The sequence below is a fragment of the Anabas testudineus genome, chromosome 14 (genome assembly GCF_900324465.2).
Source record: "Anabas testudineus chromosome 14, fAnaTes1.2, whole genome shotgun sequence".
Classification (NCBI taxonomy): Eukaryota; Metazoa; Chordata; class Actinopteri; order Anabantiformes; family Anabantidae; genus Anabas; species Anabas testudineus.
Genome location: NC_046623.1, coordinates 15362539 through 15474801, shown reverse-complemented (window position 1 = coordinate 15474801; position 112263 = coordinate 15362539). Strand labels below are relative to the sequence as shown.

The 112263-nt window shown below is 40.5% G+C and overlaps 7 protein-coding genes across 10 annotated transcripts; 4 read left to right on the top strand and 3 right to left on the bottom strand.

Moving 5' to 3' along the window:
* Positions 1 to 1264: 1264 nt before the first annotated feature.
* fgf13b (fibroblast growth factor 13b) lies at positions 1265 to 15915 on the top strand. Of its 3 annotated transcripts, none has more exons than XM_026372572.1 (5): positions 1265 to 1407; positions 9665 to 9775; positions 11224 to 11327; positions 12590 to 12788; positions 14593 to 15915. In XM_026372572.1, exons 1-5 carry the CDS (start codon positions 1359 to 1361, stop codon positions 14730 to 14732), a joined length of 603 nt encoding a protein of 200 aa, XP_026228357.1. In that variant the 5' UTR covers positions 1265 to 1358; the 3' UTR covers positions 14733 to 15915. The 3 variants fall into 3 exon arrangements, with proteins under 3 accessions (XP_026228357.1, XP_026228356.1, XP_026228358.1); XM_026372571.1 differs by lacking the exon at positions 1265 to 1407 and adding an exon at positions 8597 to 9160; XM_026372573.1 differs by lacking the exon at positions 1265 to 1407 and adding an exon at positions 9191 to 9350.
* An 869-nt stretch (positions 15916 to 16784) lies between these two features.
* Positions 16785 to 30577, bottom strand: LOC113170465 (actin filament-associated protein 1-like 1). Its single transcript, XM_026372570.1, has 19 exons — positions 30431 to 30577; positions 25557 to 25682; positions 24391 to 24471; positions 23055 to 23146; positions 22839 to 22956; positions 22492 to 22581; positions 22175 to 22386; positions 21719 to 21898; positions 21495 to 21587; positions 20922 to 21024; positions 19762 to 19917; positions 19397 to 19611; positions 19123 to 19268; positions 18939 to 19020; positions 18668 to 18773; positions 18318 to 18485; positions 18051 to 18217; positions 17813 to 17932; positions 16785 to 17645 (listed from the first exon to the last, which is right to left on the bottom strand). The coding sequence occupies exons 1-19, from the start codon at positions 30450 to 30452 to the stop codon at positions 17619 to 17621; spliced, it is 2304 nt and encodes a 767-aa protein (XP_026228355.1). The 5' UTR covers positions 30453 to 30577; the 3' UTR covers positions 16785 to 17618.
* A 554-nt stretch (positions 30578 to 31131) lies between these two features.
* LOC113168919 (actin-binding LIM protein 3-like) lies at positions 31132 to 62874 on the bottom strand. Its single transcript, XM_026369993.1, has 22 exons — positions 62519 to 62874; positions 60146 to 60313; positions 51654 to 51837; positions 50102 to 50214; positions 48794 to 48920; positions 48388 to 48481; positions 47898 to 47985; positions 43839 to 43897; positions 43178 to 43258; positions 42647 to 42808; positions 42500 to 42520; positions 41965 to 42073; positions 39788 to 39838; positions 38143 to 38280; positions 37888 to 37952; positions 37383 to 37524; positions 35223 to 35252; positions 33416 to 33474; positions 33000 to 33066; positions 32883 to 32890; positions 32610 to 32690; positions 31132 to 32344 (listed from the first exon to the last, which is right to left on the bottom strand). The coding sequence occupies exons 1-22, from the start codon at positions 62535 to 62537 to the stop codon at positions 32231 to 32233; spliced, it is 1980 nt and encodes a 659-aa protein (XP_026225778.1). The 5' UTR covers positions 62538 to 62874; the 3' UTR covers positions 31132 to 32230.
* Positions 62875 to 73418: 10544 nt separating this feature from the next.
* Positions 73419 to 81882, top strand: LOC113169892 (beta-2 adrenergic receptor-like). Of its 2 annotated transcripts, none has more exons than XM_026371665.2 (4): positions 73419 to 73661; positions 76190 to 76352; positions 76476 to 76767; positions 77014 to 81882. In XM_026371665.2, exons 2-4 carry the CDS (start codon positions 76193 to 76195, stop codon positions 78041 to 78043), a joined length of 1482 nt encoding a protein of 493 aa, XP_026227450.1. In that variant the 5' UTR covers positions 73419 to 73661; positions 76190 to 76192; the 3' UTR covers positions 78044 to 81882. The 2 variants fall into 2 exon arrangements, with proteins under 2 accessions (XP_026227450.1, XP_026227451.1); XM_026371666.2 differs by having other exon boundaries at positions 73419 to 73676.
* Positions 81883 to 92066: 10184 nt separating this feature from the next.
* Positions 92067 to 101127, top strand: ubtd2 (ubiquitin domain containing 2). The gene is made up of 3 exons (XM_026372721.1): positions 92067 to 92282; positions 94326 to 94562; positions 99669 to 101127. Exons 1-3 carry the CDS (start codon positions 92213 to 92215, stop codon positions 100175 to 100177), a joined length of 816 nt encoding a protein of 271 aa, XP_026228506.1. The 5' UTR covers positions 92067 to 92212; the 3' UTR covers positions 100178 to 101127.
* A 2863-nt stretch (positions 101128 to 103990) lies between these two features.
* il12bb (interleukin 12B, b) lies at positions 103991 to 106822 on the top strand. The gene is made up of 9 exons (XM_026372295.1): positions 103991 to 104080; positions 104472 to 104565; positions 104666 to 104767; positions 104919 to 105101; positions 105629 to 105734; positions 105844 to 106013; positions 106114 to 106274; positions 106370 to 106485; positions 106630 to 106822. The coding sequence occupies exons 2-9, from the start codon at positions 104472 to 104474 to the stop codon at positions 106655 to 106657; spliced, it is 960 nt and encodes a 319-aa protein (XP_026228080.1). The 5' UTR covers positions 103991 to 104080; the 3' UTR covers positions 106658 to 106822.
* Positions 106823 to 107434: 612 nt separating this feature from the next.
* ublcp1 (ubiquitin-like domain containing CTD phosphatase 1) lies at positions 107435 to 111973 on the bottom strand. The gene is made up of 11 exons (XM_026371244.1): positions 111837 to 111973; positions 111247 to 111510; positions 110756 to 110847; positions 110583 to 110668; positions 110381 to 110496; positions 110026 to 110124; positions 109779 to 109816; positions 109542 to 109640; positions 108793 to 108909; positions 108552 to 108679; positions 107435 to 108372 (listed from the first exon to the last, which is right to left on the bottom strand). The coding sequence occupies exons 2-11, from the start codon at positions 111398 to 111400 to the stop codon at positions 108345 to 108347; spliced, it is 957 nt and encodes a 318-aa protein (XP_026227029.1). The 5' UTR covers positions 111401 to 111510; positions 111837 to 111973; the 3' UTR covers positions 107435 to 108344.
* Positions 111974 to 112263: the final 290 nt, after the last annotated feature.

Genomic DNA, 112263 nt, shown 5'->3' with positions numbered 1-112263 from the left:
AGCTGGTCCCAGATCAGTAATCCTCCAGAGGAGGCTCTGGCCAAGGGCCAGTTGTGCTTTGGTCTGTTGGCTCATTTAGTAGCTGAGTCAAAAAGCCATTACAACTTGACATCATCGACCTGTTATACAAGAGGCCGATAAGATGCTGTGGAAAGAAGAGAAGAGGAAACACGGGTGAATCAGAAGTTATATATGTTTTACTATCAATGAGTTTGAGTTGTGAGGTATGATTGTTATCCCTGCATGCAACATCTGCAGGTATCCAGCTATCTACACAACAGTAAACTGGTGACTGAGTCAAATAAACAAAGAGATTTAGGCCTACACGAGACTGAATTTTATAACTGTTCACACTGGGGAAATCAAAATGTTCAAGTAGACTGACCTGAGATAAAATGCGAGTTATTTTCCACCTCAAATTGATCAATTGATCAATAAACTGACACATTTGCATAGATCTAGACTGCTGAGTTTGCATGTTGAGCTGCATTTATTGGACCACAGACAACCTTAGTGGCAGGAGGAGATCCTATGTGAAAGTAGTGATTTATGAGCTCTAACTCCAGTATGGTTTTATAATTGTTAATTTAACTTCGTAGATTAAGTATACAAATATCAATTAGCGCAGCTTCTGAATTGCCGGGTTGTGGAAAACCCTCCTCACTTCCTTTGTCTTTTTACCTATAAATTCATCAGATATACTTGTCCGCTACTTACTTTTGCAGAATTTCAGGACAAATCAATGTATTAACAACAGCATAACAACTGTAGTGAAATTCATTTATTTGATTTTTTATGATTCAGATTACTGAAGCCGAGAAGCCTGCAACTCTTTATTAACAACTCTGACATATGTAACTTCACAATTAGTAGTAATTACTTTGTATAAATAACCTATTAAGTCATTAATTAGTTTGTAAACCATTAATAGTCACATAGGAGTGTTAAGGAGTCATTGTTCCCAGCTTGTGGCACATAAACAATAACACTAAATGTGTTCTTAATGGCTCATAACTCAACTAAATAAAGTATTATGCGTGGTGTATTTTCTCCAAATACGCGCTGACACGTCTATAAAGTCGTTAAGTGCCTCTGGGGGCACATTGTAAAGTCGTCTTTCTCAGTCTGGGATTGCAGTTCTGCACGTTTGCGAGAGCTCCTGTTGGTTCATGGTGACACAGGCTGTGTGTGTAAAGAGAAGGAGAGAGAGAGAGAGAGGGAAGAGGACCAGAGTTGGACTGCCACTGCCGTGAGTGGAGGAAAGACGCATCAGAGGAGGATGAAAAAGTAACCGCGTCCCTGCCTCAGTCATCTGAAGTTTGATTCCAGCAGCCAGCAGCAGCGGCGGAAGGTGCCCCATGAGCGGAAAAGCGAAATTCAAAGAGGACAAAGACCATGCCTCCAAAGGTGAGTGATAACGCATCAGTCAGTAACAGTGAAGAATGACATTTTTACGCGTTTGGTGAAGCTGGTAAAGCGCGATTCTTGTTCCCTTTGTCCCCACAGTGCAGACAACAGAGCACACAAAGGGACTAACTGAATTACTGTTGCACTACAGAAGCGTTCAGAAACTGGAGGCTGTTTAAAGACAATTTCATTTTCATTTTCTCTGCGCACGTTTTGCACATTGCAGCTTTAATACAGTTGTAGCAGGAGTCCCATAAATCTCGCAAGCGGCTCATTCCAATATGCAACACGCAAAAATATGTCGATCTTTTAAAATGATATTATTTTACCCACAGAAGCGTTTTCTGTTCTCAGATGTAATTTCAGTAGCACACACACAAATTCATTTTCTCCCCTCTGGACAGCAATAAAATCGACGCGCGATTCACCGCAAAGGAAACTGGGAAACTATCATCGCCATGGAGACAGAAAGGGAGTTGCCCTGAAGCTATTGTGCAGAATAGTGTGAATTTAGGACCTTTCCTCATTCATAAAGAGCAGAGACGTGCAGCACGGTTTTATCAACCTGCAGAGAAATTAGAGTCATTCCACAACTCAACAGATCAGATCAACATTATTAAAGGTGATATGTTGACTATAGGAACTGAGATCAAGCAAGTTAAATCACATGGTATTATGGAGGATATTGTGCAAGATATGAATGAACACCTTCATAGTATCTACTGTAAGTTAAATATCTATGATCATACCTGAAATAGTTGGGTATAAGAAAAAAAGGTTGTAGCGTTCTACTTCCTTTCTTTGGTTTTCATGTTTTATGACCTCAGCGAGACTTTAACGCTTCTGTCTTCCTCAACTAAAACCAACTTCCAATGAAGTTTGAAGACAACACTTTACAGTCAAATGCATGTTATTTTTTTAGCTTCCATGATTTAGTTACGCCAGCATAATGCCAACCTAGCAGTCATGCCCTGTCACACTTAAAGGCTGTGTAGTAAAAGGGTGCAGTGTGTGGCCGGTTTAAAAACTCTAATGAGAAACCATCAATCTCAGATGGATGTCCCTTGTCCCTTGTTTTCTAGTGCAGCATCCTCTTCGCCTCGTTGTACTGCACATGTGAAGATATATTCTTTACTCTCTAGCTACTGCAGCGGATCAGTTATGAGCACACACTAAAGAAATGATGTCTGGTTTTTGATCAGTGTATTTAACAGATTTCAGACCACAGTGCTGGTGTTTGAGGTCTGGACTAATCAGAAAACGGAGTTAAATCACAAATCACAGATAATGCTTTATCAGGGGGGGAATCGGTTTCCATAGCAACATGACATTTAACTAAATCCAACTGTAGTAATAAACTTTATTTATGGAGGCTTTTACTTATAAAGTAGCTTTAAAGGGTACAAAACAAACAAATCAATAAACAGAAAAGGCAATAAAACCGAGCTAGTAAACAAGAAGATGAGTTTTATAAGACGATAAATCCACTGTTGGACGAGAACAGTACTAACACCTGCACAGTGTAATGGATTCCCAGGAACATACAACAGTCCTGTTATGCTTCCTTTGTGTTTTTACTCAGGGTGAATACAACATGAATGACGTGGACTCTTCAGTACAATCCAAATTAACTACTGTGAGACTTAAACACGTGTGCAGTCACAATTAAAGTGAACAAAAGGACATCGCTCCCAAATCTCTGGGAAAGATTATTGATATTAATTTAGTTTTAATGATGAAGGCAACAACAAACCATGTGCTAGTTTGCACTTCCAATATAATAGGAGAGTTAATATGAATATAGTTATTTAAAAATACAGAGAGTTCATTGCAACAACACAAAAAAACCCCAAACACCTCAAACGTCTGCTCTGACATTGATAAATCTGTACTCTGTGTTTAAAATATCTCTTTCTCTCAGGTGGACATACAAGCCGGCTTATAGACACATTTCCTTGTACTATTCTGTATATAATAATAGTAATTTTAAGGATTATGTTTGGGCAGAACAAGAACTCATTAACATCTTGTTCTTGTAGAGGTTAGGTTTATAAGTGCAGATTATAACTATGTTCGTGTAAGCAGCGGGAGAGAATTCACCATAATTAACCCGGACTGTACAGCAATTAAGCCGCTCACATACAGTCTATCATTGAACTACATCTTACTTTTAGCATAACGTCCAGCAATAATGCACCTTTAAAATAATAAACACAAACGTTTGCTCTAGTTTCACCTTTTGGGGGTAAATAAGGAATCGTGTGTCCACCACTTGAAAAGAAGAATTCACCAGCCATGTTTTTAGTCATGTGATAATAAATTATATTAAACTGTCTGTAGATTCTTAGTTTTTCATGACTGCATTCGTTGATTTATTATCTTATAATTAGATATCTAAGATATAAAGGATGTAGTTATGAAGAACAAGACATCTTCATCAGTCGCCAGTGAGTATTTACAGTCTAATTAAAGTGTTATAGTAGCAGTTTCACCCATTTTTACAGTCAACCTTCAGTTTTCTAGAGAATCATCAGTGATAATATGGAGCCATCTAGTGGCTGATAATATCAATCACTGCTGGTGAACTACAGACAGTATTCTTAAAAAAAGAGAAAGAGCTGCAGAGGTTTTGTTGAATTATAGTGATCAGATACTGGCTACCTGCCCAGGCTTTTGGCCCTGGAACCTTTTACCAAACTCCACCTGCTGGCGTCTACATGGCTTCCTCCTTTGAGCCAAGGTTCCAAAGCTATTTCTGGAGGCATTAAGTTTCTTTAAAGCTCCAAGTTCAGAGCAAAACAAAGCGAATTCAAGGCAGAAAGAAGGAAGTGTGAACCCACAGCGAGTCAATCTACCTGCTTGATCACAGGAAGACATAATATAATAACACAATTAGAATTAGGTGGACATCACGAGAATAAGATGGTGTTTGTAGTCTTCCAGAGATTTAGAAAATTTGAATAGGAACTATATGTTTCTTAGATAATTTCGATGCTGCTTCTGCTTTGCTTTACTTTTCAAGTTGCTGAGTGGGCATTCTCCTCAGCCTCTTATACTGTACAGTCGCTGCGCCTGCACTGCAGCATATGCAGCTACAGACGCTCTGCAATCTACCACTTTCTGTAGGATCTCAGTGATGCGGCTGATGTGTGTTTTAACAGGCTGCTTCACAGGAAGTACCATAACAGCACAGCAATATAATGGGCTGATAATACAGAGTTATGGGTTGATGTGTAGCGCCTGTGTGTAATGTGGACCGGCAGCACTGCTCTGACTGATGTTATTATATATGCTATTATATAATGCACTGTGACTGTGTGCATTAGAGTTGCAGTGCAAAGACAATGAATGCATTCTTTTAAGGCTCATTTGCATCAAGGACATTTTGTTGTGTGTTTTCCTTCTTTCCAACATGCTGGTTGTACAGTAGGTTAATATACTTGTAGAGTTTATTAGATATTCCAAATCTCTACTGGAATCAAATAAAGCTTTATGGGTTTAGAACAATATTTAGCTGTGCAAGCTGAGTTTGGAGTGAGTGAAGATTAGATTTTGTTTTAGTTTGTTTGCTTGTTTGGTTGGTAACACTAGAATTTCTTTGTGTAGTAGTTGTTTTTATTTTGTTAGGCATAAAACCAAGAGCTCAGTCACTCTTGTCCTTTGTTGTTAGATTGTTTTCCTGTATTTTACATGTTCTTAGCATGTTTCAGCTCTTAATGAACTCAGTAGTCTCCCTTTCTATGTGGGATTAATAAAGTTCAAACTACAGGATTCCCTAGATTTAGCTTTTTACTTGTGGCTGTTGTTGTTTTAACCTTACATGAAATGAGATTTGGTTATATTTGGTTTTGGAGTGTCTTTTTTATAGGTTATTTAATAAATTATTATTTAATAAATTTAAATAATCCTTAGTTGCAGGGCTGAAGTGACTTTTCCACAGCTACTCTTGCTTTTTAATTAAGACAGATGCACTAAAAATGCCCCATGAATGGTGCCTGGTTAAGATCAGATGTTAATGGGAGGTCAACAGACAGTCTTTATGAATACACGGTGTCTGTGTCTCACAGTTCGGTTTTACTCTGATCTCTCACACACACATCCACACTGCTACCTCGATAGATCTTTGGATTTGGGAACGGCCTGCTGGCTCCCTCCCTCTCTCATTGTGCCAGATCAGCGGGGCCTCAAGATGAATCATTAATGACCGGTTCCAACGGCTTAATGGCCTCTAATGTTCTGTAATGATCTCCCGTCAACGCCATGTGCGCGGCCTTAATGGATCCAATGCCGTGGAGACTTCTCTGGTTTGAACTTCGGTAATTCCTCCTCTTTTTGTGGAGCAGCTCACAACAGGAAGTGCGAAAAGTCATGAGCACAAGGCTCCGGAGCTCCACGGACGCAGCATGACTTTTCCTCTCCGTCGATCGACCTCAGGTAGGAACAGGAGAAACGAACACAAAGAACAAAATTTGACTTGGTTCTATTTAAAAGAAGTTAAAGGAAACTGTGGAGATCAGCTCGGTTCGACTCTCTGTGTGTAATGTGCTTTATGAACAGACTGAGACAGAGCAGAGGGGAAAAAGTTTATATAGAGACAAACATGTTCTCAAAATGTTGAAATCAACATTTTTAAAAGTTGTGTTTTATATATTTAGATCAGTTTTGGTCTTAATTAAGTTGAATTAGTTTTTTTAAGCCCATTAAAACTTGAGCCGCTGTCCGTGGTGCTGAAACCAGCTCCGGGCGTGCCCTTCTTGCTGAGCCGGTTCTGTGAAGCTGCTGTAGTTATTGTACTGAATCCATTTCAGACTGATGTCATCTTTAAAGCGTATCTGGTGTTGTTGATCCTGAACTTGGACCAGTTAAACCCATACCATCAGGGCAGATTTTATTTTTTTTAGAAACCTTTATTAGTCCCACAGTGGGGGAATAGTGGACAGGCAGCCCCTTTGAGGTGCCAAGAGTCCAGGAACACGGTCGACTCCCATTTTTGATGGATACAACCCTGACTAGTCTAATTTTTTTTCTAGTTATCAACCTCCTCCTGCGTTGTTAACCCCTTAAACTGGCTGTAGGAGGCGCCACATAGCTCCAACCAAACCATATATATAACATATATCTCACATATTAATGCTTTTATGTTTACATGTTGGCAGAGTTTTGGTTCATCACAGTCTGTTTCGTTGACCATTTGTTTACCGTGCAGTTTGTATTGTTGTGTTGTGTTTAGTTGGCTCTTGTTTGCGTGTCAGTGTTTTGCTTCTGGGGGCACGTGGTGTGCATTTAAAAGCAGGCATCTCATAAATGAAAGATGAAGGACTAGACCAAGCTTTCAGTGATTTTATCGGTTCTTTAATGGGTTCTATGTGTTTTCCTTAACAGGTTGGTTATGAAGTCTTTTACAGTGAGAGAGAAGCATGTGGGTTTAAAAGTAGAGTAACATCCAAAGAATATTTATCAGCACATTTACAATAGTCTTACCCAACCAGAGGGCCATGGGTGCAACTTCAGCCTTGCTTCAAGGACAGGTTAAAAACTCCAGTGACCAGGTCCTGACCTCAGTTTGTGTGTGTACAATCCATCACTTTCTTCTCCACCCACTGGCTTATTCTTACAACGGGGCTCCTCTTCAGTCATATAATTTACTGCTCACCGCATCCTCTTGGCCTCCAGCCATCGATTTTCACTACCTTTTCCACTGGCCGACGACATGCACTTGCTCTGCCTGCTGTTTGGCGCCAGGTGACACCGGTCGACCTCAGCCTTGATTCAGCTGTCTCTCTGTCCACCACCTCCTCTTTCTCTCTGGCTGCTGGAGGTGCAGCTGCCATGCGCTGTTGCAACTGTATTTGGCGCTGACAGCTGTGCAGTCTGTTTCCCTGTAGGGGCTGCCTGTGGCCGGACGACATGCGCGAAGTGGCTGACAGCTGCTGCATGTGTGCGTCTGCAAAGGGAACATCTAGAAAACAGCACAGCTCAATCCCAACTGAAGTGCTGCCTCCGTTATTCACATCCTTCTTGCACGCTGCAGCCTTTCAGCAGTGGTGAACCTCTGCACCAAAATAAGATGGGAGCTCCTCCTTTCTCTCCCTCTCTCTGTCATATACACAATTGCCAGGTCTCCTCTTCTCCAGGATTCTTCCTTCACTCGTTTCCTCTGTGCCCCTATATGAAATATTCTCGTTCCTTCTCTGTATATTTTCATCTCCTCTCTCCCCTCCCTTCTTTCATGCACACACACACACACACACACACACACACATCATGTCCACACTAAGATGTGTATATGATGAAGCTTTAAGTGTGTGCATACTGTTATCACTTCTGCCTCTCTTCAAATTTCCCTGCTCTCTTTCATTCATCATTTTTTCCAAATCCATTTAAGTTGTGTGTTTATTTACAAGCATCTCTCTCTTTTCACCCTTCCCCCATTACACACACACACACACACACACACACACACACACACACACACACACACACACACACACACACACACACACACACACACACACACACTCAATATCTCATTTTCTCTCTTCCGCCCTCTTTCCCATTATTCCTCCTCTCATTCATTCACCTGTCTGTCTCCTGTCTCCCTCCTCTCTCGCTTCGTATTTTCCTCACTCCTCCTCCTATATTACCACCCCCCCCCCCCCACGTCCTCCCCTCTCCACCCCCTCCTCACCCAGCTACATCTCCCTGCCTATCACACATCAGTATTCAGTGTAACATGTAAATATCATGCCACGTGGGGTTTCAGGGCTACAGGTGCCCGATGAGAAACAGAGATGCCCAAGCACCCTTCATCACACCAAGACCTCATCAAGCCCCCCCTCCCCTTACAGAGATACACATACATAACACGTCCACATAAACACGTCCCCCCACCGCCCCTGTCCTCGTTCGTCTTCCTCGGGGCGGGCAGGGCTGCTGCAGTTTTATGAACGGCACGGCTGCATCATGATCCCTTTCCCACTGAACCAGCCCCGAGATTTTTCATTGACAAACATTCCGGTTGCTGCATTTCTGTCACGGACAGCGTCGAGGAGCGGAGCATCGCTGGGGGAGCGGCGCAGAGCAGCAGAAGACGAGGAGGCAGCAGCTGCAGTGATCATGAACAGCAGCCCCCGGTGTCGGTCGCACCAGCCTGTAAGCTGTTGATTCGCCACTTGGACCCGGACTGGATCTTCACGCACCCACTCTTCTTCCAGCACGCTCTCTCGGGACACCTGAATCACCTGAGGGGGGGATTTGGACAGCGTTTGCCATTCAGACCCCTTGGGGGACGTGAGGCTGCGTCGTTACCGCTCGCTCACTGGCACATTACCGGATTTGTTTTACGACTTAATGAAGCGCCCGGACACATGGATGGAGAATGCGGGACGCTTTTTAAAGATATCTGCGAGACTGCAGCGGCCGGTGTGTGATGCGAACTGAGCCGTGGGTGGTGTAGACCCCCTCCCCGCACCCCACACACCCTCACCGCCTCATTCGTGAACCCACCCTCAAACCGTTACGCACAGCCTTGTTTCACTCCACCGGGGGAACATGTCCCGGGCAGCGGCAATCGCCAGCTCCCTGATCCGCCAGAAGCGGCAGGCAAGGGAGAGAGAAAAGGCGAATGCGTGCCGCGGCAGCGGCAGCCCGAGCAACAGCAAAGGCACAAACGAGAAACCGAGCAAACTGAACGTGTTCTCGCGTGTGAAATTGTTTGGATCGAGGAAGAAACGGAAGAGAAGGCGACCACCAGGTCTGAGGGTGGGGGAGAGCCATGGGCTGCACCACCACCTCAACCATCTTCACCACCATCATCACCATAATCACCACCAACCAACACCATTTTCTGTCATCACTAAGGCTGCTGCTTCACCACTTCATTTCTCTCCTTGTTCCAGGGGCTCAGGAATTAATCCTGTTGCATGACACCACAAACATCACATGTAAATAACTTTATATTGTCCCACAGCTAAGTGTTATAGCAGCGTCTATGTGTGATAACTGATGAAGAGCTCAGAAAAACAGAATCATAATTTAAGCTTGAGCTATTCTTGCTGTCAATTCAATTGATTTCTATGTGCGCCAGTGTGTACAGGGGTCAGGGATCAATATCGGGCCCTTGAGGCCGAGTGATATAAACAGCTTCTTCTCATTTGACATTTCCAGTTTCCCGGAAATTTGCTTGATTTGATTTTTGTGATTGCACATAGCCTAACAAGGATTAATGTATTTAATGGGTCTCATCTCCGTCTCTCAGAGCCCCAGTTAAAGGGCATTGTCACCAGACTTTCCAGTCGTCAGGGCTTCCAGCTTCAGATGCAGCCTGATGGCACCATTGATGGCACCAAGGATGAAGACAGCACTTATGGTAAGTCTAACGCCTACTAACTACTGGCCAATCAGATATGTGCCAATATTATTATCAGTTATCTTCCAGTCATTTTATTCGTCATATATTAGAAAAGAATGTAAATTATCGCACTGGAGATGTTTGTTGTTTTGTTTTGCTTGAAAAATAGCCACAGGACATAACGTTCAATGTTGAAATCCCTGAAATAAAGAAATATACTAGGTTCTCTTTCACCTGCCGTATCTCCGTCTATTTTCATGCACAGCCACACACACACACACACACACACACACACACAGGTCACAATGTGTGATTGATATGGTTAATTCAATTCTGTTGTTGTGCTTCAGACAGCAATCACTCTCTTTCTCGTGCACAGTTGGTGTTGCCAACATCACACATTAATCTCTGCGACTTCTCAGGCCACCAACTGCTGTATAAAAATGGATAGAAAGGAAGTGTGTACTTTAATTAGATGATAACATGGTGCACACATCATGTAAACACAGACCCACATGCCAGTGAGTTTGAATGGATAATCCATGTAATTCACATCTCCATATAACCGCGTGGTTAAATAAGTTTAATTGAACAAGGGCCAGACTCATCAAAACTTTTGCTTGTGCCTACTTAATGTAAAGCGTCAGAATAAACCACAGCAACAAAACAAAAAACAATATTTTATTAGTGTTAAAATCCAGATGGGAGAAAGAGAGATACCTTCGATTGTTATCACAGACTGAAAATTGTCTTTCTCCCCTTTGTTTCTCCTCTCAGGCTCCACAGACTACAAGCTAATATTTTATTGGATTTTTGTGACACCACCTACTGCTGAAGCCTACACCCTCGGTTATTTACCAAGAGCGCAGCTTAAAATTTAATGCAATTTAAAAATGGAACGTCCTCTTCGCTATACATTTAAAACAATACGTTCAAAAGTAGAACTATGGGGCTGTAATGAGGTCAAGTTAGTTTGTTACCTTTGTAATATATAACTTATCTAATGCATTATTTTAAATCATATAGTATAGTTGGAGTTTAGCTTGTTGGCCAAAAAAAAAACAAACTACATTTTATAAACGTATTTAATCTATTAACAGAAAAATGGTTGAAAAATGTATAATAGTAAAAATGTTTGTGTCTCATCATCGTTTTATTGTTGTAATGTGTCCTTGCACTAACAAATATTTACCAAACCTTGCTTTGCTGCATGCCTTTTCATAATTTCTACACTTTTCATTCCACGTTAAATAACAGGCGCTAAATCAGTAGCAGCCTTCCCGCTTCACTGACCTTGTAAAATAGCTTCTCTTTGGCAAAATGGAGGTGTCAACACACCAGATGCTAAATTGATATTGATGAGGATTTTTCTCTCTGTTTGCTTCTATGTTCACTTTGTGATTGTGCATTTGTTTGCTTTCTGTGCTCGTCTCTATGTGTGTGTGTGTGTGTGTGTGCATACATAGCTGTGTTCAACCTGATCCCCGTGGGGCTTCGTGTGGTGGCCATCCAGGGCGTCCAGACCAAACTCTACCTGGCGATGAACAACGAAGGTTTTCTCTACACCTCTGTAGGTCACGACACGTTTACACACTCCACCCTCACCATCACCACCAACCATTAGCGACTAAAACCTCTTCTATAGTTCAAGTTGACTAGAGAAGCAGTGTGACCAGTCTCGTTATAAAGCTATCATTGCATCAATACGTTAAGTACTGTGTTGCTTTGGGACTCAGCTGCCACTGGGTGTTGTATTCTAGTGTCTCAGCCTTCCTTATCTGTCCTCTGATACTGTGTCTTCTCAGGATTGATTTCAAATCATCCTCCAGCCTCCTTTACTTTATCTGCCTTCAGTTATTCTTAGATTGGAAGATTACTTTGTGTCCATTTACGCAAGGCCCCTGAAGTTTGTTTGCATGCCTTTCCCAACTCGATAAATGTATACACTACTACTGTGCATATATTTTCTCAGACAAGTCATAAGGCAGTTTGGCTGCAGTACAGTCCATTAAGTGCCTCACTCTCTCGAGCAGTGGTGGTCGGTGGCGTAGATGCAATAAGAGAAAAGAATCAACAAAAATAACATGCACTTCCAGCAACCTAAACAAGCCAGGGAGACCAGAAGATCACAGCTAACAAAGAGGAAATAGAAAAATGTTACACACCCCAGTGTAATAACAGCCATGCTGCTACGGCTATGCAGGCACGTATTCCACTACAATATCAGGAAGCGTTGGCTTCAATCATAACACTGGTATCACTTGTTTCATCTTGCCACCTGATATTAAATGTAAAATGAAACCACAGTCACTCTAAATAGTGTGATAGGTGGATTTAAACAGGCTAACCACATTTGTTTGTCTTACACATACACAGAACTTAATCAAAATTCAGATAAGACTAATGGATGATGGAGGAAAAAAATAAAACACTTTTTCTGTATCTTTCCGTTTCCCCCGGCAACCTGGGCACCATCTTTCTCTCAGTGGGCTGGTTGGTATTCAAGGGAGTAGCCGGTTGCTATGGAGATGCAGGAATAAGGAAATGCAAATGTCAGCTGTCCTAAGTTGGTGCAGTTTGTTCTCGGAGACTACAGCCAGGCTGAGATAATGAATCAAAGAGCGGTCCAGCTGATGGATGAATACACTGGTGGCAATATGGAGGCATGATTGAACACTTCTTAATGGAGTTGCCATTAGAAACACACACCTTCTGTTACTCTGCTCCTTCTCTGCCACCAACCCCAACCCACCCACCTTTCTATATACTACTACTCAATCACATCATTGTCTTTGTGAGTTTGTTTTAATATTTGTCACCTTTCTCCATCAGGAACATTTCACCCCGGAGTGTAAATTCAAGGAGTCGGTGTTTGAGAACTACTACGTCACGTACTCCTCCATGCTGTACCGGCAGCAGGCCTCGGGCCGGGCCTGGTACCTGGGACTCAACAAGGAGGGTGGAATCATGAAGGGCAACCACGTCAAGAAGAACAAGGCTGCTGCACACTTCATACCGAAACCACTCAAAGGTAAATTTAAAGTGTTTTCATGTATTTGCATCAAACACAACTGTGATCTAATCCTTCAGGTAGATTCAGTAAAGTAAAGTAAGGTAAAGGTGAAGTTTAATATGAAACACTTTTTGCATATTACTAAAGTCTGGATGCTCTTGAAAGGAGAATAAGTAGATGCAATTAAATCTCTCCTGTGAACCATGTTGAGACCTCTGATCTGGGTGAACCAGGAATAGTGTTTAAGGTTCCCCACTCTTCTTACCACTCCCAGGAAAGGTCTTTGAGATGCAGTATTTAATGAGATGCCTATTTACAGGAACGGTCTCTATTGAGTTATATAGTTATCAGCTGCTTTCCTTCTTTCTCATATCATCTACATTCCAGTAGCACATGCTGGACAGATCCAGGGTTATTGCAATAACCTGAAGTTTCAGTCAGATTTTCTGTCTGTTTTATGAAGCAATTGGCCTTTATGACGTTTGCTGAGACAAGCAGTCTCTTTGCTCTCTGTGTTATATTCTATTATTCTTGTCATATTTTATAGAATTTGTGCTTTTCTGATTGTTTTACCCCCAGACTTACTTTCCCTTTTTTGGTTTTGCATGTTTACTGTCTGATGTTTTAGTGATTGATCAGTATAGCAACCTCTTCATTTCCTATTTCTACATGTGCACTACCCATTTCAAGGCTAGTAAAATAGCTACAAGCTAAGTAATCTGTGGTTCTCTTCTTAATAGCTGCATCAAATTGCAGGATGAAAATTGTAGCTGCTGCGAAACCAACTTCCAGATGTTTTGAACTAAGAGGGCAGGTTACTGTCACTGGGGTTTAAATAGGCAGCAGCTTGTCCACTCAGGTGGACGCAATCAATTCAAATTAGCCAATCACAGGGCACAGCACAAAACACACAATATGTATGAGGAATGAGAGAGAGGGATCTGACAAACACACATTAACAATAACAATGTTCTAATTCTAACTTGTTTATGAAGGACTTAAGTAAGAAAATAGAGAACTTTGTCTTTCATTGCATGTTTAGTGTCTATGATAAAAGTCAAGCAGCTGGAGATAATCTCAGGCATTAACTTACAATCCACCACCGAACCATGAACTCATCCCTTAGTCAAAAAGGAATTTGTGTGATTTCCCCAATGGAAACCTAGTTTAGACAGCATCACTACAGAGCTACAGATTCCATATCTACTTTTGTTTTAGCCTCCTTGAGGTCATTGCCTTTATGATTCTTTGTTTACTTTACCAGTTGCAGGCTCAGAGCCATTGTACACTATTTACTGCAGACACACAAGGTTCCAGTACCAACTAGCTGGTGGACACAGTGGAGCATTTAGCAGCTTAAGAGCAAAATATTTCCCTCAGGAATTAGTAGAGAGCAAAACAAAGGAGACTGGATATTGGACTTGCATTCATCAGACAAACACAAGCACGACTTCAAATGAATGCTAATGTAGTATGTGCATCGATAGGCAGCTGATAATATGTCAGTGTTGTTTTCCAGCTTATTTCCTCTGACTCCAAGTGGCAGTAAAAGTCATTTAAAGGCTTTAATGAAAAAAAATTCTTGATTTGCTTAACATTGTTTATTTTATGCTCATTATACACTAGAATTCATCATGTATCCACATTTCATGGTGCTTCATCAAAACCTGAGATTTATCTTTGTAGAAAAATCTGAATGTGTCTCTGCTGACATGCAGCTATATCTGCAAGAGAACTACATTATTTAATAACAAATACCAAAAACTGAATTAATGAGTCTTATCTTGTGTGTATCTGTGTGTTTGTGTGTGTGTATGTTCAGTGGCCATGTACAGGGAGCCCTCCCTCCATGACCTGACAGAACTCTCACGGTCAGGCAGCGGCACACCGACCAAGAGTCGCAGCGCTTCGGCTCTACTTAACGGCGGAGGGAAGACGCCCAGCAACAATGACTTATCCTAGCCCCCCCAACCCTCACAAACATGCGCACAACCACACACACACACTGACTTCCAAGCACACACATGTACACTGACAGACAGACAGACATACACAGAGCTCAGGCCAATACGCCCACACATCAGGCTGGTGAGGGGTAGGAGGACAGGAATGTGTTCTTCCACTTAACGGAGCCCACTGTGACTGACTGTGATGTAAATAAATCAAGGACAATCAATCCGTCTGGCTCTGCTGCTTTGGTCTGCAGAGGGACAGGACTTGTGAACCTCTTCCCTTGACTACTCTTCCTGCTATATTATACCTAGATAGAACAAGGGAGGGAGAGAAAGAACAGAGGGACAGAGAGTCAGTCAGTCACAAAGTCAGATAAACAGACTGTTACAGAGAACCAAAGAGTCCAAGTATTAACTAACCAAGTTATTGCTATGAAAAGACAAGTGGCCAGAAAGTTCCAGAGCGACAAAGGAGGGAAGAAAGTCTTTATCTATTCTACCGTACGCTATGTTTACACAGAGCTCATGGGGTTAAGTCATATTTTTAAAAATGACGAACGTATTCCTTGTACACTTATGATGATTGTTAATTTGTTTGCATGCAGGTGCGACTGTGTGTGTGTGTGTGTGTGTGTGTGTGTGTGTGTGTGTGTGTGTGAGTGGTTGAGAACATGCTGTGCTCGCAATAGGTGTGTGTATGTGTGTGTGCATGCGAGAGTGAGTGCACGCGTGTGTCTGGGGGTGTGGGGGATTTTACCTTTTTAAGATCTGTTGTATATCCGACAAACCTCCTGAGGGCTTTAGCAGGTTAAAATAAGGTTTACTGTATATGCTTCCATGCTTACTTCTTACAAGCAATGCTGTTGTTTATCTTTCCGTTTGTTGTTGTTGTCCCTTGCTGTTTGTTTGTTAGTTTGTCGTTGCATGGAAGCTTGTGGACCTCTGCTCAGTAGCAGCATGCTGACGGTCCTTTTTTCTGGTCTTACGTGTTCCTGACCAAAAGAGAACACTCGTGAGCCAATAGTGATATACCACAACACTAGTGAACTAATGTGAGGGTGTTAGAACACAACTGGACCAATAGTATTGCACCAGAACACGAATGGACCAATGGTGTTGGACCAGAACTTTAGTGAACCAATGGGAGCACAGATTCATTTAATATTTTGGTTCCTGCTATGGACAGACTAGAAATGCACTAAATAAATTATTTCTAAAGAAGTGCAAAGGCTATATTGTCTTTTATTGTACACACTCACTCACTACTTTATTAGATACACCTTTACAACAGCAGCGATCTCTAGTGGCACGGCAACACCGTAATTCTGGTTTTATTGGCACAATTTTGAAAAACGGCTGTATACAATTTCATCTGTGTTGAACAGAAAGTCCTGGCAGAATCGTGTTGGGCTTTCTATTGATTCTAGACAAAAATGCAGTTGTTGTTGAGTTTTAATGTAATTTCTAAGTTGTTGTGCAGTTTTTCATCTCAGTTTCTTTAGAAGGAGGCGGATCTGAAAGTGCATCACTGAACTGTACTGATGTACTTGCAGTCACATCTTAATCACTGATCAGTGCTTTTCACAGACCTGCTGCAACATTATTTACCAGTGGCCCAAAGTGCAAAATGCTCAAACGTTTGATTCCATACCGACTAATCCCATAGAGATGTGCATGAACCACAGACACCAAACGTTACTCTCTAAGTAGTGTTTAGTATGTTTAGACTTGAAACTTATATTTAAAAAGTCAATATGCAAAATAAAAACAACATATTTGTGTGTATGCTGTTGACTGATGCTAGCAATGCAGGTAAAAAACACTAAAAACTACTATAATATTTTGGATGTGCTCCTGTTCCCAAAGTATGACGGCACTATTCAACTTATCTATGTTGATGTCTACAAAAGTACAGACACAGCACCGTTTCTATAATAAAAGTGCTAGAATTAGTTTTTAACACTAGATGGCACTGATATTTCAAAGTTAAGACGCTGCTCTTGGGTTCGTGCAGTGCGTGGACAGTTTTATCCTGAAGCGCATGAAGCCACAGTCCAGGGAACTTAGGAAATGTACACTATTTAATAGTCGAGTAGAAAAGGTTTCTTGATTAAGCATCATTTACTCCAATATGTGTGAGTCTCTGCAATGAACAAGAAAAGCAGACACAGACATTTATCCTCAAATGATTCTGCTAAGAGGGGTGCAAAGGCTAATTTCCAAGACATTTGTATATTCACAAAAAAACAAAACAAAAACAAAACGATAAAGTGCAAAAGTCAAATATGAAAAAATGCATATATGTTTAAAAAAACAATAGTTTCACATTTTCAATACTAAACATTTACTCATTGGTTTCAGGATCTTTGTCATAATCATTATTACCAATTGTCTAAATACACAAAATGTGAGATATTTCTCTCCTTAATAACAATTATTTAAGGTGACAATAATTTCTTTAGTTTTTCCTTTTACAGTGATAAGATAAGATCAGTGGGTGTAGGTAAGAAGTGTGTAACTGAACAGTACAGATGAACCACACTCTCCCTTTGCTATGCTATTTCTATGAAATAATCACATTTTCAATTTCTGCAGCCCTGTGCAAATGTAAACACATACAAACTCACACACAAACACTTGTTTTCTGTTCATTGTGCTCCACATTAATACTGAACTGGTACATTAGTAAAGTCTGTTTTATTTACAGTGGTTGAAACAGCACTGAGCTGCCTGTACTTGCAAATATTCCCACTTTTCCTTCAGCTGAGAGGAGCGAAGTCTGTCTGAGTGTGTCCTCCCGCTGCTTCAAATCTTCCTCTTGTCAGTGCCAGTGTTCTTGCTCTTTATCTGTCTTTTCTTTTCTTCCAGTCATGCTTTCGATCTGCTCGTGTTCAATCTAAGTCCCCTTCTTTGACTCCCACTCCTGGAAATCATAGCACAGCAAACAGTGAATAAAACATTTCTTTGTGTCTTTGTTCAATTTGTACTCACACACGCACACACACACACACACACACACACACACACACACACACACACACACACACACACACACACACGCACACACACACACGCACACACACACTTTACCTTTGCTTTCTGCATGACGTTCCCCTTGGATGAGGCGTAAAGAGATGGAGGACGTTTACGAAGCTCCGATAATGAGTTGACGGGAACAGTCTCACTGTAAACTTTTTCAACCTTACTGCCCTGTGACGGTGCAGACACACACACACACACACACACACACACAAACCCAAATCAAGCATGTGGCATTGAAAAACAGTTATGCTATTAAGTCATTTATACACTTTTTGTGGCTTCTCACCTTTGCGCTCATCTTTGTATCAGTGGGTGGACCTAGTGCTCCCTGAGCCAATGATTTCTTTAGGTTTTCTTTGACTTCTGTCAGCTGCAGCTCCAGCTCCACCCTTTCCTCCTCCTTCTGTTTACAAAGTGTCTCCAGCTCGGCTAACCGCTGCTCCGCACCACAACCTGTGCACGCTCATCGTGAGTACTGCTGCAGAGCTGAAGTATAAACAGTGCTGTGTGTGTGTGTGTGTGTATGTGTGTGTGTGTGTGTGCTGTGTCTGACCTGTACCACTCTTCATCTCCTCCTTCACCACCTTCTTCTCCTTGCGGAGGGAAATCAGTTCAGATCTGAGTGCTCCCTTTTGTTTCTCCAGCTCCTCTTTCTGTGTCAGGTACCGCCTGGCGTCCTCCTCTGCTCGCGTCTTCCCGTAGCGCCCATACTGATTTACATCTAGTGGAGAACAAAGCAGAATATAAATAGTCGGCGCAATGCTGGCGCGGCTCATTCATCTAGCTAACGACCCACAATGACAAACCTTTCCTCTGGTCTGGAGAAGACTCTTAGCTGTGACCACACTTTCTACTATGTAATTTTCATGAAGCCAATCTAATGAATTATGAAATGAGACTCACTGGAGGCATGTCTCTTGATGGCGGCCTGCTCGGTTTTTTCAGAATCCCTGCTGGAGAATGAGGCGTGACGTCTCACCTGGCTCCCTTTTCTGTCAATGTTCCCTTCCTGTAGAGTAAGAGGAATTCAATGGTTAATTAATGATAATGGTTAATGGTAATTAATTTCATATTTTGTTATTGTTATCTCTTAAATCTCTTTTTGAGTTCCAGTGAAGCTAAAGTTAGCATGCGACTAAAATAATACTCAGTAAAAAGCATGATGTGAATTCACCTCAACACTTTCGTAGACTTCATCATAAGTTCTGGAGTATGTTAAGGCACTGCCTGAGGACGAGGCAGTAGTAGTAGCCCATCTGAGAGGAAAAAACAGAGAAGGATTATGTATTTATAAAAAGAGACAGCAAACTCATCGACATGCCGAATCTTACAAACATGCACTGTGGGAAGTGACTCACAGGAAGGAGTGCCTGGCAGCGTGCCGTATGTCTGTGAGTGTGTCCACGTCGATGTAGTCATAGTGCAGCTCTTCGGGGAGAGTGGCGCTCCCAGTCTCTGCAAACAACACACCGAGCCAGCGGCCGAGATCCTCCGAGCAGCTAGTCTGATGCACACACACAGAAACCCGCCCACATTCACAACTTTATTAAAGTGAAGGTATTTCATCTCTGTAGACTAAAACAAACCAATCTGATAACTGAAATCATTCAAGACCCTTTAATACCACAATACCTCTAAAGATGCCAGCTCATTCCCTCCCTGCAGGATGCGGAAGGAGAATGGATGTTTGGGGCCAAGGCCACCTGGCACCACCTCTGCCGATTTGAGGGGCACCACAATGATTGGGGGTCGCTGGTCCCCAGGGCTCTTATGCAGGTACAAGCTCCCTCCTCGCACCACACACCAGCGCTCCTTCCAAGAGCCGCTCAGACACACACTCAGGTAGCCTGTGGAGAGAGAGGAAACATTTGAAAGCCATTAAAAGACAAGAAGAACGCAAAAACATCCACAGCTAATCTCACTTCAAGTCACTTAAATAAGAAATCTGCCAACCAGCCAGTCAACCTAAGAGCTACTTTATCTGGCCGTGTCCTCACCACAGCGTGGGTTGTCATGGTGAGCTGAGGACGAGGGAGGATCTCCCGGTAAAGGAGGTTTCCGTTTGGAGAAAGTGATGATCCGATTGATTTTCTTCCCTGCTGCTCGGCTCATGGACCCTGTCAGCTCAGAGAAAGCTCCACGCTTCCCTCTGTCTGAAATCAAACAAACACTGATCAGACCACAGTGGAAATGACACAGAGGACTTTAAATAATGAACAGAATGTTGCTGTGTTATGTTACATGAGTAGTGTTATGAAAGGCATGTTATGAAGTGAAAAATGTTTCAAGTAATTCACACATAATAAACACAAACCCAAATTCTCTACATTGGGACTCATCGTACAATAAACTGTATTTAATTTCACAGATGCTGAATTTATTCAATCCAACTACAGAGTGTGTTTGCGTGCTCGTGTTCAATGCACCAGGTGCTGCAGCGCTCTGCCCAGCCTACTTCCTATGATGTCAGTGGGAGACAATGGCAGGAAGAGGACAGGAAGGATGTCATATCTGTTTGTGCCTCACTTCCCGTCTCTCCCTCTCTCTCATGTCTCTTTAGGTTCAGAGCCCTTTGCTCGGTAAACATGTTGTAACACACTGAAACAACATGACTGTTTTCAACCTCTATATTCTGATTCAACATCATGGAAACCCTGATGTGTCCTTCCTGATTTTGTGGAGAGATAAACAAAAATAGTGTATGTGCATTTGATCGGGTTCTTGAAAGAATACTGTGTGTGTGTCTGCTCCTGGAGACTTTACAACAATACATTTGAAACAATTATATTATATTATATTAAGCTATTAAACTATAAGTAGGAGTTAGAGTTGATGAGATTTGTTTTGCTGTTAATGGTTGTTTTTATGAAAGATATCTGACAATAAATAACTTATAAGCGTTTTAAGATTAAGAAAGGTAAAGATGAACTGTTGTATAGCCACACATTTAATAATATCTGAATAATATCTCTCAAAACCCACCACACTTTAAACACTTCTGAATCGTGCAACACTGCCCCAACTCTCAATGCATCAAGTACTTATTGTCTAATTTACACTAATAAAATACACCTTACGCCAACAATCTCAAAGACATATTTGTCACGTCTTAAAGTTTATTTTGATAACTATCAATGACTGCTAAAGTCAAACCTACTGAGTGAGTCGGTGGTGTCCCGTCCTGTTCCATGTGCAGAGGACTGACTCTCTGCTGTTGGCCCGCTGTCTGAATCTGATGCCTGCCGTTCAGACTGCAGCATCTGGCAGAGGAAAAAGGAGAAAGCTGCATTACTTTTCTTTCCCTTAAAATATGAAAAGAAGAAAGAAGAGGAGAAGAAAAAGTAAACGCACATCTCAACACATTTATCTATGCTGTTTAACAAACCATTTTAGAAAAAGCATGACAATGAAAGTGATGCTGACTTTTTTGTGGAATATGTGTTACTGACTCTGTATTTTTAAAACTAGCCTGCCAAGATGGTGTGTCATTGCCATGTCACCAATCCTTCAGCTCACTGGCTCTGCAGCTGCATGGAGAAACTTTGTTGAGGGTATGGAGCTCTTTGAAAACTAGCCAGCTCAGCAACCACAATAATGTCACTTCACTCATTACTTGCAAACCAGAATCCTAAGGAACAGTTGTGTCATGTGTGGGCTGAGAGAAATTATGTCAGCATGTTAAAATATAGACTATAAACTTAAACATAGTGAGTGGCACAAACATACACACCTTGTCAAGCTCCAGCTTCCTCTGTATAATTGGAGAAGTGGATCCATCCAGCCCTTCACTGTTGCTGCATTGGCTGCCAACAGCTTGCACCACCTGGGTCCAGAAACAGAAAACTTTCACTTCCAAGGACAACCTTATGTTCTCCCTTCAACTATTTTCCTTTATGTCTCTCCACACTCTTGTCTGTCTCAGCATCAGTTCTCTGATATCATGAACAAAGGTACCTTGAGCCATCTCTGGGCCTGCTCTTTACTCTGAACAGCCAGGACTAGAGCTTCGCCTCCAGGCAACGAGAAGCGCAACTCGTGTCTCTTTTTCTTTCCCTCTTTAGGGACATAAATGACATTGCACAGATTCAGGGGGAGCTCTGTGTGGGGAGTGCTCTCTTTGATGCTTTTATAGCACTGTAAAAAAGACATAGCAAGACAAAGAAATAAAGTTTACACTTCCTTCCCATAAAAGACAAACTATGTAATGCTATAAAAATCATTTGATGCTATTTTATTTCAGTAACAGTGAGTGATATAAATCTGAGGATGTCTCTCAGAGGAAAACCTTTCTAAATTAAAAGACCTGTGCATCATTAGAAGAACTAGAATTATACTTTCAATGCAAAAGCAGAAATCCAGTAATGCAACAACAACTAAAACAAACACCAATAAACACATATGTCTATTTACCTGCAGTTTATTGTCTCTGACAACGACTAGCTGTTTGGCCCATTGGCCGAAGCGTTTTTTTCGCAGCAGGAAGGCACAGATATGGCAGTTTCTAACTGGTCCATTTGGGCTCTCCTCAGCCATCCATCTCTGAGACTGGTCCTGCCCCTTGGCTTCCTCTTCCTCTTCTTCATAAGACTCATAAGAACTGCTCAGAGCATCTGAGTCATTGTCTGAACATGAAATATAGCATGAATGATTCATTCATTAACCACATCTCTGTTTATAGTGGTGCATTTGAATTGTTTGTGGGTAAGCACATAAGAGATTAGACTCACAGGAGTTCTTTGGAGGACCATTAATCCTTGTGGTGGGGTAGTTGTTGTCTGCATCTTCATAGTAGGCATCTTCCACTGAGTTCCTGGAGGCTAAAATGCAAATGAGGAAAAGAAACATCTTAATCAGTGGCAAGAAATAGTATGTGAACCCTTTGGTTGGTCATGGTTTTTAACATTAATTTGTCATTAAATGTGATTTGATCTTCATCTAAGTCAAGAGTATTAACAAATATAATGTGTCTAAAGGGCCGAAAGGTTCACATACTTTTTCTTGCCACTGTGATTCATTTGGTTACAATCATTGATGAATGCACAAATCTGTGTTTGAGTGTGTTGACAGTACTGACTGTTCATATTGGTGGTGAAGTACTGGGGGGTGGATCCAGGCTCCAGAGGAACTGCCTCTTCATAGTAGTCATCTGGAAGGGGGGTGGTTGGCAAAGGAGGCGGTGTATCTGTGGGTGTCTGAAGAACCAATGGGAATAATAAACCAGGATTTAAGTTATGAGGGAAGGAAAAGGCAGATATGAATTGTCATCTACATAATGCTGTAGGTGACTTACAGATTTGTTGGGATGAGTCTCCTTCTTCTCATCGTCATCTTTGTGCTCTTTCTGCTCCACTGGAGATGCACTGAGCATGTGCAAATCACAGTCTGATGGAACAGAAATTAATTAATGAATATTTTCTGTTAACTTAATACACAGTCAGTCAATTCTAGGTTTCATTTTGGGGAAAAAAAGCATATATTAAAACTTCAGAGGTGGCAAAAATGTACAAAAGTATTGTACCTTGAAGTATAACTTTTCTAATTCCACCAATAGCTCACTCATTTCAAAATGTGAGAAGACGCAGGCACATATCACATACAAATTTGCACCTGAGCAGTTGGCAGGAAAGTCTTGAAGCTCCTGAAAATGTTCACGCTTTTTGATATATTTCTTTTAATAACTAGTGTTATAATTTGCTCAATCACCTTGGGACATTACATTACAAGAATCTAAACCTACTTTTCTTACAACAAAGCAAACCTGCAATACAGTATACCACCCTGAGCTGAAGAGGTCTCTCTGTGGATGTCGAGCTGGTGCTAAACTAAAGGCTAGGTGATGGAGATACAAAACCTTCCTACTCCTACTTCCATCATCATCATTAGATGAGACCCAGAAGAGAAGAAGAGAAGAGAGAAGAAGAATCAAAACACTGAAGACTCCTACGTGGATGTACCAAACCTCACAATGGTATGAGAAAACAGAGATGCTCAGGCAAGTGGGAAGACAAGAGATGGTGTAACACTGGTCATATTACTGTCATGGAGAGGATATGTTGTCAGGACGGCAGCTGAGCTTTTGACAGCTGGTCTCAGACTGTATGATGTTACCAGGGAATTCAGTCATATCATCGCAATACTAACATTCAACCAACAGCAAATGCTAATGTTGAATGTGAAGTCGTCCAGACACGTTTGCCATGACACAAACAGAACATCACGAGTCCCTCATTATAATATCAGATTGAACCATGTGACTCTCACCTGACTGGATTTTCCCAGTTTGTCACCTGTCCTACAAGAGAAGGTAAAACAGTCTATATCCCTACTGCCTGACCTTAATAATAAAACAGAGAAACCTCGTATACACTTAGTGTGGAGGGGAATTAACAACTTCACTGGCTACAAAGACGAACACGGGTCCCAGCTCTGTGGAAAACCTGTGTTGCACTGAAAGACACAGGAGATCCTTCATCCACGCCATCAGGCTCTACAGCACCCTAGCCAACAGCAGATGATTCCTTACCACTTTCACTATCTACAAGACGACCTGCATTTGCCTTCGGGGTTCAATAAAGTTTATCTTATCTTAAAATATAAATGTATTAAACTTATTAGAGGCTACTCACCAAAATCCTCAAAGAGAGCCTCTACAAAGCTTGTGCCGTTGCTGTAGAGGCAGCTGTTCATATAGACGTCTGAGCCATTGACTGTGAAAAACATAAATTCAGCATTAGAAAAAGTAGCACAGATAGAATCAGGATTGTGGTCTAGATTGTAGAGTGTATGGAGATTTGGTAAATAAGTAGGTGGGAGCCCACTGAGTAACTGCATTTCATTTAAATACACTGTAAGAAGATCTAAGTCAGACAATAAGGGAGTACAATAAGTGAACTGTGTGGTCTGTTAATGTTTGAGCTAAACAAACCAAAATAAGGAGAATATAAAATGTGTGTCAAATTATTCTCTGGAGTTTTTCCTGTATGATCTGTATTGCTGATGTACAGGGTAAGAACCTGAAGCTTGAGTACGGTAGGGCAGTCTGGAGTCTTAACACTTAATGCGAACCATCATGATGTTTTGTGTTGGTCCTTTGACCTACTCTCATTATCCTCTTTAAACTTTACATTTCATTATCCTCTTACATCAATCCTTTTATCCTATCCAACATCCTATATTCTCCCAGATAAGCCAGGATCTACTGTGAAGGCCTCTGTAAGATTTGATGCCATGGAGATTAGTTTATTGTATCAGATGCAGTGGTTAGCTAATGACTGAAGGACTGTCCCGCTAAGTAAAGGCACAAGGGACAAAGTACTGTATTTGTGCTTAAGTTAACACTGTTCGCACTGACCTTGAACACATTACTCAACTCTGGTTTGGCTGAACGTCTGCAAATGTCAGACTGAATTAATGTGAGGCAGGATGTAGCTGAAAACCCGCAAGCATGCTCAATCAAAGCCAGTGCTTCATTTAAAACTCTAATTTATATTTCCCGTTGTGCAGTAAGACTGAAGAACACTTGTTTGTGTTTTGTTCTTGCTGCTTTGCTGTGTCAAACCTACAGCTCAGAGCTTGAAATTAAAGGCGGCCTGTAAGTTACTGATGTGTGAAGACGCCACTTCAGGCTCAATTGAATCGCAATAAAAATAGCTTTGACAAAACCAATTTTCTGGGTGCGAATAAATTGAAAAGCAGTTTGTCATGTCACCCCACCATGTGACTAATGAGGTAAGAAAAATGGATTGCAGAGGCTGTGTACACCACCTCCTCCACATGAGTCTTTATTCAGTACCTAGCTGCATTGAGTCCAGGATGTTGCGTATGGAGGCCATCTTGTCAGCGGTGGCAGGACTGACTGTCTCGTGGTCTAACATCTTCAGCAGAGAGCCCAGCTCGTTCACAAGTCGTTCCATCACCACTGAAAACCACAAAAACCTTTGTTAAAGTAGTATGTCATAGAGTACACCATGGTGTCAAGCACCGTCCTCGCACCGATATAGCTGTCATAGTTATGCTATTACACCAAGTGCATCAAATATCAATTTAACATACACAAGCAAGGTCGTGTGGGCGAGTGCGAGCAAAGTTGGCAGTTCAAGACGGGCACGAGGTCGGTTTGGAGCTCGCCGCCTGTTACAACAGCTGACAGGAAAGAAATATTTAGCATCTTTCCATATCACCACTATATTGATTTTGTTCCACCTCCAAGTCGGGCTTTTTGTGTATTGTTCATTTTCGAGAGATTCAGGTTGGACACTTTCTGTCTTTGAAAAATTATTGTTTTCATTTTCCACCCTGACATCCTGTGAACCCGTGTGAGTGCGTGTCTTTGAGTGTGTTTTGTTGACCTTGACATTGTTCCAGATGCCCTGACACACTCTCACACATCCTGCCTGCTCAGGAGAGGGTAAGAGAGTCAGGGAGAAAAGGAGGTGAGGAGGGAGAACAATGGTTCCTTCCCTTAAGAAAATGTAAAGAAAATATAAAGACATCTTCGTGACAGATGCTGGAGAGGCAGATATTTACGGTGAAGGTCTTAAGTAGTTGCTTCTTTGGTGTAACAGTGTATTAAGCTGATAATGACCTTAAGAAATGCACAAAAATGCCTGAAATGTATATAATGATGTTTAATAGATGCATAATAGATAACAGCTGCTGAATAAGTCATTTCAGTTTGTTGGCTAATATACTCTTTTAATGTCTTTTCCTGCTCTGCCAAGAAAATATTTGTGGGACACATTTAATCTTTGTCTTTTTTGGCATTAAACTGTGAAATTTACAATGTCGTTTCCCCTAAAATATAAAAAAGTTGATGGAAGTTCAAGAACAACGAACCTCAAAATGGGTCAGAGGTTGAGTTTATAAAAGCCACTGTGTTGTCTAGTGAGAAAATACTACTTCCTTTAAAAACCTTCTCTATAAATAATGAAAAAGTCAGTTAAGACCTCTGTTCATTTTAGTTTTATTTGAAGAATTCGAATGAGCCACAACTACAACAACTGACCAATCTAAAAACATCCACATATACAGTACAGGAAGTTTAAAAAGCCTAAAAGATATCCTGCTGAATTAGGATTTCCACAGTCTACAATGCATAAGAAACATCTGGTGTACAAGAGTCACATTAAAATAAAATGACTCCAAACATCAAAACAATCTCTCGCCCTCTCACGCAGAGTTGAGGCAGAGAGAGTAGGAGAAAAGCACTCACTCTCCCAGAAGTCTCTTCCGCTACCCCCAAGACCCGGACAATACTCTATTGTCTCCACAAGGGCCAAAATTAGACATCCACAATGCTCTGTAAGACCAGAGCAAACAATACAATGTGAGAAACTCCAACAAAAAAACAAAACAGGAACTCACACACACACACACACACACACACACACACACACACACACACACAGTCTAAGAGGGGCGTGGTGCAACACAGCTGCACAGTCTCGATCCATGGCCATTCAGGATTAAGGGATATATCTCCAGCAGCTATGTGTGTGTGTGTGTGTGTGTGTGTGTTCAATATTTCTCGGCCAGCAGCTGTGGTTTCCTTTCTTAGCTGTTGACAGATGCTTTTCTCCACTGTGTCCTAATCTTGACTCTCTCCTCCATCCACCTCTTGCTGTCGCTCTTCCTGCCACTTTCGCCTCTCTGTTTTTCCATTTCTCCCCATCCTGCTGCTTCTTCTTCTATCCCAACATCCTCTGTCCTGTTAACTCCCCTTTCTTCTTTACCCACAGTTTATTGAAAAAGCTGCTGCGGCGCTTCTCAGTTGCCTGCAGCTTTACTTCACTTCTCATTTCTCTGGTTAAAAACAAACAAATGTTAAGTGTAATCAGTCACAGTGTTGAGATGGTGGAGTTTCCGACGGGGCCTCTGGTCTATTTTCTGATTCTTTAATTCTTTGCACAGTCAAGGCCGTCCGTGCATGTGCTGTCTCTCTCTCTCTCCCTCCTCTGCGTCCGCATACATCTCAGTCTCTCATTCTCTCAGGGGACCGTAGGGTTCAGAGGCTGAGAATCAGCTGTTCTGGAGGCTTGTGGTCGATCTCACCCACAGAGGGATCTTTGTAACCCCCCCCCCGCCACCATTCCACACACACGCTCACACAAAAACAGACACACAAGCGCACACGGCAAAGATTTCCACTTCGAATATTTTTTTTCACTGCTGGACACAGATATTTGCTTATACGCAGAAACTATTAATTGTTCCGTATATTCTGCTACAGAGCAAACACAGTCATAAGAGGTCTTAGGAAACGCACTGTGCACGTGTACGTGCATGCTTTCACATACATTTTGGTGTGTTTCTGCAGACAGGCGTCCTGAAGAAGGTCAGTCATGAGACTGGAGCCATGCGACTCTCATTTGAACTGATGTGGCCTGTTTGTTTGCAGCTCAGAACAAAACAGCTACTACTCAATCCTGCTGCTGTTTATCTCACCACTTAATGCGTACGTGTAACAGGGTGACGGAAAAGATAGTTTTCTCCTCCAAACCTGAGGCTTTCACTCCTATACATTACACATCAAACCCATCAATCACAGCAATCCGGCCTCTCCCGTCGAGGCGAGGAACAAATATATGAGTGTACTGACTTGAATGACTTGTTTTTGTGAATTATGAGGCCTAACACACATGGTTATCCATAACAGGAAAATCCAAGATGTAATCTGACACGAAAATCATGTCTTCAGTGTACGGAGCGGCTATTTTTCACTACATCGGGCGTCCCCTTCCTGCCCCCCACACTCCCAGAGGCTGAGATCCTCCAGATTCTGCATTCTTCCTACCACTCCTTTCTATCTCTCGTTCCCTCCTCCCTCTCTGATCTTTTCCTTTTAACTTCTTTCCCTCGTTTGCCTCCCTCTATCCCTTCTCCAGACACCCATCCTCTTCAGACAGAGGTCAGAGTTCAAGTCTTGGTGGCCCCAGCAGATCTCTCTGAGACAAAAGTCTACTTCATAGATTCAGTATCCAGTAATTCTCATTTTCTTGACAGCAGTAGATGGTGTCACTGCTTGCCCACTTTAAAAAGTCCCGTCTGAACCAAACAAGATCTTTAAAAAGAACCAGCTGGGGGGAAGTAGTGGAACTCGGTCTTTTCTCACATTCTTTCAGTATCTTATCACTCTCCTCAGATAGCAAGTGGCAAGAAGACAGGAAACCAAAAGGCACGACAGTGGCACAGCATGAGCTCAATTTGAACCCAAGCTGTTTCAGTGTCTCGGTTTGAGTAAGTCAGAGCAAAATGAGCCACTACGAAGGCCGTCGGAAAGTCACACACACAAGCGTAATTTTTAAGTTTAAAAGAAAGTTTGGTCCATTTGGTGCAATAACAAGATGACGCAAAAAATAAAGCAAACAGCAACGACTGGCTAACTTAGCTTAGCACAAACTGGGAAAACAACTACCTGGATCATTGTTACAGATCCGCCGCTTCGATGTGTTTCTGTCAGAGATCTCTGATGTCTGTTTAACTGCAGTGGATTTGCAGGACAAGTCAGTCACACTTGGCAGCATCAAAGAAACCAAAACAGTGGAAATATCTAGGTTTACAGAGGAAAACTTATTTCCCTGCCCTATGAAACTGTATTTACAATGAAAACAAGAAAGCGTTCTGGACTTTCTGACTCTGTCAGAGAGTGGAAAGAGGTGTTGGTGGGGGTCACTGGGAGAAGAGAAGGGAAAGGGAAGAGGAAATGTAAGGAAACCGTGATTGAGGTCAAGGCTTTTGACAGTTGTAAAACAAAAAGTGCTGATTAGTCTGTACGTATGGGGACGATCATTACAGCTTTAAGTATATTCATCTGTTTTCTAAAACGGTAAACGGTTACTAAAAGTCATTTAGCATCAAATTATTGATTAATCCTGTTTTTTCCACACTGAGAACAGCGGCATCAGGAAAAAAGCAAAAGCTTTTTTGCTTATTAAGACATTTTGACATGTGGCCAGTATTCAGTACACAACAATACTATTATTTAGTATTAAACATGTAAAAATACAGCTCCTGTATTCAGTACTATGATCTTCATACTACTGTAAGCTGTGTAACAATGACCTCATCAGTGTTCATTTAATAGTTTGGAGGCTGCATTAATGATACATGACCTCTTCCTTCATCCACATCTGTTCTTTTCTTTTCTTTAACACACACACTTGATGTGATCCTCGTTTCAGTTTAGGCCGCAGCTTTGTCACCTGGTGTCACATAATGCATCTTCCTGTTTCCAGCACTGTAGCCTGCAGGGGTTTGAACAGAGGAGGCATTCAGGAGCTGCTGCTGCTGCTGCTGCTTCCAGCTGCGCTGCTTCCAACAGGGCACTTCTCTGTTGGTATCACATTGCATCACTCTACCTGAGTGAGGAAACCTCCAACATCCAATCACAGCGCACCAACCGGCGTGTAGGTGTATGACAGCACTATCCCGTTCCTCCATCCGTCCACCGGGAAAAACTGACGGGACTCTCTCTTCAGATTAGCTCAATAACAACTTAAATCACATTAAACTTTAACATTTCTCTTGTGTTGAGTATTTTCTTTCTTTTAAGTGACAGTAGAATAAGTGTTTATTCTACCGGGACGCGCGCGCCCCCGTGTCCGCTTCGCGTCATGCGTAAAAGCTGCTACTGTGGCGAACACGTGTGAATAAAAGACTTTTACTCACCACTTTGGCGTTTGGACTCCATGTCGTGTGATGTGTTTCCAGCAATAATCCTTTAGTAGTTTTATTTGAGAGTTACATGGGTGTTACCATGTGTGTGCCACACACACACACACGCACACACACTCACTCACAGCCGCTATCTGTCAGTGTCCGAGCGGCCAACTGAGCCACAGAGGCCGCTTCAGTTTGTGGCTGGACTGCTTCATCATCCAGAGCTCCTCTGGGTCCTAATGCTCCTGGAACCAGTCTGCTGAATACTTGGTTTACCACACTATTTCATTCTGGGACTATAAAAAGACACGTCGAGGCCACACTAGTCACATTTTAAAGAAGAAAAGCTCCCCTGAATGTTGTTCATTAGTGTTTGTGGAATACATTTAAAATACTTGACATATTTTAGTTTATTCACATTTTTCATTCACACTACAATTTTACTCATGTGACATTTTTATAATGTGTCATTATAAAATATATCTTCAATAACAATCAAGTTTGTGTCTTCCTCTGTTCTGCTGGAGGTTTCTTCCATTAAAATTAGTTTTTCTTCTGGGATTGTTGTTGTTTTCTACATAATAAAGGTCTCAGCCTTATAATTTAAAGCCATACATAGAAACTGAATTAGTAAAATAAAACTGACACAGGTTTCTAAACTGAGACAGATAAAGCAAAGATAGTTGACACACACATTTAATGTGGTACATGTCATTTATTGTTTCAGACGTAAACACACTTCCATCTGAATTCAGTTACACTTCTGCACACGAACAGTCTCGTTGGTAGAAACAATCTATTCACCTCCTTCTGCTTTTACTTAATCCATGTCTACTTTCATGCCTGTTTTATCACAAACACTAACCTTTAATTCACACATTCTCTTTGCTTTTGCGGTTTTCCTCCAGTTCTTTCTCTGTTAATCCCTTCACACATTCCTTCCCTGTTGGTTACTTCCTCCTTTTCTCCCTTCAGCTCTTCCTATCTGCTTCATTTCCACTACAAGGTTTTTAAAATTCTCTTCATTCATGTTTCAGTCTGGTTTTAATCCAGCATCTTAAATTCTGAGCTGAGCTGTTTCATGAGTGCAAATATGAGCTTTGATTAACTTAAATTAAATAAACTAAACACAAATATCTTATTTTAAAGTGTGTGTGTGTGTGTCAGAGCCGTTCACAGTAAACCTCACAATCACATGATACACACACAGTCGTCACCTGTCATAGAAAAGAACTAAACACTGATATAGAGTCAAATATCAGAATCAAACAGGGCAGCAATAAAAAATGAAGAAAACCTTTGGTTTTCAGAATGAGCACATTATAAAAACACTGTGATCCACTGATGATAGCGTCTGTGTTCGGGACTAAAATTGGATCCATTTGTCTCTTGCATCATTTTCACCACTTCAGGTAGATTCGCTCTGTGTAGCAGACCCTCAGTATGGTATGAAGTGGTTTTAAGTCTTATCATCTACCTGCTGACTGCCACCTTGTTCAAATTATACACTGCCATCTGCTGGCAGGAGAAGGAGAAGCAGGCAACTTCTGAGGCCCATTCGCGCCTCACGCTGTCCTTCCAGTTCTCCTTCCCCTAATTTCCCCATTTTGCTCCGCTGGCTGCCAAGGCCGAATACACACCAACAGCATGAGGCTGGTAGTCTGGTGTTGGATATTTTCAATTCAGCCAGTTCCTCTTCCATTGAGACACAGTCTGGGGTCAGTAGGTCTTTCTGGATACTGTGTTTTAAAGCACACTGTTGGCAGTAGACCTGCATTGAGTCAGACAGTCCTGGTGACTTAACTTTTCTCAAAACAACCGAACCTGTTTCTTAAGTTCGTTCTTTTTCCACTGGGCAAGGCGGTCAAAGGCAGACATGGCCATGCCAAAGACTCTGTAGAACTCCTCTGGGGAGAGGTGGCGCTGGGAGGAGGGACGAGATGGAGTCAGTCAGAAAGTAAGTAAATTTATATTTGTCTTATTTTCATGCACCTATGATGAAACAATCCAACATTTCCCACCCTGTTTAGAAAGGTTTAAAAATACCTCACACTTTAATGAGTTAATTCAGCACTAGAGAAATAGAAAACAACTTGAACAACTAGCGGATAGTGTAGTGGTAAGATTGTGTGTCTTTGTACCAGACACAGAATCAATGATTGAAGTAAATGTTGGAAAAGTGTTTTACCTCCAGTCTGGCTCGGTCCACATCACTGGGGAGACGCTGCTGTCCTCTGACTGAAACCATCAGGTCTTCATATGGGTAGATCTAAGAAACAGACAGTACTACTACTAATAAGTGTGCTCATATGTTCTGTTTCTGTCACCCTCTGATGGTCAAAGGTGGCAATGACAACATAAACAAGGGTTAAAATAAAACAAAAATCCATAGAGGAAATGAATTTTCAGCAAACTAAACATATTTTTATAATGTCTTTTCTTATGTATTTGAGGAGCTTACCTTGTATTCTGAAAGAAAAGAGAATAAAAAATTGTTTTCATTATTACAATCGCTGCAAACTGCACTGAATGATATGTATCATGAGGTAAAAAAAGCAGAGTGACAGGTGAGGCTTACCTCTGATCTGCCAATTAACTGCATTACTGCTGTCATACTGATAATAATCTGCACCCGCGCTCCCAGGCTGCCAGAACGCAACAAGAGCAGTTTAGCAAACACATTTCATCACTTTAATGTAAGAAAACAGACAGCAGAAATTGTGTACTTATAAAAGGTCACATCAGTGATATATTCTCTATAATAATTTACCACAGTGACTCAGACGATAACGACATCTTGCCAACTGTTACTTGCTGACTCACTCCGAGTTTCAATGGTTCAGTAGCAAATAAAGGACGTTGTCATAGCTTATGGTTTGGTGAATTGCCATCCTGTCTTATTCTCCTTCTCTATCATTCTCCACACACACACACACACACACACACACACACACACACACACACACACACACACACACCATAATCATTTCTTACCCTGTTTAGTCCGGTTCTGCCGTAGCCTGGCAACGAGGCCGATTTGGCAACGTATGAGTCTGGAAGAGCAAATATAACCACATAAAAAGACACAAGGATTAAACAGACTAATAACAAACACCCCCCATGTCTGAGGAGAGGCACACTATCTATAGATATTTCTATTTTTAAAGTGTGCTTAGTTTGCAGCCTCAACAAATATGGTCATTCTGAATTTAATTTCTCGTTACCAGTGGCAGAATCTCCAAAAACAAATCCACATTCAATTCAATTCTATTTAATCTTATCTCCCACCATCAAACTCAACTTCCTGGTATCTGGATGTGGGGTAAAGAAAAACAATTTTCAACAAATATGTTCAGCAAATGTGTAAAGTCACCAGTTGTGCAATCACAGCCTGACCTGGGCTGACTCCAACTTATCTTTGTCATCCAGTTTCTGAGAATATTACATTGGGGAAAGAGTTTTCTGAGCAGCAGCCCCCGTCTCATACTGTTTTAGCTTTTTAAATCCCACGACTACTGCTGTTTCCAACACCCACCTGACCGACTGCTGAAGAACAAATGTGGCTCGGATCGCACTGTGATATCAGCAAATGACTTTAGAGACATATAATTAACGTCTACACAAGCGCAACCGTGGCCCGAGATGCCATTTAAACCCAACACAAACCACACAGTACACTAACCCAAATACTACACCAGCAAGCCAACACCAGACTCAGCTGAGTGGTGATTCAGGGCGGTCGTCCACGAACCTCTGGATTGATGGTGGACTCCCGGTTCCTCCTGGCCACATGTGGAAGTGCCCTTGGACTAGTCACTGAAACCGCTGTCATCTATGTGCAGCTGTCCAACAACAGCTTCCCCATGGGACTCAATAAAGTCTATTCTATTTCTGTTTCTACTAATGGTGTGCACTGCTGCAACTGAAGCAGCAGAGGGCAGTAGAGCAACACCGATCTCCTTCAGTCATTCCTCTGTCCATCAGTTCCTCACTTCTATGTCAACCTGCTTCTTCTTCACAGCCATTACCTCCACTTTGACACTGCTCTTCTTTTGCCTCCACTCCTCTCTCTCTTTCTCTCTCTCTCTCTCTCTCTGCTTAACTCTTTCAGTCTCTCTGTCTCGCTCTGTTTCACCCTGAATTAAATTACACAGCAAAGTCAAAGAGCTGGGATGAAGCATCATGATGCAGCAGCATCAGCAGAGTGTAAAGCTACTGTGCTGCAAGCTGTGTGAAGAAGCTGAACTATAATGTGTTTGTCATCTGCTGCGCTCGCTCTGCCAACATGAAATGAGATACAGTCTTAAACGATGAGCCATGGTGTGTGTCTCACAAATATACAGTAGTTGTTTCACCAACGTGCTGCCAAATAGTGTGCAAGCCTCTACGAGCATCCCGTTTATCAATGTCTATCTGGTCCAACATAGTAACAGCCTTTAATGACTGCTGTCATTTAGATTCTCATATACAAGGAGCAATTTCTTATTTTAATTGGACGCCATATTTGCCTATTTTTACAATATAAAATTGCAGTGAGGCATGTGACTGAGTGCTGTGAAATAAGTGGTTGAGGGCCAGTGATCCTGCAAAAGCTACAGTACCATTCATCTCCCCACCTGTAACCCAAAGGACAAGAGCGGTGTGTGTGTTTGAATGAGTTGATAATAATCTCCCACTTAAAGCTGTGGCGCTGTCACAGCGGAACGACAGGATGAAGAGGATCAGAGGGAAGACAGCCCGTTGTGCAACCGCCCCCCTTGAGATGACCTCAGAGATCAAAACACACTGATGAGTCACTCACCGCTGTCGGCACTGTAGGTAGACCTGGGAGCTGAGGACAGAGAGACAGCGAGCGGACCAGAGGTGAGGGGAGACAGAAAGAGGAAAGTAAATATAGCACAATATTGTCTTGTGTCTGTATTAATCGTTTAGAAAAATGACTTTGTCTTATCGATAAGTTTATGGCAAGGAAAATAAAAACAATATAGTTTTATTCACACCCAGTAAAGAATGTACAACTTAAGTATTTCAATGTCCTGTTAATACTGTTTACATACAAGTTGATTTATTTCCAAATTAGCTGATCATATTTAACATTTATAATAAATTTAAGTATATAACTAATGATATATGAACAGGACTCGGGGCAGCAATCATTATAATCCCCATCTTTGGCCAAATGCTCCAGTATATTCACCAGCTAGTTCCTACTGTAGCTTGTAGATGCTTTGTTTGGTATGGAGAAGGTAGTGCTCTTTGGATTTTCAGAGCTTTATCATGGGAAACAGCTTCTAACTGAGTAAAGTTGGTAGCTGAGAAACTCACAATTAAGGTCTGTAAAGCCGAGGCGAGCTGCCGATTCAGGCAGTTCCCCCGTAGGTTTATCTCTATGAACATGTCTTTCATACTAGCCATCGCACTTCTAATTTTAATGGATTGTGCTGCAGTTTGAAATTCAGTTGCTTGTTTTTCTCATCCTATAACTTGATAAAATCAAGGACACAAGGTTGGAACATACATAATAAATCTTTTCCTTTTACATTTGTGCTTTGTACTACTATGAAAAGTCAAATGATCCCTTAAGTCTTGCTTGTGTCAGTTCCTTTATGGTGTTGCTTTAATGAAAGTCCATCCCATAGTTGTTGAGAAACCACTGACCAAGAAGCGGAGACAGAACCAGGCTGAACCTTTTCTGGAGTTCCTGACTTTTATGATTTCCCATTTTGGAATTAGCCTCTTCTGAAGAGCAGACGAGCACACCACCCCTCTTAGTATTTGTCCAATCAGTATAATAACAACAGACACTATAAACCCACAGTGACTGCACAGCGTTGAACGCCCACATTGTCCACACCTCTTTTTGTTTGACCTCTCCGTGCACATTGTTCATTTCCCTCCCTCTCCACCATTCACTGACCCTGATTTACCTCCTGGCTTCATGTCATACATCTTCTCTGAACAGCTCTAAATTGCTTTAGCTTCTTACTCCCTCTCTCTCTTTTATATTTAATTCACTCTATCTAGTCCTCTCTTTCTCTCTCTGTGTCTCCTGTCGAACACCCTCTCTTTTATTCCTGTTTGACCTCCATCTGAACACTCTCTCTTTCTCTCGGAGTCTCTCCATCTCTGCCTCGTCCTAATACACCTACTGAATACAATGAGGAATGGGATCAATGAGGGAGTTAATAAAGAAATGGGAAACTCCCTCCAGTACAGCTTGCCTCAGCATTAAGGGACAAACATTCCTCCTAAAGGTGGCGATATTCATTTCCTAACCTCTAACCTTCACCAACACAGAGCAGCCATCACCGACCTATACCCCGAAATGAAAGCTCATTCTAATTTTAGCCTTGGATGTAAAGCACAATCTCAACCCAGTGTGTGTGATTGTTTACTAATCATATAAATGACTGCATGGTATGTTTTCAGAGTTACTATGATCATTTTTTAATGCTAATTTTCACAAATATTTTGCATAAATGTGACTGAAAACATGTACAACTTTGCAAATCCTAGATAAATCCCAGATAAAAACAAACAAACAATAAATTAAAGATAATACATTTACACATATTTGTTAGTTTATTGTTAAAAGTCACAGAGTTCGACTTTGGTCTCATTTGTCCAGAGCATATTCGTCCAATATCATTTTGAATTAGCCACAAGGCCTTGAGCAAATTATGTTTTAGTGTTCTCCTGATGGTGGACACATTAACACTTATATTAGCCACTTCAACAGAGGTTTCTTAGACACAACCCTGGGGTGTTTTTGTGACCTCCCGGACTTTTACATGCTTTACCCATTTGAAGGTTTGGCACACCTGGGGATGGTAACAGTGGAGATAATAGAGCTTGACCTAATTGTCTCTGTATTGATTAGAACACCTGACTCTAACTTCCACTTGATTCTGGATAAAACAGTGTCACAAAAACCAGTGGAAGAAAGCACACACAGTCTTACAGCCATTGACGGAGCCATATCCCAGATTGTTCAGCGTCTCCTTGCTGCTACAGCGTGAACTGCGTCTGCTCCCCCACTGATCATTGTCGTGACGACCTGACCGCGCCTTCATCTCCTCCTTCAGGATCATCCTGCCAATTCCCTGTGGGGCGCGAAGCAGGGAGAAGGAAAGACGAGCAGAAGGGAGAAATAGGATGAGTTAAAAAGATCGTGAAAAGACGGCGGGCAGATGAACACCTAGATGGAACAATACAAGTTAGTGGAGTTGGACGGATGCTTGTGTTGATAGATAGTGATGGAATTACACAAAAGAAAATAGGAAAAGGTGATGGTTGGTATTTGGATGAATAGAGGGATGAATGTGATGTGAAAGGAGAAGGTCCAGTTAGTGAGGTTGAAGGAAAGCATTTAATTACTTGGCTCATTAAATATTAACACACACACACACACACACACACACTTAAAATGTAAAACAGAGAAGCAGGGAAATGTCTTCCCCTCTTACCCTATTTATATTGTGGTTCCATCCATCCTCCTCTCCTCCAGATGAAAACCTCCTCACCCTGGAGACTACACAGAGCAACAGAGGGAGGAGAAGGTGAAGAGAACAGAGAAGAAAGGGAAGTGAACAACAAAGCAGTTTCATTTCATTGACTGACAAATGACAAATGAAGTAAAGTATGTGCAGTACAGGTGTTCCTACAGTAACGTGTGTTGCTTTGGTATAAATAAAGGTTTCTAAGCACAGAGGGAACAATACCTTTAGGAGAGCCACTATATGGGTAGTAGTTGGAGTCTGGGTGATAAATGCTGTTGCAGTTGGAAGTGGAGAGGTGACTGGAATTGATGAGGTTCTCATTGGTCTTACTCGTATTGGCTCCCGGAGAGGCAGAGATGTCTGACAGAAAGAGACAGACAAAGTTAAATGTCTTTTATTAGAGACACATTTTCACCCTCTTTTATCCAGGGGTTTTCAAATCAAAGCTGATTTGTTATACTTTAACAAAATGGTTGGATTCATGTGTTGTCTGCCTCTAAAATGTTAAACTGTGAGTGCTTGAGAGTCGGCCGGGGGCGGAGGGGCTGGGGGATGCTTCAAAAACAAGGAAGCTGAGAGCGAAAAGGAGGTCAGAGAATGTGTGATGGGACATGATACACAACAGTAAGGAAGTGAGGTTATTTTAGGATTTGGCAATAACACTTCGGAAGATAGTGATGTGACGTATGAAACATCCCGAATGTCCAACTCTAGTGTAAAACTGAAGTATAATGACAGCAGATGGGCTTGCACAGAATCTTTTGATTTGACATTTTGGCTTTTATTAGACAGTGTGAAAAGAGGGAAGCTTAGAAGAAGAGCTGGTGATATATAGCAAAGGTCATATTTCGACTGATGCTGCACATGCATAAATGTGACTTATGGTCTTTGGACATTACATAACACAGAAATCCTACGGTGGTCCCTGCCGCATAGTCGTATGTTAGGGCAGAATATTTGGGGGTCATCTTTAAAAAGTGAGGAAACAGGAAAAGAAAGTGGCTTCCTCCAAACAAACGTTTTGGTCCTTTCTGGTCATCTAACCAAGCACCTAGAGGAGCTCTAAAAAAGCATGTGTCTGAGGTGCAGACAGTTTTATTATGGCATACGTTATGGTGCTAAATTTACAGTATAAAACCTGATTATGGTGCTTTGCCTTAATATGAAAACGGCTCCACAAGTGAATCATGCTGTAGCGCAGATCACAGATTGCCTGCTCGGTATGAGGATAGAGTTTTGTCAGCAGTTTGTAGCACAGTGTATATCATCCAGGGGTGTTTGTGAGAAACTGTAAGTCTGTCTGACATGTCATCCGAGCACTGATGGATCACCTGCGCACTCAAAGTGTTTGGCACTGCTTCTCTTAGCTTTAGTTCAAATCACCTGAGGAATCTGTAATCTTACTTTGATTGTGGTTTTCAGCTATGAACCTCATATTCATTCAGCTCAGTCCAGTTAATTGAATCATAAATGATTAACTTGATTTAATTTATGTTAATTTTCCTTTCAGTACATTCTACATTTCCAGACTGTATATGGACAGCAGAGAGGATTTTTGAAATGCTGGACAATATGATCTTGTGCTGTACAGATTATCCGGTGGCACTCCATAAACTCTGCAATCAAATGAGCTTGTGGAGGAAATTGCTTCCTACTTTCCTTTTGATGGAAGGTGGAGAGGAGGACTGAATGTCAGAAGCACCAGATGTTGAGGACCAATTCATACTCTCCGAGTCCATGTGCTCACTGAGAGATATAAAGAGCTCTAAAAAGTTGTTTCAGTAAGATGGTCACACAGCCAGCTGGCTGGCAGTTAGACGGCTTGACAAGAGTTCACGAAAACATAGTTTGTAAGAAAACTGCTAACCTTGTCTCTTATAGATCGGAGGTTTCCTGTAGATGTTGTTTTCTTCAGAGGCTGAGAACAGAAACACAAACACAATTAGTGTCAAAAAGATAAAAGAAACAGAGGAAGGAGACTGAGAAGAGAGGAGAAGAATAATCTGGATTTCCTTATTCATCCCTTCCCTCCAAATTAGTTCACATTTACAGTCTTCCTAACCATAAATCTGACAACACAGGCAATAAACTGCAACAGCAGAGGTGGGGCTGAGCATCCAGACAACCTGATTGACGTGCAGGAGGAGCTGATTTATACAGATTTCACAGGCTTATCACAGGAGAGAGCACCAGATGGCATAGGAACGAAGAAGAGAGAGGGGAGAAGTTGAAGGACGGAGAGAAGACTGAAAGAAAAGCAACTTTGAAATGACAGGAGCACATAGCGCCTTGTAGCCTCCATATGGAATATACTGTATATTAATTTGGTTTTGAGTGTTGTAAAAATATAACAAACCCCATATTACAAAACATTTAAAAGGTTTAAAAGCATAAAATATTTATTAATAGTTCTAAGCTGAGTTTGATACCAATCTCACCAAATTGGAGGTTTGGCTCCCAAAGGCGCCTGTGCTAAATTTATATGCAGGCGTGATACCGTAAGGCACTTTGGATAAAAGCATTCACCAAATACATTTTGCTCAGTGTTGAAAAGCAGGAGGAGAGTGCTGTGACAGGGCTGGCAAGGAATAACAGCCTTGGAGAAACTGCAGAGCAGGAACATGCAGTGAGAAATGGACTGAAGGCAGGAGGAGAGAATGATAGAGGGAAACCAAACGCACAGCTTGAAGGGAAAAGTAAAGGGCTTTTTAAATGAAGTGAACAAAGACAGAGTGAAGCATTCAGGAAGGATCCATTAACATGATAAAGTGTGGTGTTGATAGAATGTTTAAATAAAATGAACTGGTATTAGCTGTGACTGAAGTGCTCATACTTTGTTATTCAAGAACCCCCGACTGTAACAGACAGCATAGAGGATAACGTCTGCACACTTTATAACACTAACAGCTCACTAACACGTCAAACGTCGTCTAAAATCTTCCACAATTATTTACCACACCTGTGCAATGTTAATACAGGTGATGATAACTTTTGTTGGACTGAAATACAACATTAGTTCATAATAAGTAAGTACACCTCTGATCCCTACAACTGAAGTTTTGGTGTCTGGAAATGAAACAGTTTCAACTTTTACTGTGATTCTGATAAAGTAAAATGGTCATATTACTAGAACTGGGTTAAAAGTTTATTGCGGTTATCTGATACAGTATAAGCAGCTATTGTAGGTCTGGAGTCAGCATGTGGGTTAGGGTCTTGGTTTGGGATTCGAAAGATGATTAATGGTTAGACTGTGTTGACAGTCAGCATTGTTTAGGGGGCTGCAGCATAATTAGATAAACTACCAGTCAAAAGTTTGGACTCACATAGGAATTACCATGTTTTCCATGAAAAGAGCTGTGTTACCATCACTGCAAAAGGGTTTTCTAATCATCAGTTATCCATTTAAATTAATAAACTTGTATTAGCAAACACAACATGTAATCGAAATGTTGCTGATAATAGACCTCTGTACATTTGTGGAAATGTTCTTTTAGAAAACAGCTGTAAAAGTCATTTGCAATATTAACAACCGTGCATTTCTGATGAATTTGATGTTATATTATCTGTTTTTTTTTTTTCTTTTTTTAATGTGGTTTTCTATGAGAGTCTAAACTTTAAACTGGTTTTGAATTTGCAGGGCAGGTTGACATTCTCACATGGGGAAATTTAGGTTAGTGAGGAGTCGGGGTTGCAGATGATGGCCTACCTGGCACATGGAAATGCTTGGGGGCTTGGAAGGAGGTGTTGGTGGGTGTGGCACACTTGGGCCCTGGCTGACTGTAATAGGGTGAACTCCTGCCACTCTCACTGCCTGGAGTGAGTGCAGCCAATCACAGTGAGAGAAACCAAAGCATAAGGAACAGAAAGTCCGACACCCCATCAGAGAGACAGACTGATCAAATACCTGTGTGTGCATGTGTGTGTGTTATTGTTCTTATTAGGCGAGCTGCTGGGACATGACACCCTGCAGCATCCACTTAATAAGCTAGCACACCCTTCCAGGATGGGCCTCATACTTCCTGTGTGCATGTGTGGAAACATTACCGGGGAGATAATAATGCAGGGAGCCTCTGTGGTGACTGTGTCCAGGAGAGTCAGTGAAGGTGGAGCTGGAGGTACGCCTCGTTCTCACCTCCACACCATCCAGTAGGTCCTGGAGAGAGAGGCTGTCTCAGAGTTATGTACTTACTAACGCAGTAAATCTAACTACACAAGGCTGCTTCCAAACTCAATTTTAATTTTGCTGAGCGTAATTCAATAATCTATACTATGCATTGCTACTAAGTGGGAAATAGCTAGTTTGACTCTGTCATCTACCATCATCTCTAAAACTCACACACACACACTGCATCACATTTTTTAATGCGGCAAGTTCTGCAAAGTTATGTGATTTTATGTGAGTGAGTGAGTTTATGAAACCTGCTGTAGACGAGGGATACACCAATACAATACTTTTTCAGATGCAACAACAGTGTTTCGTTGCTCCTATATTTAAATACTTCACTGTGCATAACTCAATTAAATCAAAGTACATTACAATAAAGTAGTTTCCAAGTACAGTAGATAGAGGAGTACTTACATTACAGTATGGTGATAACGACTGGATAGAAGGAAAATAAAAATATTACAGTTTATTAAAGGTTATGATCTATTTCTATTTTTGTGTGACAAAATATAACTTCTTATAACTGCTTTCATTATTGATTGTGTGTCTGTATGTGTGCACCTGTCCGCAGCTGTATTGCTCCAGGGTGTCATCTGACAGGCGTGTGTGCACATGGTCGGCCTGATAAGGGATGATGTCAGGCCGCTGGATGTCATATATTGCTTTGACCCTGGGCAGAGCTGCCAGCTGCTTGTAGTCCAAAACATCACCGTCAGTCTTAGACTATCAGAAAGAGAGACGTGTAGACAGACAGCGAGACAGTAAATGGAAACAGAGTCATAAATAGAAAGGTGGACATGAATAGCGCTGCAGAAAGAAACAGAGTAAAATTATACATAAAAATAAAAGGGCTTCCAATTAACTAAACTATTATTATAGCAAGTTGCAGCTATAGGGTGATGCAGCTTCCCCAGTATTCAGTGCTGCAGTGAAGCAGATAAAACAAACAAAACCGACACAACTCAGAAACAGAACGACTTTTCAGGGAGTCTGTGCATCTGTTTCTGTCATCTATGTGTGATTGACAGCTGTGACAGCTACCGGCATAACAACAGTGGTGCTGGCGAAACTATGGTGACTGTGGTTACTCACACAGATGAGTCGGTGAGGGGAGCCGAGGAGAGGAGAGGAGCCTGGAGGAGAAATGGACGCCGTCTCAGAGGTGCGTCTCAGCTGGTGGGACAAACAGACAGTTTCTCTAACTGTAACTAAAAGAACGTGATATTCAAAACAAAATCCACACTTATAGTGTTCTTATACAGTTCATCACTGATTCAACAAAGCAAAAAGTCTCTAAATACTTAATGTCAGGTGGATCTCTAGTAAAACAGGTGGTATAAATTGTTAATATTAGTAAGATAATATTAATATTAATAAGTAAAAAGGCCAGTTTATATTTTTAATAAAAGTGTATTTAGCTCTGATTCAATATGAAGTGAGAAAAGTTCTGTTCTGTGTTGGCACAACTGTCTGAACTTAAAGCTGAGTCAAAGTTTTACATTACTAATGAACTAATATTAATTAAATGGAGAGTAAAAACCTCCTTCTCTGTGCAAATGGGATGAACCTACATTGTATTTGTATATATTTGCATTTTCATGACAACACACACGCTGTACAAAATGTGCACACAATTAGACCGAAAGTTAAGTTTTGTCTTTGTTTTAGTTTCTTATGATGCAGGAGAGACAGAGAGGACAGAAACAGAAATAGAGCTGGTCACGGGGTCGTGGGTATTTTGAGTAACGCTCACCCTCAGTTTTCTCTCCAGTCGAGCCGCTTCTTTACACATGGGGTGCCAAACCTCTGAACCTGCAACATCACAAACACGATTTTAGGTCAGTTTATTTCGTTTGTTGTGTGCGGGCAGCAGCCAGTTTTATGGGATCCTGTGAAGAGTAGATCAGCCTTTCTGAAGTGCATCAACATCAATCAACAACACACATACACACATACACACAGAAAAGGCAGGGCGCAAGCCCTGAGGAGGCGGTTTGTCTCATCTGAAGATAGAGGATATAAGGTCTCCCCACACCCATAAACATAGAGGAAGACAGAAAGAATATTTAGCCATGCTTGCAGTGTGGCTCTAGGACTGGCAGCGCTGGACAGTCCAACACTTAAAAAATGTCAGCATCTATCAAACTGATTGCTGTGAACTTTTGTAAAGACTTTCATGTCTCTGGAGAATAAATCTAGCACGACTTCTCCTCTAGCACCATCCCGAGGTTGACATAAAGTTTTGAGTGAGGTAACTAACTAAGTCATGGCTCACAGTGTTTGAGAGAGAGTAAGAAAAAAAACAGAGAGAAGAATGTCTAATCTTACACATTCAGTTTCCTTCAATATTCAATTTCATTACTTGTTCTATGTACAAATAAGTAGTAAACAAGCAGCATCATTATACTCAAACAGCCATTCTGAAAAAGGTTGTGAGGTGAGAGCAGAAAGAAAGAAAAAGAAACATGTATAAATGAGAGAAGAGGATAAAGAGAAGGGATGGGAATGAATTACAGTATTAAAGTAGGTCTTATTCCTAACAATAAACCACTAATGTCAGGATGTTATATGCATTTGGATCTGATAGCAGTAATGATGATAATGCATCCGCTCTGAACACAAACATGCACTCTGACTCTGTATCATTTCTTCATGCCTCAGGGCAATACAGGACAGCTGAATGGACTCAGTTAGCTGATCATGACTCTTATATACAACCACTATCAAGACCATAAATCTTACCTGCATGTGCACACACACACACACACACACACACACAATATGTAGCACATTCACAAACAAGCACTACAGAAGTCACACACACGTGAAACAACCACACACACTCGCAAGCGTGTGCACACAAAATCAATACGGTCGACAGAAACCATGCGTGGTGATTCAGTGCACCCCTGTTCCCACCCACGCTCCTCCACTCTGCTGCTGAACAGATGTATGGCCTTGGACTTGAGACACTGGATGAGGAGAATCTAAACGCTGCAGAGAAACAGAAATTCAACCCACAGTGCTGCTGCTGAACATCAGTTAAGAGAAAATTAGCTGCATGAAATTTGCCAGAAAAGTCCTTCTCTTTCTGTTTCAAATGCAGAAGAGTCATTTTTGAATGGACCCCTTTGTTTAGACAGACATTTATTATTTCCCTTTTAACTTCATGCAAAAACAGGTTAATCAGTGAACTAAACTGGCCTTCTTATCTTGACCAGTGATATTCAAAAGAGGAGATGAAGGCAGCCAGTGTTTTAAATTTAAGGAAGAAATACTGACATTTGTGCTTATGCTATTTGAAATTCTAATTGTATGAAGCAGCCGAAATTCAAATGGCCTCAGGAGCTGAATTGTGCTGCCATGAGAAATATACAGTACATATATATCCTCTATGTCCTGTATGGTACCACTGCTTTTTTTTAATAGACTGTTATTGAGAGAGTTAAAAAGCAGTTTTGTGAGTCACTAACGAGTGCATGAATGCAGTTAAGCCTTAATCATCTAACAAGATGTATTTGCTGGTTAAAACTTCTATTATCAATATTTTACAATTGAAATTAAAAGACCACCTTGTGGTATAAATTGTTAATATTAGTAAGATAATGTTAATATTAATAAGTAAAAAGGCCAGTTTGTATTTTCAATAAAAGTGTATTTAGCTCTGATTCATTATGAAGTGAGAAAAGTTCTGCTCTGAGTTGTCTGAACCTAAAGCTGAGTAGAGGTTTTACATTACTAAGAAACTAATATTCAATAAATTTTGATTGATAATATTTGATCCTCCAACCATTGAAGTCGCAGTTTACATGCATGTCTGTCCAGTCTCATATTTTTTGATTTAATGAAATTCTCTTCAGGTGATTGTGAGATATAACACTGACGAGACGGTACATAAATGAGGTTACAGTGACCTTTGAACACCAGTTCATCGCTGATGACAAGTGGACACTTGTACAATCACATTTCTGAGAATCACATTCACAAAAATGGGATGGACGTAGCTGACAACAATAAAGGGACAAATAATCATACTAATTAGTTTAGCATTCACAATTAGTTCATAAAACAGTTCTCCGTCCGCACCTCCAACACACCCCACTCACCTACAAACATGCACCACTTCTTATTCCAGACATGCATCATGAGATTGACCGCAAGTGTGTGTGTGAGTGTGTCGTAATTGAGTGTCTCTCACGAGGGTGATTGCTCAGCCCTCCTACATGTCTGAAGTCATCAGAAGGAGTGAATGTAACCTTGGGGCAGCTCACTCGAGCTCCACACACACATAAATACACAGAAACACACACACCTACTGTAACATACTTGCATTCATATGCAGACGCACAGATGTGCAAACATGCATGAAAGCAGTTAGAGCAAATGAAACTTGCATGCATTTACAGGTACAGATTAAAACACACACACATGCTCACACACAGAGACTTCAATATGCAAATGCTTCGTTTTACTGGTGGCTGTGAGCAGTAGTGCAGCAGAATGTCAATGAGGTAAAACGGGAGGTGTCAACCTTTGTGGCGACTGTGGGACACATGTTACAGTACAGTAGCTCTGAATTTAATCTGGATTCAGCTAAATCAGCACAAGTAAGCTGCATTACACAAAATGTCTTTATGCTTTTCTTTGGGGTGCTATTCAAATTTCTTTTTCAAGTTTATCCTCATCTTAAAGAAACATGAGGACAATTTCTCATCAGACCTGTGTAGCCAACATATTTTCGACAGTATGGGTTTATATAGCTTATTTGCATTAGCACGTTTACAGAGAAACGCTGCTCTACTGTATTTCTACCACTGCAGAAAAAAGTATTTGCAAAATGCTCAATACTAATATTTTCTGCTAGTTGTCCCTTTAACATACTTTTCATGTGTTTAAAATAAACACAATACACTAATAAATACACTTCAGGGTTGACTGAAGAGACATTAAACTGAAGATTTAAGGGGTGGAAACTAATATAAGATCTCTAGAGCAGCCACCACCACAGTCTTCACACATTATTTTTAGTTACTGCACTGGCATTCAATAATACCAGTAAGTCATTGTTTTGCATATTATGTGTAAACCCATATAAACATGATCACTGACATTACAGTACATTTCCTCCTAAACATAATTACCAACAGAGTAGATCATTATGAACATAGTTTAAGGTGATTTAGGTTGGGTAATTCAAAAGATATTAAATAAAACACACAGTCAGTCAGGATTACCCTGTCCTCTTTTGTGCTTTCTTATAAACTTGCCTTTATACATCATCACAATGGATTTGGAATAAAACAATCAAGATGTGATCAAAGTGTAGACCAACTGTCACTGTCCAGAAACTTTTCTAATTTCAATTACTACAACCTCAATTAAAAATACAGAAGCTGCTGGATTATTCAATTCTGGTGGTTGGCTGGTTTAAATCAGATTAATGAAGTGATGTGGCCCCTTTATGTGTGTCTAGAAAGTACGCCTCAGTTGGAGAGTTTGTTTGTTTGTTTGTCTTTCCTACTGATTTTAGTGATAACTGTATAGTACTATTAAAAGCAGCCATTGATCAGGTGGCCATACCCTCCTTCTGTCTGATTTTCCATCTTTCTCTGTGTAATACACACATGTACACACACACACACACAGATGCAGAAAAACTCCGACCATCTGGATACTTGCAGGGAACAGCTCATTCAATAGATGCTGCAAGTCTATTTTTATGCCTGCTAGCTTCAAATGCTACAGCACCTTTGTAAGGCCACATGCATCTATCAGGACGACTCCTAAGCTCCCCTCTCCTCTCCTCCCTCACCTGTTAGGTACATTTCCTCTCCTTCCAGGAACATCATGTGACAGCGGGCACACCGGGCACAGCTGGGGTGGTAGTGCTTTCCTCCAGCCTGGAGAAGGGTGCAGGAAGGAAAGGAAAGAGGAATGAAGATAAAAAATGTGGCAGAAAGAAGCAAAGCAGATGGCACAAACGAGGAAATGGGAGCAGAGTGCTGATAAGAACTAGACGAGGAACAGTGAGGAATGAAAAATGGGGGAGAGGCACGATAAGACAAAGCAAGAAGGAATGAATAGGGCTCGGAGGAGATGGGAGCGTGTTGCTTTGTTGGTTTTCCAAAGCTGCTCTGTCATCAGTCAACACTTCAGTCATTTAAAGAGGGACAGCTGCGTTTTTTCACAGTTTTTTATAGACACACACACAATCCCACACTTTCACAACCATAAAAATCATTACTCTCCCACTTGTTCCTACCTATATACACGTATGTATATACACAGACAAATAGACTTACCTCAAGTACTCTGCCGCTGATATATCCATTACAGCTCTCACACCTGATCCCAAATTGAGTGTGGTAGTCAGTCTCACAATAAGGTATCCCATCCCTACCAGGAACAGAAAGAAAACGTGGTTTTCCCTAATGCCTAAATGAATGGCTCAACTGGAGCAAAACAAGCGATTCATAAAATATTCACAAATTCATTGTGATTTGCAGATATGGACATTTGAATAAATACTGAAAAATACTTTTCTAACATGTTTTAAGCAAGTGTATTACCCTTATTTTGTGGTTTCAAGTTTATCAGGCTTCACACAAGCAACAATTTTATTGAAGCAGCATTTTTAGACGCGGAAATGTAGAAATATTTGCTCAAAAATATCTAGAAACTGTACATGTTGGGATTCAAAGCACCTACTTGCTGATGTACTCTCCGGTGAGCACACAGCCACACGTTTGGCATTTAAAACAACTGACGTGCCATTGCCTCTCCAGAGCCAGCAGAGACTGACCCTGTTTGATCTCCTCGCAACAGCCTGCGCAGTCTGGAGGAGAGCAGAGGAAGGAAATGAAGCAATGAGAAAGTATAAGACTGATAAGAGCAGCATCAATTTGTTTTCCATTCACCATTCTTCCTCTTTGTCTTTGCTTTTCTTCTCTGCCAACCTTTCATTACTTCCCTTCTCTCCTCCTTCTCATCTACCCCACATCCCTCTCTCCTGTAGTGATAGTCATACTGTCTTTGGCAGATGGAGCTACCAGAACCAGGCTACAACACTACCTGGAGCAGCAGGCCACCTTCTGTGTGTGCCTATCTACTGTATGTGTGTAGGAGTGTGCTGTAGCTGCAGGGAAGGTGGCTTGCATGTTTCACAGCATTCAGCAGGTGGACAGTTTCTCTTTTGGTGTTTTTCACCTGGAGGGGAATAATGGTGATGAGTCTTATTTCGATTAAATAGCAGTAGGTCACATCAAAACCAGAATTACTTACTCAGAATGTCTTGTTTCATTACAAAAAGTCTATCCCACTACTGAGTACTGCATGAAAAGCCAAAACGTGATGTAGAATTATATCTGCTGCTTTGTGCACAGAGGAACAGGAGGAGAGCTGCGAGAGCCCTACAAAATGACCTCCAGCCGGCCACTGGTGTGCAGTGTGTAGACAGCTCCTGGATGACGAAGACATTGATGCCACTGAATGGCTCTGACATTCCCGTAAGCTAAATCCAACACAGCACTTATAGCACATGATGTATTGGTGCATCAGACACCACCAAGCACCACCACAGACTGTCCGGGACCTTATTGATGCCCTGATCCAAGTCTGGGAAGAAATCGCCAGGACACAGTCCACTGACTCATCAGTAGCATGCCCACACGTTGACCGGAGTGCACACAGGTACACAGGAAACATTATGAGTTGCTGTGATAAAATTGACACAAACTGATGAGCCTGTGATTCAGTTTTTCATTTTGGTTTCCAGTGGATGCAGCTACAGCCCTCCGTGTTGATAATTTTGGTTTCTTTTGACCATTGTTATGTCTAAAAGTAATGTTGTCAATTATGTTAAATAATTAGTTAATCAAAGTCTGATGTGTGATTTAAGTGTTCCCTTATATTTATTAAGTGTATATAACCTGTTATGCATGTTTCTCGAAAGCCAGAGTAGACTGGGGTTTGCATGTGTGGAGCAGAGGCTTATGGTTGAGTGTGTGCGTTTCTCACAGCTTGGTCCGTGGACCTTGACGGGCTTGTCGCTTTTCAGCGAGTGTGAGCACTGCTGACACACACACTTCTTTCCACAGAAGGTCACCCTGTCGCCAATTGGGAACGGACTCCTGAAAACACGCACACACGCACACACACACACACACACACACACACACACACACACACACACACACACACACACACACACACACACACACACACACACACACTCAGAACATTTCAGTAAAGTCAGGCAGATACAACATTGCAGAATTTAATTTTTTGTAACATGCAGTTAAAGGATCAATTTACCCAAATCTGTGTATTCCACCTGCTGGTGTTACAGTATCTACCTCTGCAGACAGTTTCAATTTATTTGCAGATATGTGTTTACAAATACAGTGGCAAGAAAAACTATGTGAACCTTTTGGAATGTAATTTAATTTCATAAAAGCGAAGTTAAGAGTATTAACCATCCAGCTTGCAGTGATTTGGGGGAAGATAAATTCCCAATCATATCAAAAAGTTCTTCAGGATAATGTGAAAATGTATGTACGTCAGCTGGGGGTGAAACCATGAAATTCCAAAAGGTTCACATATTTTTTCTCGTAGATTCCATAGAGCCAGCCACCTCTTTACAGGCTCAACAAGAACATCTTTCCTGTTGAACATAATTCAATTAGAAATAGTTTCCCACAAAACAATAAGGCAAAAAATATATAATATCTAGGAGACAAGGTTAAAATGACAAACAGCTTTATCTAAAACACTTCCTGGCTCTATATGATGCTGTACATCTTTCTGCTGAGTAAAGTTTTGGACATTACACATGTTCAGAAAAGTTGTTGTTCAACGATTCCACCCAAAAAAAAAAATCATTTGTGAGAAACAATTTTATAAGAATATGCTGACACAGCCATTTTCAAAATGAATATGATCACTGAGTTGTTGGAGAGTGGGTACACAGAAGCACACACACACACACACACACACACACGAGGGGGAACTGTCCAAAAAGTCTTACGACATGCAAACTAAAACCTAATGAACCTCTACAGTACAGTATGTGTAACTCTGACTGTTAGCCTTGTACACAGTCACTGTACTGCTTACTAATCTAATACCATGCACTTTCATCAAGTTGGCATCAAGTGAACTGAGCTGAAGCCAACACCAGATTTAGATCATAAATATTGTAAATCAGAGCGGCCAAGTACAAAAATATAAATAAAAAACTAAAAGTTCATGTGTAAGAAATGATTGCACAAAAAAACCTAAGTACAGCTGGACAACTAGGTTTGTGATGATTCTATTGGTTATTTGCATCAGCTGCTAACATTACCTGTTTACTTGTCTACATCTATAATAATACTGAACATACAATCACTTTATTAGGTACACCTGTGCAATCTAATACAATCAGCTCTGCCATAAATTCTACTTAACAAGGTTGTAATCTCTCAGTTTTTGTTATACCAACAAAAACCCTATTAATATTTATAATACATAAATAATTAACATTATTTCAGAAAATATTTCAAACCAGACACAAGCACGTTCCTCTTACCTGCAGACGCTGCAGACAAAACAGTGTGGGTGGTAAGTCCTCCCTAAGGCAGATACCACCTCTCCAGTGATGTACTGGTCACAGCTGTCACACTGGGTCCCATAGAGCCGCTGGTAGTCCTCTGTGCAGATGTACTCGCCAGAGTGGTGGAAGAAACCCGAGTGCACCAAGTCACAGCCACACACTAAACAGACAGAAACAAAAACTCTTTCACTTCATTCTCCAGAAACACAGAGTAAACCAACAGAGAGACATGTATGATGAATATAGACTGATATGTATGGTTTTACACATGTTGATCTGCTAATCTAGAGGCTTCTCCTTCTGGTTTAAGAGAAACTAATACTACATTTAGTTTGAATTCTGGTGTTGTGAGGACAGTTGTGTGTGTGTGTGATGGTTGAAGAGGTGGTGTTATAAAGAGAGTACAATCTGTTCTCCTTTCTGACCTCTAAAGGGTTAATACTATAATCTGGTTTGGGGATTAGACCAGTAACCAGCTAGTCTGTTAATTTATACAGTATGTTATGGCTGTCTGGGTACATGAGGATCTACAGTGTCTGTGTGCATAAACCTGAATTTGTAACCTTTTAAATGCATGTGCACAATTACAGATTCTAACTTCTGTGACCATACGCGCTTATTAAATATAGGTATTTACAGGGGGAGAGATGTGCGATTCAATGCATATTATGGCAAAGATGATCATGACTGCACGGTTACACACTGTATACTGACAGCATGATGTATGGCTTTTATTTAGCAAATTTAAAGTCCTTCAGCCAAATGATTGCTTCTGGTCCGGCTGTGCTGAGGGGGAAGAGGCCTCTGCTTAGCTTGTTGGTTAGTTTAAAAGTGGCTGAACAATGATTTGCTCCAGTTGTCAGGGAGGTAGAGAGCTTACATGTACCTCCATCAATTATGTTTTATAGTTTTTATAACAGCAGGTTCCATTTGGTGACCACAACCAAGGAAAATCCTCTTACAAAGCCACCACTGTAAAGGGTTGTGTGTCCCTAAAATTAATGAAATTACTGATGCTGTCATTGTCACTATCACGCTTTCCCCATTCTGCACACTGCTTAGTGATGCACAATTTATTGCATTTTTATATGTGCTATAAAAATAAATATAAGATCATTATTATATAACCTGCAGTGTACATGGAGGTACACACTGCAGTATTTACAGAGGCACCACATATACAGTATTTAATACAAGTCAGGGATCTGAAAAGCAGCCAACAGATTAAGATATCCGTCAGTGCACTAAATGTCTGGTCTCTAATTAAGCTAATGGCTCTAAAGCCAGTAGAGTGAATGTATCTGATCTAATCCAAGCCAGCGTATGAAGTGGCTCAGACAGAGAGAGAGAGAGAGAGAGAGAGAGAGAGAGAGAGATGCTGTCGAGCAAAGAAAGATGTCGAGCTGCCTGATTTATTTGTCTACAGGAGCCAACCTGCACCCACAGAGACAGTCAAACACATAAATGGTTTAATTTTTATCTTTAAAACTTTGAAACCATCAAATCGGGTCTTCATAACTTCCAATTCCCTTAAAAAAGAGAAAAAGACAAAACAACGTTACAACTCCATAAAAATACTGATGTAAACAGGATTTGAAACAAATAGATAGAACGAATAGAGACAATTTGAATTTAAAGGTGCTTAAACTGAACATGACTTTTTCCGGGATTCAAGTTGCAGCTGTCTGATCTACTTTTTGAGGAGACTTACTTAGTCCAGTCTACTGATGATAAAAGCATTGCCAAGTTTTATTAAATCCTGCTGAGCCAGTAAGTCCTTTAATTTTTTTATCTATTCCTAAACTGACAGTATTGAAGCTATGTGGTTATTAAAATTTCTTTTTCCTGTGGGTTTCTGTCCTTTCTTTCTCTCCATACATAAATACAGTCAAACATAGCAGACCTCCACACATTCCTGAATGAATTTCTGTTTAGAGCAAACAGCATCCTATTATTATCCTCTCAGTTTTTATGTTGGGCAAAGAAAAATAGGTCATCATCTCAAACATGAAAACTACTGTACAGTAATTTTGTTTTTCTGTCCTCCCCATGTCTGAAGAGGAATTCTTGTCAAGGCAAAGCTTCTGTCGCACAATTTTAAATGTCAGCATGACCTTTATCAGTGTTTCTGAGATTAAAGCATTTCACTGTAGAAGTATAACAGCTACAGCAGCTCAGCTACAGAGTACATGCTGCACTCACATACTGTACCGTCAATGCACACACAGCCATTCCTTTTTCTTTATTGTCTGAATTCAAAAGGCTATGATGTACAGGCTCAAACAGACTCACTCACACTGGAGGATTGTAAGGTCCTTCTCATCCTCTCAGGCTGCTGACAGCATTCACACATTGATCACTGTTTAAATGGAAAGTTAATAGATGTGGAGGGAAATAGGAAAAGCAGGGATCTGTTCAGACTTGGCCTCTCTGGAGGGACCTTTGGTGCCATATGTTTCATATCTCTGATTGCAGAAGAGTTACACATGTTAAGCCTATTGATACCAATATTTAGCTAGTATGCAGTGCTCTGATTTCCATAAGATTTTCATATCCAATTTTAGTTTTTCTATTTTCTGCTACTTCCTGGAGAAGTTACATCCCTCATCCCTTTCTCTAGTCTTATGTGATACCAGCTGCACGGCTTTATTACATATACTGTTCCAGATAGATCTCAGTGAGTGGTGGATCACCGTGAAACAAATATCCATGATCCACAGAGTATAATTAGATTTGCTTTATCTGATATGATGGATTTCACCTTCCTCCTACACCAACATTAGCTTTTAATTGAAATGTCTAGACAGCTAAACATTAGTAATTTTGTTGATGCCTTAGCAGGTTATTTGCATTTCCCATGCGGTTTGCAAAGCTAATGCCCAAAAGCCTCTCTGTTTTGTGCTAATTAGAAAAATTAGCAAGTTAATGCACTAAACTAAGATTGACATACCTTTAACATACCTGCTAAACATCAGCTGTTATTGTGAGCATGTTAACTGATGTTAGTATTCAGCTCAAAGCATCTCCGAGCGTACTACAGTGAGTACATCTGAAACATCTGAAACATTACTCCTAATAAAGACTAACTATTAGTAAAGCTCACCATTACTGTGGAGAGGCTTTCTTTTTGGAAATAGATTTATCCCCAAACGTCAGGTTAGTCATTTATTCCCAGATGCATTATATTATTTAAAATCCGAAGCCACGATGTTTGACGAAATTATAAAATCTGTCAAAAATACAAAAACATCTGAACTGTTACACTGACTGCAAAGTGTCTGAGCCTAAATAATTTCATTATGTTAAATATATTGTTACAGATTTACGGTGTAATTATAATAGAAGCTGAAAATGCCACTGCCTACAACTCCCAGAATATAAATGAGTATGAGCCTTCGTGCTCCCATCCATTATTCCCTCTGTCATATGACATTTTAGTCGGGACAATTCTCCCTGCTTGAACTTGCTGACTGAAGCTTAATGTTAAAAATAGGTCAACACTTGTTAGTTGGACCCATCATAAACACTTATGACCCCACATGACCTCATCCTGACCTTCCCTAACCCCACCTGTTGTCGCACACGCTGAAGGTTGTCTACATATTATAGTTAGTCTTCAAGTTCAAGTTCAAGTGTGAGTACTTTACTTGAATTCAAGCGATGTCAGCCTCCTTGTTTCCTCTGCCTGGTAAGAGTAACAGCCTTTTAATGACCATCTACAACCATCCAGAGAGTCATTCTACCCCAACTCTGTCTCACTCTGATCCAGCCAGACTCCAGTGAGACAGCTGTTATGGCAGCCACAATGACCCCTGGAGGGAACATGCCTGTGCGTGGACCTTGAACTTGGATGACAGAGGGAAAACATTTGAAATAAATGCACAACTCAGACCACATCACATTCTCATGATGTGGAGAAAGGTGGCAGAGTAGATCAATAAGAAGTGAATCTTCAGCTCACAAACACATAGCATGATCAAGTTTACAGTGCTGATAGCGACCCCAGCTTTTTGGCTTGTCAAACACAGATGCACTGTTACGAATAACATTAACGGTTTCTTTCCATTGCAATAATAATAATAATCTATTAAAGAAAAAGTACTGTGATGCTGGTAAGGCTATCATATTTTCAAAATGTCAAAGTCAAGTGTAACACACCCACCTTCAACAAGAAAAAAACATTCAAGGCACAAATAAATAAAATAAATTTCAATTAATACATAAAATCATGCTGTTTCTGGATTCTTTTATCCCTGTCTCTACTCCCTTCTTCACTCTCTGCTCCATCAGCTCTCTTCGTCACTAGCCTCCTACTTGCCCTCCTTTCTCTTCATCAGGGGACAGGTTCAGCTGCAGTTCATCTGAAATGCTGAAGTATTTAAATACTTCTACATCTGTTAAGAGTGATTTGTTGCCTATTAGACTGAAGTGCTTGAGACGTGGACACACACATGGATAAATACACACAATAGGCAGAAAGACAGCACATAATGATTGCTTTGTTTACCGCCAGTGGCTGGAGCAAAGGGTCAAGGGAATGAAAAAAGGGGGCAAAAGCAATTTAGGTTTAAAGAAAAAGTGATATAAATACAAATGAATGCAACAAACAATAACTCCTGGAGGCCTGATTCACATGTTGACTGTCTCAGCTTCCTGATTTTCCCTGCAGATGCACAGAATAACGCACACAATGCTCATGCAAGGCCACACACACACACAAAATTACTGCACAGCTGAGCTGATACAGAGGTTAATGCTTCACACTCTGTCCTTGAAGTCTCTTCTGAAGACAGGGCCAGGCCATCCGTGACTGTCTATACTGCTGACTGTATAATATAATGCTGATAAAATACATGAGAAAATGAGCCCAGTTCTATGGGATTGAAATAGTACAACTGACGGCTTGTGAAGACCTTTGATGCACAGCACCAATCAGACTATCTGTCCAATTTTCCACAACTGTCTGAAACGGTTCTTTACAAAAGAATGTGCTGTAAGGTCAACGGTGATGTGATGAAAAAAAGAGAGAAGAGAGACGATTGTTTTAAACCTGAGGCTGAGACGAGACATCAGAGAAAAAAAAGAGTAGAAAGGCAAGATGGGAGTCAGGGGAGATATTAGTGGATGCCAAAAAGACAGAAAGCAAACGTATGTGGGGGGAAAGGGAAGCAGGCAGCAAAGTGAAAGGATGAGGATGTGGAGGAAGAGAGGAAAAGACCCGGGGGACGTATCAGTGAGGCTATTGATCTGTCCATCCAGCACGTCTCCCTTCATCTATTTGCATCATCAACACGGGGTGGATTTCCTTGCTTCTGTGCATTTGCGTAAGTTTGATCAGAATGAACAGATGGATGAAAGAGGACGAGCGGCAAAGAATAGGGGACGTATAACCAGCATGTAGTCAAACGGAGGGATTACACTGGTACACCAACATATGGATTTTGGACATAGGGAATTAAACGGGTGTTTAAAGTGACTTTTTAATAGTTACGTCTTCACATTCTTCTGTCAAATTGACAACTTAGGACTCCATATTTCCATACACAGCAGGCAATCGAGACAAATATCCAGATACTGGCGTCTTTTGGTTTAAAATGAGGGTGAATTTATGAATGTGTTCCATATTTTATAAGATTTTATGAGAGCAGACATTTATTATTTGCAGACTTGCATTTTTTTTCACAGGTCTTATTGAAAACACCATTCGTAAGCATCCTGTTCTCTGTTCCTATTGCTCAGAAAGTGTTAAAGTTTCATTCCAAAATCCCCCGTGTCACATGTATTTACTTGTAGGATCAAGGTTCTGTACTGATCAAAAAGAGATGTTCTGGACTGAATATTGAGTCCATAAATAGTTTGTCAGTTACACCATCATGATACATGTGTCATCATATACATAAACACTATGGGACCTCATTCATATTGTCAAACTACAGCGAATACATTCTGAGGGTTGCCAATTGTTTTCTACATAGTTTTTAAAAATACAGCAGCTGCCACTCAAGGTTCTACTGACTTTTCTGTGTCGTCAGTGGCCAGAGATTAAACCACCAATCCTGCAGTTTGTACATTTAAATGGAAAAAGTTATTTTTTGCAGTTGTTCAGTTCATGTTGATGTTTGGCAGGTAATAATTAGCCTATCTTGTTCACTAGATGGATTTAGCAAGTTAGCTAAGGTGCACTGAACACAAAGTGAAGATATGGTTGATAGTAATGTAATTAGTACTGCAGGTATTTGGTTACAAAAGCATTTGATAAATTAAAATAATGGCCCTATGTTAAAGGATATGCAAAGCAATGTCATCAAAATATATCCAATATTTGGGGATCTACTAAGACTGTAGGGTTCATCCTCTCTATCTCATAGCTGTGATATTTCAGGAGTTGAGTACAAACCAACTGACTAATAGCATGAATAAGGCTGTGACACACCAAACCACTGGTTTGCAATCAGCTGAAATACATCAATTTAAGGCTATATGATAAAAATAAGTGACTATGCTGTCCAATAAACCAAATCTTGAATCACAAGCAGCCTGCTACCTGGTAAGAACAAAACCTATCTTGCATCGTGAATAGCCACACTGACAGGTGAATACACTTTTTACCAAACGAAGACATAATGAGACTCGCAGACACTCACATCTGCAGACAAAGAATGTGAGACAAGAGAGCAAAAGATAATGAGCACAAGAAAAAACAAACAAACAAAAAAGAAAAAACTGATACGCTTGTGCACTAAAAGCTGATGATTTGATTTTTGGCCACTTCATCAGCTGATGTCTACTCAGCCCACAGTCCATTAGCTAAAAGTCATTAAGCTTACTCTGCAACATCAATTGCCCGTAATAATAAATAGGCTACTGTAATATGAAAGAAAGAGCATGTCCCTCAATAAATCTGGCTTCTGTCCTGTCAGAGCCAAAAAGTGCTTCTACTGAACAACCAGTCAGTCAATTTGACAATCAATTATTCAGCCAAACACACAGTGAAAACATTTCAACATCATTTCAGTTCAGGTTATGTTTAAGATCTGTAATGAACAATGTAACATGAGATGTGGTGTTTTACAAAAAGAACAGAAAGCCCTTCTCTGTGTTGCTCTGTTAAACAGGGTTATCCTGCAGTTCGCTTTGGGACTGTGTGGGTCTCGGCCTGTGAAAGGAGGTTAGCTGGTTGGAGTCTGACTACGGGCTGAAAACCTGCTGACTGCACTGCGAAGCCAGCTGCTGACTCCAGATCTCTGTGAGAACGTTTTCTCTCACCTACTCACTGGTGTGGCTCGAACATGCAAAGACAAACATGCAGCACCGACACAGTCGCACATGCACATAACTACAGTAGCATGCATGAATATTTAAAATCAAACCCTGTGAGGGAAAGGTGAAGGAGAAACACACTGATTCTTCTCACTATATCGCACATTAAACAGCAGCTGGTATTTTATATCAGACACACATGTCGTATACATGAGTTACGATACACAAGTTGCATGTTCCCCAAGCTAAGTGTGTCTTCTTGTTTTGTTTGTTCTGTGTTCCTACTCTCATGTAGAGGCCTTTTTTCACAGGAGACCCACTGCAGGAAAAGCACTGGTGTAAATAAAACGAATGACAGCTGCTTCTGTTTAGGGTTCTGTTATGGTGCACGTTGGTTTACTGCTGCGGTTAATGTAGAAACACCTCTGTGCCTTCTTATTGTAGTCAAAATGTGTGAAAAAGGGATGAAATAATAAGTCACTGAATCATAGACACATCCAATACGCTGATGACCTCACTTGCTATCTGGTGTTTGGAGTGGCTCGTACTATATGCAGGATGGCATGTCATTCAAAACCCCTGAAGATCACAGCACGCCAGACAGCTGGTAAGGTAGGATTGAACCCAGGGACGTCTTGCTGTGAGGCAACGGCGTTAACCACTGCTCTATCGTGCATAAAAGCAGTAAGAGTGAAAGGTTTATTTTAGTTTTTTAGTTTGGAATAACTAAAACATAATGTATGAAACTGTAGAGTTATGCACAACATATGACACGAGCATTAAGAAGTGTTAAGGCCAAAGTGTTAACAATCATACTGCAATCCATCTCTAATTTTACTCTGCTTCACTTGCAGTTTCACTTTTTTAACAAGTCTGCTTAAGATGCATAACGTATCAGGTGTAAATACTAACTGTGTAGTGCACTCAGTGACTGTCTTTGAGTCATAGTTCAGTCTTTGTATCAGTGAAGACAGACGCTATCACTGATTCGATTGTGCTGGTTCCTTCTTGTCTGAGTGCTGGTAATAATTTAATATTTAATTATGCAAATTGATGTGGGTGGCTTCCACGCATGGAAACCTGTGCATCAACGCAAGACTGAAAATTAAATTAATATGAAAGATTGTGTGGGAGTGGAGAATGGAAGTGAACGTGGGTGAATGAAGCATGTAGGCGTTTTTTTTTTAATTATTATTATTTTATTTTACCTTGGCAGGTGAAGCAGTGAACATGGAAGTGTGTGTTCTTGACGCGCACAACCTCCCCACGACAAACTTCCCCACAACGCTCACACACGATGGGCGAATTTCCGCGGCTGGACACTGGAGAGCTGCTGTTGTTGTTTTCTCCAAAAAGACCCGACTGGTACTGAACAGCTGGGAGAGGAGGAGAGCAGAGGAGAGGAGTGAAATGGAAATGAAAAGAGAAGACAGGATCAAAAACATGTCACTTATTGTCATTTGGAGGCATTTCCTTTACATCTGATCAAAGCGAGATACAAACGTGAATACAGGCGTCTGCAAAATGAGTAAATGAACGCCTCGCCTCGAAAAGATAAAAGATGTGATGCAGGATTTCTGACAGTTAAAAACGGCTTTAATGTATAATGAAGGTGAAAAGGGTCGCCATGGTTTGTCTTTTATATTAAGTAGAAACAAATCTGACTATGTCAACTAATCCCAGTCGAGTGATTAGACAGAAAAATGTACATTAAGTCTAAATATCAGCGCAGCTAAACTTACAATATATAGTGTTTACTGTTACTACTCACATACACACTCGACTAAAGGTTTATTTGAGATGAGAAAGGCTCACTGATTTACTTTGAAGCTAGCAGTGGCGCCTGTTACTCTGCTGTAGAGATCAGCAGGACTAATTCCTTACAGGATAGTGGCTTAAAACAGGGACAGGCAGGAAGACAAGTGCAGAAAAAGACAAATCCAGAACCTTGAATCTTTATAAACATATGCAGAACATGACAAAGACGCTGCAGATAGAGAAGGGCACAATTGGTACATGTGGGATTACATCTCTTCTATCCTCGCTGTCAAAACTGCTCAAATCCCTCTTAGTGAAACATGTCCTCGCTTTACTCTGTCTGTCTTGTGTCTCTGTCTTCGTCGTACAACAAGACAAAGGAGCAGTGAATGGATTCCACCGACTGACTGGCAAATGATTTCATGCTTCAACAGGTGGCTTTACTCTACACGCCGTGAAACAATCTGAGCAACAACTCCACTATTCTACTCAATCACATTACAGTTAATGCTGAGGCAGCCCAGGAGATTATGCAATCGCAGCAAACACAACATGCCAGCAGGTTAAGCTGATGACAGCAGGAGAGAGACAGAGAGAGTTTGTGGATCTATAAATGTTTTCAGGAGAAAAAAAAAGGTAAAACTGGGACAAAAGTGTATCTGTATGTGTCTGTACTGTGTGTGTGTGTGTGTGTGTGCAACAGAAGCTGGCACTCGGTCTATAGCCAGATGGCAGCACAAGGACTAGAACCACAAACATAGAAGGATCTGAGCCACCTGTGTGTTTGTGCGTGCATGAGAGATGGAAAGAGAGCGAGTCGTGTTTGTGTTGTGTGTTCTAGTTTATGGAAGTGAAGCAGGTGAAAACATGCTGCATGTGCTTCGGCGTGTGTGTGTGTGTTTTGTGATGTATGTGTGTTGGATGTAACAGACCAGCAGTCAGCTAACGTCCTGGCGGCGTTCAGCTCTAACACTGTTCACATTATTGAAATCTGATTATATTTTATAATATATCTCATCAAAGTGTCGTAAAAGTCAAATGAGCCATTTAATCATCACTTTCTTACAGCATCACATGTTTATTCTGACCTTTGACCTTGTTCTCCTCACAGTGTCCAACACACCAGTCTGACAAAACATAATCCTCTTTTTTTTTTGTGTGTTTTTTGGGATATTTCTGGTGTAAAGTCACTCAGAGAGCTCCTCTCTCTTGGGCTGACATGGTTATAAGTTCCTTGCGGTGCAGGTTAAAGGTATAAACCTGAATGGCTGCTCACTTGTCTTACACTGTCAAGAATGGCCTGCAGAACCACTATAATTTTGAGTTTTGCAAAATAAATTTGGGGATTCAGTGGTCTCACATTAATGAAAAACCTGCTCGGTGTGGTTCTATCTTTAGATGTTGGAGCATTTTAATATGTGCCCTGCACTGTGTCTACCAGGGATGTGCTTTTTTGTCTTCCAGCTATCAAACAACAGCAATTCTCCCAAATATCTGAGTGGAAAAAAAAGACATTTGCTGCCAACTAAAGAAAGTTGGAGGAAAAGAAGTGAAGCGTCTCTTCAGCAGAGAATCAGAACCATAGAGATCTGTGTCAGTCAATACACAAATCAAACTGTTTCTAACCTTTACTGACCAGCAGCTATAATGACGTGATGTGATCAATAACCTCAGTGAAGGGCTGTTTGAGTCCACCTCAGGTTGAACCCTCCCAAGACACAAAGGTATTGATCAGGAAGAAGCCCACACCCATTCTCAACACGTGTTTAACTAAAACCACTAAACATCCTGTAACCCACTCACATATTCAGGACGTTACTTACAGTTTGTCGGTGCACTCATGATGTGAAGAGGAACAGCTCCTCCTCAGAGTCTCGACCAGGCGTCCAGAGGCAGCAGACAGACCTCTAATAAGACCATGCACTCCTGTCAACTCTCTGTGCCGGTCTGGTTTAAACTCTCCCTCCCTCTGCCTGTCTTAGTCTGGATGGGGCTTTCCCTGCTCCTCCCGGGAAGCGGATTACACAGACTACACAGACTTGTGCCCCTCTCCACACTGCGTAAAGGCATTTGGTTGAGGAATTAAAATTGAATCCGATCGTGCCATCTTCCTCCTCACGCCTCCAGCCTCTCCCACCCATCAAACCCCCACAGTCCTTTGGTTGAGCGCAGAGGCGTGCATCCCTCCTCACATCCCTCCTCACATCCCTCCTCTCATCCCTCCTGAGCACTCAGGACGCCCTCATGCCTGTGCGCTCTGCTGTGAACACTGAAATGCTGGGCGGAGAGTTTCTGGGGAGGCTTCACAGGCTCGGAGCTGTCAGAGCGTCTTTCACAGGGCAGGATGGGCTCAGATCACGGGGCGACAGTGCCGACTAGTGTCTGAACTCCGAACTACAACGTCAGTGTAATGTTTCTGTTGGTTCTGCCAACCTGGTTAGTGGTGAGCACAACATTATATTTATAACAAAAGTATTGAAATTTGCATTGTGACCCAGTTTGACCTCTGCACAAAGAAGCCAAAGCATTAGGTAATTTACCTGCATCAGGTTCTTTAATTATGCAAATTCCTTCCTGCTTTGTGCTTTGATCCACTTTCTCAGAGACCATTTAGAGAATAATGTTCCCTGAAGGTTGATAATTCTGTGCTGTTATCTGAATAGTTCATTGTAACGTTGAAGACATCACTTTCACAGCTAGGGCGCACATGTGACTCAAATTCTAAGAACCTCTAATTGTAAGAAAATACTTAGCATTGTTTCATCCAGCACCCACAACAATCCTCAATCAAAACTAAATGTTCATTTAATTTTAGTTTTAAGATAATAACAAATATCCAATAAAATGTGCATCATATAAGAGTAGGTTTCATTCTTGTGCAACAGAGGCAGTGAAGTGGAATTCAGCCATGTCTCTTTCATTTCTATTCTATAAAACAGATGTGAACTAAAGGTAAACAACACACTGACTGTGATCATTTCATTAGCTGCAGCTGCAGAACAAAACCAAAAGATGGCAGCGTTCGTTCAGACAATGTTCCTGGAAGCTACGCTACACAGTCAGAGTCTGTGTGGAAGTATTATCATTTAGAGAACCGGTCAAACTGTTGACGAGATAAGAAAACCTGGCCTGAACTGGGATGACTGTTGCACAGGAGATAGTCTGGGTCGTCCACCAACCACAGGAGTGGCACTTTAATACTGAGCTCCTCTAGTTCAAAAAGCCACTTGAAATGAAACTGAACTCAAGCTGCATCAGTATGTGTGTTTCTTACTGGTAAGTTTGGATAACTACCTGCCAAATGACAAAATATAAAGACATCCCTGACAATTGCATGCATTGCAATGCATTTTGGGTAATGTAGTAGTGTTTGTACTAGTTTCCACATTCCGGTTTGAGCAGGTTGAGGTATGATTTGTTCTCCCATCCATGAAACAACCGTCCAACACAAAAAACATGTTTATACAGTCGACTTTCAGTTTGTCCTGCCTTACTTCCTTACAATTGAAAACAGTGTGCAGGATACTTCCTGCAAACCAACGGCTGGTGTTTCCTAGTGCCTCCTGCTAATGTTTTTGCAAAAAGTTTGCTCCAAACTTAAAAATCTATTAATATTCCTGTGAACATTAGCTACAGTAGAGGTTTCAACCTCTGATCTCAGCTATTTTAATGCTGCCTTTGGAGTTCCAGTGTCAGAGCTTGAGTCTTGGCTGATGACTTTAATGGGAAGTTAGCCGGGGTTAGAAAAACAATATGCCACCTGAAGTATCACATCCACTCTGTGTGTTTATGGCGGGGGTTCAGGTGTGATTAATGACCCATTGTCAGGTCAGTCTGCCAATTTAAGAACATTTAGGACACAATGGAGAGTTCCTTTATGAGAACACTGTCTGGAAACTGCGCCGTTTGTTTTACTAAACTTTGCAGTTGTGCTGTATGTATAAAACTGCAGTTAGCGCCTTTGTATATTTTTACCATATCATATTCTATAAGAATAAGTGCAGAGGATGTGTGAAGTCAGTGAAAGGTGACATGGTTGCAGCTCAGACCAGTGGCAGCTGATGGAGTAGTTGACATAGTAAGATAGTGCTGAATATACTGAAATCAATCCTGCATTTGTGGATCCATGTAAATAAAAAATAGCGTTTGAAGAATAAAGAAAAGAAGCCGTCAGCAACCGATTATTACACCTCCTCCTTTGATGTGTGTTGGTGTTTTGGTTTTGTACTTACAGTAAAAGAGCTTATCGTGACTAGACGGGTGGGGGTTGGGTTTGGGTAGGGGTTGGAAGAGGCAGACAAAAAAATGGCAAAAAATAAAGCAAACATGCATGGTGTGCTGCCTGAGAGGGGAACGAGTAGCCATTTCCTTTTAGAGAGGAACTGCAGACTGTAAAGGAAATGTGGCATAACACCAACTTAAAAATACTTCAGAGTGACAGAGTCTGTCATGCACCTTGACTGGGGATTTAACTGTGGAGGCATTAAAACAATATAATTAATAACACATGCAGTAATAAAGTAGAGAAGTTAAAACATGCAGTAACTAATTTTCATGTCTAATAATGTGGTGAATTTATTACCAAACATCCAGCAGACAAACATTTGCATTTGCATTGATTTGGATTGTGATTCTGGTCACCTGATCAATCCAGGTCGAAGCCTGTGCTGTGCGTTTTACCCTCCGCTAACTCCAGATAGAAACATCTGGTTCTTTATCAGCTTAATGTATTACTAGGTTCACCAGCTGGTTGTTAACATTGGTGTACAGTGGGTGTTTAGGGGTAAGAAAGGAGGTTGGTGAGAGTGGATCTGAACAGTACAATTAGAGGCTGGGAAATGGAGTTTAAAACACTTTCATATAGGTGAAACAAACTGCAAAGTTGGATGATAATTAATGTTAATGGATGAACCTGCTACATTGAATTCTGCAGATGGTGAAAATGTCCAGAAGACTGATTCATATCATTTTTATTTTGCTGTTTTGTGTATGATAGTGCCTCCTTTTGAACTACCAGCATTATTATAGACTGTGCTCATGTTTCAGGATAAAACTATATGAAAGTCACCATGTTCTGAATTTTCCTAATAAAATGTTTTGCACATGAATCCTGGAGACATTTACTGAAGCACAGAAAATAATGGATTGTGCGCTTTATGTTGTGCAGCATGAAGTACAAACATTTTTCCGTACATTTCACCTGCTGAACATGTTTCTCTTCACAATAAGTCAACACAATGCCGCTGTGGAGACACAAGTCTGTACATACGGTCACGTTGTGGGGTGTCTCCTCCCATATGAAGACAAAAGAAAAAAAAAAACAGCCCCAACGTAAGGCCCTGGTACACGTACTGTGTCTGTAGGTGGGTCACTCAGGAAATGAATCAAGGTGAGGTGAGTTCACCAGTGTGTGTGTGTGTGTGTGTGTGTGTGTGTGTGTGTGTGTGTGTGTGTTAGTGTAACCACTGACCTACCTCCACGTGTGATCAAAGGGTAACAAGTGGGTTCATAAGTAAAGTAGATTTACAGTCAGATCAACCGAAGTTGAAAGTCACACCCCAAACCAAACATTTTAAAGTCATAGCTGAAGGATGTTAAAGCACGGCAGACAAATCAGAACTTATTTCGTTGAATAAAAGATAAACCACAGATCTTCAAATAGAGATTTTATGTAACATATTTTCTCGTAATGTTAGTTTTCACTCTCTCACAAAACAACATGATAAAAAAACACCTTGATCTCTCAGTGCATGTTTTTTTTTAGTGATTTTCATTTCTGTCAGCCAAGAGCCTCCTCCACTGTACTGATGTTGTCACTTATCACTCCCCGTCCTCGTTTTTGACTCTGGTAATAATATAAAGAACATGTATCTGCAAACGAGACAAATAATTCAACTCAGAACAACTGAGAGCTCTGTTTCTCCCATCTCATATACCCTGTTGAAACACATCATCACTGGCACAGAAGTTTGCTGTTGTAGTAGATTAGACAAGTCTCCTGGCTCGCCCCACTCACATTATTAAAACCTGGGTGTGGAGCCAGGTTTTCTCAGCTTTGGTCATTTTCCAAACCAGATGGAACAGCTGTGTTTGGACAGACAGGAATTCTCGGAGACTGAAAAGTCCTGTAAATGACATCACTCGCTCTCTTTCTGTCTCTGGTGTCCATCATGGAGAACAAGACAAACAACAGGCAAACCCAGAAATTGACTTGGTTCAAATGGCAATTAAAAATGTGTTTATGAGGAGCATTTAGGTTCAGTAAATGTCACATCCTTTAAAACAATAAAACAAATTCTGCTTCATTGTTGTAATTAGAATCATTTATCAAAGAAAAAGACCTGATTTTCACAGACTGACTTTACACATTATGATAAATTTTCACTTGCTGAGGACATCACCTGTGAAAGCAGTCGAGGTTGTCTGAGCAAGATAAACAACATTATCAGTCATTTCAGCAAATGCCAAACAACAATGTGTCTATTTTCAAATAACATTACTGTCTAATGATGGTAATTATAGCAGGAACAAAGCGGGAAGTTAAGTCACAGTGTTGTGGAGTGAAAAAGTTATTTAAGGGGGAAGCGGACTATCCCAAACCCTTTTTTAAGCAAACAAACTTTTACTTTAACCACAGGTTTGTTATTTTAACCATGCCCACAAAAGCCATCGAATCAGATAAGACACTGTATGTGTCACTCTAAAGTAAATTTTTGAATTACAGATGAACTCTGGGGAACCTTTGGGTTATCTTGGCTTCTGCTTCTTTACTCTTATCCGAGTTCAACAATATTATAAAAGTGCTACACTTAACAACTCGAGGACTCCTTTAAAATAAATTTACATAATGTTTGAAGCGACTAAAAGCTTTCATCCACAGCAATTGAATGTGATGAGCGATGAGTGTATGATGTGCAGTGAATGAATATATTATGTTTTGTAACCTGAAATCCTCCTTTTCATAAATATGGCTACATCAGCTATAAGTTAAGGATGCTTGTTTTTTTAAATTTACATAACAGCAGCCATCTGTGAAACAAAACACTAGATCATAAATGAATTAATCTTGAGGTAAAACAGACACTTGTAGAGATGTTGAAATGTTTAATGGTGTAAATCAGGAACATTTGATGTATCTGCTGATCCACAAGAGGTAAAAACTGCTGAGGACTGTTTTGCTAAATTGTACTTCGAATAGGATGACAAATTACACAAGTGGGGAATAAAAGGACACGGATAAAGGTGCACGGTGAGGAAGGAAAATAAGGAGAAATGAAAAATGAGCAGCAGCGTACAAAAGTTACACAAAGGTGGGACAACAAAAGAAAAGGAAACAGAGAGCGTGATGACTGGGGGGGCGAGAGGGAAGTCACGAAGGAGAAGAGAGGGGAGATGAAAGAGGAAAGAGTGATGAGGCAGAAAAAGCAGCAGAGAGAAAATGAGAGCGAGTGAGTGATGGAAAGAGTGGAACAGGAAGAGTGACAGCGGTGATGATGAGAGACAGAAAAAAAACAGAGAGCATGGAAGGATGGGTGCTGACTGGCAGAAAGAGTGTTTATCTTTCTGCTCCTCTGCCTCATTCCTGATGTGTAAGAAGTAGAGCTTTCATTTCCCCTGCCCCCACCTGTCAACACACACACACACACGTAAGTGAACTCATGCACAGGTAGCACATATGTTATACTATACGCATGATGTGACAACTTCTCTTACGGATGAAAAAATGTGATGACGATAAAGTTTGTTTTGTGTATCAAATGTAAAAAACACATAAAGGTGGAACAGGAAGTGAACAGACTGATTTAATTAACAACATGAGGGAGGAAGGATCTAAATTCTCACGTAAGTAAAAGTCATAATAACTTGTCCATGTATTTGTGTATTAAAAATGCTCATTATGCCAACAAATGTCCCCTGCGACTGACGTACAATTACACAGTATATTATAGTATTAATTTATCATTACTCATCCAACATGTGGTGTAAATCTGCAACTACTGATGCTTATTACAGGGCCCAAATTAATACATCTGTGCTGCTTACTCTATAAAGGTAATTAAATAGTTACAAAGGAGAAACAGAAACAGTTCTGAAATATTACTCTAAAAAGAAACTGATTAGTTAATCCAGTCACTTATGATTTAACAAACTACAGATGCAGTTTTTTACCGCCGTACTGCACCTGCCAGAACAGCCTGTGGTTGTGTTTCAGAAAAGCCACAAAATACACAGTCACATGGAGTTAGTTGGTTAAAGTCACATAACCACAGGATGCTGGTTACGAAAGCTTTATGTGTTGTTTACATAAATAATGTTACACCTGAAGTTGCTTGTCAAAAGTATTTATAATAATAGGAAAAGCCAGTCAGTGATATCTCCTCTTGCTTCCTTCCAGGACATGATTAAAAAACGTTTAGATCACTTAGTGGTGCACTACTGTCACGAAACAGCTAGTAAATACTAGTATAGCTAGATAAGAATTAGCCAGATTCCTGAGCCGGCTTTGGCGTGCTCATAAAACTGCAGGCTTACACAGCCAGCAGCAGCACTTAAGCTTAAGCCGAAACAATGTCGATACAATGCTTGTTCAAATTATTTCGTATTTACCCTTTGCTTAGATAAGTAGCTAAAAACACTCTTAATGCACTGTTGTGGGTGGGACAGAAACTGTTTGTCTTATCTTCAACAGCATGCAGAGCATCATATTACAGATAAACAAGCCTGTACTCTACAAGGAGGAATTCCAACCACACTCGTGGGCTCACATCTCTCCCGACTGAATCAGGGAAGTGCAGAGAGTTTCTCAGTGACAGGGGTCAAATGTTTTAAAAAGGGGCATCTATCCGTACAGAGCTTTGTACAGTGAAATGTTTTATTCTGTTTCCTCCTGAACAGGGAGAGAATGGCACACACTCATAATCTGATGCTATATTATATATGTGCACAGGTGTTAGTTGTGGGACATGAATAAGTGTTTATATGCATCACTTGGTGAAGCAGGAAGGACACATGGTCCGTGATAATCTCTGAACAGAGGACTGAATCCAGTTCTCCCTCTTTTTTGCACATAGCTGGACAGAAAGAAGAGGAAATATGAATCTAAGGTGTGAAAAACACATCATCATTACAGTACAGTAACCCAGTGGCCGCCCAACATGCCTCTACTTCCGGTATGTTAAGGTTAAAGGTGCACTGGGTCAGGGCTGGAGAACGGTGTCAGCTGTCGTGGAACCCAGCAGATTTATGACAGTGAAACCAACAGTGGGGCCCAGCAGCAGGTCAAAACATTGTTTAACACAGATGCCAGGCTTCCGTGGAAATGCACGCCCAATTAACTGTGTATTAACAACTGCTGTAGGAATTAAATTCTGTACGAATATGTGATCCGTAATCTATGGACTAACTTATCTTAAATCAAATAATTTCTGTGGCATTTTCTCATTTTGGTTGTTTTCCTAATCCTTCTTTCATCAGACCTCTGTCGTCATCGTTGCCATTGTCAGGTCTTAGTACCGGAAAGATAAGTTGTAAAAAAGCCAGACAAGTTGTTGTAGGATACAGCATCAGGAAACAGCACAGGGTGGTCTCAGTGGTCCAGATAGACATTATGTGCAGGATACACTAAACACAGAGGGCCTCACTTAGAAGAACAAACACACCGCACCAAACCTCCAGCTATGGTTAGGAATGTGTTTTTATGACATGCATTACTGCTGTATTATTTTGGTGTAGACGCATTTCTTTGCTCAGTTTACTTGAAATATTTTCAGCAGAAGTGATGAAAGATGTGTGAGATAAAGCAGTTGTTGTTTGTTCTGCTCTGTACCACGTTATAGTGATGAAAACATTTCATCAGAGTTGTTAAACAAACAATGCTGTAATATTGCTACTGATAAATACACGTTGTCACGCTGTTGCTCTTGGCAAGTTAACTGTATGTGTTATATACATCAGTCTTCCAAACTCCCATTACGTGCTCTTTATTTTTCTTCACTGTCATGTTAAAGTGATTTTCATGGTGTCACTGGGAAACATATTGTAACTTGGCATGTGTCACGCGATAAAGTGCAGCTCACAACGTCGTATTTAATGGGCACAGGTCGTGTTTAAGTGCAATGTAAAAATAAATGTAGATGATTTTTAAAAGCAATCTCCAGGAAATAAGTCATATTTATAAACTAAGTAATGTTTTGACAGGAAAATAATTCATCATTTGATTAAACTTTAATATTGAACCACAATCCTTTCCTAACCAAATGCTGTGCGCTGCAAAACATAATCATTAAAAAGTTTAATCACACTTTATCTGCTGTGAGAAGATGCTTTACTGTAATAACTGATACTGTAGGGACGACAAATTAATGAAGTTGTCAGTTCATTTTAATAATTTGGGACCTGTCGTATACAGTCATTAAAGCATTTCTTCATTATGTTGAACAATATGTAACAGGGGCAGCGCTATGTTTTAAAATGATGAAGTAAATGTAACTTTGAAATAGAAGTGATCACAGTGTTATTAAACTTAACATTCAAATTACACACACTTCCAATAACTATTAACCGTTTGTCATCAGCTTAGTAAGTTGTCATGGGGCAAACTATCAGTGTTATAGTAATACAACATAAAGTAAAACACATAAATTAGCATTTTGCAATTTAGCATTTAGCTTTTCACCCAGAAATAACTTCCATATAATGACAACTCTTACTCCTTTACCACTCTATACCAGACTTAACTATATAAACCTGTACTGGTAAAATAGACCTTCTGACCCGCTGGTGCACGCAGTGTTTTCCTCTTCTAATGCATCTTGAATGCATCGAGGATGAAACAGTTGTGATGACAGGTGACGGTCGAAAACGATGACGTATGGAGCTGAGCATGTGGGGAGAGAGAGAGGAAGGGTTAGGACAGGGAGAGGAAGAGGTGTGGAGAGGAATGTGCTGGGGCTTGACAGGCAGGAGGATATCTTCGCTTTGTGTCTCTTTTTTCCCACACATAAAAACGTCATAGTGTGAACAAGACAACCCGAGGGAGAGAGAACAAAACATGCGAAGCGAGAGAAGATTTGTATCATCTAGTTAGTAACACCATATGGTTTTTGTTCTGTTTCCGCTGTAGGCAGAAAACCTCACACCGTGGTCACTTTGCAGGCTCCACTAGATGATGGCAGTTTGCATTTGCATAAGCAGAGTGACAGAAGCCATCTAGAATAATGACTGCAGATGAGCTGGGTGGTCGAAACGTTATTGACTCGTGTTTAAATTATCCACATATGTCTAATTAGTCCTTTTGGACACATATATGACAAATAGGCCCCAATATACAATATAAAATCAAGCAGAAAACATAAATTATCAAATTCAAAGAAAGAGGAAAGAGACTCGGTGTGAGTCTTTCACTGCGGTTATATCGTTTCCTGTTTCCACGGGCAAAGAAAGAACAAATTGTGACTGACTCAGTTGACAGGAACAATAAACAAACAAACTAAACCTACTGTCTTGATTACACAACAGAACATATAGAGTTCATTCTTTGTTGACGTATAGAGTAGCAAGAAAAAGTATGTGAACCTTTTGGACTCTCATGGTTTTCTGCATTAATTTGTCATAAAACGTGATCTGATCCTCATCTTAGTCAAGAGTATCAACAAATATAATGTGCCTCAAATGATAACACAAAAACAAATCTAATTATTCACATCTTTATTGAGAACAACAATAAAAACCTCATGATGCTACTGGAAAAAATATGTGAACCCTTGGAATTAGTATCTGGTCAGGATTAGGTCTGGGCTCTGACTTGGTTGACTTGATTTTATTTCTGTGAAGCTAATCTGTTGTAAAAACAAAGATCACACTATTATATGAAAGGATATTGATAAGGTTGCATGAATATATGCTTTGTGGTGGAAGTTGTTCAGTTGCTGCAGAACTGCTGGCACGCTGCTCTCATGCGGGCTCACTGTGTTTTAACTGTACCACACATGGTGCATGTACGTTGAGGGCTTTTGTTAAGTAGATGCAGGGTGTCATCAGCACACAGCTGACAGAACACTGTGGTGGAAGACAGATGAAAGATGAAGAGTACTCAGCTTAAGTTGAGAATATATAACATGCTCTGAACAAGTACTGAATGGTAGACACATGTGTGCACAATGACTTATAATAAATGCAGTGAATGTCCATTAAGCTTCAGTGTGAAGGTCAGTCCACCACTTTAGTTCCCGAGGCTTGACCGAGATAAGTGTCCTCGTGTGACGTGGTGGTTAACAGTCCAGGCAGTACAGGGAAGTGGTTGGGTGTAGGGTCTAATAATAAATAAATATAGTGAAACAAACAGGGTAGGGTACATTAGTGTAGTAGAAAAATATGGGGATGCAGCATAGTGAAGCATTCAGGTTGAAGACTTGTTTTGTTGTGCTTGGAACTGCAGCAGGTAACCAGCAGCCAAAAAGTCTGGTTTTTATTTGGCATCTCCAAAATGTGTCTGTGAAGTTGGACTGTCCTGAAAAATGACTCAGAAAATATTTCTTAAATAAATACAGGTTAAAAAATAAGGTGTCCCAGAAGGCACAGGGTGCTGTCGTTACACAGCAGACATACGATATACACTAAAAGCCATTCCTCGTATTCTGATTGGCCACCATCTTGCTGTGATGTCATCAGGGCTAGCTTATAAAAAGGGTGATGGGCTCAGCTGCTTCAAAAGGGCAAGTGTAGTTGAGGGCTGGAGAAGTGTGTTTATACATGAGCATGTACGGCAAAGAGAGAGTGAGACACGGAGTGTGTGAGCGTGTGACACACAAAACTAGACCTGCATAACTCTGCAAAAGAGGAAGCGAGACTGAAAGACTAAAAGAGAGACTGCTGACACGCACATTATAATGATACTTTATGTTGTGGATTTAAAAGCTTCTGGATTGTCAAATTGCTGGATTATAAAGCACAGAACGGAGTCTGGAGGTAGGAAAACTAACTGTAAGTCTGGTGCACATAGACATATGCTTCATGCATACACAGTGTTCTCACGAGGGAAAACATATATATATAAAAACAAACACACAACGTGATGATTGTGGCTATTTTAAGAGCAATTTCCTACAAGTGTCTAGTGGCTCACACACTCAGTATCAAAGCATTTGCAGAATTTAAGGCTAAATTAAACAGTGAGGGATCAGCTCAGTGACACTTGTCTGCACTTTCATTTCACACGCCACATGAAAAAGGTTTCTGTCCATGGATAAATTCACATAAATAAGTCAGATACACCCTTGAAAATGTGACTATTTATTTTCTCATGTATTCAAATTTTACACAATTTAAAGTGTGGTTTATTATATCAGACAAAATGTGACATGTCATTAGGGTGTTTCTTACTTCTGTATTGTTGGCTGTCATCAGTTTATTTTACTAATACCTGTGTAAGCAGGGTGTGCTGTAAGCATGTGTAGTTTTGTTTGCACGTGCACTTGTGCTTGTGTGTTTATGTTTGTGCACTACTGTGTTCTTTATTTGTTGGTTTAAATATCTGAGTTTTTATGTCTCAGTAAATCTTTGGCGTTTGATTATTGGTCAAGCTGAGATGGTCAGGTGTCTTTGTTTGTGTCTAACTGTTTAAACAGCTCAGGCACAGGGCAGGGAGAACAGCCCAGCCTCTTGCACAATATTGACCATGTATTAGTGAACATAGCCGTCTGCGTTATTGATCTGATCAGTGGGGGCAGTGACTGGTGAACAGTTACAAGTCACCATTAAGGTCCATCGGTGTGCATGTTTTGGCTTTTTTAAGGAAGCAACAAGTGCAGTGACCATTTCTAAAGATTAAATTATTGCCTTGTCTGCAGTATATGTAGCCTGGTGTTTGATTGTGTGTGACTGCTACGCATCATCTATTACAGTTAAACCAATCTTCATTAGTTGTGAAACATTGATTTTTAACCAAGTGCTTAGTTAGGATTTAGGAAATCCATAATTTAACCCACCCCTCTCATTCTCTAAATGTGAATGTGTAGAATTGGCTTCATTCTGGGAATAATGACAAATTTGCTTTTGCGAACTGCAGACACGGTACAATGACCTGCAGTGTACTAACCCTCAAAATTAATATGTTTTGCTGTGTAACAGCAACGAAATGACTGTGAGGCTGTGTTTAATAAGGACAGTGATTTACACCACTTGTGAGCTGATTGACAAGTAAAAACAAGCTCGTCATCGTACACCCTGGCATTTTGAAGTGCTTCCCAAATTCAACAATTTGCTCATTGACCACAGAAGAACTTGGTAAATATCATTGAATGAATGTACCTCTTTACAGCTGGCATTAATACGTGTGCAAGCACACATAGAAATCCAAATGTACACACACAAAGAGAAGATGCAGTTAACCAAATCATCTGTGGAGGTGCAATGAAACAAACATACATGCTGTTTCCTTTTAACTTCAAGAACAACACTAAACATAGTTGATGGAAATAACATCTATAAAACAATCAGATTGTGATACTGTAGCACGGTTTATGACCTGGAACCATCCAGTCTCATAGGATGGAGAGTCAGAATACTAAACAGGAATCCCCAGATGTCTGCTGGACACCATCCTAACCTCTATAAATTAAAGCTAATGTCTTTTTTGCTAAATTAATAGCATGACTATAAAAGTAGTTCATTATTATAGGGTGGTTAACCTGTGATCTAGGGCATGCAGTGTGCATTCATAGCGAGACAGAGCAATAACATTGGTGTCAAAGTTTCTTTAGTGATGCTGCTGCTCTTTTGCCCATGTTTACGCTTACATAGCATTTCACAAGTCACAACCCTCTATTGGGCTGTCTTCACGCCTGTATGACCGAAAAAGACAGGACAAACCCATGATAACACCAAAGGTCACATAACTTCCTCTGTGAAAGAACACGTTTTTTTTATATACGTGCATATGAAAGCAATGGGCAGGGCAACTCTCAGTCCACTGCAGTTTAACCCTCTCAAAGGCTTTGTTCATCTGATAAAGCTCTAAAGATTCCAAGTATGTTAATTGAGGAACGTCTTATCTCTTGATATTGAAACAGAATAACTTTATTTAGACCCACATGACATATTAAGTGGTGTGGATCATCAGTGCTGAAACCCCTATCTTCTGATGATAAGTGTATTCTCACAAAGTGTGATTTTAGTTCTAGTTGTACTTTCACTCACTCCAATGGTAAAACAACTTACAACCTGAAGTGCAATGAATGTCCGTTGCTGCAAAGCAACTAACTCCAAGCAGATGGGCGCAATGACTCTTAAACATCAGTTAACACCTCCCACCAACAATGGGTTCTGTCTGATCACACCTGAATGAACTGAGGCAGTAGAGAAAGCCTTAAAATAAGCAGTGCAATCTGCTAAATACATCACAAACAAGAACACCTGCTACCTTTAAACTGCTCTTACAGTACGTTCAACTGAATTTTACTTAATTGCTTTTGTTGTTCTGTGTGTTACAAATGTAGATCATGGCATTTGTGGGTACGGTCCCAACACTGGTTAACCAGTCACAGCACATCAATGCCTCGGTGGCCCCTCAATTGTCACCAAAACCACTGGATCATAGTCAACCAGAGCACATGCTGATGGGTTTTGCAATGGCCGTCCTGGTTCTGGTCATCGTTTTTGGTAAGTTACTGAACATTTTTATATCTGACTAACCAGAACTAAGGTGTATTTTCACTACGGATTTATACAGAAATTAATTTTCATTTCAGTTTAATTTCCCTTAATGTCTTTTCTTCTGTCCAGGTAACGTGCTAGTGATTACGGCCATCTTGCGATTCCAGAGACTCCAGACAGTCACCAACCTCTTCATCGCCTCACTGGCTGTTGCTGACCTCATCATGGGAGTGGTTGTCGTGCCCTTTGGCTCCAGTTACATCCTGCTGGAGAGCTGGCAGTTTGGAAACTTTATGTGTGAGTTCTGGACAGCAACAGACGTGCTGTGTGTGACAGCCAGCATTGAAACGCTGTGTGTGATCGCGCTGGACCGCTACCTGGCCATCACCTTGCCACTACGATACCCAGTGCTTCTCACCAGGTATGACAAAGCTGTAGCAATCTGTTTCGCATATTTGTGACCTAGGGGCTACCATAAGTAGTCTTCTTCATAATTTCAGCAGGTATCGAGGCACCTTCTAAAAATACTAGTCATTATTTTATTTATGTCAATTCATTTTCCTCTGTCGAATTTCTTTCTACTGAAAATGACACGCAGCAAAATGTTTCTTCACTCACATGTTTTCAGTATTCTTCACCTGCTCTCTTGTCTCCTGCTGCTGACCAGGGCTCGGGCTTTTGTTGTGGTCCTTGGGGTTTGGGTAGTGGCTTCGCTCATCTCCTTCCTGCCCATCCATCTGAAGTTATGGGTGGCACAAGATTTGAAAGCCCAAGAATGCTTAGCTAATGAAACCTGCTGTGAGTTCGACACCAATGTAGTGTACACGGTGTCTTCCTCAATTGTGTCGTTCTACCTGCCACTGGTTGTGATGATTTTCTTGTACACGCGGGTCTTCCAGGAGGCTCAGAAACAGCTAGAGAAGATCAGAGGGCAGGAGAGGTATTTTCATAACCTGCATTACACTGGAGAGCTGGCTTATCCTGATGATCCCGATGCAATGAATAAACTCAAGACAAGAACTGAGGTGGAACAACAAGCAGGAGAGGACAGACTAAACATGCAGAAAACAGGAGTTTTAGAAATAGCTCAAGAAGAAAAGGGAGCACAGCAAAAAGCCAGGACGGACAAGGGGGGAGGGAAACACTCTGCGACAAAGCGTCTAAAGTTCTGTCTTAAGGAGCACAAAGCGGTAAAAACTCTGGGAATTATCATGGGAACCTTCACACTTTGTTGGCTACCCTTCTTCATCCTCAACGTCCTCAGGACCTTGCTGGGTGACGTTAAACTGCTCTTCACACTCCTCAACTGGCTGGGATACTGCAACTCAGCCTTCAATCCATTCATCTACTGCCGCAGCCCCGACTTCTGGCACGCCTTCCAGGAAATACTCTGTTTGAGGGGCAAAAGAAAATGCTGTGCAAGTTGGAGAGAAAGGGGATGGTGCAGGGAGAGAGACTGTTACTCCAATCCCCCAGGTAGGATGAACGGGGACTCAGCTCTGAATGGTGTGCTAGACGTTCAGCAGAGGTCAGGATGGAAGGGCAGTCTGGACCTCCAGGACAGTTCAGTAGCTCTGGCTCCTCCGACTTCTTGCTGTGAGCAGCTTTTAGAAGTTGCTCCCGGTTCACTGACACAGTGGCAGGCCAACAGTTCTGCCAATGGGGGCTGTAAGGAAAACCTGGCTTCTATTGCATGACCAAATAGGATGTTAGAATTTACCAAATAAGACCAATTTGATGAAGCAGACAGTGTTTGTTTTTGCTTGAGCATGACTCAGTATTTTGGTTGTTTTGAGGCTGCCGCTTTGACTGTGGTGATCACTGCACCACTTTTTATAATAACACTGTAGTGGCACCACACCATGTTCAGTCATATTCAAAGACTTGGTCCTGACTTAGTGCAACATACTGTATTAAAGCTCAGCAAAGCAGATGTACTTGTGCATCACTCAAAAAAGCAGAGTCCACAAAATGTAAAGCCTCAAAACAGCATTATGAGCTTTGCCAAACTGGTACTTACAACAGAGCAACTACTGGGAGACGTCTCTGTTCTTTTCTCCAAGTAACCAGTTGGCTGCTGACGAGACAGGTGATGTTACTGCTTCATGGACTCTCTGTGAATTACGTGCTGCTCTAAAACTAGACAAATAGAAGCAAATGTGCTCCTACAAAGTGGAGAAGGATACATGTTTAAATGAATGGATGATAAAAAACCAAAAAGTGTAATAAAATAATGTGCATATTGATGCATTCCTAAGTGTTTGTTTTTTAAAAGAGACAAACAGGACAATTAACAAGTGTGTTATTGTTGCACCAACTATTTCAGTGGTAGAATGTATTCATCATCAACAGGATCTAGGAGACATCCGAGCAGGGTGTAGCAGTGTGTTGTTAAAAAACAGTAGGAGAACTTTATTATTTTAGGCTGTCAGACGTAAAACTGACAGAAATCTGTCACATGAAATAATCCAAAAATATTTATCTTTCAAGTGGGATCTCATCATTCATTGAGAACCTGTACGGGGAAAATGATTTACAGTAGATATAATCATGTGATAAAGACAGCTAACTGTGGCCTGACATTACTGTGGCCACATTACTGAACTCTTATAATTATTATTATTTTGTACACGTTCTCACAAGCAGAAAGATAGCAGCCAGAAAACCCCAAATCCTAACAAAATCTCCACAAGCTAGAGATTAGATGATACATTTTGCTTCCTCTGTGGCTGAAAGTCTCATTTGAGGCATCCTTACTGTACAATAACCTCCTCACATTATCAAAGACAGTCGGTCTGTTTTTCATTCCTTTCTCATAAAGCTCATAGTTGATCTAAAAAAATGTGCTGGTGTATGTTTGTGTATCTGATAAACATCTGAGAGCCGAACTTGTGACTGTCATAACCGTTCTTTCTCTGTGTGTGTGTTCACTGGATTTGTTTTCCTGTTCTATGTCCGTCCGGACGTCACCATCCACCTACTCTTTTCCTTTTATCCTGTCTGCATCAGCTCTTCTGTAGTAAGAACGTTGTCATGTGTCAGACAAAGCTGGGGAGATCATTTTCATGCAGACCACTCTGTTTTTATAACATTGCCTTTTACACTCATAGCACTCAGATCACACTCTCAGAAACCGGAGCTAAAAAAAGAAAAGGACAGTATTTTAAATAAAAGAGTGAGATTACATTAAACTCCGAGTGGAGACATTACACATTGAAAATCACCTCCCCAGTCCTGCTTTTACATGCATTTGTGTTCAAAAGTTTGGTGATTGTGTACTATAACTATGACCTACACGTCTGTGATTATTATGGTTGTTGACGATTTGTGCATTTTAAAGCTTGAAAAAAGTCATTGAACATTTGTAATTTACTGCAATGTGAACGAAACATGACGGCAGGGCATACTGTAGTTCTGCAGAATTGTTGCTTTTTTAATGTTTCCTGCCCGATTTACAGGCACTGACTGCGCTGACCCATGTGTTAAATCACATTACGTGTTTCTCTAAACAGAAAACTTCGACTAAGACTTGTGTTAATGTGCGTTGTGTCTGTTTATATATGTGGGCATCAGATTACAATCTTTAAGCAGGATTGAAACACGAATCTACACTCACAAAATGGCTTGTGCTTTTTTGTTTTAAGGTTATGGCAGGTTAAGCTTTGTTGTAGTGTAGCTTTTAAACAGAAGAAATCTATTTTCTACCTCCGTCAGAGTAAACTCATCTCTGTAAATATTTATTCATAGGCTATTGTATGTGTTTGTGAGTAAAAGACCGAACTTCCAAACTGAGGCTTTCTCTTAGCTCTGTGTGTGTGTGTGTGTGTGTGTGTGTGTGTGTGTGTGTGTGTGTGTGTGTCTATTCAGACACAGTGGTGATTGTCATTTCAGCCTCATTTTAGTTCCTATTTTATATGACGTGTTTCTGATATGTTTCTCTAGAAAAATCACTGGAGAAATAGATGTGAGAAAATGTAATGGCTCCTTTGTTGTGTGTCTGTTCTACCTCCTGTGAATCAGGAGCCAGAGGTTTGGTGGTTTAAGCCTCTTTGGGGGTTTGGGGGTTGCTACTAGTGGGTCAGGCCTGCAGCTTGCATGGCTGTAACTACATTGTAAACATTGTTTTTTTCCCAGATAAGGTAGAAAGGTGCTATATGAGTGTAGAATATTTACAATTTTTTTTCCAAAAGAAATGAAAAATTGCAACACAACACTGAACATTATATTTTGACATGGATGTCAGGACTAGGTGTACCTAATAAATTAGAATTTAATATACTGTGTATATACAGTAGACTCCCACTTTGCTCCACAGTAGTTCAAGTATTGCTCATTTTCTTTTCTAAAAGGAGAAAAATTAATCATTAGAGGTGTCTTCATGTCTTAAAGATGACTCCAGTCTTACCTACAGTATTTCTTCTTTTAGGAGAAATATATCACAACATACAGTATCTTACAAATAGAAACTAAAATGAGCCTGAAATTTTAATCACCGTTTTGTCTCACAAGCAGTAGAAGAGCACGCTTTGAGCAGGAAAACCTTCCTCTGTGTGATCACAAGAGACAGTCCCCCAGAAGAAGAAAGAAACACAGAGAAGTGCTTAACACAGCAACAGGCAACTGAGGTTGAACTGCTATTCAAAGACTGCTTTCTAACAAACAACCTGGGGAAATGTGGGTTGATTTGGTCAAACAAAGACATTCATTAAGCTGTTAAGACAAGTCTGCTAAATACATGTAGTATACCACTTACTTAGTCTGTCTTCACTTACAAAAGTCCTCCTTGTGAAAAAGAGCAGAGACACAGTTTGTTTGACTGAACGCTATTCCCATCATTCCTTTAAACGGTGTTAACTACTCTACTGCAAAACTCCATCTTAGCACTGGCACTTAGCGGAAATAGTCATTAGTCAAGTAACCAGTTGGCTTAAAAAGTTAGCGGGACATAAAAGGAGCCTCATGGAGGAGCTTTATTCATAAAATAAAAATCGAACTCCTACCACAGCCATAGTTTCTAATAAGACATTTCCATGAGTGTGAAGAAAATGCTTCAAACAAGCTTTTTGAGGCTCAAGACTTGTTTTAGGGTGATTAGATTTAGGCGTTTGGTTATGATGCCCAACGTAAGGAGAGTGCATTACGTTAGTGAGCGGCCTAACAACTATTGAAAGATGAGCGTGTGTGTGTGTGTGTGTGTGTGTGTAAGGTATGACGCACAACGACAGGTGCAGGGGGTCACAGTAGCTACAGTATCAGCTGCTGCAGAGGAAATACAATCAGATACACTGCCTCAGCACACACGCTGCTTTGCACATGAAAACACACTATAAGTATGTGTGTATGTCCATGTGTCTGTGTGTGTGAGACCTGTTTCCATGGAACCAGTTTCCTGTTAAGTTATGTTATAATGTACTTAAAATGCATGACTTAATGCTGTATGTCCTTTTGTCTGTGTATATTGATGTCATGGTTACTGTTACTGTTTTAAATTTCCATTTGTATTTGTTGTCAGCATTAAAACGTGCAGTGCAATGATTCTCTGACAGTTTGCCTTTTTTGTTAACACTGACCTCTGTTGGCTAAAATTCTGGAGAGAAGACCACCTTATATTTGTTGAGTATTATTCTGGTGTAAAATAAGTCTTGTGCTTAGCAAACATGTCAGAAATGGAGCCGTTAGTCCTACTGTCTCAGAGGTAGGAGGCACCTGGTTTGAATCCAGGTTTCTGTGTGGAGTCTGCATGTTCTTCTCACATCTGTGCGGGTTTTCCCTGGGTACTCTGGTTCCCTGGGTATATACACACTCCTGTTGACAGGCAAATAGAAACTTATTTTCTAGAGATTGTTTCTTAATGCAACAATTTGCAAATTAGTCTAGTCATTGCAACTCTTACTCACAGTTATCCAATCATAGCTGTTTTCACCTGCTTTCACAGTTTCATTGCAAAAAAGAAAATGCAGTGAAATCAGACATTTTAGGCCCAAACAATTCAGACAAAACCTGGAGAGTATTGTGTAATATACTGTCACACACACAAACATGATCATGCACACAGCACCTTTGCAGAGAGAGCACAGTACGTGCATTTTGCCCATCAATCGACACTCAATGACCCACAGTGATGAAGTCAAAACCTGTTTTTATAAATTTCTGCAGATTTATTGAAAACCAAAGAGTGAAATCTCTCCTTTACAGAGACATCGTTTGCTGTGGTCAGGTACATCCTGTGTGCTTTAATTATCATTCTCATGTGTCTGCAACTTGATTGAAATCCACCTTTTTTATCCAACCGATAACATCTTGCGTTGAGACATAGATCAGGGCAAGATACACATAAGATCACAATTTTAAAAGCTTTGAGTGTTCCCAGAAGCTCAGGGGTCAGTCTGTGAATTTAGTATAACAGGGCTAACTCTGACCATCACAGGAACACTTCATCAGACCTTTATAATAAAGTGGATAGACATAAAAGGCATAAAACAACCTGCTTTGAGTTTGCCAAATAACATTTAAAGGGCTTTGAGAGCATGAGGAAAGAGATGCTCAGGTCTGTGTACACCACAAAAAGCACAAAGAGGAGCTGATAGGAACAGACAGGCCAAAGGGAATTTAAAGTTTGAGCTCATGTGACACAGTATCATCAAACACAGCACTAGAGTTTCATTGATACTAAATATAGGAAGGTATGAACATTTGAACATTCGGCTTTCCTTTTCCTCCATTTCCAAGAATGTATGGGTGCCTGTTTGTGTGTGCACGTCTGTACGTGCAGCAAGTGTTACCACTCTTATACAGTGGACTGCTGTTTGCACAGAGACATTACATAATGTTTGTCTGTCCTTGGGTGAAGGCATCTGAGAGTCACTCGATGCATGTGTCCTCCCTGCACTGAGGCAATAAACTGTCAGATAACTAGAAAGAAAGAGAAAACTAGAGCAAAGATACACACAAAGCAGCCAGGAAACACAAAGGAAACACTAATGTGACCTCTGGTAAAATGTATTTATTTACAGTTTTACCTGCAATTGATATGTTTATGAGGTTTGACGGCATCACTCACACTTCATAAATCCTCTTATTTAACAAAGGTTTTGCTACTTAGTTCAAGATTTACACATCTGACAACATAAATGAAATAAATCGGAGTATTTTGGGAGTAAATATATATATATGTATTCTAGTCCTGGCACTAACGCTGCTGTAGGTAGAACCAGTGTTCTCCCGGCTCTCGGGAAGTTATATCAACAGCAGTAAGGTGAACGGAAGGAAAGAAAGTGAAACACAGACTGTTTTATATTCAGACTAATTTAAAACAAACTTCTTCACAAGGCAGATGCAGTTTTCTGTTTTCTTTGGAGACACCTCCAGTGGTGCTGAAACCATAGAAATAACATCTTTGTGTACTATATCTCTAACAATTAACAAAAATATTATCTGTATTACGGTCCAAAAGCTCTGTGACACTCAGCCTCAAGGACAAGTGGATTCATGGACACTCTAGTGGCTGTTTAACCACACCACTTAAGCTGCAAATCTCCTGTTTTGGGGCATGTTTCGCCAGATTTAAGGGCTGGAGATAATATTTCAACAAAAGTTTGTTAGAAACCTGGCAGGTACTTCCTCCATCTCCACAAGGAGGCTTGTTTCTATCCACAGTCAGGTTTTTGCAATGCTGCAGAGTTGTGTTGTCACTGAAAACAAATGTTTGGCCAGTTCCTCTGTGCACTACTCATGAACCCATGGGAATAAGTGGTTAACGATACGTTAATTACAGGAACAAATATCAACCACAACATGACTCAACACTACACTGATAAGTTCTGGTAGTTTTGTTCTATAAATAAGGCCTCACTATCTTGCTCACACGTCATTCGGTGGTAGCACACACTGATCCACTGATTAACTGTAAATGAGACCCAAGACCTGGTTTTGGATCATGATCCTATGCTCCAGAGAAGTGGTGTTTGTAGAAGTGCGGAGTGGAGAAGTGTCCCTGCTATTTAGTGTTAAAATATTCTACAGTATAACCACCAAGTTTCTTATCTAAGTCTTGGAAAGAGAAGAATAATCATACTACATTATGCTTTAATCCCTCAGCTATGCAGGAAAACTCAAATGTGCAGATATTTAGAGTTGGATATAAAGTACAGTAAACTTGGAGAACTTAGCACTATCCTTCACAGTATTTCTTTAACATGATTTACAAGTTTGGTGTTTCTTCAGCAGCTCAGTTTCCACATCCACGTTAATCAGAATTAGAAAAACAGTAAAGGTATTACTGAGCAAATGAACAGTGATTTCAGATGCAGCCTTACTTATGCAACGATGCCACCATCACCCATCTTTCCGTGTTGAACAATGGTATAAAACACTATTATAAACTACAAACAGGTATGTAAGTGTACTCACTACTTGGCTGTATGTGTGTGTGTAGCTTAGCTGTTGTTGAAACAACACGAGGGTATTTCCTCAGAACGCTTTTAGCTTCAAACAGGTTTGCAGCTACCAGCTACAAACTTGTGGTGGTGCCAACGCCGTGACATATGGCATCACGACTGGGCAGTCCTGGCAACAGTCTGCTTGAGTGTATGTGTGAGTCTCTGTATGAATATCTGTGTGTATTTATCCGTATGTGTGTAACTACTCTGTAAGAGTGTGTGTATTTGTAGCCTGTCATAACCCTTGTGGCCAGTGTGTGTGTGTTTATGTCCATGGTACAGTTCCAGGGAAGCACAGGAGGTTAAATAATCCTGATTGTCCTGCTGGTGGTCCATATCTCGTTTGGCCAGCGCTGTTGGTCGTGTGTGTTGTGTGTTGTCCACAATCCAACAGAGATCTGACCAGTTAATGAACTTCATACAGAGTTTAAATTTGATGCATTTGCAAAAGCTTGATCACACCGTGACTCTGACATTTGTCCAAATCTAAAGATCCTTAACACGGGTACTGAAGGAAATTAAAATGTTATAACCATAACCACCAGCATGTTTTAGCTCTCATCATCAAACAGTTTTTTCTGCTCAGTTATTTGTTTCTTTGTACAATACAAACATAACAAATCATTTGCAAACCAGTCAGTGCAACACCGCAAAGCATCAGATTGCATCAAGCCTAATTAGATCGGGATTAGACCATCATTTAGACACCCTCTTAGCCAGACACACAGAGAAGAGAAACTGAGCCGCTTTAATTCAGGCTGAGGTCGTCTTTGCTCCTGTCGTTTGACTGTGACTTTTCCTATCCAATCATGCCAGGACACATTAGGAGACAACTCGGATACAAAAATCGAATTTGACTCACACTGCTAATCTAAACAAGACATGGAGGTGTCTTGGGCTCACTTTGTGCTCACATTTCTGTGTTGCCTGCAGGCAATCCAGCTGTGACATCTATGAAGGGCAATGTAAACACAGATAGGAAGAGAAATAATGCAGATACATGAGTAGGGAGGACAGGCACTCATCCGAATAGACAGCCACCTCACTCATATCTCAGAAAACATCCACTGAAATTATGAGGACAATGTAGAAGTATAGCACCAGTGGATAAAATACATATTCAATCCTTCCCTTGTCAAACAGGGGATTCCACTGGTGTTAATTGTCCTTTAAGCTCTGCCAAATCCTGCTGGATTTTTCCACATCCAGACTGCGTTGCTTATTATAGAGGATACTTGTGAAGACAGAGTACAAACAAGTTAGTAGAAATGTTGTATCCAAGAAAAGAAAATGTAGGATGATTTGTCTGCCTTGATAATCAGAGTATTGCAGGACATAATGTATGAATTGTATAAGGCCACTCAACAGTCATAAGATATTCAGTATCACTATTTGTGGTTAGTTTATTACTGAATAATAGTAGACAGTACTACACAACTGTTTTCTTTGTCTTCTAGCTGGTGGGGCCTGACGTCTGGCTCATCATGTGGCTAACTGCAGTAAAACTTGAGTAACCAGAAAAGGAAATGACTAAAGTAAATGATGCTGATTAATGACTGTGAATGGCTAAACCTTTGTTACAGGAGTGACCTTGTAAAACTCAGTTTACACTGTGTAATATATTTATCTCTGTAACATGAGCTGTTCGATCCATTTCTCATACTGTAGCTTCTTCTTCCTGAGAATTACCAGTTATCTCCTCTGACGAAAGCGCCAGGGCAAAATATGAGTGCTTAAAATTTTAGGACTCTGGAATTTAAATTCCTAAAGAAGGCATGCTGTGAAGCTAAGTTTACATATTAGTTTTGTTTGTTTGAAGCATTAATTTAACTTTTGATTTCTGCCTAGAAATGCAGCCTAATCATTTGATTGATTTTATTAACTCTCAGACACAAACACAGATTAGTCATCAGCACAGTCAAGCAGACCAATAATCTTTATATCTGTTAATGTATCTTGAATTATTCATGCTTTGTGAAAACACTGGGTAATCTTTCAAAGAATAATCAAACGTGGACATTCATTTATCACGACTCACTGTTGAGTGCGAACCAGAACAGAAGCGTTACGTAGCAAAGTTTGTTTCGGACATGAATGACGCACTAGTTGTGGGGTTACACGTAGAATAGTGTAATATATTGAGTGTAAAGGTTTACATTAAGCAGACAGAAAAATCTCTGTATAACTAAGCTTTACCATATCAAGTCAGGTATGTGTGTGGGCTGAGACAAGCAAAAAAAGAGAGTGAGACAGTCTGTGTTATGATAAGATATACAAAGCCACCACTACTGCTGCAGGACTGCCCAAAATTAGTAAGAGGAAGTAGCTCTAGTTCTACTGTCTCCCAACATCACTCCCTCTCTTTGTCTTGAAAATGAGTCAGACAGAATCCTTTCAAGTGTAATTGTCGTAATTTAAAGCTTAATTATTGCTGTGTTCATGTGTTATTGCTGAGGTTCTTCAAACTGGACGTCTGTTATGGTCTCACGATTAGGGGCTACTGTCCTGTCTGATATTAACGTTGATATATAACCTATAACAATACAGTCATTACATTATAACACTTGAGTTCTTTTGTAGTAGTCAGTTTAAATGCATATTAAAGTTTATACAAAAAGTAATATGTTATAGGAAGTTTGAAATGCTCCTTAACGATACAGTGGAAAAACCCACACTTACATCATGATGATGCTCTCATGTCCCAGAACAGATAGCGTTAGATGCTAAACCACACATACTGTAGGATTGTTGACAAAAATCAACTTTCAGCAGCTGTCGTCTACATCTGACGCCTCTGTCTTATAAATCTGAGAACCTAAAGTGCTACACAGACTCCTGTCCTTTCACTGACACGTCACATTGCAGCCATCTAACAGTAATTCTGTCAGAGTAGCCCTTAGGTCATTAGTCTCCTCTCTGGTCGGGGTCATTCCTGCCCAAACCAGCTCAAAGGTAATTCTGTTTTTTCATCTCTAATGATGCAACCATCTGGATTCTAGTAAGGTCCCAACAGTTCAGATACTTTTCTATGAAACAGCATTTGCCAGAAACAAAAAAAGACTTGAATGAATGAATCTGTGCACAAATGCTAGGAATTAGCTGCGACCTTATGCACAAGAGGTGAAGAGGTATTTTTATCCCTCTGCAGTCTCGAGTGTTTTTAGTGTGAATTATCATTGTGTTTTAATTCATATGTGAGGGAAGGCGTTCCTACCAGCAAATTGAATTTTGAATTGAATTATTGTATGGGTTGGATAGTCCAGTAGTTAGAAGTTCTGTCTCTTAGACCATCATGTAAACAAAACATGTCATGTTGAATTATCTGTAGTCTGACATCGAGGAAGCTATTCTACACGTTCATCAGACATCTTTTACTGCCTGTCTTGACGTGCCTTAGGCCTGTAATAAAATATTCAGTTGACTTTTACTCTTCGCTGATAGATGCAGAAACAGTAAATTACAAATACTGTATAATCAAGTATGTCCAGATAAATAAATATAAAATCTGATGTAACATACATACTGTATGTTATGTTCATTCCCCACATGATGCCACTAATGCGATCTTTTTCAAATGATAAATACATTTGTAATGCTCCATCTACACACACTCTTGGTTTGACACTATTTCTGTTTTGCATCTTTAAAAGCCATTATCATCCTCAGGGATCAACTTGACTTGAATCTCTTACAACGTCGCTGACATGTTTTACCCTCTGCCTCCATCCTGTCCTCTGTGTTCATCTCTGTGTTTGTTATCAGAGACGTGTGACACAGTGGAGTGAATCGGGAGGTGTGGTGGGATAATAGGTAAATAATAGGTAAACGTAAATCAATGAAAGACAATCAACTGTGTGGCGTCTGTCCGCCTGCTTCTCCACACAGCTGGATGTGATTGAGTTTAAAAGCACCAAGCAGCCCAGTCTCTTTAGCCATCAAATACATTGTGTGGTTAGAGGTCTGGGCTCAGGGTGAGTGCTTGACAGATAACAGTAAATCAATTGATCCACCATCAGCCCTATCTTCAACACAGATGGGGCAGTTGAACATCTTCAATTGGTCGACTGGAAGCGGAGCATCAGATAGATAATAGGGCAGATGTGAGGCTGTAGATTTGGGGCCATTGCGAGAACTGGGCAGTTAAGAATAAATCAATGATAAAGCTATTAGCCTCTTGTCAGATGTTCTATTGGCTAGATGAAGGAGCTGGAGAGAGGCTGCTGAAGAAGACAATGAATAGAAGAAGAAAGAAGTAATAGAGATTAAAGAAAAATACGAGATAAAGAAGAGTCAACTTCAAAATCTGACAAAAAAAGCAAAAAGACTGCTGGCCAGTGGATGATAAAGTCTGTTTTTGTTTGGTGTATTTTTTATTTCCAGCCTGAAAATGATGCCTTGTACATTGTTGTTTGCTTGGAGAGAAGATGGACAGCCGAGTAATTACTGCCTCAGTGGCTAAAGTGAACAACCAGTGTTGCCATTTGCAATTTTCTGCTTTCATGTTTTTAGACAACATGCCATGTTTTTCACCAGATGCATCATATCTACGTTTTTGGTGCTAAAGTGCATGTGAGTGCTACAAAATACATCAAGGAAATGGTACTGTAGATGGTCACTGGAGCTATGACGACCATGAAATACTGACTTCAATGTACTTACACTATATCACTAAATCATTCATAACATCAAAAACTGAAAAAAGGATGAGCATCATTGGAAAAACATCTTTAATCACACAAAATATAACATATTAATATAAAAGCCTCATCGGTTTCTCTTTGAGTCTTTCACTTCAGTCTGCAGTTCAACCTCTCCAGCACCATCTACTGACAGCACAAAGTACAAGGAGAAGACTGTACATGATGTTTTTTTACATTTTATCCCTGCAAACATTCAGTGACTGACAGATTGAGTGTGAATAATCTGGTATTTTCCAGCAGACTATGTGTCGAAATAAAGCAACATCATATCTGTCACATACGTTTGAAAACTGTAAACTAAACACGGATATGCTTCAGTGTAATACAAGGTCTTCTATAGTGAGATCTCTTCATATCATTATGAATCTCTTTACTTATAAAATGTGTATGTGGATGTGTATTAGGCACTATGATTGTCACTCTATGTGTAGTTTAATTCTCCCAATCAAACAAAGTCACTAGAGGTCACCCTAGTTCTTAGAAACAAATTCATGACATTGAAACACTTGTTGACACCGGTCAAAGGCCTGTTGTTGTCTTGAAGCGTCACAATTGTGGGTAATATTTCACAGTGTACTGCAGCTTCCAACAGTGTGACAGTAAAAGTGATTTTAATTGATATTATACAACCACATGTTTTGTAGACTTTCCTTGAACCTTTTCCAGTTCATGACAATGTAGGCTCTAGATTCTACAAAGTGTAAAGCCCCAGTAATCTCCGCCAACAAGAGCAACGTCTCCAATTAAAATCACTTGCCTCAGGCACTGCACAGTAACATCTTCAAAAATCCTCGAAAATGCAGTGCTCAATCATTTCCATCAGTCGACATGGGGAGGACTCCTGCTGTGACCTTGATCACAGAGTATGTAGTGGCACGTCAGACTTATTCTCAGCAACTTCTTACATCAAATTACATCATGCAGACAATCACAAAAGGGTTTCTGTGTAACTTCTGTCTTAAATAAACATATGCTCTTTCGATTTCTAGCAATAGCAAATAACTGTAATTCCAGACAGCTTGGTTGTAAAATTATCCTTGCTATCCCATTGCTATTGTGTGTGTAAATGGACGCAAGCGACTGTGAGTGTATGCATGTGTGAGTGTGTCAAATTACTCTCAAGTTTCTTCAGGACAGTCCTAAAGATAGTGACCAGACAGGCATGCAGCTGCAGAGAACAGACTAAAGGACGGACAGAATATACAGTACCAGTCCAGATTTTAGACACAGGGGTTTATATTTGTGCATTTTAGTTCCCACATTGAAGATTAATACTGAACAAAGTAGAATAACACAGTTGGGTTTAGGTGGTGGGTCATTTGCTGTAGCACTCCATCACTTGGTCAAATGCCCCATGTTGGTGATGTGGGCCTTGAATTCTGAATGAATCACCAACAGTGTTACCAGCAAAGAACCACCACACCATCACACCTCCTCCTCAGAGCTTCACAGTGGGAACCGCACATGCAGATCCCATCTGTTCACCTGCGCTTCACACATACACAGCAGCTGGAACTGATTTTCACTCATCTAACTTCCACTCCTTGGGCTTCTTGGCCCGAGTAATTATTATCTTCTTAGTTGTGTTTTCTTTTTGGTAATTCCTAATTACATAGGTAATTAAATAAGCCTGGTTCACACAGTCACCTCCAAACAGCTGATGGTGAGATAAGTCTGCTACTTAAATATCGATGTGGGTTCTGTTGTGAGAAGGAGTTTACTGGTGCTTAATGAGGATGGGGCGATGGATGGTGCACAAGGTCAAAGGTCTTGAAATTTGAAATGAAACAGGCTCCATCTCTTGAATTAATTAGGGGCTGTGGTGTCTCTTTCCTTTTTTTAGTGGTTCTTGCCATAAGATGGATTAAAATGTGCAATATAGAAAATAATAGAGTGAGGTGTGTTCAAATTGTATTAAGATCTAAAAGTCTAATAAAAATTTAAAGCACAACAGAACAAAGTAGATGAGAAAAGAATAAATAGCATAATAACTACAATTTACCATGTGTTCAGAAAATCTGATTTTTATCTGTTGAAGCCAACAAACCACTGATAGTCTAGTGGTGGAAATGCCTCGTAAAGCATGACAGTGCAACAGAATAGATAAGAATTATAATTAGGTTTCACTTTGTTGTAAATTCTGAGGTATAAAACCAAATTTACATAGAACTTAATAGACATATGTCAATCACTGACAGCCTGGATATGCAATAATGCAGGAATAAGTAAATTCAGCAGCTTCTCTGAGTGGGAATAAGTAATCATCAACAGAGTGTAAAGTCTACAACAGCAGTTTCCTGCCCCACAGAAGATGGCATCCTTTCTTAACTAAGTGCACTTCTCCTTTGTTCTCGGTTCCTCATTTCTCCGCCTCTCCTCTCCTTTCCTATCCTTCACTCCTCTCTCGGTCACCTTGGAACGATGGGAGCCTCTCCGTCCTTCTTTCCTCCACCTTCCTCAAAGATGAAGATGATGCCTGATGCTGCTGCTGTTGCTCTCCGCCAATGCTGAGAGGAAGAGGGGAGGACGGAAGGACAGAGGAAAGGGAGGACGACAGGAAACGAGGAGAGAGGAAAGGAGGGGAGGGAGGGAGGAAGGGAAGGAAGGAAGGACATAAGGGAAGGGGGAGAGAGAAACGAGAGAGAGGAGGAGGGGGGGCTTTGGATGTAGCTCTAGCTGTGGGCCGGGGGGTGAGCTACCTAGCACGGGCTGCTCCGCCGAAACATCCATGGGTGGCTGTGTGGGGAGCCACCACGACTCCTCCGGCAGCTTAAACGAGAACTCGGACGGCACTGGAGGTAAGTTGCGAGGCTCGTCGGCGCCTTTGACCGCCTGCAAGCTCGGCTTTTTGGGGGGTGCTTCCTCCAGGCTTTCTGCATGCTGTCCTGGCTGGAGGTCTTGTTCCCTTCCCTCATACCCGAGCCAGACACAGCCGGAGACAGACGCGGCGGTGCTGCCGGCTCTCTCGCCCTGCACAGCGGCCTTGAAGCGATAAATGTCGCCTCGTCTGCTCGCTACTTTGTAAACTGAGAAATATTTAGTGTGCGACGCTGCCTCCCTTTGTTCTTTGGTGTTCACTGAGCTAGCCGGCTACAACGTAGCCCTGTTAGCTTGCTAGCCTTTCTGCATAACAAATATGGGTCACAGACGGCAGCGGCATGCAGGGGGACGCACAGGAGAGAGACGGTCTGATTTCAATTATCTCTGTCCGGACTCACAGGCTCCTGCAAAGTTATTGTTAACTTCCAACATGCTGCACGTCTGTTTATGGGCTTTGGTTGTTTGTTTTTTTTTGTTTTTTTATTGAGTGTTTTGCTGGGGCGAGATGTGGGAGCATGTTCAGTTCTTTTAAAGTGTAACAGAGAGAGGAGAGGAGGTGTCAAAAGTGAAAAGAGTGCTGCAGCTTCATGATGAAGGAAGTGAAGTTTAAATGCACTTCCTTAAACTGTGGTTAAGTTTTGTGAATAGCAGTAACTAGAACAGAGTGGAAGCGTGACAGAAGACAGGTTTAATGCATTTATTGATCAGTAAGGAGTTTATTTTAGGCTGTATCACATATTTTTAGCTGATAACTAGTGGAAGCAATCATGAAGTGTTGCATTAAATCTGGTGCTTGTCTTGACTGGTGCAGGGACTTCATTATAGAGTTTACAAGGACACTGGAAACCTATGATCATGCTTAAACATCATGATCATGCTTTAACATCCTCAGATGGCAGTGAAATGACCTTAACTGCAGGACCCCTTGTTGTAGAGATTTTCATTGTGCTACAGACACCTCTGTAGTCCAGTTTCCTGCTTTGTCTGGTCTCAGGGGCGCGTTCTGCTACTCCATAAACAGGTCTAAGCGATGCCTTTATCTGTGAAGTGTGCAGCAAGAGGCTATGTAGTGTTAAAACAGATGCAAAGCAAGCAGCTGGCACCTGACACCCTGCATGATGATCACAGAGACGAGCCAGACCTGAACAATTATAAATATATCTGTGTTCAACAAAGCAGGTGTTGTAGATGAATCTATCTAGTTCAAGCGTAATGATTTCTGTATCGAGAAAATTGTTACACACGCTGACCCACATTTATTCTTAATGAGTTCTGGGAATTATTGAAAGACAGCCAAGTAGGGTAGAGTAAATTGTACATTATACAGTATGAAGACTAAATAATTAAGCTTTGGAAAATAAGCTAATGCAGGATGACAATAGAGAGGAGAACTGAGGTAGAGATGACTGCAGTACTCTTTTTAAATGTGCGGGACCCTCATATAGAGGTAAATAAGAGCATTATACACAACCAAATAACAAGAAAGCTCTTATTTACTATAAACAGTCAATTTGGAGGTGGGTACATGTGATCATCAGAGTACATGTGCACCAGCAGCAGGTGTAACTCAACACCTTGATCCGTCATTCTCTTCTCCTCTCCTCCGTCTCTTTGTTGCACACACACACATACACACACTTACAACACATGCACACACCGTTCTGTACCTGTTGTCCCCTTCGGTGGTGATCCAGATGGTGTTGTTCATCAGCCATTCTGCTACAGATGGAGCACTGCTAGATGCTAGAACCCTAACCTTTTAACTTGATTTAGTAACACAACACTTCTAGCTTCATTTCTCCTCTGTGTGTATGTGTTCTATGTATTATGGGATGGCATATGCTTATGTCTGAGCCAGCTTGATGCTTTGTTTAAGATAAATCCTAACTCTTGTTCCTTTACTCTTATTTCTTTCCTCATCTCCTTCCATTTACCCTTAATCTCTGCTTGTTTTTCTGTCTTCCCCTTCTTCATCTACTCTCCAAACCTCCTGTCTTCCTCTCTCTCGTCCTCCCTCCCAGTGGCTTTAGGGCGTAACCAGCCCCTGAAGAGAGAGAGGCCTAAATGGAAAAGTGACTATCCGATGACTGAAGGCCAGCTGCGCAGCAAGAGAGATGAGTTCTGGGATACGGCGCCAGCATTTGAGGGCCGGAAGGAGATCTGGGATGCGCTGCGGGCTGCGGCCAGCGCCTTTGAGGGCAATGATCACCTGCTGGCTCAGGCCATCCTCGACGGGGCTAGCATCACACTACCGCATGGTAACACACATTTGCACCTCATAGTGATTGCGTTACTCACCATGAAACACCACCTGGTTGGGTTATGTAGGACTTGTTTAACTCTGGACTAAAATAAGCTGTAGTAAAGGCAATAGTTGTAGCTTATGTTAGTTTACATATAAATAAACTTCTAATATCCTTATATATTTGCAGATATATATCTTTATGTGTAAAATAGAGGATTAAGCAAGAATGTATTTTAATATATAGCAATGAAATGACTGAATACATGCACATGCAAAAATGCATTCGTGCATACAAAAGACCTTACTGCTGGAAATCAAAACATTGTGGATGGTGGCAAAACGGCTTCAACAACAAGTCAGAAAGCAAAACAAAAAACAAATTGCACATTAGCAAAGTTCACTTTTGCATTGACATTCAAATGCTGTGGTTTGATGAGCATGTTTTGATGCATGTATTGTATTATTTCTTCTTAGGGGGAAATGGTTTTGTGGATTCTATTTATGTAGTAACTGTAAAAATAATCTATATTTACAGATATATAGTATGCATTGTGTAGTCTATCTATGTTGTGTAGTATGCAACAGATGCAAACTGTGCAACTGCACACACAGTTTCATGCATCCAAACAGGTGTAGCCTCAAATTTATTCTGGTTTAATGAAACTACATCAAGTACAATAAATATACATTCTCAGATTTTTTTAGGCTATAATAACATGCTAGAGATAAGAAGATAAAATGTGCACTAAACCTTCCCCAGGAAATGTCTTATACATCCTCTGTAGTTTCATAAACAGGAAGTAAACTTTGCCTACACATTACTGTTCATTTGTGTTTGAGGGAGTGGTTTCTGCGCTGTCCTTTACCATCTTAAACAGTAATCATGTTTTTAGTGAACATGGACTTAATTACAAGCATCTACAGTCCTCCGCCTGCAGTTAAGGAGTTAAAGAACCATTATGTGAATGAAAGTGATCTCATTTTGAAGTTTTAAACTAGCCATTAGGAGGTATATGCTGGAGAAGGAATCAATAAATAATAAATGAAAAGGGATATGTTCTTAAAGTTCTGAAAGTAGGATTTAATGAAGTAATCGCTCACATAAGTAGACTAACAATCATCTACAAAAATGCACTCAAGAGCATTCAAATAGAACAAATCAATAAACTTGACATTGGTCCATTTCAAGAAGTCCTAAAACTCTGTGCAGTTATTATCAGCTGCTTTAAAGGTCCCATTTCTTTATTCCTCACCGATATCCTGTCTCTGCAGACGTGAAAGTAAATGTCATTAGCTGACACACACAGACAAGTCATTTCATCTAACAGGCTGAAATAACTCGATGCTACAGTTGTCATCCCGTACTGCACTGTGGGATTATATTATGTCCTGTTTATCAGCGGCATTTTATTTCTAAGAGAGTAACGTTTAACAAATAAGTTGTCCGTGCCTGTAAACATGATCCATTGTCCTGTTACATTCCTCTTAGTAGTTTGGCCAGGTCAGATCACATCCCACTGTGCTGCAGCTGTAGATTCTCCAGACCTGATGTCACCAGTGCACTCATCTGACACAAAGAGTGGCTAAATCACTTCAACATTTTCACCACTCACCCATGTATGTTTATTGCTCTTTGGCATTTAACACTAGACTTAGAGTAAAGTGTTGCCCTCATTTAACTTTAACCATTCCAGTTTTGATTGATTGTTCTCGCTGGACTTGCTTTAATTAGTGGCCTGCTGTGCAAATTTGTTGTTGTTTTTTTCAGCACATTCATCCAGTCTCGAGTATTATTTACAGGGTTTCTGCAGGTCCTTAAAAAGTCTGAAAAAGTGATGTAATGGTATACTGAATGTGCAAATGCATTTCCTATCTTCTGCTGCTGCTGCTATATGTGGCCTACTGTATACTGAACATCTTCAACACAGGCCTTTCTTTTAAGATGAATTAGGTTCAATGTCATCTTGGGTTGTAGCTGCAGGTTGTGAACTGCCACTCAAAACTTGTCATTATTCACACTCAGCCTTGTATAATCATCCAAATTACATTCAAAGTGGTCTTCGCAAGTTTTAAATTTGACCCATTGAAACCTACAGGAATCCCACATTGAAATATTAACGGTTTATACATTGTAAGTAGGCTGATTAGGGTTGACTTCAATATGTGTTAAGCATGTGTAAAGACATATTCTGCTGTGTATGGTTGCCTGTCACCTCTGTACAGTACATTGGAGGAAGAAAACAGAGTAAATCTAGTGGTCAGGTCTTATCTAGAAAGTCACACCAATCAAGGTCTGCGGCACAAGACTGCTAGCAGCTGTGTGAATCTGCACAGCTAAACGCTAACATCATCATGCCACAACACAATGCTAACAAGCTGATTTCAACTACATGTAATGTTTAACATGTCAAAGGCTTCTGAGACCCAGTCTCACAGCATAGCAGCAGTGCAGAGATACCCCCTTGTAAAGTTATTCAGCAAGCGTTGCGTTTGTAACCAGTCAGGACAAAGTCAGGGTTGAGAGTTCACAGCTTTCACAGTCAAAACATGAATGTAGTTTTGGTCGACTATTTCTGTCAGATGCTTGCAAGCTCTCACTTCCTGCATTTGCTGAGATGGCAAACACAATGAGGATGTAGGTGAAGGCTCTGGGTGGAATGTGACGAGCAGGCAGAGAAAGGGGTGGGAGGAGGAGAGAGGTTGACTCATAAGCATCATCTCACTGCTATTTTGCTTTAGAGAACTTTCACTTTGCTTTAATTGGGACTAAACACAAAGTGAAGCTGAGGCGGAGGGGAGTCTCATTAGGTTTTCTATAGGTTATCTATTTGTCTATAACCTTTACTTAAATTATATTTTATTAATTCATAATATAAAGGGGTTCACTAACACCACCTGACCGTGGGCTTGCTGACTGGTCTGCAGTAGCAAACTGGGATGTACTGTGTGTTTGAGCAACTGTTGATCACTGCCAGAAATAAATATTTCCCATGCTGACCCCTGTCCAACACAACATTAAAACACCAGATGGCTTTAATGTTGTTGCCGTTGTTGTTTGTGGTCATTAAAAGTATCTCTGTGATGCAAGAGACGGGAAACTTTATCTTTTAGTTAACATACGACATATTGGCATCTATCCCACCTGCTACAAATGTAAATGCCATAGATTTACATTAGTGTATGCATCAACAAGTTGATTCACAATCAAGTTTTGGGGCATTTTTCATATAGCCACATGTTTTCTTGCTTTGATCATAAAATACATTCTCTTCAATTTGTTGTAAGGCAGATTCCTCCTTGCAGGGATGTTTTCCAATCTCACCACTTGTTTTTTAATGAAATCCAATAAGCAAAGGCATTAAAACCACCTGGAATCCATTACAGTCCTGCAGTGAAGGGATAAATGCAAAAGTGGAGTTAAGAAGAAAACAAAAGAACAAGTGAGAAATACAGACAAAGAGATTCTTATCCACATTTCAATGAAGCATGGTTACCATTTATTTTGCATTTGTATTTACCTTGTGTGACGTTAGCTATTACAGTTTCTACATATTCAACTGTCTCTACTTAGTTTCTCACTGGTACATGAAAAAATGAATATATTTCTAATTAAAGTGGTCTCAAGGCAGATTCACAGATGTGCTGAAAGCTCATTTGCATCAGACAGGGGTTGGATCCCAATCATCAGTTTTTATTCCACATGCTGATATTTCAATTACTTTCCATATCATAATCTGGATGCTTTACAGAAACATGCTAACCAACTGCTTACCTTTATGGGAGTACAGTTTTTTTGCTGTGGGGCTTAAAATAATCACTAACCTTTGAGGTAGATTTTGGTGTACGCTGTTGTAAAAAGGTGCTGTACACATGTTACCGCAGTACTAAATATATGAGTTGTACAAACAGATCAAGTGAAGCACTTTCTCAGCTTCTGACTCTGTCGTGCTCACATTCACTGTGGTTTATCATACCCTGAAGCGCAGTGTGGCCTTAATGTTCTCACCTTGACCAGAGCAGCTGTCATTTCAAGCAACCTCCAGTGCTCTTTTTCTCGCTCATCTCAGTCTGAATTTACCACAAAACACATCATAGCCTGGGCAGAAAAATAACACAAGCGGTGTGGTAACCTTTTATGCACCTTTCCAAATAGTGACAGCGGAGAGCAGGACTTTCTCCCCCTGTTCTAAAATTACTTTGTTCTAATTTTAAAAATATCTCAATGGCTACACTACCTTCACGACCAAGTTTTAACATTTATTAATATAAAACTTTGGGGATGAACGATAGATTTTACTTATAAACTTATATTATTCAGGCAAGTAGTTTATTACAATAAAATTATTTGGTGCTGTCTGTGGTAGTGAGAAACTATTGTGCTGGGGGTCCTTTGTGAAATCCCCTGAAGGACCCCTGGGGTCCCCCCCGCGAAGTTTCATTACACTTAATAATTTGACCTCTTGGCTAGAGCTCATTTCCCTCTCTTTCCACCAACACTTTACTCTGTGTCTGAATCACAGTTGGACATTAGTGACTTAATGACATTTAATGTTTCTCCCTACCGATACCCACCTTTTCTATTCCTATTTCTGTCTCACTTCCCTATTTCATCATACCACAGTGAAATTGTTTATTGTTTGGATTTGTTAGGGAAAAAAGGATGTATTTGACTTTCAGTTTATGAATGAAATAATGAAACTTTATAAAATAATACTTACTTTTAAATACAGCATAAACATAACCAAGCAATGCTCATTACGTGATTTTTATTTACCAAGAACATAACTTACCAAGACCGTTTCTTTGTAAGTGGAAAGATTACCCTGAACTTCACTATAATTGTTAATTGACTAATATTGGAATTTCCCAATTAAACCTGTGGTGCATGTACACAATTATGTTTATATTGATATGCACATTAATGTAACTTGTCACCTGCTGCAAATGATGGTTATAAAAAAAGATGGATATAAATGAAAACAACGAATAAAGATTATATTCTTTTAATTATGATAAATACAATACATCATTACAGCAAGTAATAGTACAACTGATATGAAGGATAAAACAACCCTTGAACTTTATTTAAACTAGTGCTGACACTTTTGTCGTTCTTTAGGAGCTCTGACTGAATGTTATGATGAACTGGGGAATCGATACCAGCTGCCAGTCTACTGCCTCTCTCCTCCCGTCAACATGATTGAAGAGCGCTCTGATGAGCCTGACGGTTCAGACCCAGACTCCGGGGCAGCAGACCCATCCACAGGCAGCGCTAGTGACCCCAGCTCAGGAGGAGAGTGCCAGCTGCGGCTACGGCTCTCCACGGGTCGCGACCTCCAGCTGGTGGTTCGCTCCACCGACACAGTGGGCATGATGAAGCGTCGTCTACAAAGTCAGGAGGGTGTATCTGCCGCAACGCAACGCTGGTTTTTCTCAGGTCGGCCACTGACAGACAGGCTGCGCTTGGACCAACTCAACATCTCCAGGGACTATGTAGTGCAGGTCATCCTTAGCCAGCCACCACCACCAGAGCCGGTAACAACAGCAGGACACACACCAGAAGCCTCTGGGCCTTTGGCAGTGGAAGGAGTGGCTGCACTGCAGGAGCCCACACCGGTGGAAAATTGACTTTCCCCAGCCTGGCAGCCCTGAGGCTAGTATACCAATGGGCTGGAGAATAACAAGGGAGGATAAAGAAAGATTGCAAGTTTTTTCTTTTGGTTTGCACTCTGCTCTTCTTTTTTCAACTCTATTCTACTCTACTCTACTTTATTCTACTCTATTCTGCTCTGCTCTGTCACTTGTTTTTGCTGAGAAGGGCTTAGTTTGGGCAGAGGATGGCTGTCCGCTGGAGCAAAAGGACTCTTGAAATGAGAAAAGACTCTTCCTTTTGGTTTTACACGTTGAAATTTTGACCTTTTTTGAAGTCTTTTTAACTGTTCCTATGGAAACCAAACAACAAAAACTTTGTCAGATGGTTTAAAAGGGTTTTCTTAGTAACACTGATGTTAAATTGTTACTGTGCTTCAGTTTTCATTCAAGTTCTGCTCTCTGGCAAAGCAGATTCTGTTTATGAGACTACAGGGTTATACATGCATTTTAATTACAGACATTTTATATTCAGACAATTCAGAGTTTAACAATGGGGGCATTTATTCAGGCAACTACTCTTAATTATACATGAAACAATTGAAGAACATTTTATCACCTGGGGAATAAGTCAACATGCTGACAGCTGTAAAGAAAGGTGTTGTATTGGTATTTCTCGTTAGCTAACAGATGTGTCCTCCCTCTCGACAAGATGCTGCAGTCAGGGGGCATGAGTGGACATCTTGACAAGCTTCTGCTGGATTAGATACTTTATTTCATTCAGCTTCGCAGAACAATCCGAGTAATCGTGTAGTAAACACAAAGTAGACAGCCGGTGTGTGTGTGTGTGTGTGTGTGTGCGAGGGTGAATGTTCATACACGGTCAAGACACAATCACACTTAATTCATGTGGCAAAAGAATGGATCAGAAACACAGTTGCATATTTTGATTAAAAATATATAATTATATATATTATATATAATAATGTTTTTAATTAAAATTGATCATTGTTCTTATTCGATCTCTCTGCTTCTTTGTTTTGAATATTTTCGTATTTTGAAATAGATCTAAATGATCTAAAAAAAAAAAGACATTGAAACATTATTAGTCCCACTTTAGGACACTTTCACTGTTTCCCTTTCAAAAGTTATATTATTAAAGTATTATCTTGCATTACAAAACAATTCAAAGTATATCACTGTAACTTTGGGAATTGTGCTTTAATAGTTTCATATTATTACTCATGTGGTTATTATCTTCGATACTGTGGCTAAATGATGAGACAATTCCATCCAAAAAAGCCAACAAGTATACATTGTTTGTTTAGTTCAAACAAAATATTAAAATAGCAAGTTGTGGTTTTATGGGAAGTTTTGGGCTGGATCTACTTCCTGAAGTCCTGTCCTTACCAGATAATCAGCGGAAACTCCAAGAAGTCACAATCCAGGAAGCACCTAGTTGTGACACATGACTGCTTTTAAAGGTGCTGATAGGCTGATTTATTTCTTCACCTTTGGAGTCAGACTAGCTCTTACACACTGTTACCACATGTTTTTGAATGAAGCACACCTTTCTAACCAGTCTCAAAATGTCAATGATTTCTGTTTGATTAATACATTTCCCAGCTTCTTATTTATCACCTAATATCTAATGAGCATTACAGATGTTGGGGGGAGCATGGATCACAGAAGGCAGCGTAGAGCTTTAACTCTTCAATGAAAAAGAAGTTGGAGCCAGGAAAATATTTCTGGGCAGATGATCGAAAATCAATTACATTACTTATTAATGCAATACCTGTAATACAAATAATGTAATTTAATAAGAAGGTAGGTCAGAGATTTACTGTCCATCCAGCACTTGGCTTAATTTAGTGACTGCACGGCACTTTGTCGAAGTACAGACCTCAGAAATTGGTAACACACTCAAACCCCAGCTCTAAAAAAATGAAAGTATCAGCCAAGAACATGCCAAATTAGAATAAAACAAAGCTGTAATTAAACTCACTGGCACCTCACCTTATCCTGGACAAATCTGTCCACTGAACAAGAACTAAACTGACATCAAACACCCCATAAGACAGTGAACAAGTCGACCCCCAAATTGTTAAAGTAATTAAGTGTTAACTGGAATTCAAAAACTGTAATGTGATTAAAAATTCACATTGTAATCTGTTACACTAACACACATCATTATTACAATTTAAACAGAAACAAAATAAGACCAAGACACCAAATCCAGCTGTTGAAATGTGTTTGCATCTTAAAAGTGACTCATCAGGTGCTTACACAACTCAAATACCTCCTCTCATTGTACATGATGCAAAACTTAATCTCACAGCAGTAACACTATAAACAAGAACAGCTTTGATTTCCTTCTTTCCCTATTACAACATGCTTCAAAATGTACTTTGCCCAGCCAGATACAACATGGAAAAAACATTATGATGCAAATAGACCTTCCAGAGAGAAGAAGTCACTATAAGCATTGTGTTTGAAAGACGTGCTGCCAGCTGGTGTTCCCAGGTTGAAGATAAACAATTCCACCGTGATAGAATGAGGAAGGAACTGCAACGTGCCCGTCTCATGAAAACGTTTGTAAGATAAAATAAGTTTGCATATTAATGGAGAAGAAGAAGAAGAATTATTGACCCACTTCGATGGAACATGAAAGGTCATGTTAGATATAACTGACCGACAGAGGGGAAGTGGACATAATTGCTCTGTAATGTGAAACAGTTCTTTTTCAAGAAATACCTCAGAATATGAGACCAGTGAAAGCGAATGGTGGAAAGGCAGGTGCAGCAAAACACTGGTGCAGATACGATTTGATCGAAAGGAATGCAAAACCACCACCGTAGTCATCCAGCAACATTTTTAATAAGCACTTAACAATGTTGAAACTAAACAAACCTCTGTGACTATAATTCAATTAGATTTTAACTTACAGGAAATGGTTTACTGGCATAGTTAATAAACCATTAACACCACTCATAAAATTTTAACACTCCACAGCTAACTTCCCAAATGTGCTTACGCATCATTCTACATTGTGTTCACAAAACTGGGTTTGACCCCTGAGATCCTCTTCACTAACCAACGTAAATCTATCTGATTACATATTTAAATTACATAAATCAAATACTATCTAAGCTTTATGGTGTTAAAACATGCACAGGACCACTCGCTTACAAGGAGCCATTCACCCCTCTGCCCCTGGCCACCCTGCCAACACCTCTTCCCACCCTGTTTATCATCCCTGGGACATTTTTCTAGATCCATTTCATTTTTCTGAAAGTTGTCTTTTATGTCATCCTACTTTTCATTTGATTGGAGAGGTCATCATCTGAATTTTTGCTTTCTTGTTCTTGTTCCTGAGAACTCTCATGATCATTTTTCCAATGTACCTGATTTCAGTGACACTGTGACACCATGTGCCGACAGTTTTCCAGTTCCCTTTCCCAGAGGTTTCTGTCGCTTCTGTCGTATCCTAACTTCCCCTCGCACTGTGGCTGCAAAATCCCACAATTGTATTTCACAATTTAATGACTGAATAAACCAACCAGAACAAATGATTAAGAGTCAGGTGGAACACGTTGATGGATGAAGAAATAATGTGTCTGCTTTATCATTGAAATGGTCTTTTGGCGTGTGATGGACTAGATCACAGTGACATCATCTGCCCTCGTACTCAGGTAATAGTACACACACACTGTATTCATTTTTGCTTTCACACACACACACACACATACACACAGATGCATGAGGTACTTCCTCTTTATGTTAGGGTTTTTACCTTCTGCTTCTACTTAAATACAGCCACAGCACGCTGACAACAAGCAGACAAACTGGACACACAATCAGCACGGTGACAGCACCTCTCTGGCTCACTTGAGATCACGTTTCATCAGTCCTGAACATTTTGGATCAAGTCGACTTGTCAAGGTAAATTACACTACAGTATGCTCATATTCATTTTATGTTATTTCTCTATGTTTTCTTTTGTTTTTAATTTCTACATTTATTCTAATATATTGAATGTCCTGAAACTGTCCTCGGACTCTTTTTAAGAGAACCTTTTTAGAACCCATAAAAGAAAAATGATTTTAGCTGGATGACAGATCAAATTTAGGAACCTGCTCATTAAAAACTTTTTAGCTAAGATGAATTTATAAAGTACTGAAGACCTTCAGTGTTGTGGGAAATTAAAAATCATTAAAGCAGGCAATGTTCAAGCTAAATTTCTCTGTTTAAATCGGTTATAAATGAATTACACAAGTTTTGATCCAGAACCTGTTTCATACTCATGGTCAGTATTTTTCGGCCTTCCCTCCAGATGCACGTGTTGCTCCTCATGGTCTTGCATGCTGCACTGTGCTGCGCCAGCTCTGAGAGCAACAAAGAAAGCATAGAGACTCTAATGGATCACGGTTTGTTACTGCTCTTTTCTCTACAGAATAGATTCACTCCTCACCTCATCGTATATCTTACTTGAAGTCAGTCTGTGTTTCTTGTCTGTGATTTAACCAGTTCTGGTCCTGAGGGTGCCTTACGGCGTGAGCAGCAGTGTGTATGTTTCTCTGACCTGTGGAGAAGCTTATCAAAACCAACCTGTGTTTTGGAAGAAAAATGGTAATAAGACTGTTTTAACAACACTATAGACACTGCTTCTCTACTGATGGTACTTTAAACGGTTTCAGTGTCTAAAATATTTTTCTCAGTGTTATTAAATCATTTTGAAGCATCAACATGTTTGCTTCACTGACCCATATCATTGTCTCAGGCATGGAGCTTAGTCCAGCTCTGGAGGGAAATCAAGTCCGAGTTCTTGTGGAAGAGATGGATGGAGGAAACTACACTTGTCACCTAGGTCCACATGGAGAATACCTCAACCACACTGTGATCCTGATCCAACTAGACCCAGACAACAGAACTGTCATACTGGAAGAAAAATCCCCAGAAGAAGGTAAGATACGACAGATGGAGCGAGCAAGTCGGGAGGGAAATTACAGAAGGTACACAGAAAAGAAAAGACAAATAGAGAGATAAAGATTTGTTGCATTACTGGACCTAGGCATAGAGTAAATGTCAGTGCATGGCTGAGATAAGGAAATGTGGTGGAAGAGGGAGATAAGAAACATTAAGAGAATCAGAGGGCTGTGGCCCGAGGCGGAAAACGCTATACAACATACAGTGGGGCACGTGTAAAGAGAAATTGGACAACAGGCGGACCAGAGGTAGAGCAGTGGTACAAGAAAGAATATTAATAATGTCGAGATAGCAAAACATAACAGAGTTCCTCTCTATGATGGACGGTCATTGCATAAAGAAACTTTACCAAGATACGAGACCAGGTTTCACGTCACAGCCATGTCCTATAATTAATCTTGCAATTATTTCTTGATGTCTATTGACTTTTAAAGGAAACATCCCCTTTAGCCTCGAAACACGAAAGAGGTAGATACAGAGTTCACAGTGTTTCTGTTCCTCCAGGTCACATCCATTGTTCAGCGCCTAACTATAAAGGCTTGTTCCACTGCACCTGGACTAAAACGCAGTCCAGATCCAACGCTGCTGTGCTACTGGTAAAGGCAGAACGGTGAGGAGGAAAATCTGTCCAATTTTAAACAACTGTAGATAAAAATTAGTATTTATTATAATTCATTGTGAACTTTAGGATTGTAACAACCATGTTGTCTTTAATCTAGTTTTATGGAAGAGATACCATGTGAGCTGGATGCTGACAGATCAGGGATTCACTGTAGGGATGTCAACTGCCCGTATAAAGAGGAGCAACACCGCATCTCCATCACTGTTTACATACATAGTAACTCTCGTCTGGAGGCCTACACAAAGGCTTTCTACCTGAGAGACATTGGTAAGCCATCATTCAGAGCTTGAGCTTTTCTTTGTTGCTTTGTTTCCCTCCATTTCTCTTTGTTCCTCACCTCACTGCTCTACTTCCTCACCTCATGTAGTAATTCCAGCAAAACTGCCCAACCTGCACATCAGTGATGGGAAGGTGTTCAGCTGGAGCTACCCTGACTCCTGGGAGAAGCCTTGTACCTACTTTGGTTTGCAGTTCCAGGTCAAGGTGGTCCCTAATGGACATTCATGTAACAGTGGACCTGGCATAGTGGTAATTATTTTGTACATGATGTAGAACTATTCATAGCCACCATAAACTGTAGTGCATTTCTTTATCGTTTACATTTCACCTCCTTGCTTCTGCAGCATATGACTGATGAAACTAAGTATGAGGTCAATGTGAAAACCAGGAGTTATGTTTTCTGTGTAAGAGCTCAAGATAAGTACACCAGTGGGCCATGGAGCCACTGGAGCCAATGCATGTAAGTACACTATTCGGATTAGGGGTAGTTGTTATTATATATGTGCGAGAGTGAGAATTTATGATTTATTGAAATAATCTTAAGTCCTGCCACCAATGTTTGATCTGATTCTCACCGTGTGATTCTAACCTGTCCTGTCTTCAGAGTCAACAAGAAACATGTGACCTGCTAACCGACAACATGTCACTGGACTCCGGACACAGAAGAAGGAAGAAAATAAAGATGGATGCAATTTGATTTTAGCAAATCAGAAAAAGCAGTGGCGTGCTTGGGGAGTGAATGTAAACATTTAGCACTTTGCTTTAATGTTTTTCTCCTTGACTTACATTTTTGCCTGCCTTGTCGCTTTGGATAAAAGCATCTGCTAAATGACTGAATGTAAATGTTAACATGTACAGTATTTATTGAGAATTAACTATTGGTGTCTCCATGAAACAATTTTTAAAATATGATTCCTTCATGATATTTAAAACTTTTATTTATAACTGTCTTTATATTGCTTCTAAAAAGGCTCAGCACTTCATAATAAACTGGTGAACATTCATCACTTTACTGGACTAATTATTTACATGAATTTTCATATCATCTCACGTTTCCTTAAATTACAGTGGTAATTGAAATGTTTTAATATTGCAGAATATGATAACATGCTAAGATTACTCGTCACGTCTTATGAAATAATGAAGAAGACAAATTAGCTACAAAAAGGTTTATTGTCATATTTACAATCAGGATGTAAGGAATAAGGAAAACACAACATAGAACTGTAAACCGGACAAATCTGAGAAACACATCCCTGATGTTTTCAAAAGCTTCATGTGACACTTACCCTTCAACTAACACTTTGCCGTCTTCGCCCATAACTCATAACACTCACAATATATATGCAGACACATACATTTCAAAAAGCCCACACACACACACCCACCCGCACACACACACACACACACACACACACACACACACAAACCTAGATGCTTTTTGTTCTGTCTATTTACCACAGTTCTATAAAAGCTCAAAAACTAAATAGACGAATGAATGAAAAAAAGAAATTGAAGAACTGAACCTTCATGTCTCTGTATGTATTCAACAACATAGAGGAAGTGGCATTTCTGGGCATATATGCACATATAGCCATCCACCCATGGGAAGCTGAGCTTATGTGTGCGCATTATATGCACGTACAACATGTACTCCAATCCACATGCTGCTATACAATGCTGCTGGGATGTTGCCTGTATTGTTCTTCCTGCTAAATTTCATATTTTATCCAATTTATAGTTCTAAAAATGTATTATTATTGTTGATGTTATGAAATTGGCTCTCCAATAGCATGATTAGCATATACAATAGGCTACATCTCAGCTTCCTACATGGGTGAACACTACTTGCCGACCTTAAACAAGATGAAACAAAACTTGTACTTCATTGTTATTTGCTTGGTGTAACAGACTGGTACAGGCAGACAATGCAGAAAACACTGCAGTCTCACTGCTTTTAAGTGAATAACAACTTCACACACTGTGAATCTCATCCATCTGGCATATCTAACATCTGACTGTTGTGTGTCATGCTGGCTCATGGCAGGTGTCTTTTTAACCACACAGGTATACTGTACAATGATCACACAGTACCCTGCCATTGTAACTGTTTAGGGAAAAAAAAGCAGGGTTGAGAAGAGACAGAGAACATGCAAGTATTTAAATTAGGAAGCCCATCTCAGTCCTGAGCTTCTGAGTGTTGGTAGCTGAACGAGTAGTGTAGGATTTGTAATAAGTTTAGAAATGAAGGCCTTGTAATAACAGGATGATGAAGTGCTGGAATTCAGTCTGACTCTTTGTTGGTGATGTACTCCCTCCTCAGTGGTGCTGCTTTTTAGATAGGTACCTACACACACACACACACACACACACAATCACTACATATTTCAGACATATTCTGGTGAACTTATATTATTGTAAGTGGAGTGTTTTATTGTGTTGACATATTGTTCTCCATTCAGTGTACTATATGGCAGTTGTAACGGCACCTACAGTTGCACTGATGATTGGCATATGTGTGCTTACCTCTCCCAGTGTTTATGGTTGAGTCCACTGAAGTCGTCAGTCTTGGCAATTTCTTTAAGGTACTGAGCCAGTTTATACAGCTCCCTGTCCTTCTCCCTGTTAAGATGGGCCTTCATGAAGGGTCGAATCTAATACACCGTACAAATGCACAGAACAAATTTCAGAAAAAATATGTGCTTAATGCTGATGATGAGAAAGAGAAAAAAAAGTATAAATGGATTTAATGACGTTGTCCTTCTACCTTTAGTCCGTTCTGTGGGTTCATGAGGAAATTTCGTCCAATGTCATCAAACATAATAGTGTTCTTCCTGTTGTAAAATGTTCCGTACTTCCCCCAAATCACACCCAGAGGCTTTACCTGGGGATGTGTATGTCCATCAAACACTAAATGAGTGTTATTTCAGAACAAAGCAACAGACATAAGCCAAAGTCTCCACAACGAGACATACACTACTAGTCCTACATGTGTGTGGTCCTTTTTCAAAACGATCCCTCACCACTAGCATAGCACTTCATGACAGCAAGTGTCACCACACATACAGTCACACCTGCAGCTGTGGAATGCCCTCTAGAATATCAGCACACATGTACAGCATGTGTTGTTATTCAGCTTATGCTGGAACCAGCACTTAGCAATGACAGAGATGCATGCCAAGCATGGTGCTGTGTATAACGTCATATTGTTATTACAAATTGAGTTATTTTAGGGACAGGGTGATATTTAACATTTTTCCTGTTTTATCCTCACTACACACTCCATGATTCTGTCTAAACACACGGTAAAAAGGCGGTGTTACATTTTGTACACTTGAAGTACTGTATAAACTCTTCAGCCAAATGCAAAGAAAGATACCACACCCTACAGTTGAATCTAAAAATAAACACTATCTTCTACTGTGAAAGATTAATTTCTGTCAGTAATGTGTGTAACCACAGCAGTAAAAGCCAATAATACTGTATGTTTATCTATGATCAGCTGTGTGTACCAACCTCTACAACTCCTCTCTTAGGGGTGTGTACTGTGATCATGGCTGCACTGTCCAACATAAATGTAATCTTGTAGTTAGGATTGTCTGTTATTCCCAGCTCCTACAAAAAGAAACACACACACACACACACACACACCCAAACACTTTAGGTTAAATGGATTAACACTGCCACCTTTTGGCAAAAAGGCTACATCTTTGAAGATGCCAAAAAAGGACTTGCACACTGTATAGCACCTACTTTCATTTTGGCGTCAATCCACTTCATACTTGTAGCAGCTAAAGAGGGAAACACATATGAATATAGGTGACGATGCATAAATTATTCAAGACATGTACATGCAAAAAGAGTAAGGACCTAATGTGAGCTGCCTTTCCCGTATCCGAAATATTTCAACTACATTTTCACACTAGTCTAGTGCATGCAATTCAGACCAATTTAGACTACTGTAAGCTGGTGAGGAAAGGAGAGAAGACAAGAAACATACACCAGATGACGATGTCATAGTCCTCATAGGCTGATGTCAGAAACTCATGAAGATATGGTCTCATCAGCTCTTGACCCGTTTCTGCACATGACTTGTGATCTATACACAGTATGCAGACATCAATGCAGAGTGTTAAATTAGCTGACTGAATTAACTGATAACCTGACAAACAGTGAAAGGGATTTTAAAAATGTTCTGTCCAAACTGTGTGTGAGTCTGTCAAAATGTCCAGTTATACACAAAGAAAAAGAACAAAGAAAAAGACAATATTAAAGTAAAATGTCCTATCGTTTACTGTTTAAGTTCTATATTGAGTCATTGTTCAGACACTTAAACTTGTACCAGAGTAACTTACCAAACAAAGTGTAGTCTACATCTAATACCAGCAGCCTCTTGCCTTCTCTGGGAGGGTTCAGCTCTTCCACCTTATAGTCTTTCACCCTGCGGGCGATTTTAGCCAGGTTCTCCTCTCTGGGCACACACACAGAATCAGTTACACTATCTCATAATTTTTTATCTTGCCTCTATACACCCAGAGACATATAGAAATATCTGACCTGTTCTCCACTTCAATGACTTCCTCTTCAATGTCAAAGTCATTGACCACATCATCATTCTCTGGGGGAGATGATAAAACCTCTTCCTTTACAAAACGAAAAATGCTTGGTTAAAGTATGCCCAACCAGATATAATTGGAGTCACTTAATTTCTCTGTCATACAGCCACCTACCAGGCTCTCCTCTCTGGTACCCATCATCATGATCTTGGTGTTAGGCTTCAGCTTTAGAACGCCCAGCTTCACCTCATCTTCTGCAGGCTTACCTGGAGACAAATGAGAATAATAATTATTTTCAACTAAAACTGTCATAAAATCTTATTCAAACTAGAAATTATTTTTAAAACGTTAGACAACGTGTAGAAAATTGACTGTGAAATTGGTAGAAGACTAAGAATGAACATGAACATTTAAAATCTCAGCTGAATGAAAATGGATTAACATAGGCCAAGCCAGGGGTAATGTAGTGGTGGACTAATCTGAAGATCATTTGATTATGGAGAAATGGTTCTTACCTGTAGTTAAGAAAAATGCAAAAGGTAACACAGGACAATGAGAAGAATAAAAAGTATTTTATTTTTTCCATCTGGTTTGGACATTATACAGTGTTATTTACACTTGCTGTCCCAGGTGTAATGCACTTGTGTTCACTTATTCCTCCTTACCTTTGACCTTGAGTCCCAGTAGTTTCTGTCTCTCTGGCAGCACCCCTGTCAGGGTTTTAATGGACTGTTTCAGGTCCATCACTGTATCCTCCTCAGACAGAGAACTGATGGAGTACTCCTGACCTCCCCACTTTATGATCACTGAAACTGACATGACTCACACCGGCTCTCCACAGACGCGCACACACGTCTGCAGCTGGAACTGGGCACGCACACGCACAGACAAGTGCGGATATTTCCAGCTACAGTAACAAGTATTCACACCTTGCAAAGAGAGAGGGGTAGGTAGAATAAAAGCACAGATGTCAGAATACCACATTTTAACTTATTGTAACGTGCCTGCTGTCTGCTCACATTCACAGAGAGCAAACAATAGCATCACTATGGTTAAGCATGTGCTGTTTGGGCCATTTAAATAAAACACATCGGCCACATGCCACCTAATCGTAGCAGAGACTCTGATAGCCTCTTGGTGTTGATATTCTTAGCATAAGATGGCTAACATTGACTAGTAGCAATGTAAACACGCTCGCTAACCAGCCAACTAGCAAACATTAGCTAACAAAAGTACATGTTCTAGATGTACTTACCTGGCAGAGTAAGCTAACATGTACTGCTTCGCAAACACTGTCAAATTTCGCCGTAAAGTTGAATGAATGAATGAAGTTTGCCGTTCAGCTTCATTCATCCAGCGGCGCACACTCTGCACTTCCTGGCGTCCCAAAATCTCCCGGTAGTGACGCAAAACAAATGCGTCGTTGCCATAGTGACCACATCTCGGTAGATTTACGTTTGATAACAAATAATTAATCGATTAATCTCCAATTAATTCACCATTAAATGTCGTTTAATAAAACATAGAAAAGCTTTAGACTACTAGAATTATAGTATACATCATGACATATTTATTTATTTTTATTTTACCTTCCAGACATTTATTCTAATTATTTTTTTGTGTGTGTTTCAACTCTCCAAACTATGGCTCCATTATTAAATAGAAACTCTAACAAGAACTGT

Excerpts from the sequence above, each read along its gene's own strand:
- fgf13b (XM_026372571.1), top strand. The coding sequence starts at position 8,959 with ATGTCCCGGGCAGCGGCAATCGCCAGCTCCCTGATCCGCCAGAAGCGG. Across the intron at positions 9,776-11,223 it reads GGATGAAGACAGCACTTATG|CTGTGTTCAACCTGATCCCC; the intron begins GTAAGTCTAACG and ends GTGCATACATAG. Across the intron at positions 12,789-14,592 it reads CATACCGAAACCACTCAAAG|TGGCCATGTACAGGGAGCCC; the intron begins GTAAATTTAAAG and ends GTGTATGTTCAG.
- LOC113170465 (XM_026372570.1), bottom strand. The coding sequence starts at position 30,452 with ATGGAGTCCAAACGCCAAAGTG. Across the intron at positions 21,899-22,174 it reads TCAGAGACAATAAACTGCAG|TGCTATAAAAGCATCAAAGA; the intron begins GTAAATAGACAT and ends TCTTTTTTACAG. Across the intron at positions 18,486-18,667 it reads CATCAAGAGACATGCCTCCA|ATGTAAATCAGTATGGGCGC; the intron begins GTGAGTCTCATT and ends GTTCTCCACTAG.
- LOC113168919 (XM_026369993.1), bottom strand. Across the intron at positions 48,921-50,101 it reads CAAGGTCCACGGACCAAGCT|ACTGCGCAGGCTGTTGCGAG; the intron begins GTGAGAAACGCA and ends GCTCTCCTCCAG. Across the intron at positions 33,475-35,222 it reads TACCTACAGTGCCGACAGCG|ACTCATACGTTGCCAAATCG; the intron begins GTGAGTGACTCA and ends TTGCTCTTCCAG.
- LOC113169892 (XM_026371665.2), top strand. The coding sequence starts at position 76,193 with ATGGCATTTGTGGGTACGGTCCCAACACTGGTTAACCAGTCACAGCAC. Across the intron at positions 76,353-76,475 it reads GGTTCTGGTCATCGTTTTTG|GTAACGTGCTAGTGATTACG; the intron begins GTAAGTTACTGA and ends TCTTCTGTCCAG. Across the intron at positions 76,768-77,013 it reads TACCCAGTGCTTCTCACCAG|GGCTCGGGCTTTTGTTGTGG; the intron begins GTATGACAAAGC and ends GCTGCTGACCAG.
- ubtd2 (XM_026372721.1), top strand. The coding sequence starts at position 92,213 with ATGGGTGGCTGTGTGGGGAGCCACCACGACTCCTCCGGCAGCTTAAAC. Across the intron at positions 92,283-94,325 it reads GAACTCGGACGGCACTGGAG|TGGCTTTAGGGCGTAACCAG; the intron begins GTAAGTTGCGAG and ends CCTCCCTCCCAG. Across the intron at positions 94,563-99,668 it reads TAGCATCACACTACCGCATG|GAGCTCTGACTGAATGTTAT; the intron begins GTAACACACATT and ends GTCGTTCTTTAG.
- il12bb (XM_026372295.1), top strand. The coding sequence starts at position 104,472 with ATGCACGTGTTGCTCCTCATGGTCTTGCATGCTGCACTGTGCTGCGCC. Across the intron at positions 104,566-104,665 it reads AGAGACTCTAATGGATCACG|TTCTGGTCCTGAGGGTGCCT; the intron begins GTTTGTTACTGC and ends TGATTTAACCAG. Across the intron at positions 105,735-105,843 it reads CTACTGGTAAAGGCAGAACG|TTTTATGGAAGAGATACCAT; the intron begins GTGAGGAGGAAA and ends TCTTTAATCTAG.
- ublcp1 (XM_026371244.1), bottom strand. The coding sequence starts at position 111,400 with ATGTCAGTTTCAGTGATCATAAAGTGGGGAGGTCAGGAGTACTCCATC. Across the intron at positions 110,669-110,755 it reads GTACCAGAGAGGAGAGCCTG|GAAGAGGTTTTATCATCTCC; the intron begins GTAGGTGGCTGT and ends CGTTTTGTAAAG. Across the intron at positions 108,910-109,541 it reads CTAAGAGAGGAGTTGTAGAG|GTAAAGCCTCTGGGTGTGAT; the intron begins GTTGGTACACAC and ends ACACATCCCCAG.